The 144,179-nt window shown below is 42.1% G+C and overlaps 1 protein-coding gene and 2 long non-coding RNA genes across 5 annotated transcripts; 1 reads left to right on the forward strand and 2 right to left on the reverse strand.

Annotated features, from left to right (window-relative positions):
- Positions 1 to 31,822: 31,822 nt before the first annotated feature.
- Positions 31,823 to 42,630, reverse strand: LOC134809100 (uncharacterized). Its single transcript, XR_010153807.1, has 3 exons — positions 42,347 to 42,630; positions 33,450 to 33,534; positions 31,823 to 32,047 (listed from the first exon to the last, which is right to left on the reverse strand). It is a non-coding gene; the product is annotated as an uncharacterized LOC134809100 (long non-coding RNA).
- Positions 38,605 to 68,183, forward strand: LOC455907 (zinc finger protein 726). Of its 3 annotated transcripts, none has more exons than XM_016935581.4 (4): positions 38,605 to 38,838; positions 43,773 to 43,899; positions 44,387 to 44,482; positions 56,786 to 60,843. In XM_016935581.4, the coding sequence occupies exons 1-4, from the start codon at positions 38,836 to 38,838 to the stop codon at positions 58,408 to 58,410; spliced, it is 1,851 nt and encodes a 616-aa protein (XP_016791070.2). In that variant the 5' UTR covers positions 38,605 to 38,835; the 3' UTR covers positions 58,411 to 60,843. The 3 variants fall into 3 exon arrangements, with proteins under 3 accessions (XP_016791070.2, XP_024207185.1, XP_024207186.1); XM_024351417.3 differs by lacking the exon at positions 56,786 to 60,843 and adding an exon at positions 66,965 to 68,183 and having other exon boundaries at positions 38,703 to 38,838; XM_024351418.3 differs by lacking the exon at positions 56,786 to 60,843 and adding an exon at positions 47,841 to 49,622 and having other exon boundaries at positions 38,703 to 38,838.
- A 5,980-nt stretch (positions 68,184 to 74,163) lies between these two features.
- Positions 74,164 to 99,703, reverse strand: LOC134809099 (uncharacterized). The gene is made up of 3 exons (XR_010153806.1): positions 98,847 to 99,703; positions 79,902 to 80,008; positions 74,164 to 74,657 (listed from the first exon to the last, which is right to left on the reverse strand). It is a non-coding gene; the product is annotated as an uncharacterized LOC134809099 (long non-coding RNA).
- Positions 99,704 to 144,179: the final 44,476 nt, after the last annotated feature.

Genomic DNA, 144,179 nt, shown 5'->3' on the forward strand with positions numbered 1-144,179 from the left:
GGCAACTTTGCCTTTCCAGAAATCATTTTGTTTCCACCAGACAGAAGCGTCTCACTATTTTCAACATTCTCATCTAACAGGCAAATTTTGTTTTTATTGACTTTGAAAGGGGTAAGCTTAAATCTAAACTCTTAAACAAGAACCAGGGTTCAATTTTCTATTAATGAAATTCCCAGACAGGTTTTTCAACTTACCAAATCATTATAGTTTTTATTCACCCTTCTCTCTCTCTTCACAACCACTAACATCACCACCCACAAAAGAAGAAGACAATCCCTCCAATGTTCCCCAAACGTGTGCTGCTGCTAGCTCAGAAGTTGTGTAGAGTTTTGTAATTGAGTGTGAACTGCTGGCCTGGATCTGGGCTCGTGAATCACATGCTCAATGCGCCCTCTGCCCAGAAAATGCGCTGCTTCCCAGGGAAAGTGTCAGCGATGGGAAGGACCTCCCCTGCTCCTTAGCAAACATTAGGGTCGCAGTTTCCTAAGAGACATGAGTGGGAAATGGGGGAGTGTTGGAGACCAGCCTCAACACCACCTGTAGGGTACCTGAATTCCGGTGGTGACGAAGTAATGAGAAGAGACAAGTTAAGAGTGCAAAAGGATGGGGGCCAGGGGGCCAGTGCAATTCAGAGGCTGCAAAGGCGCTGATCTCAGGCCTCCACACTATTTATTGAGTACAATCACTTAGATCTAAGAAGCAGATGTTCAGGGTAAAATGGTGAAAGGGAGGAGGTGTGTCACACACCTAATCTATAGCAGTGGCGGTTTAGGTAAATTTTCTTTGTGCTGAAGCAGCATAAACTTAACTACTGATTTATTCTTTAACTTATGGGAGAGCAGCTGTGGGGAGTAGGCTTAACTAGGAGCTAGCAAGTATGGCCACATTCCAATGCTTCAAAGGAGTGTCTTTCTCCTTCAGCACAGTGTTTATAGATAAGAGAGCAGGTCATGCTCTTGTCATGGGAACATGATGGCAATAAGGAGGCTTCCCTCCTCAGAGGCCTCCTGTGGCTTTCCACAACTTATTGTCCCATATTTTAATGGCCAGTTTATACAGGCACCCCATAAGCCTTTTTCCCAGCAGGGGAGGGGGCCCAGGCAGAGGCTGGTGCTGGGGTTAGAGAAAGCGACACTAGGTGTCTGGCTGGTGTGGGAGGAGGAAGGGAAGCCCCAGAACAAGCCACAAATTGTTCCAGCAGGAGTAGGCCCCCTGCCTTTTTCCTGGACTCACGATGGCACCTGGCACTGAGCCCCTCACTTCTGCAAGGAAGGTGCTCTCCACACCGACGGTCCTTGTGAAACACGCACCCCACTGATGGAAGGGTGAGGAATGATAGGCGCCCCATGGCCAGGCCGTGGCCCCCTTCTTTCCTGGGCACCTTAGGTGGTAGTCAGCCACAACACAACTGCCAGCCAGGAAAGGGCAAGGGCGCAGGGCTGCCTGCTGCCCCCTCAGTGCCAGTGTCCTCTGCCCAGAAAGGTCAAATCGGCAGAGCAGGGTGCGGAAAGTGCTTCCACCAAACACCCTGGTGAGAACACCCCAGGAGGCCACCTCCTGGCCAGCACCCACGATGCTTTCTGGCTGCAGAGGAAAGCAGGATCACTAGTTTCCAGGCTTCCCTGCCAGAGAGAGACTGGAAAGACCATAGAAGGAAAGTTTCTCCTTTCACAGGGGGAAGGATACAGGGAGACAGCGCAGAAGTTGGAGAGCAGCATCGAGAAGATGTTTCTGGCCTACGGGCTTGCACCATCCGATTCCTGGCAGTGTTATAACAAATAAATTCATCCCAGTATTCTGGGAGGCCAAGGAGGGCAGAACACATGTGCGCAGAAGTCTCAGACCAGCCTGGGCAGCATGGTGAGATCCAATCACTACAAAAATAGTTAATCAGGTGTGGTGGGCCACGCCTGTATTCCCAGCTACTCGGGAGGCTGAGGTGAGAGAATCTCTTGAGGCTACAGTTAGTCATAAGCTTGTGCCACTGCACTCCATGCTGGGTGACAGAGCAAGACCCTTTCTCATATAATAAATAAATAAATAAATAAACATATAAATAAACTCGGCCGCCTGGGTTGGGCCGGATTCTTAGCTTCCAAAAGCTAATATCGACGCACTTCAGGTCTTGCTAGCACAGCACTGCAGAGACTGCCACAACGTGTGCTGGGTGCTGCTTGTTGTTGCCAGTGGCTAGGTAAGAGGCGGAGTAAGAATGTAGGAGTGGAGAAAAAGGAGGAGAAAAAGAGAAGAGTGGAAGAGAAGGATAAGTGGGAAAGGAGGAGAGCTAAAGGGAGGAGGAAGTGAGAGAAGAAGAGAAGAAAAAAATGCGAAGAAGATAGAAGAGAGAAAGTGGTGAAAAAAAACGGAAGGGAACAACGGGACTAGAAGAGAAGAGGAGAAAAAACCTGGAAGAAGGAGTAGAGCAGGAGAAAAAGAGAAGGAGGTGGAGGAGAGGAAAAGGAGAAAGGTGAGGAGAAGAAGGAGGATGAGGAGAAGAGGAGAAGAAAATAGGAGGAGGGCAAGAAAGACCAGGAGAGGAGGAGGAGAGGAGAAGGAGGAGGAAGCAAAGTAAAGTATAAGAGGAGAAAAGGGGAAGGAGAAGAGATGAATGAGGAGAGAAGGAGGAGGAGTAAGGAAAAGTAGAAGAAAAAATGAGAAGAGGAGGAGAGGAAAAGGAGTAAGAGAAGGCAAAGAGAAAAAGAAGGAAGAGAGGAGGAAAAGGAGGAAAAGAAAACGAGGAAGAGTAGAGGCAGAAAAGGAAAGGCAAAAGGAGGAGGAGAGGAGGAGAAGGAGGACAGAAGGAAAAGGAGGAAAAAGGAGAAAAAAGGAGAAGAGACAGAGGACAAGGAGGAGGAGGAAGAGAAGAGAAAAAAGAGGAGAGGAGGAGAAGGAAGAGGACAGGAGGAGAAGGAAGAAGAGAGGAGGAATGGAGAAGAGAGGAGGAGGAGAGAAGAAAAAGGTGAAGGGGATGAGAGAAGAAGAAAAAAGAGGAAGAGGAGGAGAAATGAAGGAGGAGAAGGTAGAGGATGAAAAGGAGGAGTAGGAGTGGAGAAGAAGGAAGACAAAAAAAGGAGGTGGAAAAGAAGGATTAGAAGAGGAGAAGAAGGTGAAGGAAAAAGAGGAAAGGAGGAAGAGGTGGAGAGAAAGAGAAAGCAGGGAGGAGGATGCGGTGGACTAGGACGTGGAGGAGAGGAGAAGGAGGAGAGGAGAAGGAGGAGAGGAGGAGAGATAAAGAAGGAATAGTAGGAGGAGAGAAAAAGGAGGAGAGAAGAAGGAGAGGAGATGGAGGAGGAGGAGAGGAGTAAAAAGAGAAGGAGAGGAAAGGAAGGAGAAGAGAAGAAGGAGAATAGGAGGAGGAGGAGAGGAGGAGGAGGAGAGGAGGTGGAGGAGGACAAAAAAAGCAAAAGGCAAGGAGAAGGAGGGGGAGAGAAAAAGGAGGAGAAGAAGGAGAAAGAGAAGGAGGCCAGGAGAAAAAGGAGAGGGAGGTGGGGAAAAGGAGGAGAAAAGGAGAAGCAGAAGGATAGAAGGAGGAGTAGAAGAAAAGGAAAGGAGAGGGAGGAGAGAAAGGAGAAAAAGAAAAAAGAAAAAATTAGAAGAAGGAGGAGGAAAGAACAAGAAGGAGGAGAGGAAAAGGAAGAGAAAGTGGATAAGAGAAGGGGAGCAGGAAGAAAAAGAGGAGAGGAGATGGGGGAGGAGAAAAAACGAAGAGGAAGAAGAAGGAGGGGAAGGAAAATAGGTGGAGAAGGAGGAGGAAGAGAAGGAGGAGAGCAGGAGGAGAGCAGGAAGAGAAGGAGGAGGAGAGGAGAAGAAGGAGAAGGACTAGAGAAGACGTAGGAGAGAAGGACTTGGAGAAGAGGAGGAAAGGAAAAAGAAGGAGAGGAGGAAGAGAAGAAGGGAAAGAGGAGGAGGGCGAGGAGAAGCAAAGGAGTAGGTAACAAAGAGAAGGAGAGAAGAAGAAAAGTAGGAGAAAAGAAAAAGGAGAAAGGAGAATAAGGAGGACAGGAGGAAAAGAGAAGAAGGAGGAGGGAAAGAAGAAGCAGAGGATAGAAGGAGTACTTAGGAGGAAAAGGTGGAGGAGGATAGAAGAAGGAAGAGAAAAAGGAGAAAGAAAGGAGGAGGGGGGTGGAGAGAAGAAAGAATAGAGGAGAAGGAGGAGGAGAAGAGGAGGCAGAGGAGAGGGGGAAGAAGGAGAAAAGGAGGAGAAGGAGCAGAGGAGAAGGAAAAGAGGAGAAGGAGGAGTAGACGAGCAGGAGAAGAGAAAGAAGAAGAAGCAGAGGAGAGAAGGAGAGGAGGAGGAGAGGTGGAGGAGGAGGAGGAAAAAAGAAGAAGTAGAGGAGGAGGAGGAGAGGAGGAGGAAAGGAGGAGAGAAGGGGGAGAGGAGGAGAAGGAAAAGGGAAGGAGACAAAGAGGAGGAGAAGGACAGGGGGAGAGGAGGAGAAAAAGGAGAGGAGGAGGACAGGAGGAGAAGGAGGACAGTAAAGGAGGAGGAAGAGGAGTGGAGGAGAGGATAAAAAGAAGGTGGAGGAAAAGAGGTGGAGGAAAAGGAGGTGAGGAGAAGGAAAAGGAGAGAAGGAAGAGGAGGAGTAGAGAAGGAGGACAAGGAGGAGCAGAAAAGAGAAAGGAAGAGGAGGAGAGAAGGAAGAGAATTAGAGAAGAAGGAGGAGGACAGGAGAAAGAGGATGAAAGGAGAAGGAAAAGGAGGAAGAGGAGAAAAGGTGAAGGGGGAGAAGAAAATACATACGAGAAGAAAGAGGAAAAGAAGGAGAGGAGAAGTAGGAGGAGAGGAGGAGGATGAGAGGAGGAATGGAGCAGGAGGAGTAGAGGAGGAGGAGAGGAGAAAAAGGAGAAGAGAGAATAAGGAGGAGGAGCAGAAGCAGAGGAGAGAGAAAAGTAAGAGGTGGAGAAGATGAGGAGCAGGAAGAGGAGGTGAAGGAGGAATAAAAGGAGGAGTAGGAGAAAAGGAGAAAGAGTTGGAAAAGGAGAGGAGAAGAAGGAAGAGAAAAAAGGAGGAGAGAAGGAGAGGAGAAGGAGAAGAAGAAAAAGGAGGAAGAGAGGAGGAAAGGAGGAGTAGGAGGAGAGGAGGAGAAAGGGGAGGAGGAGGTGGATGACAGGAGAAAGAAGGAGAGGAGGAGAGGAAAAGTAAAGGAGGAGAAGGAGTAGGAGGAGGATAGAAGGAGGAGAAAAAGAGGAGAGGAGAATGAGGAGAAAGAGGAGGAGATAAGAAGAGAAGGAGTGAGGGAGGAGTAGGAGAAGAGAAGTAAAAGGAGAGAAGAAGGAAGAGAGGAGAAGAAAAAAGAGAAAAGGAGGAGGAGAGAAGGAGGAGTAGGACAGGAAAAAAGAATAGGAGGAGGAAGAAGAGGAGGGGAGGAGAGGGGGGAGGAGGGAAGGGGAAGAGAAGAAGAGAAGAAAAAGGAGATGGAGGAGAGGAGAAAAAAGAAAAGGAGGCAGTGAGAAGAAGGAGAAGAGGAGAAGAAGGGGAGGAGGATGAAGGGAGAAAGAAAGGGAGGAAGAGGAGAGAAGAAAAAGGAGGATGAAGAGAAGGAGGAGGTGAAGAGAAGGAAGAAAAAAGGAAGAGAGAAGAAAAGGGGGAGAGGTGAGGAGGAGGAGAAAAGGAGAAGGAGAGGAGGAGAAAAAGGAAAGGAGGAAGAGAAGAGAAGGTTAGGAGGAGGAGAGAAAGAAAAGGTGAAGGAGAGGAGAAGGAGGAGAAAAAGGGTAAGAGAAGGAGGAAGAGGAGGGGAGGAGAAGGAGGAGGAAGAGAGGGGGAACAGGAGGAGAGAGAAAGAAGGAGGTGGAGGAGAGGAGAAAAAGGGAAAGGAGGTGGAGAGGAGGAGGGGAGGAAGAGAAGGAAGAAAAGGAGAAAAGGAGGAAAAGGAGGAAGAGGAGAGTAGAAGGAGGAAGAGAGGAGGAGGAATGGAGGGGTAGGAGGAGAAGAGGAGGAGGAAGAGAGAAGTAGGAGGAGGAAGAGGAGGAGAGAAGGAGGATAAGAGAAGATGGATGAGAAAAGGAGGAGAGGAAGAGAAAAAGAGGAGGAAGAGGATAGGAGGAGGCAGAGAGGAGAAGGATGAGGAAGAGAGGAAGAGAAGAGAAATAGAAGGAAGAGGACAGGTGGAGTAGGAAAAGGAGGGAAGGAAAAGGAGTAATAGAACAGGAGGAAGAGGAGGAGAAGAGGAGGAGGAGAAGAGAAGGAGGAGGAGCAGAGGAGAATATGGAGGAGGAAAGAAGGAGAAGTAGAAGAGAAGGAGGAAAAGAGGATAAAAAATGAAGGAAAAGGAGGAAGAGGAGAGGAGAAGGAGGAGGAGAGTAGGAGGAGGAGAAGAGGAGGAAGAGGAGGAGAGGAGGAGGAAAAGAGAGGGAGTGCCTGGTCTGTCCCACAGACCCTGGCTGAGCAACGGATGAAAGGAGTACTCAGACACAGGTATGCAGTGTTAGAGCAACTAGGGGTCTGCCTGGCTCTAGTGGCCAAAGTGCAGCCCCAAGAAGCTTGAGCTGCTTGCTTTTGTTCAGTGCAGGCACAATGCCAAAAGCCTTGAGCAAACACAGTCTGTAGATAATTAACAATTATTGTTCCCATTTCAGGGAACGTCACACGCGAGGATGTTCAGAGGTCAGTTCAGGGACAACTTCAGACAAACAAGCCTGATCAAGATAACTTATTCCTCACTCTTTTGAACATACTTCTCACCCTATTCTTCAGGGTTAGAGAACAGCAGTCTTCAGCTATTCTCTCCCAAAACTACTCAGAACCTTTTGATCTTTCAGAAGGTCTGCTCCTTCTTCTACAGTTTCTCCCACCACTCTGACTGACTTCTCACATATCCCCATTTTCTGTTTTTATTTTTTCATCAGGTTTTGTTGATTGAAGAGTACAGATGTGTGCAGCAACAGGTTTGACAGGTGCAGCAGTTACAGCTTGTGTTCTGGCTTTGCATGCTAGAATTAGTAAATAACATAAGATAAACATGAGTATAATCAGTAATATTCTTTCCCAATCAAAGAGTGACCCGCAGGAGTGGGGATCTATCCAGGAGAGATGTTTTTGCACACTGTTATATAGGGCTGTTAATGAGAAACCCCACCATGGTTATGTTAATCTCTCCTAGCCAGGCAGTCACATTGTTAAAAGCTGGGAAAGGGGTGTCTGCCCAGGTAATAGGGTGGAAGAAAGGTGGATCTAGAAGGTGGGCCTAATAGAGTGTAGCAGGTATGGGTTGCAGGCAGAGTGAGAGAATAAGAAAAACTAATACCCTACAAGAGTTGCAATGTACAACAGACAGCATAGCAAGGAAGATTATCTGGAGTGAATGGTGTTTTTGTCTGGAGCAGAATTTGCTCAGTCTCCTGAGTTGTCTTTTTCAGCATAATGTCCAGGGCCTGTATTGTCTGAGGAAGCCACATCATCTGGGGCTGTGGGTCCAGCAGGGTTATTTTATTTTTGGTACCAGGTTTGGTTTCAGCCACATCATAGTATGACTTGATGCATCACACTGGAATCCAAAGAGGACCTGAGGGAAAGTGAACACAAGCATATCATCTTCCCCTGTTAACAAATCATTTGGACCACACCATACATTACTATTTACATCTTTCCATAAAATTGAAGGTTTTATATCTTGAATGATTTTTGCAAAGTGCTTTATGATAGCTGATTGAAATTTATCATCTAAATTTAAGAAATTAAGGGTAAATAAGGCTTGTGCCAATAGTATTGCAGGGTTGTTACTCATATCCCACCTTTTTGGTTTCTGAGCATATTTTTAAGGGTGGAGTGGGCACGTTCTACTATGGCCTCTCCTTGGGAGATATACGAGACACCCATGAATGTTGGATGTTCCGTTTGTGACAAAATTGTTGAAATTGTGAGCTGGTGTAAGCTGGACCATTATCAGTTTTAATTTTTTGGGCCGCCCCATGAATGCAAAAGTTAAAAGAAGAGGTTTAACGACATATCGGGCAGACTCTCCAGGAAGAGCAGGAGTGCTAATTAGATGGGAATTGGTATCAACGGATACATGTACATATGTTAGTTTTTCAAATTCAGGGACGTGCATAACATCAGTTTTCCATATCTGATTAGGTTCTAGTCCTTTAGGGTTAACATCTGTTGAAGGAGGGGATGTGCCTGTGAGAGGGCAATCTGGGCTTTGTAAAATAATTTGTATAGCTAGTTTTTGGGTAAGTTAAAATTGTTTAGTTAAGTTTCTCCAATTTTGCTGAAAAAATTGATGTGATTGGGTGGCTTGGTCAAGCAGTGACGTCATAACCTACAGGTCTGCTTGATCATAGGTGTGAACTAGTGGACTGGACAGTGAGCTGTGGGCCTGAATCTTTGTAATAAAAATAGGATGCATTTGTTGAACCAGCAATTGCTGAAGTTGAAAAAAAAGGACACACAGGGTGAGCTCAACAATGGACTTAATGAAGGCTGTTTCAAGGTTTTGCAATAAATAAACAAAGTAGTTTATCAGTGGGAAAGGCGCATGTTCTCTTTCCTTTTCTTTTTCTTTTTGAGACGGAGTCTTGCTCTGTAGCCCAGGCTGGAGTGCAGTGGCGCATCTTGGCTCACTGCAACCTCCGCCTCCAGGGTTCAACAAATTCTCCTGCCTCAGCTGTCCGAGTAGCTGGGAATATAGGTGTGTGCTACCACACCTGGCTGTTTTTTGTATTTTTAACAGAAATGGGGTTTCACTGTGTTAGCCAGGATAGTCTCGATCTTCTGACCTCATGATCCACCTGCCTCGGACTCCCAAAGTGCTGGGATTACAGGTGTTAGCCACCGCACCCAGCTGAGAAGGACATGTTCTATATGGCCCACATAATCAGAGAGTTCTATCTGAAGGTATAGAGGTAGGGGGATGACTGCTTTGAATTGTTTTTTACTTAAGGGTATTCTTACAAAATCCAGGTCATAACCTTGCAATTGATTGCATTGTTTGTGGCCTGTATAGATGACTTTACTACTAGATAGACACAGGGAGATGGTATTTTAGTCCTGGTATGTGAGCAAATAACCCATTCTAGGAGGTGCAGCCTTGGAGCCATCTGTCTTATTAATCCTGTTGGGGAATATTTAGTAGTAAATACAAATAATTGGACTTAATATCATGGGTCTATGCAATCTAGTAGCCTCTGAGTAATAGCTTGCTCTATTTCCTCAATTTTCCTTTTTGCAGTGGGGGGTCAAATACCTGGTTGAGTCCAAGGCTGCATTGCTCTTTAGGATAGAAAGTAGGTTCTGTAACTTATCAGTAGTTATGCCCGAGGTGGGGCAAAGCCAGTTAATATCACCCAGTAATGTTTGATAATCATTTAAGGTGTGTAAGTTGTTAGTATTCATTTAACCTTTTGAGGTCTTACTGACCGGAAAGTTAATATGTATTCAAGATGTTTCCAAGGGAAGGACATCGGTACCTTCTCAGGTACTATGATTAAACATCTAAACTGTGTATTCCTTTTGACAGAGGCATATAAACTCAAAAGTATTGGCTCCGTTGGGGCTGCCAGTAAGATGTCATCCATGATCTTGCAATTAGGAAATCCTTTTCTACTGGGGAGAAAATCCTGATTTACACGATACTGACACATGGTAGGACTGTTCAGCATTCTTTGAGGAAGTACTTTCCAATGATTCAGCAAGCTGGCCTTTCATTATTGATAACTGGTATTGTAAATACAAATTTTTCTTTGTCTTATTCTGCAAGGGGAATAGTAGAAAAGGAGTCTTTTAAGTCAATAATAACTATAGGCCAATCTCAAGGAACTGCTATGGGGGAAGGGAGCCCCTGTTGAATGGGCCCCATAGGTTGCAAATTAGCATTGATAGCAAGTAAGTCATGAAAAAGTCTCCAATTATTAGACTTCTTGTCAATGATGGAAACAGGTGAATTCCAATAGCTGTTTGATGGTTCTATATGGCCAGCTTTTAAATTGTTCCTCAACTAATTCATGGGCTCATTGTAATTTCTCTCCCTTTAAAGGCCACTGTTCTAGCCACATAGGATTTTGAGAGAACCATGTCAGGGTAGGGGAAAAATCAAAACAGTGGCCATTACCAGAAAGGGGTCTGATATTACCTCAATTAATCCTCTCATAAATGGGCTAGTGGTTCCATTTTCTCTAATACTTTTTCTTATTTCTTCATAAGTGTTGAAAGCAATGGGTTCATGTACCCGATTGCCTTATTGATCTCCCATCACCAAGCAGGCCCAGAGCTCCCCTTCTAATGCTGCTTGCCTAAGGTGTGGCCCCATAACTTTAGTGTTTCCTTTTCATTCTACCCAATTTATTGGAGAAGGGGGCTCAGAGAAAATCTCTGTCTCATCTGTGGCACCTTAACCTGGTAACAGTGGGGCTGAGGGAGCAAGAGGAGATAGTAAGGTAGATGATGGTTCTTCCTCCCTTCCCTTTTTAGGCTCTTCTGTGTAGAGTGGGGCCAGAGCAGCCCTATCTAAGGCCCATAATGTTAAAGATGCTACTGGGACCTGTTGCCCTTGTGCAATTTAAGATTAAATGACAAGAATGTCATTTAAGATTTCTTCTCACTTGTTCCCAGAGCTCTAGGTCTAGTGTGCCATCTTCTGGGAACCATGGGTTATGGAAAACAATAGTTTGCATTAGGTCCCTTAATTGGGGCTCCAAGACCAAGGCTCTGCTAGCTTTAAGAAGCTGTTTCAATATCTTTATATACTGTTGCTGTTGAGTGAATAACTGTTGTTCATTTTTGAGGGTTTTGTCATGATCCATTGCTGTGTTCCTCACACAGGGCACCACCGATAGCCTTTATAGTCTCAGCCATAGTCATCCTAGCCACTGCTAGTGTTGCTGTTGCATCTATTACTGAATCAGTACAAACAGCTACCTTTGTGGATAGCCTGGCCAGATATGTGTCTAATGAATTTCTCTTACAGCAGGGAATAGATCAAAAATTTGTTGCACATTGGCAAGCCCCCAAGGCTGCCTTGGAGTATGTAGGAAAATGACAAGATGTACTGGCATTCCAACAGCAATAATATTGGGAACATAAGCATATTTGTGTCACCTCTCTACCATGGAATCGATCAGTACAAAGTTGGGATGAGGTGAAACAACAACTCTGTGGAACCTTACATGATAATGTAACAGCAGACGTAAAGCAACTTAAAACAACAGTTCTAGAATCCATAAACACCATAAATCTACACACCCAACAAGCAGCCATATGGAAGGATGTGCAAGAACATCTCTCCTAATAGACCCCCTCTCCTGGGGGACCCTCCACTCCTTGATTGGAAAAGAATAATACTGATTACATTCATATTTGTCTTATGTTATTTAGTAATTCTAGGATGCAAAGCCTGAACACGAGCTATAACTGCTGCACCTGTCAAACCTGTGCCTGCACATCTCTGTACTCTTCAATCAGAAAACCTGAGGCAAAAAAGGGGGAAATGTGGGAGATCGATCACAGTGGTGCAAGAAACTATAGGGAAAAGAACAGGCCTTCTGAAAAGTTGGAAGGCTCTGCATAGCTTTGGGCTACAATATCTAAAGGCAGTTGTTCTCTAACCCTGAGGCAGAGGGTGAGGAGTATATGCAAGGGAGTGAAGGGGAAGTTATCTTGATCAGGCTTGTTTGAAGTTGTCCAGGAACTGACCTTTGATCATCCACACTGGTGATGTTCCCTGAAAGGGGAACAATAAACGTTAATTACCTATGGATTGTGTTTGCTCCAGGCTTTTGGCATTGTGCCTGCACTGACTAAAAGCAAGCAGCTTGAGCTTCTCATGACTGAACTCTGGCCACTTAAGCCAGATAGTCCCCTAGCTGCTCTTACAATGCATATCTGTGTCTGAGTACTCATTTTATCCATCAACAAGGGTCTGTGGGACAGACCCGGCACTCGCCCTGTCACCCAGGCTCAAGTGCAATAACATGATCTCGGCACACTGCAACCTCCACCTCCAGGGTTCAAGTGATTCTCCTGCCTTAGCCTCTGGAGTAGCTGGGATTGCAGGCATGCACCACCACACCCAGCTAATTGTTGGTATTTTTAGTAGATACAGGGTTTCACCATGTTGACCAGGCTGGTCTTGAAATCCTGAAATTGTGATTCACCCACCTCGGCCTCCCAAATTCCTGGGATTACAGGCATGAGCCACCATCCTCAGTGGGTAATATTGCCTTTTTTGCTTGGGCTGTGCCCTTAGAAGGCATTGAGACATACGGCTGAGCCCACCACTAACATGATGTGAGTTCTCTGCCTACCCCTGACCACAGGAAGCATTGTGACATATTTCTTGACCCATTACAATCTCTCCTATGAGCAAAGCTCAGGTAAATGCCCTTTTTACCTATGTGATGTGACATTTCTCTTCTGCCTGGGCCATGCCCACAGATTAGAGAGTGACTTACTGCTGAAGCAAGAAAAACAGTGATGTAATCATTCTGCCTGGTCCCTGCACACAGGAGTCACTGTGGTATATGTTTAGGCCTCCCACCTAGATGATGTGACTCTTTTCTTCTGGGGTTTGTCTTCAGTGGGAATTGTGATATGACATGACATAGCTCCTATGGGATGTGACTCTTACTCATTTTTAGCTTCTTCTCACTGGGGTGATAGGAACATAAAGCAAAGCCAAGCACCTAGGCTATGTCTCTCCTCTTATTTAGGAGCCCTACCCACAAGGGACATTGTGACATAGCTCTAGGCTTCTCACCTTGGTAATGTGACTTTGTGCCTAGGCCCTCCCCTCAGGGGTATTGTGAAATACTGCTGGACCAAGAACCTAGGTGATGTGACTCTCTGTTACTGCTTGGAGTGTGCTTAAGAAGAAATTGTGGGCTGGGTGCGGTGGCTCACGCCTGTAACCCCAGCACTTTCGGAGGCCAAGGCAGGCGGATCATGAGGTCAGGAGATTGAGACCATCCTGGCTAACACGGTGAAACCCTGTCTCTACTAAATACACAAAAAATTAGCCAGGTGTGGTGGCGTGCACCTGTAATCCCAGCTACTCAGGAGGCTGAGGCAGGAGAATGGCATGAACTCGGGAGGCAGAGCTTGCAGTGAGCCAAGATTGCACCACTGCACTCCAGGCTGGGCGACAGAGTGAGACTCCATCTCAAAAAAACAAAACAGAACAAACAAAAAAAAAAAGAAGAAGAAATTGTGATGCACTTTTATGTGCATCCAGCACCTGAGTGATGTTACTCTCCTGTCCTTCCTGAGACCTGCATGCATCATGTATTTCAACATATCTGTGGGTCTAACAACATGGTGATGTGACTTTCCTGCATGGGCTCTCACACAGAAATATTCTAACACATGTTTTTATTTATTATCTTGGTGATGTGACTTTTCTTTTCTGCTTGAGCACTGCCAAAAGAAAAGATTGTGACAAATCGCTGGACCCAGCACCTAGGTGATGTGAATCTCTTCACTTGCCTGAGAGGTGCATATTTTGGTTATTGTGACATATCACTGAAACAAACACGTAGGGGTTGGAAGGCTTCTGCCTGAGCCCCTTCCACAGAGGGCCTTGGAATATATTTTTTTTATCCATCAGCGGGAGATGAAACCCTCTACTTCTACCTGCATTCTTCCCATAGAGAAGATTGTGATATATTGCTGGGCCCAGCAACCAGGTATTTTGTCTATCTTTTCTGGGCTTTGCCTACAGTGAGCCTTGTGATATATTTAGCTGAGCCCAGCACCCAGGTGATCATACTCTTCTTCCTGTGCCCTGCTTTCAGGAGAGGATTGTAACATCTCTGGTTGAAGACCCTGTGATGTGACTCTCCTGCCTGGTGCATGCTCTCAGGAAAGATTGTGACATAACCCTGGCCCAGCACACAGTTGGTGTGACCCTCGTGCTTGTTCTCTACTCACAGGTGGAATTGTGACATATAACTTGGTCAAGCACACAGATGTAATGATGACTTTCATACCTCGAAGAGCCAGTAGGAGAGATAATGTTGCTCATAGCTACTTTTAGGAAAACAAAAAATCCTGGGTTTTCCTTCTGTAAAAATGTCATAGAGAATTACCACTCTCTCACATATATAAGGCCCCAGTGTGTTACAGACAATGTCATAACAGAGTTCACCATACAGATGAGATTGTGTTTGTCCTATGCACAGCCCAGCAACCTTTAGAATTGTCACCATCACACATGGACAGAGCCCACTGGTGAGGTCCTGAATCTCACATGAATGCACTCCACAGTGCATTGTCATATGTGAACATCTGGCCACAGTTGAGATGGTGACTCATTTCTTTTTTTTTTTTTTTTAAGTGCCAAGTTATTCTTTTTTTTTTCTTTTTTTTTAAATTTTTTTTATTATACTTTAAGTTTTAGGGTACATGTGCACATTGTGCAGGTTAGTTACATACATATACATGTGCCATGCTGGTGTGCTGCACCCACTAACTCGTCATCTAACATTAGGTATATCTCCCAGTGCTATCCCTCCCCCCTCCCCCCACCCCACAACAGTCCCCAGAGTGTGATGTTCCCCTTCCTGTGTCCATATGATCTCATTGTTCAATTCCCACCTATGAGTGAGAATATGCGGTGTTTGGTTTTTTGTTCTTGCGATAGTTTACAGAGAATGATGATTTCCAATTTCATCCATGTCCCTACAAAGGACATGAACTCATCATTTTTTATGGCTGCATGGTATTCCATGGTGTATATGTGCCACATTTTCTTAATCCAGTCTATCATTGTTGGATATTTGGGTTGGTTCCAAGTCTTGGCTATTGTGAATAATGCCGCAATAAACATACGTGTGCGTGTGTCTTTATAGCAGCATGATTTATAGTCCTTTGGGTATCTACCCAGTAATGGGATGGCTGGGTCAAATGGTATTTCTAGTTCTAGATCCCTGAGGAATCACCACACTGACTTCCACAGTGGTTGAACTAGTTTACAGTCCCACCAACAGTGTAAAAGTGTTCCTATTTCTCCACATCCTCTCCAGCACCTGTTGTTTCCTGACTTTTTAATGATTGCCATTCTAACTGGTGTGAGATGGTATCTCATTGTGGTTTTGATTTGCATTTCTCTGATGGCCAGTGATGGTGAGCATTTTTTCATGTGTTTTTTGGCTGCATAAATGTCTTCTTTTGAGAAGTATCTGTTCATGTCCTTCGCCCACTTTTTTTGATGGGGTTGTTTGTTTTTTTCTTGTAAATTTGTTTGAGTTCATTGTAGATTCTGGATATTAGCCCTTTGTCAGATGAGTAGGTTGAGAAAATTTTCTCCCATTTTGAAGGTTGCCTGTTGACTCAGATGGTAGTTTCTTTTGCTGTGCAGAAGCTCTTTAGTTTAATTAGATCCCATTTGTCAATTTTGTCTTTTGTTGCCATTGCTTTTGGTGTTTTAGACATGAAGTCCTTGCCCAGGCCTATGTCCTGAATGGTAATGCCTAGGTTTTCTTCTAGGGTTTTTATGGTTTTAGGTCTAACGTTTAAGTCTTTAATCCATCTTGAATTGATTTTTGTATAAGGTGTAAGGACGGGATCCAGTTTCAGCTTTCTACATATGGCTAGCCAGTTTTCCCAGCACCATTTATTAAATAGGGAATCCTTTCCCCATTGCTTGTTTTTCTCAGGTTTGTCAAAGATCAGATAGTTGTAGATATGCGGCGTTATTTCTGAGGGCTCTGTTCCGTTCCATTGATCTATATCTCTGTTTTGGTACCAGTACCATGCTGTTTTGGTTACTGTAGCCTTGTAGCATAGTTTGAAGTCAGGTAGTGTGATGCCTCCAGCTTTGTTCTTTTGGCTTAGGATTGACTTGGTGATGTGGGCTCTTTTTTGGTTCCATATGAACTTTAAAGTAGTTTTTTCCAATTCTGTGAAGAAAGTCATTGGTAGCTTGATGGGGATGGCATTGAATCTGTAAATTACCTTGGGCAGTATGGCCATTTTCACGATATTGATTCTTCCTACCCATGAGCATGGAATGTTCTTCCATTTCTTTGTATCCTTTTTTATTTCCTTGAGCAGCAGTTTGTAGTTCTCCTTGAAGAGGTCCTTCACATCCCTTGTAAGTTGGATTCCTAGGTATTTTATTCTCTTTGAAGCAATTGTGAATGGGAGTTCACTCATGATTTGGCTCTCTGTTTGTCTGTTGTTGGTGTATAGGAATGCTTGTGATTTTTGCACATTGATTTTGTATCCTGAGACATTGCTGAAGTTACTTATCAGCTTAAGGAGATTTTGGGCTGAGACAATGGGGTTTTCTAGATATACAATCATGTCATCTGCAAACAGGGACAATTTGACTTCCTCTTTTCTTAATTGAATACCCTTTATTTCCTTCTCCTGCCTAATTGCCCTGGCCAGAACTTCCAACACTATGTTGAATAGGAGTGGTGAGAGAGGGCATCCCTGTCTTGTGCCCGTTTTCAAAGGGAATGCTTCCAGTTTTTGCCCATTCAGTATGATATTGGCTGTGGGTTTGTTCTAGATAGCTCTTATTATTTTGAAATATGTCCCATCAATACCTAATTTATTGAGAGTTTTTAGCATGAAGGTTTGTTGAATTTTGTCAAAGGCCTTTTCTGCATCTATTTAGATAATCATGTGGTTTTTGTCTTTGGCTCTGTTTATATGCTGGATTACATTTATTGATTTGCATATATTGAACCAGCCTTGCATCCCAGGGATGAAGCCCACTTGATCATGGTGGATAAGCTTTTTGATATGCTGCTGGATTCGGTTTGCCAGTATTTTATTGAGGATTTTTGCATCAATGTTCATCAGGATATTGGTCTAAAATTCTCTTTTTTGGTTGTGTCTCTGCCTGGCTTTGGTATCAGAATGATGCTGGCCTCAAAATGAGTTAGGGAGGATTCCCTCTTTTTCTATTGATTGGAATAGTTTCAGAAGGAATGGTACCAGCTCCTCCTTGTACCTCTGGTAGAATTCGGCTGTGAATCCATCTGGTCCTGGACTCTTTTTGGTTGGTAAGCTATTGATTATTGCCACAATTTCAGATCGTGTTATTGGTCTATTCAGAGATTCAACTTCTTCCTGGTTTACTCTTGGGAGAGTGTATGTGTCCAGGAATTTATCGATTTCTTCTACATTTGTTAGTTTATTTGTGTAGAGGTGTTTGTAGTATTCTCTGATGGTAGTTTGTATTTCTGTGGGATCAGTGGTGATATCCCCTTTATCATTTTTTATTGCGTCTATTTGATTCTTCTCTCTTTTTTTCTTTATTAGTCTTGCTAGCGGTCTATCAATTTTGTTGATCCTTTCAAAAAACCAACTCCTGGATTCATTAATTTTTTGAAGGGTTTTTTGTGTCTGTATTTCCTTCAGTTCTGCTCTGATTTTAGTTATTTCTTGCCTTCTGCTAGCTTTTGAATGTGTTTGCTCTTGCTTTTCTAGTTCTTTTAATTGTGATGTTAGGGTGTCAATTTTGGATCTTTCCTGCTTTCTCTTGTGGGCATTTAGTGCTATAAATTTCCCTCTACACACTGCTTTGAATGCATCCCAGAGATTCTGGTATGTTGTATCTTTGTTCTCATTGGTTTCAAAGAACATCTTTATTTCTGCCTTCATTTCGTTATGTACCCAGTAGTCATTCAGGAGCAGGTTGTTCAGTTTCCATGTAGTTGAGCGGTTTTGAGTGAGATTCTTAATCCTGAGTTCTAGTTTGATTGCACTGTGGTCTGATAGATAGTTTGTTATAATTTCTGTTCTTTTACATTTGCTGAGGAGAGCTTTACTTCCAACTATGTGGTCAATTTTGGAATAGGTGTGGTGTGGTGCTGAAAAAAATGTATATTCTGTTGATTTGGGGTGGAGAGTTCTGTAGATGTCTATTAGGTCCGTTTGGTGCAGAGCTGAGTTCAATTCCTGGGTATCCTTGTTGACTTTCTATCTCATTGATCTGTCTAATGTTGACAGTGGGGTGTTAAAGTCTCCCATTATTAATGTGTGGGAGTCTAAGTCTCTTTGTAGGTCACTCAGGACTTGCTTTATGAATGTGGGTGCTCCTGTATTGGGTGCATATATATTTAGGATAGTTAACTCTTCTTGTCGAACTGATCCCTTTACCATTATGTAATTGCCTTCTTTGTCTCTTTTGATCTTTGTTGGTTTAAAGTCTGTTTTATCAGAGACTAGGATTGCAACCCCTGCCTTTTTTTGTTTTCCATTTGCTTGGTAGATCTTCCTCCATCCCTTTATTTTCAGCCTATGTGTGTCTCTGCACGTGAGATTGGTTTCCTGAATACAGCACACTGATGGGTCTTGACTCTTTATCCAATTTGCCAGTCTGTGTCTTTTAATTGGAGCATTTAGTCCATTTACATTTAAAGTTAATATTGTTATGTGTGAATTTGATCCTGTCATTATGATGTTAGCTGGTTATTTTGCTTGTTAGTTGTTGCAGTTTCTTCCTAGTCTTGATGGTCTTTATATTTTGGCATGATTTTGCAGTGGCTGGTACCGGTTGTTCCTTTCCATGTTTAGCGCTTCCTTCAGGAGCTCTTTTAGGGCAGGCCTGGTGGTGACAAAATCTCTCAGCATTTGCTTGTCTGTAAAGTGTTTTATTTCTCCTTCACTTATGAAGCTTAGTTTGGCTGGATATGAAATTCTGGGTTGAAAATTCTTTCCTTTAAGAATGTTGAATATTGGTCCCCACTCTCTTCTGGCTTGTAGGGTTTCTGCCGAGAGATCCACTGTTAGTCTGATGGGCTTCCCTTTGAGGGTAACCCAACCTTTCTCTCTGGCTGCCCTTAACATTTTTTCCTTCATTTCAACTTTGGTGAATCTGACAATTATGTGTCTTGGAGTTGCTCTTCTCGAGGAGTATCTTTGTGGCATTCTCTGTATTTCCTGAATCTGAACATTGGCCTGCCTTGCTAGATTGGGGAAATTCTCCTGGATAATATCCTGCAGAGTGTTTTCCAACTTGGTTCCATTCTCCCCTTCACTTTCAGGTACACTAATCAGATGCAGATTTGGTCTTTTCACATAGTCCCATATTTCTTGGAGGCTTTGCTCGTTTCTTTTTATTCTTTTTTCTCTAAACTTTCCTTCTCACTTCATTTCATTCATTTCATCTTCCATTGCTGATATCCTTTCTTCCAGTTGATCGCATCGGCTCCTGAGGCTTCTGCATTCTTCATGTAGTTTTCGAGCTGTGGTTTTCAGCTCCATCAGCTCCTTTAAGCACTTCTCTGTATTGGTTATTCTAGTTATACATTCTTCTGAATTTTTTTCAAAGTTTTCAACTTCTTTGCCTTTGGTTTGAATATCCTCCCATAGCTCAGAGTAATTTGATCATCTGAAGCCTTCTTCTCTCAGCTTGTCAAAGTCATTCTCCATCCAGCTTTGTTCTGTTGCTCGTGAGGAGCTGCGTTCCTTTGGAGGAGGAGAGGTGCTCTGATTTTTAGAGTTTCCAATTTTTTCTGTTCTGTTTTTTCCCCATCTTTGTGGTTTTATCTACTTTTGGTCTTTGATGATGGTGATGTACAGATGGGTTTTTGGTGTGGATGTCATTTCTGTTTGTTAGTTTTCCTCCTAACAGACAGGACCCTCAGCTGCAGGTCTGTTGGAGTACCCTGCAGTGTGAGGTGTCAGTGTGCCCCTGCTGGAGGGTGCACCCCAGTTAGGCTGCTCAGGGGTCAGGGGTCAGGGACCCACTTGAGGAGGCAGTCTGCCTGTTCTCACATCTCCAGCTGCGTACTGGGAGAACCCCTGCTCTCTTCAAAGCTGTCAGACAGGGACATTTAAGTCTGCAGAGGTTACTGCTGTCTTTTTGTTTGTCTGTGCCCTGCCCCCAGAGGTGGAGCCTACAGAGGCACACAGTCCTCCTTGAGCTGTGGTGGGCTTCACCCAGTTCGAGCTTCCTGGCTGCTTTGTTTACCTAAGCAAGCCTGGGCAATGGTGGGCGCCCCTCCCCCAGCCTCGCTGCTGCCTTGCAGTTTGATCTCAGACTGCTGTGCTAGCAATCAGCGAGACTCCGTGGGGTAGGACCCTCCGAGCCAGGTGCGGGATATAATCTCGTGGTGCGCCGTTTTTTAAGCCTGTCGGAAAAGTGCAGTATTCGGGTGGGAGTGACCCGATTTTCCAGGTGCCATCCATCACCCCTTTGTTTGATTAGGAAAGGGAACTCCCTGACCCCTTGCACTTCCTGAGTGAGGCAATGCCTCGCCCTGCTTCAGCTCGCGCACGGTGTGCGCACCCACTGACCTGCGCCCACTGTCTGTCACTCCCTAGTGAGATGAACCTGGTACCTCAGATGGAAATGCAGAAATCACCCGTCTTCTGCATCGCTCAGGCTGGGAGCTGTAGACTGGAGCTGTTCCTATTCGGCCATCTTGGCTCCTCCAGATGGTGACTCATTTCTAAACCCTCCTCATAGGAAGGTGAGGACTCTCTCATCTAGACTCAGCCAATTAGAGAGATGTTGACTCTGGGCTTAGAACCATAGAAAAGATTCTGGATTCCCTTCTTGTACGAAGGTCACAGAGGATCACCACTCTTGCATATTGTATAAAGCCCTCAGGTGACATGGTGAGTGTCATAGGAGTGCACAGCACACAGGTGAGATAATGTCTCTTGAATGCATGCCCAAGTGACAATAAAGATTGTCATTCTCCCACATAAACATATCCCACTGTTGAGGTTCTAAATCTCAGACATGGAGGCTGTGAAAGTTGGAGAATTGACTCTCCAATATGGCCTGGGCCACAGGTGGGCTGGTGAACTTCAGACCAAGAATTCAGCACACATATGAGGCTGTGACTGCACTAACAGAACACAGTCTGCAGAAGAAATGGTAGCTCTTTTGCAAAAATTCTGTCAGCTATTGAGATTGTTACTCATGAACTTAGACCCATCATACAGGAGGTGTTGACTCTCATATCTAGAACATGGACCTGTATGGAATATCTAATCTCATTCCTGGACTTTCCTGCAGGTGTGATTGTGCCTGCTAAGCATTTTAGTGATTTGACTCTCCTGCCTTGGCTCAGCCCTCAGATGAGACTGTGACATATCTCTGGACTCTGCACCTCAAAGAAGTGACTCTCTTTTCCAGGCTTGGTGTTGCCCACAGGTGTCATGGTGACATATGGCTGGGCCTTCCACCCAGGTAATGTGAGTCTTTTCTTGCTTTGGCACTGCCCACAGGGTGCATTGTGATATATTCCTAAATTCTGCACTTAGGTTACATGACTCCATTTTTTTTTTTTTTTTTTTTGCCTAAGCCCTGAGTATTTTGCATAGTATAACATATTACCAGGCCCAACACCTATAAAATGGGAGGCTTCTGCCTGGGCCTTTCAACAGAGGGCCTTGTGACATATCTCTGCATCAATCACCTAGGAGTTGTGACTCTCTGTTATTGCCTGTACTCTGCTCACAAGAAAAATTACGAATTATCACTAGGCCCAGCTACCAGGTGATGTGTCTCTCTTGCATGGGTCTTGACTATAGAAAGCGTTATTAGCTATTGCTGGGCTCAGCACCCAGGTGATGTGACTCTGCTGCCTGTGTTTTGCTTTCAGGAGAAGGGTGTAACATATTCCTGGCTGAGTATTAAAGTTATGTGACACTCCTGTCTGATCCCTGCCCTCAGTAAAGATTGCGATGTATTCCTGGCCAAAAACCCAGGTGATGTGACTCTCCTTCTCTCTGCCTATTCACAGGTGGGATTGTGAAATATATTTTGGCCTAGCTCACAGGTGCAATGGTGACTTTCATACCTCTACCCATCTAACAGGAGAGATGCTGTCTTTTGTAGCTAGGCCTATGGTAATGATTATAATCCTGGGTCTCCCTTTTGTACAAAGTCATAGGAAATTACCAATTTCTTGCATACTATATAAATCTCTTGTGGTACAGAGAGTGTCTTCCCAGGGTTCAGCACACAGGGAGATTGTAGTTCTTATGTGCAATGTGCACAGCCCACCAGCTGTTGGGATTGTCACCCTCACACTTGGATAGAGCACACTGGTGAGGCCCTGAATTTCACACAGACACAGTCCACAGTAGAAATTGTGAACTCTCATATGTGAACATCCAGTCAGGGTTGAAATGATGACTGATTTATCAACCCAGTACATTGGAAGGTGAGAATTCTATCTGAACCCATGAAAATTCTACCTGGACTTAGGGCTAGAGTGAACACAGTTTACAGGAGGAATGAAGAGTCTCAAGCTCCAATCCAGTTCATTGGTGAGGTTATCACTACCTTACTTAGACCCAACATAGAAAATGTGGTGACTCTCATACCTAGAACTGAGACCTGTGCAGGATTGTTAATTTATTACTGGACCTTCCTGCAAGAGTGATTATTACATATGCCTATGTTCAGCCCTGAGTGATTTGATTTTGCTGCCTGGTCCCAGTCTGAAGGTAAGATTGTGATTCATCACTGGATCCAGCATCTTGGTGATTTGACTCTCTTCTTTTTTTTGGGACCCCACAAATTTTAAGTATTGTCAATTTTGGCTGAATCCTGCACCCATGTTATGTGACTCTCCCAAATGTGCCTTACATGTTGTGCCATATTGGGGCTCAATATATCATATTAGACATTGTTACATATTGCTGGGTTCAACACCCAGGTGATGTAACTTTTTTTTCTGGGACTGCCTGCAGGGGACCTTGTGACATAACTCAATGTCCATCACCATACTGATGTTACTCTCTTCTCCTGCCTGGTCTCTGCTCACAGAGAAATTGTGAGAGATTACTGGCCTAGCATCTAGGTGATGTGACTCTCCTCTTTTTCTCAGGCTCCACACATTTGGGTATTGTGACATATTGCTGAACTCAACTCCTAAGGGATGAGAGTCTCCTACTTGGGACCTTCCTACAGGGGACATTGTGGCATGTCTCTGCATTCCTCACCTAGCAGATGTGACTCTCCTCTTCTGCCTGCACCCTGCCTACATGGAAAGTTGTGGCACATTGCTGTTGTCAGCAACCAGATGATGTAATTCTCCTGCCTGGGTCTTTATTACAGGAAAGATGATTGACATATTACTGAGCCCAGCATCCAGGTGATGTGACTCTCTTCTTCTTCTGGTCCCTGCTTACAGAGAAATTGCAGCATATTGCTACACTCAGCTCCTAGCTTATGTGACTCTTTTATTCATTTAGGTTTTGCCTTCAGGTGACATTGTGTCATATTGCTGGTCCCTGCCCTGACAATTTGTGATTCTTCTGCCTGTGATTTGCCCATTTGGGCCATTGTGACATGTGGCTGGGTTCAACACTCAGGTGATATAACTTTTATGTCTGGGCCTTGCCTACAGGGTCATTTTGAAATGTCTCTGTGGCTGGGCATTGTGGCTCAAACTTGTAATCCCAGCACTTTGGGAGGATGAGGCAGGTGGATCAAAAGGTCAGGATTCAAGACCAGCCTGGTTAATATGGTGAAACACTGTCTTTACTAAAAAAATTAATAATAATTACAAAAAGCAGCTGGGTGTGGTGATGGGCACCTGTAGTCCCAGCTACTCGGGAGGCCGAGGCAGGAGAATCACTTGAATTCAGGAGGCAGAATTTGTAAAGATCACACAACTGCACCCCAGCCTGGGTAACAGAGTGAGGCTCCATCTCAAAAAAAAAAAGAAAAAAAAGAAAAAAGAAAGAACGAAATGTCTTTGCACCAATCCCACAGATGATGTGACTCTCTTGTGTTACCATGTCTTTGCTCATAGGAAGAACTGAGACATTTTACAGCATGTAGCTGATTTTTTTGTTGTTGTTGTTGTTCCTGCAGGAAAGATTGGGCACTGTTACTCAACTAGGCACCAGAAAGATATTACTTTTATTTTTCTTAGTCCTGCCCATGTAAGACATTGTGTCATGTTCCTGGGCCCTACACGAAGAGGATGTGAGTTTTCTGTCCATCAACTATTTTATGTGACTCTCCTCTCTTACCTTCACCTTGTCCATAGGTTAGATTGTAATATATCTTTGGGCCTGGGTCACGCTAAGAGAAGCGAGAGTGACTTATTGCTGGGCCCAGCACACAGGGGATGTGATTCTTCCACTTGGTTCCTGCCCAATTGGTCATTGTGACATATCTCTGAGCCAATCACCTAAATGGTAGGTCTCTTCTTATCTTTCTGGACCTGTCCACAGTAGGAAATGTGACATATCACTGGGCCAAGCACCTATGTGATATGACTCTCCTCTCAAGCCAAGCCCTTGCCTAATGTAATTGTGCCATATAGCTGGGCCCAGCTGCTACATTAGCTGACCTCATTTTTTTCCTGAGCCCTACAAAACAATAGCATTATAAGATATTTCTGGGCCTTTTACCTAGGTGATTTGACTTTTCTGTCTCGTATATCCTCTGAGGGGTTATTGTGACATGTTGCTGGGTCCAGCATTTAGGTGATGTGACTTCCTCTACTGCTTGGTCTGACCAAAAGGGGATTGTGATGTATCACTGGGCCCAGAACTTATGTGATGGGACTCTTTTCTCTTGTCTAGGCCCTACAAACATTTTGCATTGTGACATATAGCTGGGTCTGCCACCCAGGTGATGTGAGACTTCTACATAAGCCCTGACCACAAGAGTATTATGAAACATCTTTTCATTCATCACCTAGGTAGTGATGTGACTCTTCTTCAGCCTCTACACTGCCACAAGGGAATTGTGATGTATCACTGGACCCAGCACCTAGATGATGTAAGACATCTTTTGACTGGACCTTGCATATTTTGCATATTGTTACTTTTACTGGGTCTGACATTATGGGATGAGAGGCTCCTGCCTGGGCCCTGCCAACAGGTGGCCTTGTGACATTTTGGCATCCATCACCTATGAAATAGGGCTCTCCTCACCTACATGCACCATGCACAAAGAAAAGATGGTAACATATCACTGGGATCAGCCACCAGGTGTGTGTATAACCACTCAGGGTGTTTCTCAAAGACAGCATTGTAATGTATCACTGGGCCCAGCACCTAGGTAATGTGACTTGTGGCCTGTGCACATCTTTTCTTTCTCTCTTTCCTTTTTTTTTTTTTTTTTTTTGAGAAAGAGTCTCACTCTTGTCACCCAGGTTGGAGTGCAGTGATGTGATCTTGGCTCACTGCAACCTCTGCCTCCTGGGTTCAAGCCATTCTCCTGCCTTAGCCTCCCATGTAGCTGGGATTACAGGCATGCATTGCCACACTGGGCTAATTTTTGTATTTTTAGTAGAGGTGGGGTGTCACCACGTTGGACAGGCTGGTCTCAAACTCCTGATGTCAGGTGACCCACTTGTCTTGATCTCCCAATGCAAGAGCCTTCCCTCTTGTCTGGGTATAAGCCAATGCACCCAGTCTGCCTGTGGCCATCTTACAGGAATAAATTCTAATGCATCCCTGGCCAAGCACCTAGGTGATGTGATATGACTCTACTCTCTGGTTCTTGCCCTCAGAAAAGATTGTGACATGCCTTTAGACCAGCCCCAGATGATGTGACTCTTCTGCTCACTTCCTACTCAGCAGCATAATTGTGACATATATCTTGCCCCAGCTTGCAATTGCTATGTTGATTCTCACACCTTGAACCAGGCAATAAAAGAGTTGCACTCTCTCCTAGTTAGGCTTAGGAAAACAAACACGATCCTTAGTCTTTTCATTTTGCCAAGGTCATAGAGAATTACCACGCTCTCAAATACTGTATAAAGCCCTTGGGTGGCACAGAGAGTGTCATCAAGGGACAAAAACACAGATGATATTGTGTTTCTTTTCTTTTCTTTTTTTTCTTTGGAGATGGAGTCTCACTCTGTTATTCAGGCTGGAGTGCAGTGGCACGATCTTGGCTCACTGCAACCTCCACCTCCTGAGTTCAAGTGATTCTCCTGCCTATCCTCCTGAGTAGCTGGGACTACAGGTGCATGCCACGAAGCCGAGCTAATTTTTGTAGGGGTTTTACCATGTTGGCCAGGCTGGTCTTGAACTCCTCACCTTAGGTGATCTGCCTGCCTCTGCCTCCCAAAGTGTTGGGATTACAGGTGTGAGACACTGCACTCAGCCAAAGTTTGTGTTTCTTAAAAGAACTTCCTGCCGCCTGTTATAATTGTAACCTCAGCATGGACAGAGCCCACTGGTGAGGTCCTAAATCTCATATGCAGATGCAGTCTGCAGTTGGAATAGTGACTGTGATATGCAAACATCCAGCCAGGAATGGCTCATTTCTAAAGCTACAAATGATGACTCTCTTCTAAATGTAGCTCATAGGCAGGTGAGGACTTTCCTAAATGGATCAGCCAATTGGAAAGATATTGACTCTCATTCCTGGGCTTAGAGTCACATGTGGTATCATGGGTCCATATCATCACAAATGTCTTAGAGTAGATTGTGACTCACATGCGTATTGCATAAAGTATGGGGGAATCAGTCAGAGTGGTGAAAAGGGAACTATAAATGTTAATTACCTACAGGTTGTGTTGGCTCTGGGTATTTGACATTGTGCCTGCACTGAATAAAAGCAAGCAGCTCCAGCTTCTCGGTGCTGAAATCTGGCCACAAGAGCTGGGCAGTTCCCTAGCTGCTTTAAGACTGCATACCTATGTCTGAGTACTTATTTCATCTGTCAGCCAGGATGTGTGGAACAGAACCAGCAGGTGGTGCCCCATGTGGGAAGCACCAAAATGGATCATGACGGAACCCTCAAAAATGAAAGGGAAGCGACTGCACAGTAAGTAATTTGTGTCCACTGGGGATTTCCAAGTTCAAATGAATTTTTTCAAGCCAGGGTTTTATTTATTATTATTATTATTATTATTATTTTGAGATGGAGTTTTGCTTTTGTTTCCCAGGCTGGAGTGCAATGGCTCAATCTTGGCTCATGGCAATCTCCACCTCCCAGGTTTAAGTGATTCTCCTGCCTCAGCCTCCTGAGTAGCTGGGATTGCAGACATGCACCACCATGGCCGGCTAATTTTGTCTTTTTTTGTACAGATGGGGTTTCTCCATGTTGGTCTGGCTGATCTTGAACTCCTGACCTCAGGTGATTCACTCACCTCATTCTCCCAAAGTGCTGGGATCACAGGCATGAGCCATTGTGCCCAGACTCAAGCTAGGGCTTTATCATGCGACAACAATTATCAGCTCAACAGCAACAGTATATAAACAATTGAAACAACTGCTAAAAGCTAGTGGAGCCTCAGTTTCAAAGGCTCAATTAAGGGACCTAATGCAAACTGTTGTTTTCCATAGCTCATTGTTCCCAGAAGAAGGCATACTAGACCTAGAACTCTGGGAACAAGTGAGAAGGAATCTTAAACATTATGCACATGGGCAACGAGTCCCAGTAACATCTTTAATGTTCTTTAATGTTATGGGCCTTAGTTAGGGCTGCTTTGGCCCTGCTCTATACAGAACAGCCTAAAAAGGGAAGGGAGGAAGAATCATCATCTACCTTACTGCCTCCTCATCTTACTCCTCCTCCTCCTCCCTCAGCCCGGTTGTTACCAGGAAAGGTGCCACAGAGGAGGCAGAGATTTTTCCTGAGCCCCCTCTCCCAATAAATTGGGGAAAAGACAAGGGATACCTTACAGTTATGGGACCCTGTCTTAGGTAAGCAGCATTAGAAGGGGAGCTCTTGGCCTGCCCGATGATGGAAGATCCACAAGGCAATCAGGTACATGAACCCATTACTTTCAAGACTTATAAAGAAAAAGCATTAGAGAAAATGGAGCCACTAGCCCATTTAGGAGAGGATTACTTGAGGCCATAGCAGAAAACTACCATATGACCCCATGGGACTGGTCAATAGTAGCTAAAACAACTTTGGAGGCCAGTCAATACCTCCTCTGGAGGGCAGAATATGATGAGTTATGTGAACAACAAGTTAACCAGAATCAGTTGGGCCAGGCAAAACATAACAACTACTATGCTCCAGGGGAGGGGTCCCTATGTTAATGTATAACAACAATTAAATTTTTCCTCCAAGCCTATGCGCATGTGTCTTTGTGCACTCACAGGGCCTGGGAACGAATTCCCAAAGGCAGAGTCCAACAGAGATCTTTTGTAAATGTACGACAAGGGCCCCAGGAGCCATTTGTTGAATTTATCAATTATTTAACCCAGATAACAGTGGAATGTACCCATTCCACCCTTAAGAGTATGCTTAAAAAACCAAAAATGGGAATATGAGTAGGAACCCTACAACACTATTAGCACGAGCCTTATTTACCCGAAATTTCTTAAATTTAGATAATAAATTTCAGTCAGCCATAGAAAAGCACTTTGCAAAAACCTCTCAAAATATAAAACCTCAAGTTTTATGGAAAGATGTAAATAGTTGTTGGGAACAAGCCCCCAAATCTGGCCATAAACTGGCCCCAAAACTGGCCATAAACAAAATCTTTGAAGCACTGTGACATGCTCGTGATGGCCATGATGCCCACGCTGAAAGTTGTGGGTTTACTGGAATGAGGGCAAGGAACACTTGGCCCACCTAGGGTGGGAAAACCACTTAAAGGCATTCCTGAACCACAAACAATAGCATGAGCAATCTGTGCCTTAAGGACTGGTTCCTGCTGCAGATAACTAGCCAGAGCACATCTCTTTATTTCTCACAAGGAATATTTTAGTTAATCCATAATCTATAGAAACAATGCTTATCACTGGCTTGCTGCCAATAAATATGTGGGTAAATCTCTGTTCGGGGCTGTCAGTTCTGAAGGCTGTGAGACCCCTGATTTCCCACTCCACATGCTATATTTCTGTGCGTGTGTCTTTAATTCCTCTAGTGCCATTGGGTTAGGGTCTCCATGACTGAGCTGGTCTCGGCAAATAGTAATGTATAGTGTGGTCCAAATTATTTGTTAATGTTGGGAAGAGGATATGCTTGTGTTCACAGCCCCTCAGGTCCTCTTTGGATTCCAGTGTGACACACCAAACCTTACCACAGCATGGCTAGGACCCAACCCCGTACCAAAAATGAAGGAAATGATCCTGCAGAACCTGCAACCCCAGACAATGCCACTTTCTCAGACATCACAGGCCCCAGACATTACCTGGGGGATGCTGAAGAAGACAACTCTGGAGGCTGAGTGAATTCTGCTGCAGAAAAAGAAACCATTCCCTCAGATAATGTGTTCCTTTCTATGCTTTCTGTCGTACATTGTAACTCTTGCAGGGTATTGATTCTTCTTATTCTCTCACTTTGCCTGCAACCCATACCTGCTATACTCTATTGGGACCATCTTCTAGATCCGCCTTTCTTCTGCACTGTTACTTTGGCAGAGACCCTCTTCCTAGCCTCTAAAAATGTGACTGATTGGCTGGGAGGGATTGACATACCTCCAGTGGGAGTCCCTCAGTAATGGCATACATTGGACTGAGGTGGCAAGTACCATTACATATCACTCCTTGATTGTAAAAGATAATATTGATTATACTCATGTTTGTTTTATATTATTCACTGGTTCTAAGATGCAAAGCTGGAACACAAGCTGTAACCACTATGCCAGTCACTGCTCACATCTGTATGCTTCAATCATCAAAACTTGATGCAAAAAAGGCTTGGGGGGGTGTCGGTCAGAGTGGTGAAAAATCTATAGGGAAAGAATGCAAACCTCCTGAAAATTTGGAAGGTCCTGCAGAGCCCCAGGGGATAATAGCTGAAGGCACCTGTTCTATAACCTTGAGTCAGGGGGTGAGGAGTAAATACAAGGGAGTGTGAGGGAACTTTATCTTAAAGAGGCTTGTTTACTTATGTTGACCAGGAACTGACCTTTGATCATTTGCACATGTGATGTTTCTTGAACGGGGAACAATAAATGTTAATTACCTGCAGGTTGTATTGGCTCCAGGTTTTCGGCATTGTACCTGCACTGAATAAAAGAAAGCAGCCCAGCTTCTCAGGGCTGCACTCTGTCCAATATAGCCAGGCAGTCGCCTAGCTGCTCTTACACTGCATACCTGTGTCTGAGTACTCATTTCATCCATCAGCCAGGGTCTGTGGGACAGACCCAGCAATAAAGCCCTCAGGTAATATATTGAATGCCCTTATATGGTCCAGCACACAGGTGACATTGTGATACTGGTATTCACAACCAGTCAACAGTAAATACGTCATCCTTTTAGATAAACACAATCTACTTCTGAAGTTCTGAATCTCATCCCTGGAGGAAGTGGAAAGCTGCAAAATTGACTCTCACATGTGGATCTGGTCCACAGCTAGGCTGCTGACTCAGATCAAGATTCAGCACATCTGTGAGACTATGGAGTTTACTGAGGAGACACAGTCTGAAGGAGAGAATGAGACTCTTATTCATAAACCTGTCCACATTGAGATTGTGATTTGCGTACTTAGACCCAACCTCCAAATGGTCTTGACTCTCATACCTAGAATGGGAATATGTGAAAAGTTATTCATGCTATCCCTGAGTCTTTCTGCATGTGTGATTGTTACACACATCTCTGTTCATAACCTGAGTGATTTGACACTCCTGCCTGGGCCCAGCACACAGATGGGATTGGGATATATTGTTGGAACCAGTATGTAGGTGATGTGACCCTAAACTCATGCCTTGGTGCTGCCAAAGAGGGCATTGTGACATATCACTGGTCCCTGCACCCAGGTAATGTGCTTGTCCTTTCTGTGCCCTGCCCACATTGGCTACTGTAACATATCGCTGGGTCTAACACCCAGGAGATATGAATCTCTGCCCTAGACCTTGGCTACAGGAGGCATTTTGCCATATTCCTGGACCCATCTATTTGATGGGTTACTTTCCACTCTTACATGGGCTTTTCCCTAGGAGACATATGTAATGTTTCTTTTTTCTCCTATCTGGACCCAGACCACAGAAGCGAGAGTGACTAATCCCTAGTGACATTTCACAGGTGATGTAATTTTTCTGCCTTATACCTGTCCACAGAGGACATAGTGAATGTCCCTGGCCCACTAAACTGGATTATATGACTTTTTATTTTTGTCTCAGACCTGTCAACAGTGGGGATTGTGACAGATCACTCTTCTCAGCACTTACATAATATTTTTCCCATCCTTGGGCACTGCCCACTGGGGTGATTGTGACATATAACTAGGTGAAGGCCCTAGGTTATGACTTTTCTCTTCGGCGTTAGCCTTGCCCACACAGGGTGTTTTGACATATCTCTGAAGCTCTAACTTAGGTAGACTGCTGCATGGGCTCTTCATTTTTCAGGAAGTATTGTCCCGTATTTTTTTCACCTAGTAATAAGGTGATGTTACTCTCTTCTAGTGCTTGGGCTCTGCCCAAAAAGGGCATATTTCAAAAGTTCCATCACCTAGGTGTTGGGTCCAGCCACATTTCAATATACAAATTGTATATTGTGTATGTTAAAAACTGTGTATATTGAAATACGGCTGGGTCCAACACCTATGTGATCTAACTCTCCCACATGAGCCCTTCCAATAGGGGAATTATGACATATTTTGTTTATCACCTAAGTGATGTAACTCTCCTTTTCTACCTGAGCCCTGTATAAAGGGAGGATTGTGACATATCACTGGACCCAGCATCTGGTGATATCACCCTCTTTTTTCTTTTCTTTTGTCTTTTTTTTTTTGAGATGATGTCTCACTTTGTATCCCAAGCTGGAGTGCAGTGGTGTGATCACGGCTCACTGCAACATCCATCTCCCAGGTTCAAGTGATTCTCCTGCCTTAACCTCCTGAGTAGCTGGGATTACAGGTGTGTGCTACCACAGCTGGCTAATTTTTGTATTTTTAGTAGAGATGGGGTTTTGCCATGTTTGCCAGGCTGGTCTCCAACTCCTGACCTCAAGCGATCTGCCAGCCTCAGCCTCCCAAAGTGCTGGGATTATAGGCGTGAGCCACTGCACCAGCCCTTATCACTCTCCTCTTTCAAATTGGCCCCATCTATTTTAGGTATTAAAACATATTGCTGGGTCAAATCAAGTGGGTGAGAGGCTCTAGCCTGGGCCCTGCCCACTAGAGGCCTTGTGACATGTCTCTGCATCCTTGACTTTGAGGTATGACTTTCCTCTTGCATCTGCATCATGCCCACACAGAAGATTGTGATTTACTTCTGGGTTCAGCAACCAGGTGGTGTTTTTCTTGTACCCAGGTCTTACCTGCAGAAAAAATTGTGACATATACCTGGGCCCATTACCCAGGTAATATGTCTTTGCTGTTTGTGCCCTGCTTTCTGGAGAAAATTGTAACATAACCCTGGCCAGGCAACCAGGTGATATTACTCTCTGCCTGGTCTCTGCCCTGGAAAAATTGTGACATATTTCTGACCCAGCACCCAGGTGATGTTAGTCTTTTGTTTTTTTTCTACTCACAGTTTGGGTTGTGACATATACCTTACCCAAGCTCACAGTTGTGATGATGACACTAATACCGTGAATCAGCCAAAAGGAGAGATACTGGCACTTGTAACTAAACTTAGAGAAATGGGAATATTCCTGTGTCTTCTCTATATAATAACATCATAGAGGATTACTATTCTTTCACATTTATATTAAGTCTTTGGATGGTACAGAGAATGTCATCACAGAACCAAGCACACAGGTGAGACTGTGTTTCCCATATGCACAACCTACCAAATGTTAGCAATGTCACCCTGACACATGGACAGTGCCCACTGGGGAGATACTGATTTCACAGGTGAGTGCAGTCCACAGTAAAAATTCTGACTGTCTTATGTGATCATGCCCCCAGAGTTAACACAGTGACTCATTTCTTTCTTTCTTTTTTTTTTTTTTTTTTGAGACAGAGTCTTGCACTGTTGCCGGGCTGGAGTGCAATGGCACAATCTCAGCCCACTGCAACCTACACTTCCTGGTTCAAATGATTATCCAGAGTAGCTGGGATTATAGGTGCATGCCACTAGTCCTGGCTAATTTTTTTTTTTTTTTGTATTTTTAGTAGAGATGGGATTTCACCATGTTGGTCAGACTGGTCTCAAAATGTTGACCTCAGGTGATCCACCCACTTTGGCCTCCCAAAGTGCTGGGACTAGGGGCAATTGTTTAAAGACATTTTGTTTCTGACTAGCAGTCTCACCCATTATTTCTTTATTCTGAAATTTCTAAAACAAAAGAATATATGTAGCCAATCAATAACTTATGCATTTAAGTATGAATTCTTGGTAAATAACTTAGGGACTGGCTTCTCACTTTTTTGAAAAGACTCACTTTCAATGGCTGTTAATTGAAATATATATTCAGGGCAACTTAAATCTGTCCTCCTGATGGCCATCCTCAATATCAGACCTTGAGTAAATATATTTCAGATTACATTTTAACTTTTTGATTATTTTAAGTTGACTCAGGGCTGGCCTGGAACATTCTCCTGGGTGTAAATACTCTGACTATAAGCTACCTGCTCAGTAGAGGAAACTAATCAACAGCATGGCCTAGCATAGTTCAAAGACACATGTGGTGAGAAGCTCACTGGGGCCTGGCTCCTAATTGCAAGGACAGTTGCACAGGTGTGTCTGAATGCTTGGTGAGCCTGGCCTTTCCTCACCCGATGTCTCTCACCAGCCATTTCAACCACATCTTGGCCTTCTGTCATTCTGTTCTCAGGGGTGAAAACTCATCTTCAGGGCTGTCTACAGCAAAAGAGAAACATCAGGTTACCAAAACCTCAGGAATAGGGATTACAGATTGGATTAAGAGCGTGCGCTTTCTTAAGGATGATATGTATGGAAAATCAGCAAATAATTTCAGAATGATACAAGAAAAAATGCCTCTAATGGGTATTCATACTATAGTTCAACTCGATTTGTTCTGTACATGGTAGGGAAAATGGGATAAAATATCGTAAGTTCAAGCATTTTTGCTGCTCAGTCAGAATGAAACCCTGCAGCAGGCATGGGCATGTTTCATGAGAGAAATAGAATAAAAAGAGTTAGACAATATGATCATTTATTGCAAGCCCCCTGCCACTTGATTCAGTGAGCATTTTTGGGTGAAGTGGAACCTCTTTCTGTCAGGTCTGAAGGTTCAGATGTGTCAGTCCTATCTGCCCCAGTTCACCTGAAAGTTCTATTGAGAACCCTTTGTCCCTCCTCCTTACCCTTCTAGTTCCTCTCTACACCCACCACACCCTGAAGAATGGAGCTCAGTGGGTACTACTAGTAGTGGAGCTGCCTATCAACCTCCAAAAGGAAATCTTTGTCCACTTAGAGAGGTTGCAAATAGGGAAGAAGTCATTGTGAGAGGACATGTCCCCTTTTCTATGTCTGGTTTGGCTCTATAATAAGACAAGTTTGGTCATTTCTCTGAAGATCCAGAAAAATTCATAGATGAGTTTGAAAAGTTAACTCTGACCTATACTTTAACTTGGCAGGATCTGTATGTTTTGTTGTCTCTGTGTTGTACAGTGGAAGAGAAACAATGCATTTTGGGGACAGCTAGGACCCATGCAGATGAGGTATTGGCTTGCAGCCTGAACCATAATATATATCAGACAGGAGGTATAGCAGTTCCAGATCAAGATCTACGATGGAATATCAAAGGGGCAGTGAGGACTTGGGAGAAGAGGTCATATGGTTACTTGTTTGTTGGAAGAGATGAAGAAATGTAAGAAAAATCCTGTTAACAATGAAAAGGTTAAGGAAGTTTCTCAGGGCAAAGACGAGAATCCAGCTTTGTTTCAATAGCATTTAGTTGAGGCAATCAGGAAATATACTAACATGGATCTTGCCTCAAGGTAAAGATAAACCCTTCTGGGAGTCCACTTTATAACCCAGTCTGCCTCTGATATCCATAGAAAACTAGTAAAAGCAGCTATGGGTCCCCAAACTTCTATGAACAGCTTTGGATATGGCATTTTTAGTTTTTAATAACAGAGGCAAAGTGGAGGAAGGAGAAAGAGGAAGAAGGACCTCCACAAGGTGCAGCTCTTGGCTGCAACCTTAAGCTAACCTCCCATGTGGGAGGTTGCCTTCCTAGGTCTTGGCTTGAACAAGGGAAGCTGAAAGGTGAAAAGCTCAAAGCTGGGAATCCGAGTCACTGTGCTTTGGGCATAAATCAGTGTGCACACTGTAAGAAAACAGGCCATTAGAAGAGGGATAGTCCAGTGTTCTGAAGAGAGCCGTCAGCACCCAAACTAATGATGGGTGAAACAGCCAGGCAAGTGCCCAAGAGTGACGGGGCCTGAGACCTTCCACCACAGCTTCCATCAGACAACTAGCCATATATCTGGAGAAGCCTCAGTAACCTTTGCCATGGCAGGTAAGAATATTAATTTTTGCCAGGTGTGGTAGCTCACGCCTGCAATCCTAGCACTTTGGGAGGCCAAGATGGGAGGATTACTTGAGGTCAGGAGTTTGAGAGTAGCCTGGCCAACATGGTGAAACCCCATCTCTACTAAAAATACCAAAAAAAAAAAAAATCTGGAAATTGCTTGAATCCGAGAGGTGGAGGTTGTGGTGAGCTGAGATTGTGCCACTGCACTCCAGCCTGGGCAAGAGAGCGAGACTCTATCTCAAAAAAAAAAAAGAAAAGAAAACAAAAAAGAATATTAACTTTCTTCTGGATGGCTTACTCTGTTTTGACCCATATAATGGGCTCTGTTGCCCCAAAACTTCATGGTCACAGGGGTAGACTGAGAAGCCTATAGATGCCATTTTACCTATTCTCCATGCTGTTTTTCAGAGACCTTGGTTTTCTTACACAACTTTCTTATCATGCCTGGATACCTCAGGGCAGTTGCAGCAACTTCTCTTTTGGTAGATGAATCCAATAAACTGGCTTTAGAACAACACCTGGAAGTTAAAACTCACACCAAGTACAAGGAGTCCTAGAAGCTAAAGGACACCAGTGGATGACAGGGGGACGCTTATTGAAATAGCAGGCATTTTGCTAGACACTCCTGATAAACTACTGATATGAGGTGCTAATCAATAAAAAATAGTTAAACATTTGCATGACTCTACCCATTTGGGAAGAGATTCCCTGTTTCAAATAATGTCTTGGCTTTTTATAGAAAAAGGATTACTTAAAACAGTAAACCAGGTTACTTGAGCCTGTGAACAATGTGTCTGGAATAACCCAAATGACCAATGTTTACCTCCTCCTTTAGTAAGGCCTATTCAGCATAGACGAATATACCCTGGTGAAGACTGGCAAATAGACTATACTCAGATGACCCCATGTAAAGGGTTTAAATATTTATTAGTATTCATTGACACCTTTACCGTTTGGATCGAGGCTTTTCCTACCGGATCTGAAAAGGCAATTGAGATTCCCAAACTCCTACTAAAAGAAATAATTACACCCCTGGGCGAGGTGGCTCATGCCTGTAATCCCTGCACTTTGGGAGGCTCAGGCGGGTGGATCACCTGAGGTCAGGAGTTCAAGACCAGCCTGGCTAACATGATGAAACCCCCCTCTCTACTAAAAATACAAAAAATTAGCCAGGTGTGGTGGAGGGCACATCTAATCCCAGCTACTTGGACACTGAAGCAGGAGAATCACTTGAGGCTGAGAGGCAGAGGTTGCAGTGAGCTTAGAGTGTGTCACTGCACTCCAGCCTGGGTGACAAGAGTGAAACTCTTTTGCAAAAAAAAAAAAAAAGAAAAGAAAAGAAATAATTCCTAGATTTGGGCTGCTAAGAAATTACACAGAGATAATGGCCTATTTTTCACAGTGACAAATACACAAAACATATCTTGAGACCTAGAAATTTAGTACTGCCTTCACTCAGCGTGAAGGCCACAGTCTTCAGTGAACGTAAAAAGAGCTAATCAAACTCAAAAGAGGACTCTTGCTATGCTATGCCAAGAAATATCAAAGACCTGGCTGTCTTTACTATCTGTAGCCTTATTACAGATTCCAGTGGCCTCTAAGGGAAATCTGCAGCTCAGCTCTTTTGAAATAATGTATGCAAGGCCTTTTTTAGCTACATGCCTTCTTTACTGTGCCTAATAGACACGGATACTTTCAAGTTACAGAATTATGTGACAAGTGCAAAACACACTCTGAATATGGAAATCAAAGACTCCTTTCCCCAACTAAGGAAGCTAATCTTGTTATAACCCAGCCAGGAAATTTGGTCCTATTAAAAACTTGGAAATAAAGATCCCCAGCAGGTCAACTTTCCCCAAAGTGGAAGGGACCCTATCAAGTTCTCTTTAGTACCCCAACTGCAGTTAAAATTCTGGGAATAAATAGCTGGGTCCACTTATCTCGAATTAAACCTGTCTCTTATGAAGTCCTATAGGCTGGCAGAACACAAGAGACTGATCCTGTTTATTCCCATGAGCCAGTGACCTTTGACTCCTGTTCAGAAGAAATGAAAGGGATGGGTAACATATAGATTGGCATTCTACTTTTGGGAATTAGTTGAAATCATGCAGAGAGTAACTTATTTACTGAGTGGGCACAGACTTCATCCTGTCTACATAATCGAACAAACTGTTGGGTATGTAGACATTTAAACAGAGACTCAAAAGGAAACCTATGCTTTGATCAAAACCAAATGTTTTGTGTGTGCTCCAGACTATTTACATAACATAACCCAGGGCATAAAAATTTTAGGCACTCACATCTCTGCCATTTATGTGCTATCAGTGAACCATATATCAGTTTGGTTCTAACAACTGCCCACCTCTTGAAAGGCTTTCCTGTTTAGTTTACTTGGAATAATTGTACTAATTTTGCTTTGCTGTTGTGGAATATATTGTGGTTGTACTCTTTGTGTAGGAATGCAAGACAAGCTCACTAAATGCTTTCTTAAATTGGACGCTTATTAATCTTCTAGATATCACCTTCTTTTGGAACTAGAAGTTATGAACGACCTTCACCATACCAACACTGTCTGACTGAATTTCTCTCTACCCTGAATGCAAGAGACCAATGGTTAGGCAGGAATATTATCGCCCCTAATCAGCCTGAAAAAGTTACAGAAGACGAATCTTTGTCTCTCTGCAACTCTTAGGATTAAGGGTCCTCTTGTAAAGGAAGGCGAAAAATATGACAGAATCATTTGAACCAGAGCGACTCCGTTTTGAGAGAGAGCTAGGAAAATGACGCTGAGACTCGCTGGGCTGCATTCTCAGTAAGTTAGGCATTCCTAGCCTCTAGATATTTATGGTTAAGGAAATGAATTAATAATGTTTACTAAGCAGAACCAGACGGAGGAGTGTCCAGATATTCCAACATCTGGGGAATAAAGGTATTCCTAATTTTGCTTTAAAGATAATATCGAGTCGGCCAGGCATGGTGGCTCACGACTGTAATCCCAGCATTTTGGGAGGTGGATCTCCTGAGGTCAGAAGTTCGAAACCAGCCTGGCTAACGTGGCGAAACCCCATCTCTACTAAAAAAACCCAAAAAACAAAAATTAGCCCGTTGTGGCTGTGTGCACCTGTAGTCCCAGCTACTATGGAGGCTGAGGCAGGAGAATCGCTTGATCCCGGAAGGCGAAGGTTGCAGTGAGCCGAGATCGCGCCATTGCACTCCAGCCTGGACAACAAGAGCGAAACTTTGGCTAAAAAAAAAATTATTCACATATTTAATACCTTGAAAAAAAGACAGCAAAGAAGACAGAAAATTTTTCCGTGTTCTGGGATGGGCCTCGTTCAGCTCAGGGAGGAAGCCCCGCCTGAAAAGGCTGAGGCTTAGGCTGTCAATCTTTCTTCATTCAGCCCAACGTCTGATGACATCTTCTGTCACTCAGGGCCTTAGAAAGCGGGGTCTTAAACGTTATCCAATCAGAGACGCTGTCCTGGGAACTGTCCAATCAGGCACGCAGCTGGAGCGAACAGGGCGGCTTCCGGGATTTGGCGGGGCCTTTGTCTCTATCTGCGGCCGGAGCTCCAGGTCTCGTCCTCACTACTCTGTGTCTTCTGCTTTTAGGGGCGCAGCCTCTGTGGCCCTATGACCTGCCCCCTGGAAGCCTAGAAATGGTGAGAGTGCCGGGTCCGACATCCCGAGAGAGGGAACGGGGCTGGCTGGAACCGGTGGGAAGCGGCTGTGGTGGGACTCAGGCCTCCTCGCAGTCAGTTTTACAATCTGCGCCCGAGTTGTTGCCCAGCTCGGCCTCAGTCCCTTCAGCCGTAAGATGGCGGCTGCGCGGACAGCCGGGCTCCCGGGCGTTCTGTCTCTTCCCTGCGCAGTGACTGTGCCCTGGCTTGGAGCCCTCTTTGGGCCGCTCTGCACCAGTAGCCCCGCGTCTCTCCCAGATTGTGCAGGGACCATGGGAGGAACGTCAGGGCAGAATCCTGACTCCGGGTGCGGGTTCATGAATGGGAAGAGCTTTGGTCCGTGGGGTTTTCAGGCCATTTTTTCCTGTTAAAAATTTATGGGCCTCACTGCAAAAACATTAAATAATTTAAAGTGTGATTCAAAAATTTTAGAGCACCTTGCTGTGGTTTGTAATTTGTATTCCATGGAAGGAAAAGTTTTTATAAGTTTCATGATAAAACCAAATTCCGTAATTGGCTAGGTACGGTTATGTAGATTTTGTTGTTATTTTGTTGTTGTTTTGTTTTCATTTTCTTTTTTTTTGAGACAGAGTCTCTGTTGCCCAGGCTGAAGTGCAGTATCGTGATCTCGGCTCACTGCAACCTCCACCTCCCGGGTTCAAGCGATTTTTCTGCCTCAGCCTCCCTAGTTAGTTGGGACTACAGGCGCCTGCCACCACATTTGGCAATTTTTTTAATTTTTAGCATAGACGGGGGTTTCACCGTGTTGGTCAGGCAGGTCTCGAACTCCTGACCTCAGGTGATCCACCCACCTCGGCCTTCCAAAGTTCTGGGATTACAGGCGTGAGCCACTGTGCCCGTCCTAGTTCTTAATTTTTACAATCAAGGTGGAAATATCATGGTTATGTAATCAGAGCTTAATTGGCAGTTTATAGTTGGTTAAGCGTTAAGCCTGAATTTTGTTTCTGCCAATGTAGTAATTTACAAAAAAATGCTCTTGAGTTTAGACTTTTTTTTTAGAAGTAGAAATCCAGGGACTAGAGCCACCTCAATCTAATTTCCTGCCACTTAATGGTTTTCACGCTCCACAGGGGACTGATTTTTTTCCTGAATTTTTCACAAGTGTCCCAAGCAGGGCCTCAAGTCTGCCCCTCATCCCCTATTCCTCCAGCCTGACTGGCTTGCAGTAAAATACTAAATTTCCAGTTTTGTCTGACGTTGCCAAATGCCAGTTTCTCCTCCCTAATTGACTTTATCAACTATTTGTCCTTGAGTGTACATATTGATACCTATTTTAATGAATCTTTTTTTTTTTTTTTTTAAAGTATTTGAGACAGAGCCTTGCTCTGTTGCAGTGCAGTGGCTGGAGTGCAGTGGCATGACTTAGGCTCACTGCAGCCTCCGCTTCCTGTGCTCAAACGGTTCTCATTTCTGTCTCCCAACTAGCTGGAATTACAGATGCCTGGCACCACGCCTGGCTAATTTTTGTATTTTTAGTAGAGACGGGGTTTCACTATGTTGGCCAGGCTGGTCTTGAACTTCTGGTTTCAAGTCATCCGCCTGCCTCGGCCTCCCAAAGAGCTCGGATTACACATGTGAGCTACCGTGCCTGGTGAATTAATTATTTTTTGACAAAGCATTTGATGGCACATTTAAAAAGATTTTTTTTCTAAATATTTCCTATGAGAATAAAGCAAAGAATAATCTGACACTATTGTAAAATATCTGTGTTTTTTTCTTTTATTTTACCTAGTCACAGATATCTTAGAATGTTTTTGGGTCAAGATTTTTTTTTTTTTTTGGAAACTATATAGGGTGATGTGTCTTCAGTCACCCTTCAGTTTTAGCTTGGACCTGGGTTTCAGTACTGTATGGGGGATAAACCACGATACCCACTGTGGCTATGTCTGCTAGAGTGTCTAGTGAATATCAGCTGCTGGGTCATTTTCTCCCATAGGACAACCTGAGTTATTGAGTGTAGCTTCTCAAGTGTGCAGGTGGTTGCCCTGAGGCTAAGAGGCATTTCCTGGTGCACTTTTGTTTTTTTAAAAAAACTTAATTCCTTGAGACATTAATATTGTCTTCACCCAACCCAGCTTTCATTTCTTGGAAACACATTGCTGGTCAGCCAATAGCTACAAGCATTGAGGAGAAAAATAATTTCTGCATCCTGGATTCCTTTAGGGGGCAGAAAAATAGTGCAAGAAAAATAGTAAAAAATTTCTATAAAAAAAATTAGTATTCCAAAAGACCAAAAAACCACCAAAAACCAAAAAACTGACTCCACTGTGGTGGTGTAAGAACTTGCAGAGTAAAATGCGCCTGAGGCACTCACTGGGTCATAGTTCAGAGTCTCCTGAGAGGGGTTATTGAGCACTTAAGTGAGCAGGATGGGGTGGGACAATCAACTAATTGAATGGCCTGACTTGACACATGAGTAAAACATATCTGTACCTTGAAAGGATTTGTTCATTTGCTTTGAGCTAAGGTTCTTTTGACCTAATGTATCTTTTTAAGACAGAGTTTCCCTCTGTCAACCAGGCTGGAGTAAAGTGGTGCCATCTCTGCTCACTGCAACCTCCAAATCCCGACTTCAGGTGATTGTCATGCTTCAGTCTCCCAAGTAGGTGGGATTACAGGTGTGCACCACCACACCCACCTAGTTTTTGTATTCTTAGTAGAAATGGAGTTTCACCATGCTAGCCAGGCTGGTGTCAAACTTCTGGCCTCAAGTGACTCACCTTCTTTGGCCTCCCAAAGTGCTGTGATTACAGGCATGAGCCACTGTGCTCAGCTGACCTCAGTTTTTTAACTGTGTATTGCATTTTATTAGTAGAGCTTGAAAGGTAAGGAAATATTTACAAAGGCCATAAAAGGTGAGTTTCAAAAATTAATAATATATTTTACTTGTTGAAAACTTTTACTTTATCTTTCTCAGAGTGAGTTTAGAAATTTTCTCAGGCATGTGCTTTTATGGCTGAGTGATTTCATACAGAAGTCCATCTAGCTTTTAGAATGGTAGCTACCAAAGAAAAAAAGAAAAAAAATTTCTGTTCAATTTCAGCTGTAGACAATGAATACATTTCCCCAAAAAATGTGGTAGATAATTGGTGAGTTACATATATTACTGAAAACTTCAGTTCCTTTTTTTAGCAGGGTAAAATTTTGACAGTGAATATCTTTGTTCTGTATCCTTTTTTGTTTGTTTACTACATGATTTTTAATACAAATAATAAAATAATACATTTACTGTCTGAAAGGAATATGTACTTTTGCTTTTCTTACTGAGGTATAAAATGTAAGCACCTTAAAATGTTCTTTCATTATATGAACACCGAGGAATTTTGCTGATTTTTTCTAACAGTTTTAGTTTCAGAAATGAAATTAATAACTCTAACATGGAAATTAAAGCTTAAGCTGCAGGAGGGTGCCCCTTGTAGGTTGCCATGAGAGTAAGCAGGAACAAAGGAAAGTAGGGGGGTTTTATTACCTCTAAGTAGCTTGTCCTTCTTACTGTGTCCTGTCTCCATTGGCTGGAGTTGGACGGCACAATCCAGTTGGCTAAACCCGGTTGGCTAACTTGAAAAGTGCAGGAATGCGGTTATACCCGTGGCAAGGCAGGAAGATCAGTTTCAGTGGAAGTAGCCCTTGCGACCGACCGGAGGGGTAATTCACAGAGTGGGTAGCAGGTGTGGGATGTGGCTCCATAGATAAGAACTGGCGAGAAAGTTGTTTACCAGGGAAGGGGGAACACAGAGAGTAAGGAAGTCTGGCCTTGAAAGCAAGGGAAAAAAGGGCAAAGAAACTTAAGCAAGCTAAACTTTTGAAGAATAATTTCTTACAGTATTCAACATCTATGCATTACACGATTAAGAAAAGGCTCATTTAAACAGGATGGCATTTATTACCCAGAAAGTTCTGAAAAAACTATCGGGAGATACCTGCTTATTAGGGTGCTAAAAAAAGACTACTTAAAATCACTATTAAAAATTGTAGAACATGGAAGATATCTGTATCTTGGACTTTCCATAAAAATGATGTTTTCTTATGGCTAAATTCAGACTGTAATTTGCTTTAGTGGGGGTAATATCTCAGTAGTGATGCTGTGTCCTGCGTGCATCAGCACACTATAAAGACTTGTCCTAGTGCAGTTGATGTTAATTCCATAAGCTCTCTTACAGAATTTTTCTGTATGGAGTTATTTTTCTCTTCCTCATTAAGTATCTTCATGCAGCTGATGTGCATAAACCATCACACTTAAATGGCAGCTGCCTGTTTTTTTTTAGGTATTCTTTGCATTTATCTTTTGTTGGTAAATGAAAGCTCCATCTTTGTTTACAGGCCAGAAAAACGGAAAAAAAACACAGACTCTTCCACTTACTGGATGTTTGACAAAATAGTCTTTTGGGGCCAAAACATTTGTATTACTAATGAGCTTGATAGAGATTCAGTAACTCAGACTTTATTTCAGATCTTCTGAAAAAATACTCTGCATTAACGAGATGTCCAGTTTATTGTACACATTTAAATTTGAGTGGTACCTTCTAACTCAACATGTTTATTTTGTCTGAAAAATATAAACAGCTGTCTTTTTCATCTGAAAAATATACACAACTCATTCAGTATTATGTAAATACTGCACTCAAAAATGTACATGTTAGTACATTTTTACACTTTATCATTCAGAAAAGTATCATATATACACTGATGTTCTCGATATTATGCCAGTCTCTTTTCTCAGAGTTAGAGAATACATTAGAAAATGTTTGTGTTTTGACAATTATTTTATTGGATAATTTCAGTCCCTCTTATAAGTTAGAATCAATTCTATTCACTTTCTGATTTTACCTTGAGTCAAATGAAAAATTCTGCCCATAGCCACTTTGTAAATATGTGTGTTTGTGTGTATTTTCCAGGGACTGTTGACATTTAGGGATGTGGCCATAGAATTCTCTCTGGAGGAGTGGCAGTGCCTGGACACTGCACAGAAGAATTTATATAGGAATGTGATGTTAGAGAACTACAGAAACCTGGCCTTCCTGGGTGAGGATAACTTTAATACAAAATTTTTAATATAAACTAAAGCTTTTATTTTTCTTTTGTAGTATGTTTTCTGGTAATTTATGCTTTCCTATTTCTGTTTTCAAGAAAATCCTGGGGATTTGTCTGTTTAGAAAAAATTTCTTCAAGATGTTTCATCCTGACCTGAAATTTCCACATTCCTGAGCTGATCTGTGTCTTTCGCTTCAGATTAGTGGTAATTTCAGAACCTTAGTGGCATAAAATATTGTTATTCACACCTTAAAATCCAAGTGCCATTACCAATTTTTGCTTCAGTAGTACCAGGCAGTGAAATTAAGAACCTACAAAATTAAAATATTCTGTAAATATTTAAAAATTTCTGTTATAAATTAGTATATGGGATAAATTTATTAGAATATTCTATTATATCCCTTTTACTTTGCACATTACTAAGTTGGTAATTGGAGAATATGAGCAAGATTCATGTTAATTATTTTTAATAAAACAGGTATTGCTGTCTCTAAGCCAGACCTCATCATCTGTCTGGAGAAAGAAAAAGAGCCCTGGAATGTGAAGCGAGATGAGATGGTGGATGAACCCCCAGGTAGGTGAGAGTGAATACAACAGACGACCTGGATGAGAGGTCCAACGTCAAGAAGAAAGCCAGTCTTTAAAGTGATTTGGAAAGCTGCGTTCCAAAGGAAACTGTTTCTGGAAAGCCTGAAATTTTTAAAAAAATAAACTCTCACATAGGGGCATCTTCTGCTTATGCTTATAAAATATCTAAGAATTCTACTGTCCCTTCAATGATCTTCCTTAACATTTACAGTGACAGCCAAAGTACTGTTCATGGCATATAAAAGAGCGTACAATCTGACTTTTTTTTCTTGTTTTTGTGGACAGATAGATATCTGCATAATTTTGAGACACTCTATGTTAAAATTTTTTTTTTGTTTTAGAAGGAGTGTCGCTTTTGTGGCCCATGCTGGAGTGCAATGGCGCGATCTCGGCTCACTGCAACCTCTGCCTCCCGGGTTGAAGTGATTCTCCTGCCTCAGGCTCCTGAGTAGCTGGGGTTACAGGTGCACACCACCACAACTGGCTAATTTTTTGTATTTCTAGTAGAGACAGAGTTTCATCATGTTGGCCAGGCTGGTCTCCCGACCTCAGGTGATCCACCCACCTCAGCCTCCCAAAGTGCTGGGATTACAGGTGTGAGCCACCATGCCTGGCCTGTCTTTTTGCACGAGAGTAGTGGTTTCTGTTTCATTAGGGGTTTTTGTTTGTTTGTTTGTTTTTCTGCTCATTTCATCCTGTTTTTTTTTCTTGCTTTCTTTTTTTTTGTTGTTGTTTATTTAATATGGCCGTTTTTACTTCCTGCAGAAAGGGTACACTCGCCAGCAGTTTTGCCATGAGAGTACACTGAGCAAAGGAGACAGGGTCATTTATAACCTGATGTGTCCACTCTGCTGCTGTGTCCAGTTTCCATTGGCTGGAACGGGCATCCTGTTTTCATTACTATAGCCTTGAAATATAGTTTGGGCCATGCGTGGTCGCTCACGCCTGTAATCCCAGCATTTTGGGAGGCCAAGGTGGGTGAATCACGAGGTCACGAATTTGAGACCAGCCTGGCCAACATGGTGAAACCCCATCTATACTAAAAATAAAAAAATTAGCTGGGCTCAGTGGTGGGCACCTGTAATCCCAGCTACTCAGGTGGCTGAGGCAGGAGAATTGCTTGAACCCGGGAGCCAGAGGTTGCAATGAGCTGAGATCATGCCACTGTACTTTAGCCTGGGCGGCAGAGCAAGACTCTCTCTCTCTCTCTCTCTATATATAGTTTGAAATTATAAAGTATAATGTCCTTCTGCTTTGTTCTTTTTCCTCAAGATTGCTTTGGCTATTCAAAATTTATTGTGGTTTCGTGTACATTTTAGGATTGTAATTTTCATTACTGTGAAAAACTGGAATTTTGACAGGGAGTTTATTGAGTCTAGAGATCACCTTAGATAATATGGCAGTTTCACAATACTTATTCTTTCAATAGAAATAAAATATTTTTAAATTTATTTGTGTCCTCTCTAATTTTTTTATTGCTATATCTTTCACTTAAAAGATTTATGAGCTGCTTGGTTAAATTTGTTCTAAAATTGATTATTTTATTGCTATTGTAAATAAGAATGTTTTTTCCTCTATTTTATCAGAGAGATGGTTTTAAGTGTATGGAATGATAACTTATAATTGTATGTTAATTTCATATTTTGCTAATCAACTGAGTGTATTCATTAGTTTAAAGAGGTTTTAATGTACTTTTTTATATATAAGATGACATAATCTACAAACAGTGACGTTTTACTTATTGGTCTTCAATTTCAGTGACTTTAAATTTTTGTTTTGACTACTTCTTCTTTCACATACTTTCAGTGCTATGTTAAAATAGAAGCATTGACAATAAGAGACAATAGTATTGCGTTGGTGTCTGTAAATTTGAAGGAGCAAACACCTCTTCAGGATTTTATAAACTGGTTTCAGAAACTAAAAATCTATTGTCCTTGTACCCCCAGGGTGATAGAATATCCTCTGGGTTTGTAGTGAAGAGGGGTTGTAGCTTGGTCTTAAGTCTGCTGGGTTTGCACAAGGGTCCACTTTTAGTTGTCTTGTTAAACAGGGCTTGGATATTTGTAATTCTCATTTAAATTTTAGACAGAGTGAATATCCTTCAGGACTTTGCTCTGAAGGGCAGACCCAAGGGCAGGTTTCTGCAGTCAGGTCTGTATATGGTGTTCTTTATATCAGGATGTGGATGAGCATGGCTTTCACCCAGTACAAGAGAGGATTTTCCCAGGTCACTTTGGATTTCTACATAGGCAGAACTGGCCATGAACTGTGGCTCAGGGAGCTGGAACTGAGTCATGGAACTGCTTCAGGGACCACAGGAAAGGCCAAGGTCTGAGGCCTGCCATCATGGCTATAAATGGAGGTCTTCCTCCAGGCCTCTGGAAGGGCAGGACCCCCGCTGCCCGCTGGCTCCCAAGACTGTGGCTGTGAAGAGTTTGGGATGGTTACAGAGTAAGTTTAAAATTCTCAGTGGAACCAAGTTAGGTGGAGCACTTTCTTGTCTGTAACCAAAAACAGTGGTCATGTAGTTTGCAACCTGAACGGAGGCCTGCCTTCTGAACAGAATTACCTTGAATCTTGGGCTTTAGCAGAATTTCACAACTCCTTTCCTGGATCTCAGAGCTCTCTTAAAGGCATTTATTTTTGAGATGAGGTCTTGCTACATAATCTAGGCAAGTCTTAATATTTTGACCTCAAGCAATTCTTCAACTGTAATGTACCATGTAGTTTTCATTACAGGTGCGAACCATGATGCCTGGTTCTCTCATAAAAGCATTTTTGTCAGGAATGGATGACAAATTTTCTTGCTGTCAGGGGATAAGCAAATAGGTCACCTTTTTTTTTTTTTTTATCTTATTAATGCCACTCTCCATATAAATTTTTACTTTCTATTTTCTACTTCAAATTTGTCTGTAATTTTAGATTCAGACATTTAGGACAATATACTAGAATTTACATGTTGTTCCTGAATTAAATTAGATAATACGCAGGCAGGCAAGAAGGATTTACAGAATTTTCAACCACTTTTGTCAGCCTATAACTAAATAACATAATTTATTCCCCAAATATTTGTTTCATATATGAGGCTCAAACCATATTCTGCTAAATATATATATAATTTAGCAATGTAAGGCTATTTGCTTCTAAACTTGGATTACAGTAGTTTTATTTTGTGTAAAAATAGCATATATTTAAAACATAAAAATTGGCATGAATTTCTTTTAAATGCTTATCTATTAAAAGTTTCTCATTAGCATCTCCTATTTATGATTGTACTGCATTTTCTCTGAAATTTTATTGCCATACAATAGATGCCAGTAATTTTTTTTTTTTTTTTTTTTGAGATGGAGTCTCGCTCTGTCACCCAGGCTGGAGTGCAGTGGCGTGATCTTGGCTCACTGCAACCTCCGCCTCCCAGGTTCACGCCATTTTCCTGCTTCAGCCTCCTGAGTAGCTGGGTCTATAGGTGCCGACACCGTGCTTGGCTAATTTTTTGTATTTTTAGTAGAAACAGGGTTTCACCGTGCTCTCGATCTCCTGATCTCGTGATCTGCCCGCCTCGGCCTCCCAAAGTGCTGGGATTACAGATGCCAGTAATTTAAAATGCCTGCCTTCCATGAATGCACAGTTACAGTCAAACATTACAGTTATCTAGACAAATTATTTGTTAATGTACATAAATGTTGCCAACTAGTTGTAATGAGTAAACATTTCTGTTATTGTGTTGCAGTTTTATATTAGTGTTTTTTTGTAGTGTAAGTTTCCTAACATCAGTTTATTGTGCCTATTGGTTTTTTATATTATGTTTTGTATACTTTAAGTTAATGTGGAGTTTAATTAAAAGATAAATGAGCCATGTCTATCACAATCAAATTATATATGTGTGTGTGTGTGTTTATATCTACAAATATGACCCCAATTGTGGTTATACCTTGTATATATTCTTTCTTAGCTCTTTTTTTTTTTCTTTGAGAGGAAGTTTTACTCTTGTTGCCGAGACTGAAGTGTAATGCACGATCTTGACTCACTGCAACCCCTGTCTCCCGGGTTCAAGTAATTCTCCTGCCTCAGCCTCCTGAGTAGCTGGGATTACAGGCACGTGCCACCACACCTGGCTAATTTTGTATTTTTTTTTTTTTTTTTTTAGTAGAAATGGTATTTCTCCATGTTGGTCAGGCTGGTCTCAAACTCCTGACCTTAGTTGAAATGCCCACCTTGGCCTCTGAAAGTGCTGGGATTATAGGCGTGAGCTGCCTTGCCTGGCCTCTTAGCTCATTTTCAATGTTGGTTTTATCTTGTCTAAGTTAGTAGCCTTGGAAATAGTCTTATTTTCACCATGTATTTAATGATGAATATATATTTTCTTTCTGTGAGATAATTCTTTTGTGATTTGAAGGTAATTTTTAAAAAAGATTCATAATCCTGTATTGTCTCCAGTTTTTTAAAAAAAATTGTTTTAAAAAAACATATAATTTACCTTCTTAAATCCATTTAAATATACATGTCAGGGCGAGGCAATGTGGTGGATCCCTTCTGTAAAACCAGGATTTTGAGAGGCCAGGACAGGAGGATTGCTTGAGCCCAAAAGATTGAGACCAACCTGGGTAAAATATGGAGACACCCTCTCTACAAATATTTTTTTTTCTAAGAAATAGCAAGGCATGGTGGTGTGCACCTGTGGTCCCGGCTACTTGAGAGTTTGAGGGTCAGGATTACTTGACACTGGGAGTGTGAGGCTGCAGTGAGCCATAATTGTCCCATTGTACTCAAACTTGGGTGACAGATTGAGACCTTGTCTTAAAAAAAAAAAAAGGTGTATATTTCAGGCATATCATGTATATTCACATTGTTATGCAAAAGACTTCTTGAAATTTTACATCTTGTAAAACTAAAACTCAATATCCATTAAATAACATTTACCCATTTTATGCTCTCTTTAGCCCTTGAGAAGCACTTTTCCACTTTCTGTTTTTACAAGTGTAATTGTCTTATATATCTCATATAAGTGAAATCGTAACATCGATCATTTCTTTACTGGTTTATTTCAGTTGGCATAATATTCTCAAAGTGTATCTTCAAATGTGACGATTTTTTTTCAAGGCTGAATAATATTCCATTGTATCAAATATGTCTTCAAGTTCCTATGTTATATATTTTAGATATAGATTCATAAATGGAATCACTTTAACAATTTATATTATTTGAAGTACATTTATAACATTATAAAATAATTGGTACATCTTTATTTTCCACCGACAATCAACCCAACTAACTTTTGTATTTTTAGTAGAGACGGGATTTCACCATGTTGGTCAGGCTGGTCTCAAACTCCTGACGTTGGGATTCGCCCACCTCTGCCTCCCAAAGTGCTGGGATTACAGGCTTGAGCCACCACGCCCGGCCAAGGGTTTTATTTTTATTGCGTCATCAACAGATTTGGTGTTTTCAAAAAATTTATAGTGGCCATTTAAATGAGTGTGAGGGGATTTTGTTTTTTATTATGACTTTTAGGCATTTCTCTACAAATTAGTTTTGAGTGTCCTTTCAAATTTTTGATGAAAATTTATTTCAATTTGTCTATTTCTAAATAAAGTTATTCAATTTTATTGTTCAGTTTTTCTTTTCTTTTTTTTTTTTTTTTGGGAGATGAAGTCTTGCTCTGTCGCCCAGGCTGAAGTGCAATGGTGAGATCTTGGCTCCCTGCAACCTCCGCCTCCTGGGTTCAAGCGATTCTCCCGCCTCAGCCTTGTGAGTAGCTGAAATAACAGGCGTGTGCCACCATGCCTGGCTCATTTTTGTATTTTTAGTAGAGACAGAGTTTCACCATGTTGGTCAGGATGGTCTGGAACACCTGTCCTCGTGATCCACCTGCCTCTGCCTTTCAGTGTGCTGCAATTACAGGTGTGAGCCACCACACCCGGCTATTGTTTGGTTTAAAAAGTTTATAGTTTTTGAATATTGACTCCTATCACATGTAATTTGTAAATATTTTCACCCATTTTCTAGAATGCATTATCCATCTTTTAAATATTTATATGTGCAGAAATGTTGAAGTGTAGTGTAGTTAAATTTTTTGTTTTTTTCTTTGGTGCTCATGCATTTAATTTTATATCTAAGAAAATGGCCCCAAGACTGATGTGTTTTCCCTATATATTTTAAAGAGATTAAGAAGTTATCCGGTCGGGTGCGGTGGCTCATGCCTGTAATCCCAGCGCTTTGAGAGGCTGAGGTGGGCGGATCATAAGGACAGGAGTTCAAGACAATCCTGGCCAACATGGTGAAACCCCGTCTCTACTAAAAATACAAAAAAATTAGCTGAGCGTGATGGCGTGCATGTTAATCCCAGCAACTCAGGAGGTTGAGGTGGGAGAATCACTTGAACCCAGGAGGCGGAGGTTGTAGTGAGCCGACACCATGCCACTGCACTCCACCTGGGCTGCACTTCAGCCTGGGCAACAGAGCAAGACTCTGTCTCCAAAAAAAAAAAAAAAAAAAAAAAAAGTTATCTTCCTATGTCTAATGAAAAGATTTTTCACATATGGTACAGAGAAATAATCGAACTTCATTTTATCGTTATGGATGTTCAGCTTTCAACATAATTTTTTGAAAAGATTATCTTTTTTCTACTGTGTGCTCATGTTAATTTTGTGGGAGATTATTTGGCCTTACACAGAAGGGTTCATTTCTGGGCTCTCTATTCTGTTCTTTCATCTCTTTATCTGTCTTTGTGTCAGTACCAAATTGTTTTCGTTATTGTTGCTTTTAATGTGTTTCAAAATCAGAAAATATAATGTCTCTGTTGTTTTTCATGGGTGTTTGTCTATAGTTCATAGTAAAATTTTAACATTTTAAACAATGTTTCCTTAAAAAACCCCTATTTGGATTTATATAAAAATTATTATTTTTTGAGATGGAGTCTTGCTCTGTCGCCCAGGCTGGAGTGCAGTGGCACTATCTCAGCTCACTGCAACCTCCGCCTCCCAGGTTCAAGCAATTCTCCTGTCTCAACTTCCAGAGTAGCTGGGATTACACGCCCAGCTAAATTTTTTTGTATTTTTAGTAGAGACGGGGTTTCACTGTGTTGCCCAGGCTGGTTTAGAATTCCTGAGTTCAGGGAATCCACCCGCCTCAGCCTCCCAAAGTGCTAGGATTACAGGTGTGAGCCACCTCACCCGGCCATAAAAATTATATTAAATATGTCTACCACTGTAGGTTGTATTGACATTTTGAAAAATTAATGTTTTTTTATTCCTGAGCAAAAATATGTTGAAAAGTATGTTTTATTTTTATATATTTTTATATTGTTCAGTTTTACTTTTAATTTCTAGTTTAATTCAGTTTTGGTCAGACAACACAAAGTGTGTAATTTTGGTCTTCTTAAATTTATTTGTTATTGTTGTGTTTGTTGTGGTTTTTGTTTGGATACAGGATCTTAACTCTGTCACGCAGGCTGGAGTGTACTGGCATGATTTTGGCTCACTGCAGCCTCAACCTACTGGGCTCAAGTGATCTTTCCACCTCAGTGTCTCCAGTAGTTGGGACTACAAACATAAAGTACCATGTCTGAATAATTCTTTGATTATTTGTAGGGATAGAGTTGCCCAGGCCGGCCTCAAACTTTTAACTCCAAGTGATCCTCCCACCTTGGTCTCTCTAAGTGTTGGGATTATAGGCATGAGCTACACCACCCAGCTGGCATTCTTAAATTTGATAAAACTTAGTATGTGTCCTAACAGAATACACCAGCTGCAAATAAGAATATTGTGTATTTTCTTGCTTTCGACTGGAAAGTTCTGTACTCATCTGTTAAACCTAGTTGGTCTATAATATGGTTTTGATGTTCATGTCCTCCAAACCTTATGATTAAATGCAATTTTTAATGTTGGATGTGAGACCTGGTGGGAGGTGTTTGGGTCATGGGGGCAAAGTCCTCATAGATAGCTTGGCACCATCCTCTCAGTAATAAAAATGTTTACATTCCATTAATTCAAATGAAAGCAGGTTTATTAGAAGAACCTGGCTCCTTCGCCTCATACTTGCTCTGTCTCTCATCATGTAATATGTGCAGTTACTCTTCGCCTCATACTTGCTCTGTCTCTCATCATGTAATATGTGCATTTACTCTTCGCCTTCAACCATGACTGTAAGCTTGGTGACACTCTCACCAGAAGCAGATGCTGGCACACTTTCTACAGTCTGCTAAATTGTGAGCCAAATAAATATTATTTCTTTATAAGTTATCCACTCTCCAGTATTCACCTATATGCAAAATAATTGATACAGTCTATAATGTTGTCTAGGTTTTCTGTTTTCTTATTTTTTGTTTAATGTGAATTTTCTATTACGGAAAATGGGGTCTTGATGTCTACAATTATTATGTTGCTATGTATTTCTTGCTTTACTTTTGTCAATATTTGCTTTATATATTTTGGAGCCCCGATGTTGTACATACACATACAGATAGATAGATAGATAGATAGATATAGTAGTTATAAATTTGTGGTAATGTCAACCCATTTTACCAATATATACTACCAATGTTTGTCTCACGTTAGCACTTGACTTAAAATATATTATGTCTAAAACCCAAGTGTAGTTACTATTTTCATAAAATACAGGTTTTTGCACTATGTAATTTTCAGCCTATTTGACTCAATGCTAAAATGAGTCCCTTGTAGGTAGCATATGGTTTGCTTTTTCTTAAGCCACTAAAGCATTTTATTTTTTCTTTTTATAATTTCATTTATTTACTTGTTTATTCATTTATTTTTGAGATAGGTCTCACTCTGTCAACCAGGCTGGTTTGCAGTGTTGTGATCATGGCTCACAGCAGCCTCAGTTTCTCAAACTCAGAAGATTCTGTCATTTCAGCCTCTCAGGTAGCTGGGTTACAAGTGTGTAGCATCACACCTAGCTAGTTTTTTTTTGTATTTATGGTTGAGACAGAGTTTTGCCGCATTGCCAAGGCTGGTCTCAAACTTCTGAGATCCAGTGATCAGCCCATCTTAACCTCTCAAAGTCCTGAGATTATATTTTTTTCTATTAAGTAGTTTAATTTATATTTAAAATTATTTATTAAAAATGAAGTTACTACTTTTATTGTGATTGTTTTATGTGTTCCTCAGTGGTATTTTTTATATGTTAGTTTATTGCCTTAAATTTCATTTTAATTGTGTAGTGATGTGCTTCAATTATTTTTTATATCTTGTTTTGCATAGTTTCTATAAATATTATCTTCATAATCATCTTGTGTATCAGTCTGTTTTTATGCTGCTAATGAAGACATACCTGAGACTGGGCAATTTAGAAAAGAAAGAGGTTTATTGGACTTACAGTTGTGTGTGACTGGAGAGACCTCACAATCATGGTGGAAGGTGAAAGGCATGTCTCACATGGTGGCAGACAAGAGGGGGAACTTGTGCAGGAAAACTCTGCCTTATAAAGCCTTCAGATTTCATGAGACTTATTCACTATCATGAGACCAGCACAGAAAAGACCTGCCCCCATGATTCAATTACCTTCCACCACGTCCCTCCCACAACATGTGGGAATTAAAGATGAGTCTTGGGTTGGGACATGGCCGAACCATATCATCTTAAAAAATGGAGTTTACATGAGACATCTTAAAATTAAAACAATATATTTATATCTCATGACAACTTCAGTTGAATATAAAGATTATACCTCTATATTTTTCAGTTTATTAATGTTAAAATTATTTTATATTGTGTATTAACATATTTATGCAGGTTTTTATTGTTTTAAATATTCTACAGAATAGCTTTAAGAGTTATATGCATCATCATTATAATAGTAAAAATTTCTATATTTGTATATTTACATTTAATAGAGAGCTTTATTTTATATATGGTTTTATGATGCTGTCCAGTAGTATTTTTAAACAAAATGGACTCATTATAGCAGTTCTTATAATATGTAGAGTCTCACTGTATTACTCAGGCTGACCTGAAACTCCTGGCCTCTAGTGTTCTGATAGCCTTGGCTTCCTAAAACTGTAAAATTAGAGGCATGAGCCACGGTGCCTGGCCACCATGTACCATTTTTTTTGGTAGAACTGTGCTACTGGTGATGAACACCCTTACCTTTTATTTTGGATTTTTAAATTTTCATCTTTTTAAAGAGAAATACATTTAAATCAAATATTATTGGTTAGAAATATTTTTTCCTTTTATTACATCAAAATTTGGGAATTTTTATCTTCAAGTAATCTCTATGTTATTTTTTTCCCATATTCTTCTTCTGAGATTTTCTTAATGAATATATTGATCTAGTTGATGGTATCCGATCACTTTTACATTCCATGTTTTAATTTTGTTTTGGAAGTTTATATTTTTATGTTATATATTTTAGGGTATGCTACCACACATCCATTAATTGTGTTTTGATTTTTTAGTATATATTATAATTGTGCATGCCAGTATTTTAACTTTATATAATTTAAGACATTGTGGAGCAAAATCATATATGAATTATCCATATGTCTTTTTCTGATAGAATTATCTGTATGTTTGTTTGCCTGTATAAATGTTATCCTTGTATTTTTTTAATAACGTGTATATTTGTTGTGTAAGTTTGTTGTGAATGGTTTTCTAATCCTGTGTAGATGGGAAGTCATAAAATTCTTGTAATTTCAACATCCTATTTATTTGTGAGTCTATGTAATTTTTATGTGGTAGAAACATTTTTGGATTTGAATATAATTTAAAACAATCATAATTATTTATCTCTTTTAGGTATTATTGTTTATTTTTGCTTGTCCAAAAAACACGACAAAATTTACCACAAAATATTTTTAAATATTCAGTTTAGTCATATTAATTATCTTGACATTGTAATGCAACATATTGCTAAAATGTTTCTATCTTGCAAAGCTAAATCTTAACACATATTAAACAGCTACCAATTTTTCCTTCTTTTTTTCTTTATTGAGATGGAGTCTTATTCTGTCACCCTCACTGGAGTGCAGTGGCGTGATCTCAGCTCACTGCAACCTCCACCTTCCAGGTTCAAGCAATTTTAGTGCTTCAGCCTTCTGAGTAGCTGGGGCTGCAGGCACCTGCCACCATGCCCAGCTAATTTTTTGTATTGTTTTAGTAGAGATGGGGTTTCACCCTGTTAGCCAGGATGGTCTTGATCTCCTGACCTCATGATCCACCTGCCTCAGCCTCCCAAAGTGCCGGGATTACAGGCATGAGCCACCGCCCCCCAGCCAAAACTGAGCTTCTTTATTTTTACATCATTTTTTCTAACTTTTAGGATCTGTTAGTTTCCTTTTGTATTTTTTACCTCCACAGTTTCTGTTTTTATGAAATGTTAAATATTTTTGTTCTCGTCCTCATTTTTGTGATTTTCCATACTTGTCTCTGTTCCTGTTTTAATCAGTATTATTCAATTTATTACCAATTCTTAAAATTAATGTATAAATCTTATTTTTTATGTTTTCTTTCATAAAATTTTATGATATTTTTGGTGGGATGATACTGCCATATTTTGTATATATTATAAGCTTTCAGTTTTTTACATTAAAAAAATCTACCTGTCAAAATTTTTATAATGTGGCTTTGTCCTGGCATAGTCTGAAAACAATTGTCTTGGCTCATCATTATGGCAGTTTTTCAAACATATTCTTAGGACCTGTATTGTCTGAAATTTTGTGTTCAGTTTTTAGTTAAGAGAGTTTATTCATATTACTTTGTAGGAGTCAGTAATCACTTGCTACACCTGTTCCTTTTCTGTGGTACTGCAGTCTGGTGGCTGCTGGAACATTTCTCTTTGGTCTCAGCAGACTCAAACTCTCATTCCAAAGTATACCACCATTTCTGTCAGCACTTTATGTCATGAGAGACAGAAAACAGTGTCAGAAAAAAGCCCCTAAAAGCCAGAAATGATAATGAATGTGCCAGTATTTTACCTTTCTTTTAAAACAGAAATCAAGAGTTTGCAATTTACTTCTAAAGGCACTATGTTATAGTGGGAAGCAGGAAAATCTGTGTTGGGTAAATTTAGACTTTTCTTTTTCTTCTATGTGGTTTTTTGCATTGTGCTCTTCTGGAACACTGCACACAGTTAACTGATTTATAAATTTCCCACAGATGTATTTTGGTTTGTAAGTTTTTGTTACATTTAAATGTCTATGAAAGAATTAGGGTCTGTGGTATTTTGCAAAACCATCTTGTTTATGTGGGTTGTATAATTTTATAGGTAAGATTTTTAAACTATATTTATGTCAGTATAGTAAGTGGAGTAAATTATTTTAATTTTTTTTTAGGTATATGTCCTCATTTTTCTCAAGACATTTGGCCAGAGCAGGGCTTGGAAGAATCTTTTCAAAAAGTAATACTAAGAAGATTTGAAAAATGTGGATATGAGAATTTACAGTTAAGAAAAGGTTGTAAAAGTGTGGATGAGTGTAAGGTACACAAAGAAGGTTATAATGGACTTAACCAGTATTTCACAACTACCCAGGGCAAAGCATCTCAATGTGGTAAATATTTGAAAGTCTTTTATAAATTTATAAATTTAAACAGATATAAGATAAGACATAATAGAAAGAAACCTTTCAAATGTAAAAATTGTGTCAAATCATTTTGCATGTTTTCACACAAAACCCAGCATAAAAGCATATATACTACAGAGAAGTCCTACAAATGTAAAGAATGTGGAAAAACCTTTAATTGGTCCTCAACCCTTACTAATCATAAGAAAACTCATACTGAAGAAAAGCCCTACAAATGTGAAGAATATGGCAAAGCTTTTAATCAATCCTCAAATTATACTACACATAAAGTAACTCATACTGGAGAGAAGCCTTACAAGTGTGAAGAATGTGGCAAAGCATTTAGCCAATCCTCAACGCTAACCATACATAAGAGGATACACACTGGAGAGAAACCCTGCAAATGTGAAGAATGTGGCAAAGCATTTAGCCAACCCTCAGCACTAACCATACATAAAAGGATGCACATTGGAGAGAAACCCTACAAATGTGAAGAATGTGGCAAAGCATTTGTATGGTCCTCAACCCTAACTAGACATAAGAGGCTGCACACTGGAGAGAAACCCTACAAATGTGAAGAATGTGCCAAAGCTTTTAGCCAATTCGGACACCTTACTACACATAGGATAATTCATACTGGAGAGAAACCCTACAAATGTGAAGAATGTGGCAAAGCATTTATATGGCCCTCAACCCTAACTAAACATAAGAGGATTCACACTGGAGAGAAACCCTACAAATGTGAAGAATGTGGCAAAGCTTTTCTTCGATCCTCAAATCTTACTAAACATAAGATAATTCATACTGGAGAGAAACCTTACAAGTGTGAAGAATGCGGCAAAGCATTTATATGGTCCTCAAACCTTACTGAACATAAGAAAATTCATACTAGAGAGAAACCCTACAAATGTGAAGAATGTGGTAAAGCATTTAGCCGATCCTCAGCCCTAACTATACATAAGAGGATGCACACTGGAGAGAAACCCTACAAATGTGAAGAATGTGGCAAAGCTTTTAGCCAGTCCTCAACCCTTACTGCACATAAGATAATTCATACTGGAGAGAAACCCTACAAATGTGAAGAATGTGGCAAAGCATTTATATTGTCCTCGACCCTATCTAAACATAAGAGGATTCACACTGGAGAGAAACCCTACAAATGTGAAGAATGTGGCAAAGCTTTTAATCAATCCTCAAATCTTAGTACACATAAGATAATTCATACTGGAGAGAAACCTTACAAGTGTGAAGAATGTGGAAAAGCATTTAATCGATCCTCAAATCTTAGTACGCATAAGATAATTCATACTGGAGAGAAACCTTACAAGTGTGACGAGTGTGGCAAATCATTTATCTGGTCCTCAACCCTTTTTAAGCATAAGAGGATTCATACTTGAGAGAAACCTTAAAAAGGGTAAAGAACGTGGCAAAGCATTTATATAGTCCTCAACGCTAAACATAAGAGGATGCAAACTGGAGAGAAACCCTATAAATGTGAAGAATGTGAAAAAGCTTTTAATCCTCAAATCTTACTAAACATTAGATAATTCACACTGGAGAGAAACCTTACAAGTGTGAAGAATGTGGGAAAGCTTTTAATCATTCTCAAATCTTACTACACATAAGATAATTCATACTGGAAATAAACCCTACAAATGTGAAAAATGTGGCAAAGCATATGGTCCACACCCCTAAGTAGACATAAGAGGATGCACACTGGAGAGAAACCTTACAAATGTGAGGAATGTGGCAAAGCCTTTAAATGTTCCTCAACTGTTACTAAACATAAAATAATTCGTACTGAAGAGAAACCCTACAAATGTGAAAAATGTGGCAAAGCCTTTAAGCAGTCTTCAATCCTGAGTAACCATAAGAGAATTCAAACTGGAAAGAAACCCTGCAAGTCTGAAGAATGTGGGAAATCTTTTTTTTTTTCCATTGCACCTTTATTGTTTATTCTGTTCACTGTTCAGAATTTTCATACAGTCTTTCTAGAATCAAGAAGGGTGTACAGTGGTATTCCTGCGGCTTTCTCTCCTCCACCTCCTTTCTTGTTCAGCAGCCTCCGGACCCCCAAAGGCTAAGGAATCAGACACACCGGATTTGGATAGGAGCCATGTGATCTCAGGGATATTTCTTGATCTCTCTGAGCCCTTTTTCCTTCTTCTGCAATGTGGGGAAAAGACTCCCTCTCTCACAGAGTTACTACCAGAATTCAATGACTCCAAGTATCCAAAGCATCTGGCACAGTGCCTGGGCACACAGTACGCCCAGATGCACCTTAGCTTCCTTCCTTCTGGCAGGGAAGAGAAGACACCTGATAAATCAAAGCCAGAGCCAGCTGCTTAGGGGCATTTGCTTTAAAAAGAGCCTGGTCCCTTTAACAGAGCCCAAGAAATGACTCTCTAATGGTGGAATTTCAGACACCATAGCATGGGTGAGGGAGAGATCTGGAGGCATAGACTATAGAAGTCTTAGAATCATTTGAATCCAGCCAGGCAGACTGCACTGCTTCTGCCCAGGGGCAAGGCTGGTGATACAGTTTGGCTGTAACCCCACCCAAATCTCATCTTGAATCCCCACATGTTGTGGGGAGAGACCCAGTGGGAGGTAACTGAATCACAGGGGCAGGTTTCCCATGGAATGTGGGAAATCTTTTAACCTGTCTTCAACTTCTATGAAACATAAGGTAATTCATACTGGAGTAAAACTCTACAAATGTGAAGAATGTGGCAAAGTGTTTTTCTGGTCCTCAGCCCTAACTAGACATAAGAAAATTCATGCTGGACAGCAACCCTACAAACGGGAAAAAATTGGCAAAGCCTTTAACCAGTCCTCACATCTTACTACAGATAAGATAACTAATATTGGAGAGAAATCTTACAAGTGTGAATAATATGGAAAGCCTAAAAAAGTCCTCAATTCTTAACAGATACAAGATTATTCATACTGAAGAGAAACTCTACAAATCTGAAAGATGTGCCCAGTGCCTTTGACAGCATCTCAAACTTTTCTAAACAAAATCATGCTGCTGACAAATCCTAGAAATGTGAAGAATGTGACAAAGCCTTTAAATGATTGTTACACTTCATTGTATGTAAGATCATTTATACTGGAAAAAACTACCAATGTGGACAATATGGCCAAGCTTCTAACCAATGCTCACAGCTTATTGCACCGGTAAGCATTTATATTTGAGAACAAATGTATAAATATAGACAAAGTAAAAAAGCCATTAATACCTGCTCACATCTTACTCAATATCAGAGTTCATACTGAATAAAAGCATTAAAAATCTAATTACCATCAAAAGATCAGAAAATATGCCTTTAAAGTGCAGAAGCGTATTTATTTTGAAAAAGCATTACAAATATGAAGAGAGTTGTAATACATTTACTTGTCTCACAGATCTTATTGTACACATTTTGTCCTAGAGGAAAACCCTGAGGCAGTTATTAAAATTTTGTTCAACATCAGGGAGTTTATATTGAAGAAAACCCTGCAAATGTAATGAATTTGGAAAAACATTTTTTCAAAAACTACAAATTATGAAACACCAAAGGGTTCATACTAAAATATATTTTTTCAGATGCATTAAATATGAAAGATGTTCAATCCAAAATTAAGTCTATGTAAATATCAGGGAATAGTTCACAGTAGAAATATCTAGGGCACTCAAACTTTAGACATTACACTAAATCAGTGCTGAGTATAGGAATTAATACAAACTAAAGTTTGTGTAAACATTATTTGTATATAACTTTAAAAGAAGAATATTTTTTGGAGAGTTATAATTACAATCAAAGTATAACTTTTTTTTGAAAATACAGAATTTTAAAAAAGCGAATAATGGAGTTAAACTCTTAAATTACTTCATGCTGTTTCATCATTCCTGGTGTATTCACATGTGAAAACATGTGACTAATTGTAGCTGCATTAAAGATATGAGAGATTATTTTTTATTAGGTAGGCCTTTATGACTTTTTCTATGGAAAGGTAAGGACATTAAAATGTAAGATACATGATGAAAATTTAAGTAGAGAGGCTCTTTGGGTTAACTTATAATGTTGAGTGATGCATGAGGTAGGTGTTCAGAGTAATATTTTTATGCATTATCATGAAAGAAAAACATTCTTTAGTTAACATTAAGTTAGTATTATGTTACTGTACTTTTATGGAATAATTTTTAAATTATTTTTATTTAATTAATAAAATTAATAAAATTCACAGTATATTTTTAAATTCTGTGTGAACTTAACTTTTCAATTCAGCATTTTTAACATGTTAAGTACTATCATGAATTCATTGAAGCGTTATGCCACTAACTTTAACCTATTCCACCTTACTCAATGGTGTAGGTAAAAGATGGTAACAATACACTATTTGGTAAGATAATGGACTGACATCTCTAGTAATCTTTTTGCCAGTGGCTTTAAATTGCCAATAAGTTAAAGAATGTTGTTCCTATAGGTTAAATTTTATTCTTATTTTTACATTTAAATTTATTTTTCTTAATTTTTGTGGATATGTAATATGTGTATATGCTTATGCCATATATGGCATATTTTGATACAGGCATGTGATATATAATAATCACATTAGAGGAAATGAGATATCCATTACCTCTAGCATTTATTCTTTATATTACAAGCAATTCAGTTCTTCAGTTTTAGTTATTTTTAAATGTACAATTAAATTGTTATTGACTACAGGGTCATTTTTATGGTCATAATGAAAATTATATACAAACATAAGTAAAATCCATACATTTCTGAATCCTGAATAAATATTTTTTAAAATTTTAATATATTTTTCTTTGAACATGTGGCCTCTGGCTGCAAGCACATATGGACTCTTAGTATTGATTTACATGGAATTAAATATACAGATCTATTAGTCTAAAGATAAATCTTAGATGTAAATAAATTATGGAGTGTGTTTGTGTTAGTGTAAGTTTGAAACTATTTTTAGCCAAAAAAAAGTAATATTGGAACAAAATAAATCATTTTAAGAAGGTGTCTAATTTACTAGAAAAAAACAAAAATTCTCAAAAATACTGAAAGTAAATCTATCCTCTCTACTTTGTATTAAATTTATTACTGTATAACCTTTTGGCTTATGCTTCAGAATCTCCCCATGCAAATTCTCTGTTTTAACTTGACTGTTACTCATGTTAGAACCATAATTTTTTTGTTCGTTTGTTTAATAGTTTTTTTTTTCTTTTTTTTTCCTTTTTTTTTTTTTGAGCTGGAGTCTTGCTCTGTTGCCCAGACTGGAGTGCAATGGTGTGATGTTGGCTCATTGCAATCTCTGCCTTTCAGGTTCAAGCAGTTCCCCTGCCTCAGCCTCCCAAGTAGCTGGGATTACAGATGCCCGCCACTAGCCCAGCTAATTTTTGTATTTTTAGTAGAGACAGGGTTTCGCTATGTTGGTCAGGCTGGTCTCAAACTTCTGACCTAAGGTGATCCACCCACATCAGCCTCCCAAAATGCTGGGATTACAGGTGTGAGCCACCGTGCCTGGCCTGTGTGTAATAGTTTATGAAATATTCATTATGTGAGCTGGTCTGTAAGTATAAGAATGATTTTTTTTTTAAATTTCATTGTTCCATTTATTGGGGTACAGGTGGTGTTTGGTTAGATAAGTAAGTTCTTTAGTGGTGATTTGTGAGACCCTGATGGGCCCATCACCTGAGCAGTATATACTGCACCATATATGTTGTCTTTTATCCCTTCCCCTTCCCACTCTTCCCCCCCAAGTCTCCAAAGTCTATTTTATCATTCTTATGCCTTTGCATCCTCATGTCTTACCTCCCACATATCAGCAAGAACATACGATGTTTGGTTTTCCATTCCTCAGTTACTTCACTTAGAATAATAATCTCCAGTATCATCCAGGTCATTGCAAATGCTGTTAATTTCTTTTTGTGGCTGAGTAGTATTCCAACATATATGTATATGTCATAGTTTCTTTATCTGTTTGTTGATTGATGGGCATTTTGGTTGGTTCCACAAGTTCGAAATTGTGAATTATGCTGCTAGAAATATGGATGTTCAAGTTTCTTTTTCAAATAATCAGTATTTGGGTTTATTTCTGGGTTCTCTGTTCCATTGGTCTATATTTCAAATAATGACTTCTTTTCCTGTGGGTAGATACCCAGTGGTGAGATTGCTGGATCAAATGGTAGTTCTACTTTTAGTTCATTAATGAATCTCCCCACTTTTTTCCATAGCGGCTGTACTAGTTTAGATTTCCACTAGAAGTGTAGAAGTGTTGCCTGATCACTGCATCCACGCCAACATCTACAGTTTTTCGATATTTTGATTATGGCCATTCTTGCAGGAATAAGGTAGTATGGCATTGTGGTTTTGATTTGCATTTCCCTTATCATTAGTGATGTTGAACTTTTTAAATGTTTGTTAGCCATTTTTATATCTTTTGAGAATTGTCTATTCATGTCTTTGGCCCACTTTTTGATGGGATTTTTTTTTTTTCTGACTGATTCGTTTGAGTTCACTGTAGATTCTGGATATTAGTCCTTTGGCAGATGTATAGATTGTGAAGATTTTCTCCCACTCTGTGAGTTCTCTGTTTACTCTGCCGACTGTTTCATTTGCCATGCAAAACCTCTTTAGTTTAATTAGGTCCCAGCTATTTATCTTTGTTTTTACTGCATTTGCTTTTGGTCATGAAATTTTTGCCTAGCCAATGCCTAGAAGGGTTTTTCCAAGGTTATCTTGCAAAATTTTTATAGTTTCAGGTCTTAGGTTTAAGTCCTTAGTTCATCTTGAGTTGATTTTCATATAAGGTGAGAAATGAGGATCCAGTTTCATTCTCCTACATGTGGCTAGCCAATTATCCCAGCACCATTTGTTGAAAAGGGTGTCCTTTCCCCACATTATGTTTTTGTTTGCTTTGTTGAAGATCAGTTGGCTGTAATATATGAATTTTAGAATCGTTTTTTCTAACTCTGTGAAGAATGATGGTGGTATTCTGAAGGGGATTCTGTTGAATTTGTAGATTGCTTTAGGCAGTATGGTCATTTCCACAAATTTGATTCTACCCATCCATGAGCATGGGATGTGTTTCTATTTGTTTGTGTCATCTATGATATCTTTCAGCAGTGTTTTGTAGTTTTCCTTGTAGAGTTCTTTTGACTCCTTCATTAGATATGTTCCTAAGTCTTTTATTTTTATTCAGCTATTGTAAAAGGGGTTGAGTTCCTGATTATTTCTCCATTTGGTTGCTGTTGGTAAATAAAAGAACTACTGATCTGTGTACGTTAATCTTGTATCCAGAAACTGCTGAATTCTTTTATCAGTTCTAGGAGCTTTCTGGAGGAGTCCTCAGGGTTTTCAAGGTAAATTATCATATCATCAGCAAACAGGTACAGTTTGACTTCCTGTTTACTGATTTGGATGCCCTTTATTTCTTGTCTTATTGCTCTAGGTAGGACTCCAGAACTATGTTGAGGTGGAGTGTTGAGAATGGGCATCCTTTCTTTTTTCTGTTCTCAGAGGGAATGCTTTCAACTTTTCCCCATTCTCTATTATGTTGGCTGTGGGTTTGTCATAGATAGCTTTTATTGCATGAAGTTGTGACCGCTGTATGCCAACTTTGCTGAGAGTTTTAATCATAAAGTGATGCTGGATTTTGTCAAATGGTTTTTCTGCATCTATTGAAATAATCATGTGATTTTTGTTTTGAATTCTATTTATGTGGTATATCACATTTGTTGACGTGTGTGTGTTAAACCATCCCTGCATCCCTGGTATGCAACCCACTTGATTATGGTGGATTATCTTTTTGACATGTTGTTGGATTTGGTTAGCTAGTATTTTGTTAAGAATTTTAGCATCGATGTTTATCAAGGATATTAATCTGTAGTTTTCTTTTCTGGTTTTGTCTTTTCCTGGTTTTGGTAGTAGGGTGATGCTGGCTTCACAGAATGAATTAGGGAGGGTTCCTTCTTTCCCTATCTTGTGGAACAATGTCAAAAGGATTGGTACCAATTCTTTGAATATCTGGTAGAATTCTGTGAATCTGTCTGGTCCTGGACTTTTTTTCTTGGTGATTTTTAAATTACCATTTTAATTTCACTCTTTTTTATTGGTCTGTTCAGGGTATCTAATTCTTCCTGATTTAAGCTAGGAGGGTTGTATTTTTCCAGGAATTTATCCATCTCTTCTAGGTTTTCTGGTTTATGTGTGTAAAGGTGTTCATAGTAGCCTTGAATAATTTTTTGCGTTTCAGTGGTGTCAGTTATAATATCTCCTGTTTCATTTCTCAGTGAGGTTATTTGGATTTTCTCTCTTCTTTTCTTGGTTAATCTTGCTAATGGCCTATCAATTTTATTTATCTTTTCTAGGGAGTAGCTCTTTGTTTCATTTACCTTTTTTATTTTTTTCTTTTAATTTCAATTAGTTATGTTCTGATCATGGTTATTTCCTTTTTTCTGCTGGGTTTGGGTTTGGTTTGTTCTTGTTTCTCTGGTTCCTTGAGGTGGACCTTAGATTGTCTGTTTGTGCTCTTTCAGACTTTTTGATGTAGGCATTTAGGGATATGAACTTTCCTCTTACCATCTTCCCTGTATCTGAGAGGTTTTGATTGGTTGTGTCATTATTGTCATTCAGTTTGAAGAATTTTTATTGTTCCATATTGGTTTTGTTTTTGACCCAGTGCTCATTCAGGAGCACGTTATTTAATTTCCATGTATTTGCATGGTTTTGAAAGTTCCTTTGAGAGTTGATTTCCAGTTTTATTCCACTGTGCTCTGAGAGAGTGCTTGATGTAATTTCAATTTTCTTAAATTTATTGAGGCTCGTTTTATGGCCTATCATATGATCTATCTTGGAAAAAGTTCCATTCGCTGTTGAATAGAATTTGTGTTCTGCGGTTGTAGGATTAAATGTTTTGTATATACCTGTTAAGTTCATGTGTTCCAGGGTATAGTTAAATCCATTGTTTCTTTGTTTACTTTCTGTCTTAATGATCTGTCTAGTGCTGTCAGTGGAGTATTGAAGTCCCTTCCTCTTATGGTATTGATGTCTATCTCATTTCTTAGGTCTATTAATAATTGTTTTATAAATTTTGGATCTCCAGTGTTAGGTGCATATATGTTTAGGATTGTGATGTTTCCCTGTTGGATCAGGCCACTTACGATTATATAGTGTCCATCTTTGTCTCTTTTAACCACTGTTTCTTTAAAATTTGTTTTGTCTGATATAAGAATAGCTACCCCTGTTTTCTTTTGGTGTCCATTTGCATGAAATGCCTTTTTCCATCTCTACACTTTTGAGTCCTTATGTTAAGTGAGTCTCCTGAAGACAGCAGATAGTTGGTGAGTTCTTATCCATTCTGCAGTTCTGTGTCTTTTAAGTGGAGCATTTAGGCCATTTCCATTCAGTGTTAGTATTGAAATGTGATGTACAATTACATTCATCATGCTCTTTGTTGTCTGCATACTTTGGTGTTTTTTTTGAGGGGGAAAGTGAGGGGAATGGAGTCATGCTCTGTCTCCCAAGGTGGAGTGCAGTGGCTCGATCTTGGCTCACTGCAACCTCCACCTCCCAGGTTCAAGCGATTCTCCTGCCGCAGCCTTCTGAGTAGCTAGGACTACAAATGTGCACCACCACGCCCAGCTAATTTTTGTATATTTAGTAGAGATGGGGTTTCACCCCCATGTCTAGAAATTCAATGGCAATAAATATTGTTGCCCACATATTAAAATCCAATATCCAGGACCAATTTTAAATTCAGTGGTATTGGATAGCAGAGCTACGGACCCAGAAATGTAAAATATGTTCTAAATATTCTAAAGGTTCTATCAGAAAACAGTATTTTGAAATTAAATATGTAGAAGCTTTCATAATATTTTCTCTACTGAACATGGTACTAGGTTGCTAACTGGAGAATCCCAGCAAGTCATATTACTTTTTTCTAACAAAACAGGCCTTGCTGTCTCTAACCCTGATCTGATCTCCTGCCTTGAGCAAATAAAAGAGCCCTGGAATGTGAAGAGACATGAGACAGTAGTCAAATACTCAGGTAGGTAAGCATGAATGAAGCCGATAACACAGATGACAGGGTCAAAGGTCAAAAAGAATGCCAGACCTTAAAATGTGATATGGGATGCTCTGCTTCAGTGGAAAGATTTCCTAAAAAGCCTTTTTTTTTTTCTCTAGCTCCCAAGTAGGAGCATTTTTGTCCCATACCCTTAAATTATTTCTAAGGACTCTACTTCCTGTTTAGTTATTTTCCTTTGAGGGTACCATGAGAACTAAACTCCTCTTTGTGGCATATAAGGTACTGCATGATATACCTGCTCTTCCATTGCTTCGGGGGAATATAAAAATATCTCCGAGTATTTTTGAGGAACTGCATGTTAGATTATTTCTTAAGTTTTCCCATCATGTCTGAAATGTATGAGAGCAGTGGTGATATTAAGATTTGTTTCAGAAATCTCAGGAACATCAATGACAGAGGTTATTTCTCTATTTTCTGTTTTTAATATTAGCAATCCTAACTCAAGTGATAGCTCATTATTGTTTTCATTTGCGGTTGCCTGTTGGTAGGTGATATTGACCACTTTTTGTATATACCTATTGGTCATGTGTATATATTTGCTGGCAAAATATTTTTTGAATCTTTTGACCATTTTTCTGTTGGGTTTTTATTGTTATACTTGCCTTTGCTTTGAATTTCCTGTATATTTTGAATATTAAGCTTTTCTTGTATATATGGTTTGCTATTGTGAGCATGCAATAAACATTCAAGTATAGGTATCATTTTCTTATAATAAACTATTTTTCTTTGAGTAGATACCCAATGATGAGACTTTTAAATCAAATGGTAGTTCTATTTATAGTTGAGACTGAGCATTTTTGTCATATGTGTGTTGGCTATTTGCATGTCTTTATTGAAAAATGTTTACTAATGTTATTTGCCCATTTTTCAATGGTATTCTTTATTATTATGATATTTTTGAGTTGTTTGAGTTACTTGTAAATTCTGAATGTTAGTTTCATTTTGGCACATAGTTTGCAAATATGTTCATTTATTCTGTAGGTTGCCTATTTACCCTGTTGATTATTTTTTTTGCTGTGCCAAAGCTTTTTAGTCCCGTTTGTCTATTTTTAATAATAATATAATAAATAATAATACAATAATAGTTTTCTTTATTGTGTCCTTGCCTAATGTTGGTATCAGGGTGAAACTGACCTCAGAGTGACTTAGGAAGAATTTCATTTTTGGGAAGAGTTTCAAGAGGATTGTTATTCAAATACATTTGGTAGAATTTGGCTGTGCATTTTTCTAGTCCTAAGCTTTTCTTTGTCAAGACATTTTTAACTACTGATTCAATCATGCTACTCATTATTGGTTTTTTCATGTACTCTATTTCTTTCTGGCTCTATCTTGGGAGGTTGTATGTTTCCATAAATTTATTTACTCTAAGTTTTCAGGTTTGTGAGTGTCTAGTTGTTTATAATCATTTCTAGTGATCTTTTGTATTACTGTTGTATCCATTGTAATGTCTATTCTTTCATTTCTGATTTTGTTTATTTAGATCTCTCTTCTGTTTGTGATGAATCTAGCTAGCAATTTATCAATTTTGTCTTTTTGAAAAACCAACTCTTTATTTTGTGGATAATTTTTATTGTTTTGTTCTTTATTTCATTTGGTTCTGTTCTGATTTTTGTTATGTTTTTCTTCTAACTTGGAATTTGTTTTTCTATTAATATTCTAGTTCCTCAAAGTGCGATGCCAGGTCCTTAATATGTAAGCTTTCTACTTTTTTGATGCAGGCATTTAGGCTATAAACTGCCCTCTTAGTACTATATTTACTGTATCTCACAGATTTTATTATACTGTGTTTCTATTTCCATCTTTTTTCCCACAAAGTTTTAAGTTTTATCTTAATTTTCTTTTTGAGATGGGTTTTACTCTGTCACCCAAGCTGGAATGTAGTGGCACAGTCTTGGCTCACTGCAACCTCCACCTTCCAGGCTCAAGCGATCTTTTTATCTCAGCCTCCTGAGTAGCTAGGAACATAGGTGCGCACCACCACATCTAGCTATTTTTTTGTATTTTTGGTAGAGATAGTGTTTTGCCATCTTGCCCAGGCTAGTCTCAAACTCCTGACCTCAGGTGATCCACCTGCCTCAGCCTCCCAAAGTGTTGGGATTACAAGTGTGAGTTACCACCCCTGGCCATCCATGTTAATTATTTCATTTACACAGTGACTGTTCATGAGTATGTTGTTTAAATTCTTTGTAAATTTGTAGTTTCTGAAATTTTTATTGCTATTGATTTGTAGTTTTATTCTATGGTCAAGGTAGTTAATATAATTTTGTTTTGGGGGTACTTTTTTGATTTGCCAACTCTTCTATCTCAATGGTCTCTCTAATGCTGTGAGTAGAATGTTACATTTTTCCACTATTATTGTATTACTATCTGTCTCTTTCTATAGGTTTAATAATATTTCTTTTTAAAATCTGGGTGCTTTGATGTTGGGTGCATAGATATTTAGAATTGTTATATCCTTTCGCTGAAATGATTTCTTTATTATTGGGTGATGACCTTTATCCTTTTTGTTACTGCTTTTTATTTGAAGTCTGTTTTATTTGATGTAAGTATAGATACTCCAGTTTGCTTTTGGTTTCTGTTTGTGTTACTGTCTTCCACCTTTTACTTTTAATCTACATGTGTCTTACAAGTAAGGTGAGATTCTTGTAGGCAACATACAGTTGGATCATTTTTTCTTATTCATTTCATAAATCTATACATTTCAATGAAGGATTTCATTGATTTATATTCAAGGTTAATATTAATATGTAAGATTTTGTTACTGTCATAATGTTAATTTTTTTCTTTTTATCTATCTTTGTGGTTTAATAAAGTTCTGTCATGTTGTAATTTGGTTTATTTCTTTTTCTCTTTTGTTTTATAAGACCTGTTTTATACTTTTATATGTTTTAATGATGGTGAATATCAAACTTTTTTTTTAATATTAGAAATCCCTTGAACATCTTTTGTAGGCCCAGTCTAGTGGTAATTAGTCAGGGTAAGATTTTATATCTTTTTCATCTGTGAAGGTTAATCTAGCTTGATGTAAAATATTTGGCTGGCACTTTTCTTTCAACACTCTAAATGTGCCATCTCATTCTCTTCTAACCAGTAAAGTTTCTGCTGAGAAGTGTGCTTTTAGTCTGATGGGGTTTTCTTTATTTTATAATTACTTCTTTCACTTTCACTTTAGATATTCATCATGTGCCATGATGAAGTCTGTTTTGCGGTGTATTTTGCTGGTGATTGCTGAGCTTCCTGTATATGTATGTCTAATTCTATTGGTAAAGTTTGGAAGTTTTCATTAATTATTTTCTTACATAGTTGTTCTAAACTTTTTGATGTGTTTTATTTCTCAGAAACACTGATAATTTTTAAGTTTATTCACTTTATATAGTCGCAAACATCTCACAGTCTTTGTTTATTCTTTTCTCCTTATTTTTGTCTGAGTAGATTTTTTATAAAAACCTCTTTGATGGCAGTCTTACACTGCCAGGGTCATCAGAAAGGAAAGGAAAGGGAAATAGAAGGGAACCGCCAAGTGGATATTGAAGCAAAAAGAGCTACAAGGCAGGACCCTCCATTAGAAATGCTTATAGAAGGACCCCCTAGTATGGGCTAATCCTCTCTGGGAAACCAAGCCCCAGTACTCAGCAGAAGAAATAGAATGAGGAACCTCATGAGGACATAGCTTCCTCCCCTCAAGATGGCTAGCCACCGAAGAAGGAAAAATACTTTCGCCTGCAGCTAACCAATGGAAATTACTTAAAACCCTTCACCAAACCTTTCACTTAGGCATTGATAGCACCCATCAGATGGCCAAATTATTATTTACTGGACCAGGCCTTTCCAAAACTACCAAGCAGATAGTCAGGGCCTGTGAAGTGTGCCGAAGAAATAATCCCCTGCACTGCAGGCCATACATTTCAATCCCTGTATCTTTAACCTCCTTGTTAAGTTTGTCTCTTCCAGAATCAAAGCTGTAAAGCTACATTCTTCAAATGGAGCCCCAGGTGCAGTCCATGACTAAGATCTACCACGGACCCCTGGACTGGCCTGCTAGCCCATGCTCTGATGTTAATGACATCGAAGGCACCCCTCCCAAGGAAATCTCAACTGCACAACCCCTACTATGCCCCAATTCAGCAGGAAGCAGTTAGAACGGTCATTGGCCCACCTCCCCAACAGCACTTGGGTTTTTCTGTTGAGAAGGGGGACTGAAAGACAGGACTAGCTGGATTTCCCAGGCCAAGTAATAATCCCTAAGCCTAGCTGGGAAGGTGACCGCATCCACCTTTAAACACAGGGCTTGCAACTTAGCTCACACCCGACCAATCAGGTAGTAAAGAGAGCTCACTAAAATGCTAATTAGGCAAAAACTGGAGGTAAAGAAATAGCCAATCATCTATTGCCTGAGAGCACAGCGGGAGGGACAGTGATCGGGATATAAACCCAGGCATTCGAGCTGGCAATGGCAACCCCCTTTGGGTCCCCTCCCATTTTATGGGAGCTCTGCTTTCACTTTATTAAATCTTGCAACTGCCAAAAAAAAAAAAAATCCTCTTTAAAGGTCTGAAAATTCGGGCCATGCACGGTGGCTCACACCTGTAATCCCAGCACTTTGGGAGGCCAAGGTGGGTGGATCAGCTGAGGTCAGGAGTTCAAGACCACTCTGGCCAGCATGTTGAAACCCCGTCGCTATTAAAAATACAAAAATTAGCTGGGCATGGTGGCAGGTGCCTGTAATCCTGGCTACTCAGGAGGCTGAGGCAGGAGGATTGCTTGAACCCAGGAGGCAGAGGTAGCAGTGAGCAGAGATTACACCGTTACACTCCAGCCTGAGCAACAGAGTGAAACTCCGTCTCAAAAAAAAAAAAAAAAAAAAAGGCTGAAATTCCTTTTATGCCTGTTTCAGTCTATTGTATTGTTGAATCTTTGAATGTATTTTCTTTTTCCTTCAATCTTTCAGTTTCACAATTTTTGTTTTGGTTTCTTTTAAAAGATATCCATCTCCTTGGCACATTTCCCACTTATACTCTAAATTTATTTATTTATTTTTGATTTGGTTTTTGGGTTTCTCTCACATCTCTTTGAGCTTCTTTTAAATATATATTTTGAAGCCTTTTTAAGGTCTTTTAAAGTAATTTCAATGAATTTTTTTTCTTAGAATACTGGAGGATTATTGTGTTCCTTTGAAAGTGTCATAAACCTTGCTTTTCTGTGTTTCCTGTGTCTTTGTGTGTCTTTATGTTGATTTCTGTACATCTAAAGAAACAGTTCCTTCATTTTATTTTTGAATTTACATTCATTTGAGAAAGCTTTTTTTTTTACGTTATTACCATGATGTTTATTGCATAGAGCCATTTGGCTTTACTTTTGGGTTTGTGCATAGGAAAGACTCTGTGTAAGTTTCTTCAGTATAAATATATATATAAAACCAATGTTTTACTGGCTTAGGAGTCATCTTTTCTCTTAGGTTGATTTTTAATTCTAAGTCTCAGAAAATAATTTATGTTGTGTTGGTCATTGAGGGCTAGCACTCCTGACGTAAAAGGGTGAGAAGGTAGTATGGGGGTGTATGATGACAAATTACTTAATAGTTATAATGTACATTGAGTGATGGATACCCTAAAAGCCCTGACTTTACCACTATGCAATCTATGCATGGAACTAAATTACACTTGTACCCAACACATTTGTATAAATAAATTAAAAACATCCACTGTTTAGAGTTTGTTATCTTGCTTATAGGTGAGATAAAATATTTTTATCAGTATTTACTTGTTCTTGAAATTCATGGGTTACACTGTGTACCATGTGGTTCACCACTGAGGCTGTATGAATAGATGCCGTCAAAGAGACAGCTGCAGTAGTAGCAGTTGTTAGTATAATAATAGCTGAAACTAAAAAGGCAATTAGAGTGGCCAGAAATTTTTTTTTTTTCAAGTATGAGACAATGCTTTTCTAAATAACTGCAAGATAGAATCCTCTTTCCAGTTCCGGGTTGGATATACAGGGAGCCACAATCCTGACTGCCATTTTAAAATAATGACATAGGGCCGGGTGTGGTGGCTCACACCTGTAATCCCAGCACTTTGGGAGGCTGAGGCGGGCAGATCACAAGGTAAGGAGTTTGAGACCAGAATGACCAACATGGTGAAACCCTGTCTCTACTAGAAATACAAAAACTAGTTGGGCGTGGTGGCACATGCCTGTAATCCCAGCTACTTGGGAAGCTGAGGCAGGAGAATCGCTTGAACCTGGGAGGCAGAGGTTGCAATAAGCTGAGATCGCACCACTGCACTCCAGCCCATGTGGCAGAGTGAGACTCTGTCTCAAAAAAAAAAAAAAAAAATCATGACATAGTTTATAATTGTGTAATGTTTTGATGAGACAAGCATGTAGCATATCAACTACTGGAAGAGACAGTAATACTATAAAAGGATTGATTCTGTTCTATGTTAGGAATATCCTGCCCAAACAAAAGTATATAAGGGTGTGTAGCACAAACCAGGACTGTATCAGTAACATTATTGTGCAAGGAGAGGGTGTAGTTGTGACTGCTATAAATGTAATCACTTTTATTAGGAAAGAACCCATTCAAAAAAGGGAAGACCTAGTTTCCAAATTTGGGTATGAGCAGGGCTTAAAACTTGTTCCCCTTTTGATTGTAATATTCATCCTGAAATCCCATACTCTGACCAGGTGATGGAACTATTGGATGGACTCCCAAATCCAATAGTCTGATTTGCAGACATGAGATATCCATGGGGTCCCCAATCAAGTAAGGTGCCATTATCAAACAGAGGTCCTTGATGTGGCACAGGTTGTCTGCATGGGGACCACTGGACAGCCTCAAACTTATGTTGCCAGTCTTTTCTCAGATGGCATATAGGAAGATCAGGCATTTGTATAATTTCATTAGAAACCTCAGTAAGATTACTGGTAACAGCAGAAATAAAAGTCAAGTTTGCAGGCTTAGCATCCCTTTTGGGCTGATAGTAAAGATACTCCTGAGGAATGAGAGTAATACACTTATGTGCCAATGTAGAGAAACAGAGAGGAGGATTGCTAGACAATAAAGTCAAGGAGTCATTAAGTTTAATCCATCCCAAATTTTCAGTTAGGGAGTAAGACAGGGGCATCCATCGACCTCCCATCCAAGAAGTATTATTAGATGACAAAGGCGGGTCAGCATCACACCACATAATAACATTGAAAATTGAGGGATTCAGAACATGACTCCAATAAACATGTTATTGAGCTAAGCCCAGTTGGCAAAGAACAAGAATTACCAGCCACCCCAACATCCATGTCTGTCTTACCTTCTCAGAAGCTCCCCCAATTACCATCAGATACATAAGAAACTGGTTCTCTGCAGTTGCAGGGGCTCCCAGATAGTTCCCTGTTGGTCCAGTTTCTTTAGCTGTCCCCAGGTAATGTCAGGTGCCTTCCAAGTTATCACTGTCAGTTTTGGTCGATTCTCCAATGACAGGTCCTTCATCATCAGGAGAGGCTTTTTCAGTAGTCTCTAACTCATAATATGGCTTCACTCATTTTATGGGGATCCACTCTAGTCCTGTAGTTCATGAAATACAAACCGCACCTTGACCCCATTGCAGTGCCTCATAAAGTCCCTCCCAATTCCCTGTACAAATGTCTCGAATTAACACCTTTCATTTTGTGACCTCAAACAGCTTCATCCTATGACCAATAGCCATCTGGCCATCTTGTCCAATATTCAAAAAATTAACAGTAAATAAGATTTTTGCTCATTCTCGAGGAGAGAGCTCCCATATTCCCCCCTTTTCATTTATTAAGATACACTTTAAGGGTTTGATGAGCTTGTTCAACAATGGCCTGACAGGTTGAGTTATAAGAACTATCAGTATCAGTTTTGTGTTGTATGTGCCAAAGTTGCAATGCATATAAAAAGCTAGTGCTAAGATAGCAAGGACCATTATCAGTTTTAATAGTCTGTGGAGGGCCTAAGGTCATAATAGATTCAAAAAGATAAGCAATTGCATCTTTAGTTTCTTCTCCAGTCCATGGAGTCACATATATGAGGCCCATATAAGTGTCCACAGTAACATGGAGAAATTTAAAGCATCCAAAAGGTGGATGCTGAGTAATACCAGTTTGCCAGGTAGCATTAGGTGCCAGACCTTATGGGTTGGCACCAAGTCCCAATGAAAAAAGGGAGAGAGAATGCTGTTGGCAGTCAGGACAAGTTTTAATAATCATGCAAGCTTGATCAAGCGTTAAATGAAACTTGTTTAAGACTGTAGGCAGGCTGGGCACAGTGGCTCACACCTATAATCCCAACACTTTGGGAAGCTGAAGTGGGTGGATCACCTGAGGTCAGGAGTTCGAGACCAGCCTGACCAATATAATGAAACCCTGTCTCTATTAAAAATACAAAAATTAGCTGGGCATGATGGCATGAGCCTGTAATCGCAGCTACTCAGGAGGCTGAGACGGGAATCGCTTGAACCTGGGAGGTGGAGGTTGCAGTGAGCCGAGATCGCATCATTGCACTCCAGCCTGGGCAACAAGACTCCAACATCTCAAAACATCTCAAACATCTCAAACATCTCAAAACAAAAACAAAAACAAAAGACTGCGAGCATTCTGATGAAAAAAGGAATGATCAGCTTGAGCTCACAAAAATGCAGGAAAGTCTGCAAACCTCATCTGTGTTTGTACCAGAGCATCAGCTCGAGTGTTCCCTGCTGACAAGGGACCAGGTAGCCCAGAATGAGAGCGAATATGTGTGATATAAAAAGGGTGATGATGGGGACAAAGGAGCTCCTGTGTTGTGAGAAACAGCGTTAGTAGCGGTTCATTAGTAATGCCTTTTAGATGTGTGAGATCTAAATGAGTAATACTATACACCGCATAAGTGGAATCACTAATTATATTCATGTCTTGGTGAGGAAAAGTTTGTAACACCAATATTAGGGCACCTAACTCAGCCTATTGAGTAGTTTTGAAATGTTCCTGGATTTTGTGCTGCCAATTTTGCATGGCATCTTGCCACACTAGCTGACTTTCCCATTTTCCTTGAACCATCTGTAAGACAGTAGTGGCGTGAAGCAAGGGCTCAGAGACAACAATACATGCAAATTTAACAGGCACAGTTTGTAAAAAGTTCAGGAGCTTAGAGGCTGGTAAATGGAAACTAATATTACCAATAAAGTTGATCATTGCAACTTGCCAATCAAGATCACAGGCTAAGAGAGTATGAACTTGTTCCTTGCTTAAAGGTAAGAAAAGAGTAGCAGGGTCATATCATGACAATTAGATGCAATGTCGGCATCCCTTTGTGAGAAGCTATTAAATCTGTGGTCTTTTGTATGTGTTTAGGGAGGGGGTTACAAGACAGGTAAAGCCGCCCCAAAGGAGAAACATTTGTTCCAACTTGCCCAAGCATTCCTGTAGGACTTTGAGGGGTATTAAAGATCAAAAGATCTATAGGTCTGTCAGGATCTAAACCCAATATACACCTTTGGGTCAAGGCTTGCTCCACAGCATTAAGCTTAGCCTGTGCTAGCCAAGAGAGGTCTTGCAGTGAATTTAAAGCAGAGTCACCTTTCAGGGTGTCAAAAAGATTAATTTGTAGGAATGCCTAAATAGGATCATATCCAACTAATCTTTCCTAGGACTCAATATCATGTATTAAGGGTTAAGTGCTGTGGAAGAATTAATTCTGTAAGTTGTGGCCTGAGGGTAGTAGATAAGAGCCACAGAGTATATAGAGCCACAGAGCCATCAGCTGGACTTTTTCTTGTGCAATAATGAGACCATATTGTGACATATGCTGTACTACCATTGCATGAAGTTGATGCAGTAATGACTGATGCTGAGCAGCTACCAAAATATCATCCATATAGTGGAAAATTTTTGCCTAGGGGAAGGATTGATGTGTCCATTGGTAACATTAAACTGGTTGCAGAGTATTGTAAGTGGAAACAATAAAAGCAAAATTTTCTCTATCTTCGGGATGCAAGGGTATGGTTAAAAAAAAAAAATCCTTTAGGTCAATTAAAATAAGAGGCCAGTCTTTGGGGATCATAACCGGAGAAGGTAATCCTGGTTGCAAAGGCCCCATAGGAAACATTACAGCATTAATAGTACAGAGGTGATGCAATAACCTCCACTTTCCTGACCTTTTTAGAATGGTAAAATAGGAGTGTTCCAGGGACTAGTAGTAGGCTCAATGTGGCCAGTGTCTAGTTGTTCTTGTACGAGACATTGGATGTGTTGCAATTTTTCCTTCTTAATGGGCCACTTCTCCACCCATAGCAGGCTAGTAGTTTTCCACTTGGTTTTGATAATTTTCAAAGGAGCAGTGGCCCCTACCAAAAAGGGGGCAGGACAGAGAGGTTTAAGCCCCACTGTTCTAGGCCATCTCATTCCCACAGAGAAAATAGAATCTCTTAAGATAAAGGGCTGAACATGGGTGACCTTGCCTTCCGGGCCCAAAAGTGGAAGAATATGCCTACTTTTTAATGGCTGTTGATACCCTCCAACACCCATGACAGAACATCAGGCAGGAGAGGCCCAATCTGAAGGCCACTGTCTTTTAGCTATTATAGTTTGATCAGCCCCCATGTCAATAATTCTCATAAACATAACTCCATTAATTGTTACTTCTAAGTATGGTCTATGACACGACACTGGACTACTCCAAAAAACCTTCATGCCTGAGTGGCCGAATCCTGAGGCCCCACAGGTCTGTTGAACATTACCTTGAAGGTAAGGAGTAAGAATAATCTGAGCAAGGCAAGTCCCTTTAGAGATGGTGTGGACCCCTGACACCTGTGCCATAACTTTAATTTCTGCTAAATAGTCTGAATCTATGACTCCAGGGAAAATTTGAATTCCTTGAAGTGTACTTCTGATAGTCAATCCAAATGTTCCTCTTGGTAATGGGCCATAGATTCCAGTAGAAATCAGCTGGACCCCATCTTGCTCTTTAAGCACCATATCTGATATGACTGTGAGGTCCAGCCCTGCGCTGCCAGAGGTGGCTGAAGAGAGGTTATGGATGCTATTTCTGGTCCTGACTCAGAGGGGAAAGTCATTCCCCAAGTCTGGGAATTGGTGTTCCTCCATGGATTTTTCTGGGCACTGGAGGTCTTGCCCCTCTTCCCGTTTCCCGATAATGGGTTTCATCCTTATCAAATTTTGATTTTCACTGATTAGCTCAGTGCTTACCTTTGCTGAATCACAGGCATTCTTGGGAGGGTATTTTAGGGGCCTTTGATTTCTTTGGGACTCCCTTCTGTTGGCATTCTTTGGCCATATGCCCAGTTTGGCCACAATTATAATATGTGGCCCCAGTCATCATTGCAGCAAAAGTCTGAGCCAGGTAAGTTGTAGTGCCTACATTCTGGCACGTTTTAATAAACACACCGATTTCAGTGGCAGTGGCTCAGACTGGGGTTATTGCTGCCTGACAGTCCTTATTGCATTTTCAAAAGCCAATTGCAACATAAGAAGTTTGGCGACTTCAGGATGAGGTACCTGTCTTTCAATTGCAGCCTGCAATCGGTTGATAAATTCAACATATGTTTCTGTGGCACCCTGTTTAACCATCACAAAGGAACCCTGGAATTGTCCCATGAGTATCCTCTTCCATGCCTGTATCGCTAGCTGTGAGCATTGAGGAAATAGATGGCTGTCCACCTGAGCCTAAGCCTGAGCTGAAGCAAAAGGCCCTGTCTCCAATAGCATACATATCAAGCTGTATCAGGATATTATCCAAATTTTGCAAGGATTGCTGCATGGCTAGATCACTGTACTCTCTCCACCACACAGTATATTCAGCAGCTGAAGCCAAAACTTTTCCCAGAGTTTTCCAGTCATGCACAGCCATCTCATAACCATTTCCCAGAGCCTCAACCATCCCCTGCGTAAAGGGTGAATGTACACCATTTTTGCAGATACTTCTTTTTAACTCCTTAAAGACAATAAAAGGCAAGCGCTCATGCCGTCTCCTATTATTTTGAACAATGACAGGGAATGCACTAAAAAGCGCCTCAGGATCTTCCTTTCTCAGTCCCTCCTGGAGGCATCCTTCTAGTAGGGAAGTTTTTTGAGGGGACACGGCCATCCAGTCATATAAATGTTCACTGCCTGGAGGTCTTATCCAAGAATAGTCCCTTGGACGGCCTCCAATCTACTCAAAGGGGATGGGAGGTGCTATTGCCTGAATGGGGCCAACAGATGCAGGTCGTGTGAAGGGTGGAGGAGAAGAGGGCAATGGCTTTTCTATTGGGAGAGGAAAAGGCTCCAGTCCATCCTCATCATCACTAGAAAAGTGTCTTCTTTATGCCCTACTGAAGGGAGTGAAGTTGGGGGAGGAACTCCTCCCTGTTGTTCTGCTTTCTGTGTTCCCTTTTCCTTTAAATTTTCCGAATTCCCTTCAGGTGAAGAAAATGGGCAATCTGACTCACCACGATCTGGCATATAAAGAGGGTACAACACAGAACATGCCAGACTCCAGGTGATCAAAACGGTAACATTAGTAAAATGGTCCTGCTCAAATCCTCTTTTCAGGCAGCAATCTGCCTGCTCCCATAACTCTAAGTCTAATGTTCCTTGATCAGGGAACCAAGGGCATTCCTGCCGAATTAAAAACATAAGCTTATGCAAAGCTTCAGACTCTATGGTGCACTGAATAACCTTAAGTAAATGTTGCACCGTTTTAAAAAATACTTTCTGCTCTTTGGACAACTCCTGATCCGTGGTAACCCGACCCCTGGTATTATAGACGTCGGTCCTGTCCTCCTGAAAATGGGTCGGGACTGTCCCTTACCGGTATTCCCCGAAGATTGGTGAGTCATCCTACTTCATGCATAACTTCAAGGCAATCACGTCGGAGTCACCTCTTGATCACGTCCGAGTCACCACTTGCAGCTTGTTCTGCAGTGAATGCCGAGAAATAAATATTCAGACAATTACAGCTGAACGGGGAAGGGAGCAGCTCCTCCAATGGAGTGTTGCCTTAAGATTCATCCGCCAAGTATTTATTGAGAAGGCTTGTTGAACTACAATTTAGACAAACAAGAAACATCCACCAGGTGGCTATTTGGATTCGGGTCATGAGGCACATATGGCCTTGTTTATAACATCTAAAAGCACTCAAACCACTTTCTTAGGAGGCTGTGTTCAGCACTCTTTATCACACATTCTGTTCCTTGTCCTGTTTTCAGGGTTAAGGAATTACAGTCTTATGCACAAACAACATACACACAGTGCCTCAGTATTTTTCCATGCCTCAACCTCAAATGCCTTGTACATAAGCTTGAATGTATTGTCTTACAACCCCCACGCTATGCCAGTAGGAAAAGGGGCTGCCTGGGGACTATGCCTGTTCAAAATGGTGGCTCCATCTTCCCTTTTCTTTGTAAAGCACATGTACAGTAACAACCAAGAAAGGGTGAAAGTGAAGTAAAACTTTTGATTGTTGACTTGTCAAACTGGATTTGTATGGATTAATAGGTCTAGCACAGGTAGAAGAGAGAAAGAAATACTTCTGGTTTATCTGATTTAATGCAAATACAGGCAAACCTGGCTAAGAAATGCTTTTCACCAAAGTTTGTCTGCAACTTGAATGCTGTAGGTTAAACTTATTTAAAAGTACTCTGGACAGATTCACTTGTAATATAAGCATGTTGTAGTTTCTGGTGTTTAGGATTGATTTCTGTTTATTTAGTTTTCTGAAGAGACACAAGAGACAGCCCTAGCTACTATCAGACTTCCTAGAGACAAATTGGGCAAATGAGCCCTACAAAATTCCATTTACTTTAAATATAATAAATAATAATCTCTAAACATAAGAATTTGACCAGCGTTAACCACTTTACTTCCCCAATACACTGATACTTCTCCTTTTTTCTTAGCATAACACAAAACAAACACATGACCACACACTATCCACCCTCCAGTGCAGATCAGAGTAACAAAGGCACAAAGCAAGCTTCAGAACACACAGACCACCATGTTCACCACATCTACATTTAGAGCTGATTAAGAAGAGAAGCAAAATCAATGAGAAGCTGACATTAGTGACTACCCTGTTTTCAGCACCTATTGTCACAAGAAGACCAAACATGCACACACACTCTCATTTTAAGGCAGAGCATTCACTTTTTTGGAAAAAAAAAAAAAAAAAGTAACTTTACGGCATATATCCTGATCTCTCTCTCTTTACATGATGACACTGGCTTTGGGCATATTACAGACACCCTTAAGACACATCGCCTGGCCTGGCTTACCTGATACAATTTTTAATTTCTCTGAAGTAAACTCAAATTTCAAACATGTATTTCTTTATTAACGTATTTCATTAATTTCCTCAGGGACTTAACAGAAAATACATTCAATTTTCATTCACTTAATCTTACCACAATAGATGGTGTAACATATCCAGAAGACAGCCATCTGTAAGACATGCCCATACTCCGAAGCATAGAAAGCTTAACACACCAGGGACTTGAGGGAGCAACACTATAACAGTGCAAATACACAAATATTTAAGGAAAAATACGTCACCCAACAGACAGCATCTGTGGTCACCACTATCCAGCATTCTCCAAAATACGTAGCTGTTAATGGCTTAGCTAAAAGTTGGCTTGTATATAATTGTCACCACAAATTGGTTCTGAACATAATTTAGATTCCAATTTTTGATATTAACAACACAGTAATTATCTGGTAAGATATATTTATAGCTAACTTGTAATTAGACTTCTGAATGCACGCATATGCCTTGGGTCACAGTGAGACAAAAACTCTTGAGTTATTTGTAGAGTACCTTAAGATTTACACTTTCAAAACACATCCTTAAGCTTAGTTTTAGAAGTATTCTTCCTAGCATCTCTTCACCAAACTGTATCAATCTTATTTATTTATTTGTTTATTTATTTATTTATTTATTTTTGAGACGGAGTTTCGCTCTTATAGACCAGGCTGAAGTACAATGGCACAATCTCAAATCACTACAACCTCCGCCTCCTGGGTTCAAGCGATTCTCCTGCCTCAACCTCCCGAGTAGCTGGGATTACCGGCATGCACCACCATGCCCAGCTAATTTTTTTGTATTTTTAGTAGAGATGGAGTTTCACCAAGTTGGCCAGGCTGGTCAGGAACTCCTGACTTCAGGTGACCCACCTGCTTCTGCCTCCCAAAGTGCTGGGATTACAGGCGTGAGCCACCGCACCCAGCAACAATTTTAATTTTAATAACTGAGGAGTGGGGAGGGCTTTTTAAAGTTTTATTCCTTTCTATTCAGTTTATCTTATCCTATACGGAAATGGAATAAAGTGTGGTGTCTGTCCTAATGATATTTATTTGTGGTGATGCAAAAATATCTATGCTCCCAAGCAAGAGATGAAAAATCATGTTCTCCCCAAAATGGGGAAACCAGTGTTACCTGGGGCCCAAAGAGATGTTCAGGTTACATCTGTCAGGACTGATACCATAAGAGAGGATCATCTCTCGAGCACAGTGGGGCTCACCTGAGATTTTGATGAGTCATGTGGATGACATCAGAGACAAGCATTACCCAAAATTAGAGTCCCTATAAGACTTTCACATAAGATTGTCTTAGAATATGGTGGCCCAACTCACACAGAAGAGGATGGCTGTGCATCCAAGTGAGACTGATATTTTTTTCTCAGGAGCAGAAATCTTAATGTAGGAGATGGCCACTCACTAAGTAGTCGAAGCATGCCCTGATGGAACTCTCTGGGGGTCAGATTGCACACTGTCTCCCTGAGTTGCATAAAGCACAGAACAACTTGCCTGCACTCCAGCTTCTAGCATGTACCAACTCAGCAGAAAACACATCCCTGTCTATTTTGTTTCAAAAATACTTTGTTTGCCATAAAAAAGTGAATTAATATAGTAAAAGCCCAAGGACTGCCTAGGGGTAGGTAGCAGGTCTGTCATCACCAGAAGTATTTAAATGCTGGCCAGACAAATACTCTGTGGAAATAAGTTTCACTCTTTGTGAAAGGGGTAAAATAAATCTTTGTCTTGGGCACTCTCAGATCTAGTGAAGATCTTAGCATACAATAGATAAACAACAACTTCTGTTTACTAAATAAACTTTATTTTCACAGATTACAGGTGAAGCAAAATATTGATATATCTCTAAGACATTAAGGTATCACAAGACCACTTATGTTCTTTATGGGGTTTCAATTAAGAAATTACATGAAAAATAAGTCCATGAAAGGAGTTCTGATGCTCCTAATTAGCATCAGGACTGCTCTGATGGGCTTAAACCATTGTGAAAGTCCTAGCTTGCTTCCTACTCAAAGTCTCTTCTCATGAATCCTATGCTTCCAAGTCAAACAGATAAGGCATCACTACATCAAACACAAACTTCAACACTCTTAACATTTAGGTGTACATCTCATCTGAAAATCATTCAAAAGGTCAGGTCATCTACAAGAAATCTGTTCTTTGCAGTTTAGTATCAGTAAATTAAAAGGAAAGCAGGAAAATAATAAGATAAAGCCATTTAATTATTTTTGTAGGTAAGAACATAACATTGGTTTATCAGTTACATAGTATTTTCATGCTTCATCCATGCCAGGTACTTAATTTTTAACCAACTATAACACATTACAGTGGAGAAATAGCTAAAAACATAGAAAACATATTAACTCTTTAAAGGGTAGAGAACATGCCCAGTTCATATACATTGCCTAATCTAGCATTCCAATCTTAGTAAGACACCACTATCCACCCAGCTATAAAATCCAAGATCAGGAAGTTATCTATCCCTTCCCCACACCATCCCATCATCAAGCCTCTCCTACCTCTTAAACCTCTATCAAATCCATCTGAGCTCCCATCTCTACTGTCACTATGCTTCAGGCCACCAATGCTTTTCAAATTTTTCATAAACTAGCCTTCTAACTGATCTTATTCCAAACAGAAGGCCAATAATTATTTCCTTCTACCAGGTCTATTTACTACTATGGGTAAAAATAGTCCGTAACATTCAAATCTCACCACACTACTTTTGGGGCCAACACTTTTTACAGCTTTCCAGAGCTCCTACAAGCCTACTCTAACCCCTGCCTACTTCATCATTCCTGTCATTCCCCTCATTCAGTGTCTTTTCTTCTTCCAAACACACTGTACTTCTCCCACTTCCCTGGACACATCCACCTTTTCAACCTCAGCTTCTGTACCTGCTGTTCTCTGAAGCATTCTTTTTCTTCCTGTCACCCATTCTTCAGATATTAGCTCAAATGTCACTTCCACAGGATGCCTTCCTTGACCTGCATCCCGACATCCTCCATTCCTCTTCCATACACAAAGGCCAAATTTTACTTCATAAGTTCTTGTCATACTTTGAGCAGTTAACACTGATATAAGTGAGCTTTTCCTGGCTGGATGAGTCTCTTTCACTGTGATATGTCCTCTATGATATTAGCAACTGTCTATCTTTGCAATGCAAGTAAGTTTGGTGGTAAAGACAGAACCTTCACAAGCAGATAATCAGATATTTATGGAATAAATAAAATCTGTAAATGTAAAAAAAAAATCATGGGAATGGTAAATTTGATAGTGAAAAACTGTCTCTTAAAAAGAGGCTAGGCCAGGCGTGGTGGCTCACGCCTGTAATCCCAGCACTTTGGGAGGCCGAGGCGGGTGGGATCACAAGGTCAGGAGATTGAGACCATCCTGGCTAACATGGTGAAACTCCGTCTCTACTGAAAATACAAAAAATTAGCTGGGCATGGTGACGGGCACCTGTAGTCCCAGATACTCGGGAGGCTGAGGTAGGAGAATGGTGTGAACCCGGGAGGCGGAGCCTGCCGTGAGCCGAGATTGTGCCACTGCACTCCACCCTGGGTGACAGAGGGAGACTCTGTCTCAAAAAAAAAAAAAAAAAAAAAAAAGAGGCTAAATCTAATACAGAACTGTACTTAGAAAAATTAAATTGTAAAACTTTAATAAGCTTTTAACACAAAATGGCTCTTATAAAACTTATTTTTATAATTTAAATACAAATCAAATTCAGAGAAACACAAGTTAAGCCTCCTTGAAGTTACTTTTGGTTTAAAACTTTTGAGTGTTTTAACCAAATACATACAGATTTAACTGACCAAATCACAGAAAACCTGTTTGAGATGTTAAACCATTGTAAAACAATCCGCTGAACCAACAATTAAAGGCTCTAAAGTAAAAGATAAAATGGCCTAAAAAATCTATTTTCTGTATCATAAAGGAAAATATAGAAGCCTCCTCAGAAATAAAACTAAGTTAGAATATTATGTCTAAATGTATCTGTCAGGTATGAATCTAAATTCTAGTTAGCATGCAGCACTTATTAATTGACATTTACAGTTAGTAATGTATCCTTAATCAATTAGGATTTCATGTTGTATAAAAGACACTAAGTCACCCACAATGCTTTTTCTTTGTTAAAAATTTACTCTTTGAGCCCTCTCCCTCTCCCTCTCCCTCTCCCTCTCGGTCTCCCTCTCCCTCTCCCTCTCTTTCCACGGTCTCCCTCTGATGCCGAGCCGAAGCTGGACTGTACTGCTGCCATCTCGGCTCACTGCAACCTCCCTGCCTCGTTCTCCTGCCTCAGACTGCCGAGTGCCTGCGATTGCAGGCGCGCACCGCCACGCCTGACTGGTGTTCATATTTTTTTGGTGGAGACGGGGTTTCGCTGTGTTGGCCGGGCTGGCCTCCAGCTCCTAACCGCGAGTGATCTGCCAGCCTCGGCCTCCCGAGGTGTTGGGATTGCAGACGGAGTCTCATTCACTCAGTGCTCAATGTTGCCCAGGCTGGAGTGCAGTGACGTGATCTCAGCTAGCTACAACCTCCACCTCCCAGCTGCCTGCCTTGGCCTCCCAAAGTGCCGAGATTGCAGCCTCTGCCCGGCCACCACCCCATCTGGGAAGTGAGGAGCGTCTCTGCTTGGCCGCCCATCGTCTGGGATGTGAGGAGCCCATCTGCCTGGCTGCCCAGTCTGGGAAGTGAGGAGCGCCTCTTCCCAGCCGCCATCCCATCTAGGAAGTGAGGAGTGTCTCTTCCCAGCCGCCCATCGTCTGAGATGTGGGGAGCGCCTCTGCCCCGCCGCCCTGTCTGGGATGTGAGGAGCGCCTCTGCCCAGCCGCGACCCCTTCTGGGAGGTGAGGAGCTTCTCTGCCCGGCCGCCCCGTCTGAGAAGTGAGGAGACCCTCCGCCCGGCAGCCACCCCGTCTGAGAAGTGAAGAGCCCCTCCGCCCGGCAGCCGCCCCGTCTGAGAAGTGAGGAGCCCCTCCGCCCGGCAGCCGCCCCGTCTGAGAAGTGAGGAGCCCCTCCGCCCAGCAGCCACCCCGTCTGGGAAGTGAGGAGCGTCTCCGCCCGGCAGCCGCCCCGTCCGGGAGGGAGGTGGGGGCAGCCCCTGCCTGGCCAGCCGCCCCGTCCTGGAGGGAGGTGGGGCCAGCCCCCACCTGGCCAGCCACCCCGTCCGTGAGGGAGGTGGGGGGCTCCTCCGCCCGGCGGCCACCCCATCTGGGAGGTGGGGGGCGCCTCTGCCTGGCCACCCCTTCTGGGAAATGAGGAGCCCCTTTGCCCGGCCGCCACCCCATCTGGGAGGTGTACCCAACAGCTCATTGAGAAGGGGCCATGATGACGATGGCGGTTTTGTGGAATAGAAAAGGGGGAAATGTGGGGAAAAGATAGAGAAATCAGATTGTTGCTGTGTCTGTGTAGAAAGAAGTAGACATAGGAGACTCCATTTTGTTCTGCACTAAGAAAGATTCTTCTGCCTTGGGATGCTGTTGATCTATGACCTTGCCCCCAACCCGGTGCTCTCTGAAACATGTGCTGTGTCCACTCAGGGTTAAATGGATTAAGGGCGGTGCAAGATGTGCTTTGTTAAACAGATGCTTGAAGGCAGCATGCTCGTTAAGAGTCATCACCACTCCCTAATCTCAAGTACCCAGGGACACAAACAATGTGGAAGGCCGCAGGGTCCTCTGCCTAGGAAAACCAGAGACCTTTGTTCACTTGTTTATCTGCTGACCTTCCCTCCACTATTGTCCTATGACCCTGCCAAATCCCCCTCTGCAAGAAACAGCCAAGAATGAGCAATTAAAAAAAAAAAAATTACTCTTTGAAAAGAAAACCCATTCAAAGGGTTCACCTTGTGTTTCAGGACACCCACCTTATCTTCTGGGTATCTCTTTTATTTCTAAAAATGTATGTACCTCTATTAAAGGAAAGTTAAAATTTTGATTGTGTGTATTTATAGAAGTGCTTTGTTGTTGTTTTTAACAATAAAGTACCAGGGTAAAATAACTTCCCGTAAAACAGTAAAAATGGTTCTTTTTATGAGTATGATACATAATCAATTATTATCAAGTAGGTACATTGCACATACACATATCAAGCAAGATTTATACCCTGCAGGTTTCTGGTTTTACATTCAATTTTAAAACCAAGAAATAATGGAATAAAGGAAAGTTAAATTATATATAAACCAACACTTCTATTAACTCATACCACTAGTGAAACAAAACTCTAAATAAGTAGAGAAAATGAATTCACACATTGGAGCTCTGAAATGTTCTGGGTCTTTTATCTGTGCATTTATTTTTCCCATTGAATTTAAAGTTCAAACCAAAATCCATTAATAATGTTTAGAATTATTAAAGGCCACAGTGTGACAGCTTTTAGTGCAAGCAGGCATTAAGAAGCATGCTTTTCTCTTTAAGCTGAGCCAACTTTTATTTTAGAATAAAATAAAATATAATTCAACATTCTTTCCCACCAAAGCACCTAAATCTTTTTCATGTAGCTGCAAACGACTGCATGACAGATGTGACAAAGTTGTTAGTTTATGTCCACTTCCTTTACTGAATGTGGAGTGAAAGTCCTTAGTTTTCAATTTACATGTGGCTCGTCTCCAAAATCTTAAAAAATCTCATGTTTATATTAGAAATCAACAGGCAAGTTCAGGCATGGTGGCTTACACCTGTAATCCCAGGACTTTGGGAGGCCAAGGCAGGCCAATCACCTGAGGTCAGAAGTTCGAGACCAGCCTGACCAACATAGTGAAACCCTGTCTTTACTAAAAATACAAAAAGTAGCCAGATGTGGTGGTGGGTGTCTGTAATCCCAGCTACTCGGGAGGCTGAGGTAGGAGAATTGCCTGAATCCGGGAAGCGGAGGTTGCAGTGTGCCGAGATTGCACCACTGCACTCCAGCCTGGGTGACAGAGCAAAACTCCATCTTAAAAGAAAGAAAGAAAGAAAGAAAGAAAAGAAAGAAAGAAAGAAAGAAAGAAAGAAAGAAAGAAAGAAAGAAAAGAAAGAAAGAAAGAAAGAAAGAAAGAAAGAAAGAAAGAAAGAAATCAACATGCAGTAGTCAGTGAGCACCAACTATGCAATTGTGCTAGGTACAAGAGATGGAAAAAATATTCCTGAGGTGGGAGAAACATGTTAACAGATAAATTACAGAAGACAGACTTGACACATGGGAGTAAAAGTCATTAGAAACAGAAGGCCTAATTATTTCTAGAAAAGGTAGTATTTGAGATGGGTCTCAGCAGAAAAGTAAATGTTCTTTGCTGGGGGAAGAAGATGGAGACACAACGAAAAGAACCCATGCAACAGCAGAGGCAGTAAATAATTATTCAGTGTGGCAGTGATGTGGAAGATAGAGACAAGAGCCAAGACTAGCAGTTTGGTTTGGAAGCAGATGAGAGTCTTTGTAAAACAAGTTAAGGGGTTTGGATTTTCCTTTTTGTAGACAACATGGTGCCAAGAGATGTCATTAGGCAGGCAAGCAATGAGAGCAGCTTTAGGTTTTGAGGATAATGCCTCTGGCAGCAAGGTGGAAGGTTAACAGCAGTAGGGAGAAACCGGTGGCAGAAAATTAAGAGGTGTTTATGACTCAATGAAGTACTCAGGTCAGGAGTGATTAAACAGCCCATGTCAGTGATTGAAGCATGGTTTTGAGGAGAGCCTGGTGACTGATGGACATGAGGGTGAGAGAGACATGCATCAGGACAGCCAGCAGTAATGTTCCTGGCCTAGTAGGTTGTGTGCATGGTAATCACCTTCCAGAAAGGATGGAGATTACTTTCATTTTTACAAGTACTTGCAGGATGAGGGAATTGTACTGTGATCAGGATGACAAAAGATTACAGCTTCAGATAAGTCGTAGGTGAAAATATAGAGCTGGAGTTGCCAGTTTATAGGTTAGAGGGGAGGTCAGAAAAGCACCAGAATGCACAGGGCATTCAGCAGGAACAGAACTCACTCCCATGTATGGGACTGCAAAGGTTGCTGCAGAGAACAGGCATTGGGTACCTGGCCACTGATACCAATGGGATGCTTACAGTCTGTCCACTGATTTAACAATTTTAGGCTGGGCACGATGGCTTATGCCTGTAATCCCAGCACTTTGGGAGGCTGAGGCGGGAGGATCACAAGGTCTGGAGATTGAGACCATCCTGGCTAACATGGTGAAACCCCGTCTCTACTAAAAATACAAAAAATTAGCCGGGCATGTGGCAGGTGCCAGTAGTCCCAGCTCCTTGGTAGGCTGAGGCAGGAGAATGGCGTGAACCCAGGAGGCGGAGTTTGCAGTGAGCCGAGATCACACCACTGCACTCCAGCCTGGGCGACAGAGTGGGACTCTGTCTCAAAAAAAAAAAAAAAAAAAAAATTTAAAACAACTATTCTCAAGTGTTGCCCATGTCTCTGAGGTAAGTGGGGGCCCACACCACTTTGGGGGCAACTGTCTCCTTTCTGCAGGCAGCCCTTTCTTAACTGGAATTCAGTCTCCTCATCTTCCTGCCTTCTCCCTTGCATATCTCCTGCTTGTGTAATAGGGTGGAAAGTGGAGGGCAGGACAAAGTTCAGACCACTGGCACTGGTTAGCTAAAAGATCACTCCTTTCATTCTACTAGACAGTTCTGGTCTGAGGCCTGGGTTCTCAGAACATAAAAATTATCACTGTCTCCTTTATTGCATCCCTGTATTATCCCTATCCCTCTTAGCCAGGGCAGCTGGCTGACATCCACCCTCTCAAGAGGACATGTATGGACAGAAGACCTGGCTCAGCAACACTGCTCTATGAAAAGGGCAGATAGTTATGTAAGAATTTTGCAAAAACTTGAGAAGTTAAAATAAGGGAGACTATGAATGCAAAAACATTAACTGTCAAGCAAGTAAGAGATAATTCAAAGAATTTTTTAAAAAGATGTAGTCCACATAACTTAAATCATGAGGAAGACTGGCAGATGACAGCATCAGAGTAGATTTCCTAAATAACTGAGGAGGTGACTGGGAAAACTGAGCCACCTACCAAAACAGCTTTACAGAGCCAATGCATCTCATTTGTTGTAGAAGAAGATGAGTTCTAGAACTCTTATTTACTCTAAAGTTTTCAAATACACTGAACACCACTTAATGTTTTCCTCAATCCCAAGCTTCTTGTAAAACTTTGACCCTGCCAACCATGGCATCTTAGAGGCAGATAAAAGCTTACCTACTTTCTGGAACTTCAGATTTCTAAATATAGCACATGCAATACAGGGAATGCACTCAGTATGCTTGTGGATACAATAAAGGCCACTACTATACCTCTCAAGCAGGCTTTGTTGACTTCAGCTCTCCTGACATTTGGGGCTGTCCTATGCATTGTAATATGTGGAGCAGCATTTCTAGTGTCTGTACACTAAATGCCAGTAGCACCCTTTCCCAAAGCAAGACACTAAAAATTTTATCATTCTGTAAAGGAAATCCACAGTGGACACCCACAAAGCTTCCTGATCTCAAAATATGCCACTTTATTCCATATGTAGATTTTGAGTTTCTGAAACAGTTATTTTATCCTTTTGACAATCCCATGAGGTAGAAAAGCTACTGACAAGATGCCTGTCATATTCATCAATGGCAGTGCCACCAAAGGCTAAAGTTTCATTTTAAATTCCCTTATACTTTCAAAATCAACCGAATTTATTTTGAAAAAAATATGGCCTTCTTTATTAAAAATAACAACACACATACACGGAGGTAAATAAGCAGTATACATTTAAAGCTACATTGTTTTGAGATCAAGCTGACTCTATAAAGCAGCTGTCCCATGGAGCTAAGCGGTAGTTAGGAATTGTGGATTCTGAGCTTAATTTATTGTCAGCCCTTGGGTAGATCATAAAGCAGCTATAACAGGAGTCAATATACCCACCCAACCCTAATAGTTTTGCTCTGAGTGGAAATGTGAAATCTTTGCTGAATGCTTTTGAAAAAGCAGAGTGAAAATAACTTGGTCCAGGAAGGTACACCAAAATAAATAAGGAATATTTTAAAGTTATTAAACCACCAGAAATATCTGATATATAATCCTACCCCATTGTCTCTGAGAAAAGGGAAAAAGAGAAAAACACAAAGCAAGCTATCAAAAGACAAATACAGCTTTTAAAAGTTCTATCTAATTAACCCTACTAAGAAATTTTTTGGCTACCTGGTGTATGCCAGGCACTGTATAATGTAGGACAGTGGTTTCCAATCTTTTTGGCACCAGGGTCTGGTTTTGCAGAAGACAACTTTTCCACACATGTGGCGGGATGGTTTCCTTTTGGGATGATTCAAGCACATTACACTTACTGTGCACGTTGCTATTATGATTGCATTGTAATATATAATGAAATAATTAAACAACTCACCATAATGTAGAATCAGTGAGAGCCCTGGGATTATTTTGCTGCAACTAAATGTTCCCATTTGGAAGTGATGAGGGGCAGTGACAGACCCTAAGGCATCAGAGTCTCATAAATAGTTTGCAACCTGCATCTCTCACATGCTCAGTTCACAATAGTGTTTGCACTCCTATGATAATCTAATGCTGCTGCTGATCTGTAATGCAAGTGATGGGGAGTGGCTGTGAATACTGATGAAGCATCACTCACCCACCATTCACCTCCTGCTGTGCAGCCTGGTTTGTAATAGGCCACAGACTGGTATCAGTCTGTGCCCTGGTGTTGAGGACCCCTGATGTGGGGCAACTACATTGATTGATTGAGTGAGTGAGTGGGTGAGTGCAATGGCGCAATCTCAGCTCACTGCAACCTCCACCTCCTGGGGTCAAGTAATTCTTCTGCCTCAGTCTCCCAAAATAGGTGCTATTACAGGCATGTGACACTACGTTTGGTTAATTTTGTATTTTTAGTAGAGATGGGGTTTCACCATGTTGGTCAGGCTGGTCTCAAACTCATGATCTCAGTTTATTCTCCCGCCTCAGCCTCCCAAAGTGCCAGGATTACAGACCTGAGCCACTGTGTTCTTCTGACAACCACATTTATTACCAGCCATTTATTACCAGGACACCTATGTTGTGCAGTGCCTGGCATACACCAGGTACTTAATAAACAGCTATTGATCTAATGCAGGACTAATAAGGTAAGGTGTATTTTTTTTCCTTCAACATGCTGTGCCTGTTTCAGATGCAAATAAGACCTCAGGAGTCGGCCTGAAGAGACTTAAAATAAAAAATGTTCCCCCAGATGGGAACATTTAGTTGTAGGAAAATCAAGCAGTCACTTGGATGTTGTAACAAGTTAGGTATGAATGAATTACCTGTGCCAGCTTAGTGAGATGCATGTTTACATCACATAACAAACACGTGTCTGCCATGCTCAGGGCTTAGAGTCTAAATTTCTGATGAGAAATAAAGTGGTATCTAGACAACCCCAGAGAGTGATATTCCATATATCCATAAGCATTAGTAGCATTTCTAAAAATTATCAAACATCCAACAAGTCCTTTAAAAACAAGATATGCTAACATGCAAGCAGTTTAGCAGTATTTCTAAAAATGATAAACAGTGCAACTTCATTCACCTGAAATGGAGCACAAGACCCTTCTGAAGGAATTCATATCCATTTCTGCAAAAGTTCTGTGGACTCTTGAAGGTAGCACAGAACTGTTTTTTGTGTGTGTTTCCAAAGAGGTTTTAGCCGAGCCTTTGGCCTCTAACAGACTCTCTGATTAAAATATGGCTTAGAAACTCTACCTGCCTACTTGAAAAAGCATCAAAACTAGAGAATGCTTTTCACGGGTGTGAAAAAATGAAAACAAAATCACATTCTTCTCTTTGCAATTCCCTTTCCCCCACCTTCCACTTCTATTAAATATACTTCAGCATCATTGTGCACAGGTACAGAGACCACTACATATCTAAAAAAGGAAAAAACCCTCAAATATATAGGGATGCACTGGCAATCTTGCCTTTGCGGAAATCATTTTGTTTCCTCCAGACAGAAGTGTCTCACTATTTTCAGCATTCTCATCTAACAGGCAGTTTCCACTGACTTTGAAAGGGGTAAGCGTGAATCTAAACTCTTAAACAAGAACGAGGGTTCAATTTTCTAGTAATGAAAATCCCAGACATGTTTTTCAACCTACCAAATCGTTATATTTTTAATTCACCCTTCTTTCTCTCTCCACAAACACTAACATCACCACCCACAAAAGAAAGAGGCAATCCCTCCAATGTTCCCCAAATGTGCGCTGCGCTAGCTGGGAAGCTGTGTAGAGTTTTGTAATGGAGTGTGAACTGCTGCCCGGGATCTGGGCTCATGTTCTATCTCCTAACCAGTAAGAAGAGAAGGAGGACAAATCCACTGAGCAGGAAAAAAAAAAAAAAAAAAAAAAAAAAGAAAAAAAAGAAAAAAAAAGAAAAAAAAAAGAAAGAAAATCTTTCCTCCTCATTTATAACCTCTCATGGATGCAGCGCTGACGAGGGTCGCCAGGTGCCCAGGGCACCTGCCAAGCGGCCCACTGGCCAGCGCGTTTCTGCGCCGGGCCGGGTCCCCGAGCTCTGCAGGTCTCCGCCCTGCCTGGAAAGGAAGCGGCCCCGCCAGGTAGTGGGATCGGCCGCCGCGTCCCGTCCTCACCCTTGGCCCGGAGGGGGTGACATCCTCGATGTGCCCTCGGCCCAGAAAACGCGCCGCTTCCCATGGAGGGCGTCGGCGACAGGAAGGACCTCCCCTGCTCCTTAGCAAACATTAGGGTCGCAGTTTCCTAAGAGAGGCGACTGGGATTGGGGGAGGGGGTCCAGGCAGAGACTAGTGCTGGGGGCAGAGGAAGCGACACTAGGCTGCAGGCTGGTGTGGAAGGAAAAAAGGAAGCCCCGGAAATAGCCATAGATTTTTCCAGCGGGAGTAGGCTCCCCCGCCCTTTTCCTGGACTCAACGATGGCACCCGGCACCGAGCCCCCCACTCGCGCGAGGAAGGTGCACTCCACACTGACGGATCCCTGTAAAACACACGCCCCGCCATCGGAAGGACCAGGAAAGATAGGCGCCCCCATGGCAAGGCCCCGGCCCCCTTCTTTCCTGGGCGCCTTAGGTGGTAGTCGGCCACACCAAAACCGCCAGCTAGGAAAGGGCCAGGGCTCAGGGCTTCCTGCTGCCCCCTTGACTCCAGTGTCCTCTGCCCAGGAATTTCAAATCCGCAGAGCAGGGCGCGGCAGGCGCTTCCACCAAACACCCCGGCTAGAGCACCCCAGGAGGCCGCCTCCTGGCCAGCATCCCTGATGCTTTGCGGCTGCTGAGGAAAGCAGGAACCCTAGTTTCCAGGCTTCCCCGCCAGAGAGGGACTGGAAAGGCCATAGAAGGAAAGTTCCTCATTCCATAGGGGAAGGATGCCAGAAAAGAGAGGGCAGAAGGTGGGGAGCAGCGTCGGGAAGATGTTTCTGGCTTACGAGGCTTATACCATCCAACTCCCGGCGGTGCTATAATAAATAAATTCACCCCAGTATTCCGGGAGGCCAAGGCAGGAGAAGCACTCGTGTCCAGAAGTTTCAGACCAGTCTGGGCAACGTGGTGAGACCTCCGCCACTAAAAAAGACATTTAGTCAGGTGTGGGCCACGGCTGCAATTCCAGCTACTCAGGAGGCTGAGGTGAGAGGATCTCTTGACACTATAGTGAATCATAAGCTTGTGCCACTGCACTCCAGCCTGGGTGATGGAGCAAGACCCTTTCTCATAGAATAAATAAATATATAAATAAACTCAGACGCCTGGGTTGGGACGTATTCCTACCCTCCAAAACCTAATATAGATGCATATCAGGTTTTTCTAGCACAGCGCTGCAGAGACAGCCACTACACGTGCTGGGTGCTGCTTGACATGGCCAGTGGCTCAGTAAGAGGAGAAGTAGGAGTGAAGGAGTGGAGAAAGAGGAGGAGGAAAAGAGAAGGAAGAGAGGAAAAAGTAGACAGAAAAAGGGAGGAGGAAACAAGAAGAAGAGGAGAGGAGGAGAAAATGAGAAGATAGTAAGAATAGAGGAAGAGGAGAAAATAAGCAGGAGAGGAGGACAACGGGACTAGTAGCAATGAGGATAAAATGAAAGTTGGGAGGAGGAGAGGAGGAGGAGGAGAAGAGGAGGAGGAAAAGAAAAGGATGAGGAGAGGAGGAGGAAAAAAGGGGAGAGGAGGAGAAAAAGGGAGGAGGGAGAGAGAAGGAGAAGCAGGAGAGACAAAGGAGGACAGGAGGAGGAGAGGAGGATGAGGAGAAGGAGGATCAGAGGGAAATGAGAAGGAAGAGAGGAGACAGAGGAGAAGGAGCAGGAGAAAAAGAGGAGGAGGGGGAAAAAGGAGGAGGAGACAGGAGGAGAGGAGAAGGAGGAGGAGAGAAGGAAGATGAAGGGAAGAAAAGGAGAGGAGGAAGAAAGAGGAGAAAAGGAGGAGGAAGAAGAGAGAGGAGAAAAGGAGGAGGAAGAGAGGAGGAAGTGGAGGGGAGAAAGAGGAGACAATGATGAGGAGGAGGAGAGGAGGGGGAGGAGGAAGAGGAAAGGAGGAGATGGAAAAGAAAGAGAAAAGGAAGGAGAGGAGAAAAAAATGATCACTTTGTGGCATTCAGTAATTATGACTATTGTAATGGCTTTTGGAATAAAGTTTAAACTTAATAGGAGAGATGGGAACAAAGATCAAAGATCCAGATTATTTCAGAGCTCAATTTCAGAGCTAAAAAAAAAAAAAAAAAGATATGTGGTAATACACCTGTGGACGTTGCCAATGCAAAACAGTTGCATTATTTTGGTTTTGGATCCAGCCATGTGTCACCATACACAATGTATGCAGTGCCTAGGAGAGAGCAGAGAGCCACAACACTTAGGTGCTGGGCCCAGTGAAACATCACAATCTCTTTTTGGTCAGAGCCCAAACAGTAGAGGAGAGCCACATCACCTAGGTTCTAGGTCCAGCAATACATCACAATACCTTCTGAGAGGAAGACCAAAGCAGGAGCGCCACATCACCTAGGTGAGAGCCCCAGAGATACAGCACAATGCCTTCTGTGGGTAGGGCTCAGGAAGAAGAGGAAAGTTACGTAACCTAGGGGCTACAGCCAGCTATATGTCACAATCACCCCCAAGGGGCAGGGACGATGCATGAGAGGAGAGTCACATCAAGTAGGTGGTGAGCAAAGCAATATGTAACAATCAGAAGAGAGTGTCATCTCCTACATGCTGGGCCATGAGATATGTTACAACATCCCCTATGGGCAAAGCCCAGGTAAGAGAAGAGATAAACATCAAATAGTTGATGGGCTAAGAGATACTTCACAATGCCCCCTGTAGAAAGAGATGAGGAGAAATAAATCAGATTGCCTGTGTTCTGGGCCCAGGGATAAGTCACTATTTCATCTGCGGACATGGCCCAGGCAGGCGAGGAGAGTTACATCACTTAGATGCTGGGAACAGAGATATGCAACAATCTCTTCTATAAGCAAGACCCTGGTAAGAAAATAAAGATACATCAAATATTTATGGACACACAGATGCCCCCTTTTTGACAGAGTCAAGGCAAGAAAGTCACATCAACTTTGTCCGGGGCCCAGCAATAGGTCAAAATACCTTCTGAAGACAGGGCCAAGGCAAATGAGTAACACCTTGGAGCTGGGCCCAGGATATATGTAACAATCTCCCCTGTGGGCAGAACCTAGGAAGAAGAGAAGTGTCACATTAGCTAGGTGCTGAGCCCAGGGATATGTCACCATCCCTCCAGGCAAGAGATGAGAGTACATTACCTGGGTGAGGAGTGCAGGGAGATATCACAACCCCCTTTTTAGGCTGGGCCCAGGCCGAAGAGTCACATCGCCTAAGTGTTAGAATGAGCGATGTGTCACAATGTCCCTTCTGTGCAGCACCAAGGTAGGAGTGAAAACTTACATCACCTGAGTGCAAGTCCCAGCGTTATGTCACAATGCCTCCTGTAAGAGGTACCAAGGCTTGAGAATAGACTCATCTCACCTAGGTGCTGGGTCCAGCAATATATCACCATTCTATTTGTGAACCAAGCCAAGGCAGGAGAGTCAAATCAGGTGTTTGGCAGAGGCGTATGTCACAATCACACCTTCAAAAAATCCACGGATGAGATTATCAATCCCTCACATGTTCTGGTTCTAGGTATGAGAGTCAACATGTCTTGTATGTTGTGTGAAGTACATGAGTCAGAATCTCAACTGTGAACTGGATCTGTGCAGCAGCTTCTCAAAGTTTTCTGGGCATTGTGTCCCCTTAGATAAGTCACAGCCTGACACGTGTGCTAAATTATGGTTTGAGGGTCAACAAATCCATGCATAACAAAAATCCATGTATGAGAGTCAACATTGCGACTTTTGACTGCCTCTAGATATAAGATTCAAATCCTCAACAGTGGGCCATGCTCATGTGAGAGAACAACAATCTTTACCCTTGACTGTGTCTGCTTACTAGTGTTACAATCTCACCTTTGAGCTGGGCTCTGTTAGTACACTCTCTGTACCGCCCAAAGAATTTATGAGATACATGGTTTGGCTCTATGTCCTCACCCAAATCTCATCTACAATTGTAATCTCCATGTGTCAAGGCAGGAAGGTCATTGGATCATGGGACAGTTTCCCCCATACTGTTTTTGTGATAGTGAGTGAGTTCTCAGAGATCTGATGGTTTTATAAGTGTTGGAAGTTCCTTCTTTATTCACTTTCTCCCTCCTGCCACCTTGTGAAGAAGGTTCCTGATTCTCCTTCTGCCATGATTATAAATTTCCTGAGGTCTCCCCAGCTATGTGGAACTGTGAGTCAATTAAATCCCTTTTCTACCTAAATTACCTGGTCTTGGGCAGTTCTTTATAGCAGTGTGAAAATGAACTAATACAATATGATATGCATGAGAATTGCAATCTGCATTAAGACCTTCATGCTGATATGAGCCCATGATTGTACGTGTCACTCTAAGCTCAGATATGAGAGTCAACACCTCCCCAGTTGGCGGTGTGTAAATAGAAGAGTACTCATTTGCCTATGAGCTGGGTTTAGAAATGGGTCACTATCACATATGTGTCCAGATGTTCACATATGACTGACACAATTCCATCTGTAGACTGTGTCTATGTGTGAGATTCAGGATCTCACCAGTGGGTTGTGTCTGTGTGTGAGGATGACTATTTTAAGGATTGGCAGGGTGTGCATACCAGAAACATAGTATCTCTTGTGTCCGTGGACCTGTGATGACACTCTCTGTACCACTTGAGGGCTTTATACAACATGCAAGAGAGTGGTGAACCTCTGTGACCTTTGTACAAAGAGGACACCCAGGATCTTACCTTTTTCCCTGAGCCTTGCTATAAGAGACAGTATCTCTCTCATTGGCTAGTTCAAGGTATGAGAGGCATCATCACATCTGTGAGCTGGGCCAAGATATATGTCACAATCACTCTTCTGGATTGGGAGTAAGCAGGAGAGTAACATTACCTGGGTTTGGGGCCAGATGTATGTCACAATCTTCTGTGAGGGCGCAGCAATATGTCACAATGATCTACATATTCAAGACTCAGTCAAAAGAGCCTCACCACCTTGTCGCAGGGTCCAGTGATGTGTCATAATCTTTTCTGTTAGGAGGGTGCAGGCAGAAAAGAAGAGTCACGTTTCCTAGGTAGTGTATGCAGATATATGTTACAAGGCCCCCTGAGGGCAGGGCCCAGGCAGGAGCCTCTTATTTTCTAGGTGTTGGACCCAGTGTTATTTCACAATACACCAAATATTTGGGGCCTGGGAGAAAGGAGAGTCACATCACATAGGTGCTGGGCCAAATGATATGTTATAATAACCCTCTTTAGCAGAGCCCAGGCAGAAAAATAAATGTGTCACATCACCCAGGTGATAAACAAAAAGGTATGGCATAATACCCCTATGGGCAGGGCTCATGCAGAAGAGTTGCATCACATGGTTGTTAAGATAGGCCATATGTCGCAATACACAATTTATGCTGAGCTCAGGCAGGAGAAAAGAGTAACATTACCTATGTGCTGGGCTCGGCGATACATCACAATACCTCCTTGGTCAGAGCCCAAGAAGTAGAAGAGAGTTACCTCACCTAGGTGCTGAGTCCATCAATATGTCACAGTACTCACTGAGTGAAGGGCCCAAGAATGAGGATTGCATCATTTCGGTGAGGGGCCCAGAGCTATGTACCCATGCTCCCTGTAGGTAGGGCTTAGGAAGAAAGAAGAGAGTCACATAACCTGTCACATAACCTAGACAGATGAGCCCAGCCCTATGTCAAAATTACAACAGTGGTCAGAGTCCAGACATGAGAGGAGAATCACAACACTTAAATGTTGGGTGAAGGAATATGTCACAATCCCAACTGGGGACAGAAGCAGAGAAATAAGGAGAATTACACCATCTAGGTAATGGGCCCAGAGATACATTGCAGTGACCCCTGTGGGCAATGACCAGGCAGTAGAATCACATCACCTGTGTGATGGGCCTAGGGATAATTCACTCTACCTTCTGTGGGCATAGCACTGGCAAACGAGGAGAGTCACAACACCTAGGTGCTAGAATCAGAGACACGTCACAATCTCTTCTAATGGCAAAGTCCAAGTAAGCGAGAAGAATCACATCAAATAGTTCATGAACTTAGAGATATGTCACAATGCCCCCTGTGGGCAGGGTCCAGGCAAGAGACTCACATCATCTAGGTGCTGAGCCCAGCAATATGTCACAAAGCTTTCTGAGGTCAGGAGCAAGGCAAAAATGTAACATCACCTTACTATTGGGTCCAGAGACACATCACAACCTTTCCTGCAGGCAGAACCTAAAAAGAATAGAAAAGTCACAACAACTCAATGCTGGGCCCAGTGATAGGTCACAATATTACCTGTGGGCAGAGATCAGGCAGAAGTGAGTCACATCACCTGGCTAATTGGTGCAGAGATGTCACAATGCCTCCTGTAGGCAGGGCCAAGTCAAGAGAGTTACATCACCTGGGTTCTGGACCCAGCAATATATGACAATGGGCCTTGTGGGAAGAGTATAGGCAGGAGAATCACATAACTTGGGTGTGGAGCCCAATGTCACAATGCCTTCTGTGCACAGTGACAAAACAGAAGAGTAGACTCACATTAACTGAATATAAGGCCTAGTGACAGTGATATGTCACAATGCTGTCTGTAGGAAGTGCCAAGGCAGTGGACTAGAGTCCCATCGTGAAGGTGCTGGGTTTAGCAATATGTCAAAATTCCATCTGTGGGTTGGGCCAAGGCAGAAGTGTCAAATCACTTAGTTGCTGGACAGAGGCATATGTCACACAATCTCACATGCAGAAAGATACAGGTACAAAGTTAAAATTCTTGCATATGACCTAATTCTAAGTATGGGAATCAATATCTCCTTTATGTTGGGCCTAAGTCATGAGTCTTAATGGTGGACTAGGTCTGTGGGTGGGAACCTCACTTTCTTCTGTGCACTATGCCTCCTTAGTAGAGTCACAGCCTCACAGGTGTGCTGGAGAGTCTGAGAGTCACCAGCCCACCTGTGGACTGGATCCACATATAAGAGTCACTTTTTCAAGTTTCAACTGCATCTAAATGTGACATTCAGAATCTCAAAAGTTGGCCATGTTCATGTGGCAGTATGACAATCTTTATTGTCAACTGGATGTGCATACAAGTGTCAAAATATCACCTGTGCTGTGCCTTGTCAGGAAACACTTTGTAGTCCCTGAGGGCTTTATGCATGAGAGTCTCAATATGCTCTGAGACCTCCCTGCTGGTCTCAAATTCTGGTATGGACCCATGGTTATAATTTTTACCCTAATCTCTTGTCTCAGATTCACCTTCTCTTCAGTTGGCTCAGTCCAAATAGAAGTGTCCTCACCTACCTATGAACTAGGTTTAGAAATGAGTCACCATCCCAACTGTAGCATATGAGAGAAACAATTCCAGCTGTGGACTGTATCAACCTGTGTGATTCAGGACCTCACCTGTGGGCTCTGTCGACGTGTAAGAGTGAAAATCCTAATGGATGTTAGGGTGAGAATATGAGAAACACAATCTCATTTGAATGCTGGGTTCCGTGGTGACATTTTGTTCCACACTAGGGCTTTATACAATGTGTAAGAAAGTAGTGATTTTCTATAACCTTCATACAAAGAGGAGACATGGGATCTTACCCGTTTCTCTAACCCCAGCTAAAACAGATAGTATCTTTTCTGTTGGCTGGTGTGTGGTAATAGAGTCATCATTGCAACTGTTAGCTCGACCAAGATATATGTCCCTACCTGTGGGTAGGGAGCAAACAGGAGAGTCACATCACCTATGTTTTGGGCCAGGAATATGTCACAATCTTCCCTGACAGAAGGGACCAGGCAGAAGAATAATATCACCTGGGTACTTAGCCAGGAATATGTTACAATCACAATCCCCTCCTGAAAGCTGGATGCAGGATGCAGGCTGCAGAACCACATCACCTTGGTAATGGGCTCAGCGATGTGTCAAAATGCTTTCTGTGGGCAAGGCCCAATTAGGAGAGACTCATCATCTGTTTGCTGAGGCCAGCAATATGTCACAATTTTCCCTGTAGGCAGGGTGCAGGCAGAAGAAGAGAGCCACATCGCTTAGGTGATGAATGCAGAAATATGTCACCAGGTCTTCTGTGGACAGGCCCCAGCCAGGAGCCTTCCATTTTCTAGGTATTGGGCCCAGCAATATGTCACAATACCCAAAACATGTGGGGACCAGATGAAAAAAAAAAAAAAAGAGACTCACATCACCTAGATCATGGGTCAAGTGATATGTCACAATCTTCTTATTTGGCAGGTCTCAGGCAATAAAAATGTGTGTCATATCTCCTAGGTGATGAACAAACAGTATCTTATAATACCCCTGTCTTCACGGCTCATGGGGAAGAGTCGCATCACCTACTTGTTGGGTGCAGCCATATATTACAATATGCAATGTAGGCCGGGCCCAGGCAGGAGAGGAAAGTAACATCCCCTAGGTCCTGTGCCCAGGGATACATCACAATGCCTCCTTGAGCAGAGCCCAAGAAGTAGACAAGAGTCACATTACTTAGGTGCCAGGTACAACAATTTGCCACAATACTTCCTGAGAGAAAGGCCTAGGCAGAGGTGTCACAACACTTTGGTGAGGGAACAAGAAATATGTAACAATGTCCCTGGTAAGTAGAGCTAGAAAAAAAGATAAGCATCACATAACATAGGGCCAGTGCCCACTTATCTGTCACAATCACACCAGTGGGCAGGGCTCAGGCAAGAGTAGAGAGTAATATAATGTAGGTGCTACAGCAAGCAATATTTCACAATTTTCACTGTGGGCAGGTCCCAGAAAGAAAATGAGTATCACATCACCTAGGTCATGGGCCCAGAGATATGTCGCAGTGGCCTTTGTGGGCAATAATCAGCCAGAAGAATGACATTGCATGTATGCTGGGCCTAGTGATAATTCATTATTCCTTCTGGGGGCCTGGCACAGGCAAAAGCAGAGAGTCACAACACCTAGCTATTTGGCCCAGAGATATGTCACTATCTCTTCTATGGGCAAAGTCCAGGTAAAATAACAGTCACATCAAATAATTGATGCAAACAGAGATTTGTTATAATGCCTTCTGTTGGCAGGGCCCATGCAAGAGAGTCACATCACCTAGGTGTTGGACCCAGCCATATGTCACAATACACGATGTATTCAGGGCTCAGGCAAGAGATGATAGTCACACCATTTAGATCTTGAATCCATTGAAACATTACAATTTTTTATTAAGCAAAAGCTAAGCAGTCTAGAAGAGTCACATAGCCTAGGCTTTAAGTCCAGCAATACCTTGCAATAACCCCTGAGAGGAGGGCCCAGGTAAAAGGGTAACTTTATTTAGGTGAGAGGCCTAGAAATACATCACAATTCTCTGTGTGGGTAAAGATCAGAACGAAGAGGGAAGTTACATAAAGTAATAGATGTGCTGATATATATGTCACAATCACTCTAGTGGGAAGAGCTCAAACATGAGAGGAGAGTCACACCACAAAGGTGCTGCATATTTTGCAATACAGAATGTATGCAGAGCCCAGAAAGGAGAGGACAGTCACATCACCTAGGTGCTGTGCCCAGCAATACATTACAATCTCTTCTTGGACACAGCCCAAGCAGTAGAGGTAATCCTTGCTGCTGGACCCAAAAATATGGCACAATACACCCTGAAAAAAGGGCCCAGGCAGCAGTGTCACATCACCTGGGGAGGGTTTCAGAAATATGTCAAAATGCCTCCTGTGGGTAAGGCTCAGGAAGAAAAGAAGAGAAAAATAACCTAGGGGCTGGGGCCAGCCATATGTTACAACAACCTCAGTGAGCAGGGCCCAGGCATGAAAGGAGGGTCACATAACGTAGATGATGTGCCAAGTGATATGCCACAACTCATACTGTGGACAGGTCTCTGCAATAAAGGAGAGTCACATAATCTGGCTGATGGTCACAGAGATACATCACAATGTATTTATCTCTTGTCCTTATGGACAGGAATCAGGCAGAAGAATCACATCTCCTCTGGGCTGTGTCCTGGGATAATTTACTCTCCCTTCTGTGATCTGAGCCCAGGGAGAAAAGGAGACTCACATTACCTAGGTGTTGGGGCCAGAGGTATGTCACAATGTCACCTGTTGGCAAATATGAAGTAAGAGAGGGGAGTAACATCAAATAGATGATGGGTCCAGAAATATGTCACAATTCCGCTTGTTAGAATCTGGGCAGGAGATACACATCACCTGGGTTTTAGTCCTAGAAATATGTAACTAGATGCAATGTGGGCAATGCCAAGGCAGAAGAATAAAAAACACATACCCTAGGTGTTAGGTGCAGAAATATGTCACAATTTCATGTGACATTCCTGGACCTAACACCTAGGGTATATGTCTTTATTGTGACATCCTCACTCAGGTGCTTGGAAGAAGTGTATGTCACAATCAGAGCTGCAGGTAAGTTCAAGGATAAGATTAAAACTCCCACACATATCCTTCTTCTGGGTATGAGAGCAAACACCTGCTGTATGTTGGGTCTGAGTACAAAATTCACAGTATCAACAATGGACTAAATCTGTGCATGAGAACTTCCGTCCCTTCTGTGCACTGTGTCTTATTTGTGGAATAATAGCTTCACAGGTGAGTTGAATCTTAGTCTGATATTCACCAACCCACCTGTGAATTACTTCGAAGTAATTATCCGACTTTTAACTTCCTCCTAATGTGACATTCAGAATCTAAGCAGTAAGCTGAATTCATGTGCGATAATGAAAATCTTTACTATGAGCTTTGTGTGCATAGGAGTGTCACAATCTCACCTGGGCCAGAGATACATTACAATCTCCTCCTGAAAGCAGGAAATGGGCAGCAAAGTCGCCTCACCTGGATGCTGAGCCCAGCAGTAAATCACAGCATTCTCTGGACTCAGCTTTTGGTTCAGGAACATGAAAGAGAGACACATCACCTGGTTTCTGGGTGCAGTGATGTGTCACAATCTGTTGCCCTCAGAGAAGAAGATGAACAGAAAAGGAGTCACATCAGCTAGATGCTGGGTTAGTCACAGGCCACAATCACCCCTGTAAGCAGGAACCAGGCCAAAGTGAGTCCCAAAAATGTCCCCTGTGGGCAGCGCCAAGGCAGGATAATAAAGCCACATCACCTAGGTGCTGGGTCCAGGGATAACTCACAATCCTGTGTTTGGGCTGGGCCCCGGCTATCAAGTCAAATCACTCAGTTGCTGGCCAGAGGGATATATCACATTTACACCTGTTGGAAGGTCAGAGAATGATATCTACAATCCGGCACATATCCTGTTTCTGAGTACGTGAGTTAACACCTCATGTATGTTGGGTCTTAGTACATGAGTTCATCTCAACAATAAACTGGATCAGTGCATAAGAGGCACAATCCTTCCAGTGCACTGTTTTATCTGAGTGAGTTACAGCCTCACAGGTGCGCCAAATATTGGTCTTAGAGTCATCAACCTACCTGTGGACCAGATTCACCTATGAGAATCAATTTTCCAACGTTTGACTGCTTTTGGTGGTGAAATCCAGAGCCTTAAAAATGGGCTGTGTTCATGTGGGAAGATGACAATCTTTTTCTGTCGACTTGGTGAGTGTCACAATCTTGCCTGTGTATTGCCCTAGGGCTTTATACTTGATGCATGAGATTCTCAATCTGCTCTGAGACATTTGTGCTGGTATGAATCATGATCATTCCTGTGGCCTTAAGCCCAAGTATGAGAATCAACATCTCTCCAATTAGCTGAGTCCAGAATGAAGAATCTTCACCTTCCTATGAGCTGAGCTTAAAATGAGACACCATCCCAACTGTGCTTACATGTTTACATATGATAGCCGCAATCTCAAATGTAGACTGTGTCCACCTGTAAGATTCAGGATCTCAATAATGAGCTTTGTTCAATTGAGAAAATAATGAGAAATACAACCTCACCTTTGTCTTGGGCTCTGTGTTGACACTCTCTGTACCACCCAGGGGCTTTCTATTAAATGTGAGACAGTGGTAATTCTCTATGACCTTCATACAAAAATGAGACCTAGGGTTTGACCAATTTTCCTAAGCCTAGCTAAGAGAGACAGTATCTTTCATATTGGCTGGCTCAAGTTATGAGAGTCATTATGACACCTGTAAACTGAATGAAGACATATGTGACAATCCCACAATTGGGTAAGGAGGGAATGAACAGGAGAATCACATCACCTGGGTGCTGTGCCAGAGATATTTACAACCTTCTCTGAGGGCAGTGGCCAGGCAAGACAGTCACATCATGTTGTTGCTGGGCTGGAATTATGTCATAATTTGTTCTGAGAGTAAGGACTAGGCAAGAGAGGCACAGTACCTGTGTTTTTAGCCAGCAATATGTTATCATCCCCTCCTGAAAGCAGGACTAAGGCAGCAGAGTCCCTTCACCTGGTTGCTGGGCCTAACGATATGTCACAATGTCTTCTGTGTCTAGGTCCAATCAGCAAATGCACATTACTTACTGCTGGCTCCAGTGATGTGTCACAATTCTTTTTATTGGGATGACCCAAGCAGAAGAGGAAATCTGAAACACCTAGGGGATGAACAAAAAGTCACATCCCAATAACTCTGTGGGCAGGACCCATGCAGGAGAGTCACATCACCTTGCTTCTGGGTTCAGTGATATGTCACAATCCCTTCTGTGGGCTGGGCCCAAACAAAGAGAGTCAAATCACTTGAGTGCCGGGAAGAGGCACATTTCACACCTGCAAGAAGGTCCAAGAATGAGATTAAAAATTCCACACATGTCCAAATTCTAGGTATGAGAGTCAATGCCTCCTGTATGTTGCTTCTATATACATGAGCCACAATCTCTACAATGGACTGAATCCACTTATGAGAGCCTCAATTTTTTCTGTATACTGTGTTCCCTTATTAGAATCACAGTCTCAGAGGTATGCTAGATTTTTGTCTGAGAGAAACCAATCAATCTGTGGACAAGATCCACTTATGAGAGTCAATTTTCCAACTTTTGACTGTCTCCAGGTATGAGATTCAGAACTTCAACAGTGGGCTGTGAAAGGATGATCATCTTTACTGTTTGCTGTGTGTGTGTAAGAGTGTCACAATCTTACATTTGTTTAGGGCCATGTTAAGACATGTTCTGTATCACCCGAGGGCTTTATATGGTATGCATGGGAGTCACAATTTCCTCTAAATCCTTTGTGCTGGTATGGACCCATGACAGTGTCTGTAGCTTTAAGTCCAGGTGTGACAGTCAACATCTTTCTAATTGGTTGTGTCCAGATAGGAGAGTTTTCACCTGCCAGAGCTGGGTTTAGAAATGAGTCACCATCACAACTCCGAACAGAAATTCACAAATAAATGTCACAATTTTAACTGCAGGCTGCATCCATGTGTGAGATTAAGTGCCTCACCAGTGGGCTTTGTCCATGTGTGAGGGTGACAATCATAATGGTTGTCAGGGTGAGCACACAAGAAACACAATCTCATCTGCATGCTGGACCTTGTGATGACACTCTCTCTACCACCCAAGGACTTTATACAATATGTGAGAGAGTGGTAACCTTTTATAACCTTTGTACAGAAAGGAAACCCAGGATCTTACCCATTTTTCTACACCTAGCTATGACAGACAGTATTTGTCCCCTTGACTGGTTCAAAATATTAGAGTCATTATCACACCTGTGCACTGGCCAATATATATGTCAAAATACTACCTGTGTGTAGGGAGCAAACAGAAGAGTCACATCACCTACGTGCTGAGCCAGGGATATGTGCCAATCTTTTCTGAAAGAAGGGGCCAGGCAAAAGAGATGTATCACCTGCGTTCTCAGCCAGGAATATGTTACAATTCCCCACTGAAAGCAGGGCACAGACAACAGCAACACATCACTTGGATTCAGGGCTCAGTGTTATGTCACACTGTGACCTTTGGGTAATACCCAGGTGTGAAAGACACAACACCTGGTTTCTGGGTTCCACAATATGTAGCAATCTTTCCTACAAACAACATGAAAGCAGAGGAGGAGAGTCAAATCTCTTAGGTGGTGAGTGCAATATGTCACAAAGCCTCTGGTGGGCATAGCTCAGGCAGGAGTCTCTCATCCAGTATAAGTTGGGATCAGTATTAAGTCACAATATTCAACATATGTAGGGCCCAGGCAAAACAGAAGAGTTACATTACCTAGGTGCTCAATCCAGTGATATGTTACAATAACCTTATTTTTTTCTTTTCTTTCTTCTTCTTCTTCTTCTTTTTTTTTTTTTTGGCAGGGCCCAGGCAGAAGAGAAGAGTCATATCATCTAGGTGATGAATAAAAAGGTATGTCATTATTCCTCTGTGGGCAGTGCTTGTGCAGAAAATTTCACCTTGTAGGTATAGGACTCAGCAATATATCACAATGTCTGCAGAGCTTTGGAAGGAGAGGAGAGTCACATCACTTAGGTGCTAGGCCCAGCAATACATCTCAATCACTTCTTTGGCAAAGCTCAAGCAGTAAAAAAGAGTCACATCACATAAGTTCTGGGTATAACAATATGTCAAAATACCCCCGAGAAGAGGGCCCAGGAAAGAGAGTCACTTTGGTGAGAATATCAGAGATATGGGACAATTCCGTTTTTGGGTATTCACAAAAAAAGAACGTCCCATAACCTAGAAGCTGGGCTCAGCTCTATGACACAATCACCCTAGTAGGCAGGTCCATTAAAGAGAAGACTGTCACATCACATAAGTACTGGGCAGTGATATGTCATAATCCCCATGCTGATAGACCCAGAGACATCTCACAATAACCTCTTTAGGCAGAGATCAGGCAGAAGAATTACATCATTTGTGTGTTGCACCTAGTGATAAGCCATTACTCTCATTTCTGTGGACATGGCCCAGGCAGAAGCGCAGAGTCACATTACCTAGGTTCTGGGCCAAGAGATATGTCACAATCTTTCACATAAGCAAAACCAAGGTAAAAGGGAAGAGTAACATCAGATAGTAGGTGTTACCAGAGACATGTCACAATGCCCCCTGTATGAGAGAATCAAGCAGTAAAAACACATCACTACATTGCTTAATCTAGTGATATGTTAAAATCTTTCCTGGGGGCATGATGCAGGCAGAAGAGGAGAGTCATATCTCCTATGTGATGGATGCAGAGATATGTCACAAGGTCTCCTGTGGACAGGGTCGAGACTGAAGCCTTCCATCCACTAGGGTTTGGGTCCAGTGATATGTTACAATACCCAAATTATGCAGGGCCCAGGCAAAAAAAGAAAGTCACATCACCTAGGTACTGGATCCAATGATATATCACAATTTTCTATTTTGGCAGGGCCCAGGCAGAAAGAAAATTTACATCACCAAGGTAATGAATAAAAATACATGTCATAATAGTTTTGTGGACATGATCCATGCAGGAGAGTCACATCACCTAGGTGTTGGACCCAGAAATATGTCACAATATACAATGTATACTGTAAGCCTCTCAGGGCTGAGGCAAGAGATGATAGTAACTTCACTTATTTGTGAAGCTATACAATCATTTTTTGGGCAAAGCCCAAGTAGTAGAGGAGAGTCACATCACTTCGGTGCTGGGTCCAGCAAGGTGTCACAATACCTGCTGAGGGGAGGGTACAGGCAAGAGAGCCATGTCACTTAGGTGAGGGGCCCAGAGATATCTCACAATACCCCTGTGGGTAGAACTCAGGAAAAAGAAGAGAGTCACATAATCTAGAAGCTGGGTCTCGCTGTATGTTGCAATCACCCAGTGGACAGGTCCCAAGCATGAGAGTAGAGTCACATCACATAGGTGCTGGGCCAAGCAATTTGCCACAATCTTCACTGTGGACAGGTCCCAGGAAAAAGAAGAGTCACATCGTTTAGGTAACAAAACCTGAGTTATGTCACAGTTACTTGTTTGGGCAGAGGTCAGAAAGAAGTATCACACAACCTGTGTGCTGGACTAAGCAACACATCACTCTCTCTTTTTTAGGCATGGCCCAGGGAGGAGAGAAGATTCATATCACCTAAGATCTGGATTCATGGATATGTCCCAATTTCTTTTTTGGGCAATGATCAGGTAAGAGAGCAGAGTCACATCAAGTCGTTGATGGGCCTGGAGATATATGACATTGCCCCCTATGGACAGGGACCAGGCAGGAGACTCACATCACCTTGGTGGTAGGACGAGCAATATATCACAACACGTTTTGAGAGCAGAGCCAAAAGAGGAACACCATCTTGGTGTTGACTGCAGCAATATCTTACACTTTTTTTTTGTGGGCAGAACCTATAAAGAAGGGAAATGTTGGCCAGGCACCGTGGCGCATGCCTATAATTCTAACACTTAGGGAGGCCAAGGTGGACAGATCACCTGAGGTCAAGAGTTTAAGACCAGCCTGGCCAACATGGGGAAAACCTGTCTCTACTAAAAATACAAAAATTAGCTGGGTGTCTTGGTGGGTGCATGTAATCCCAGCTACTCGGGAGGCTGAGGAAGGAGAATCACCTGAACCTGTGAGGCAGAGGCTGCAGTGAGCTGAGATTGCACCACTGCACTCCAGCCTGGGTTACAGAGTGAGACTCCATCTCAAAAGGAAAAAAGAAAAAGAAAAATCACATAAGCTAGGCGCTGGGCCCAGTTCTATGTTATAGTCACCCCTTTGAGAAGGGAACACTCAAGAGAAGAGACTCACATCACCTCTGTGGTGGACACAGAGATACTTCACAATGCTCTCTGTAGGCAGGGCCAGAACACAAGTGTTACATAACTGGGGTGTTAGACCAAGCAACATGTCACAATGGCTGATATGGGCCAGACACAGTCAGGAGAGTCACATAACCTGGGTGTGGGACTCAGTTATATGTCAAAATGCCCACTGGGCAGCGACAAAGCAGGAGAGGAGATTCACATCACCTGGATGTAAGGCCCAGTGATGTTACAATTCCCCTGTTAGCAGTGATAAAGCATCACCTAGGGGCTGAGTCCAGTGATGTGTCACAATTCTATCTGGGCTGGGTCAGGCAGATGTGTCAAAAAGGTTATGTGAAGGTGCATATGTCACAATCACACCTTCAGGAAGGTCCAGTAATGAAATTAACAATCTCACACATGTCCCGGTTCTAGGTATGAGAGTCAACACCTGTGTGTTGGATCCAAATAGATGAGTCACAGTCTCAACAATTGACTTGAACCATGTGTGAGATCCTAGTTTCTAGTTGCATTACTATCAGTACCAGTACCTATTAATTCTTCCACATTCTACATCTTTGTTCTATATGAATGTGCATACAAATATTGATACATATACAAGGTTATATGAGTATTTCTATGTAAATACGTACACAAAAATTGTACCTCAGAAAACATTTTTCAATCTTTTAGCATATTCTAAGGGTGTAGATATAGAATTATTTCCCTTCTGTAGCTCAGTAGCATGTCAGAATGGAACATAGCTATACAATGTTATTTGTATAGACAAACAAAACTTCACTTTCAGGCAAGTTCTGAAAAATAAGCTGATAGTAAAACTATGTAACACTTTCTGTCCAGGTTAGCATTTCTGGACCTTGTTTTTCTTCTCAGAGTATGCATGAGCTATTCTCATCCACTACTGGTGGCCCGTCTTGATTAAATCTACAGTTGCTATTTAGAGAACTGGCTGACTGAATCCACCTGGGCTCATCTGAGTGACTGACTGAAATCACCTGGCCTGAAATTATTGGCCAATTAAAATCATCTGGGCTCAAATAGTTGCTGACTGGAGCTAAATTGAAATCAGCTGGACTTAACTAATTGCCTGATTTTAATCTCCTGGGATCAGCTAATTGACTGTAATTACCTGGTTTGAGTTAATTGGCTGATTGAAATCAAAAGTGCTGACCTAATTGGCTGATTAAAATCACCTGGAAAGAGGTAATTGACTGACTGAATTTACCTGATCTGAGCAAATTGGCTGATTAGAATGACCTAGACCAAGCTAATTGGCTAATTGGGATAAACTGGGCTAAGCTGATTGGCTGATAGAAATCATCAGGGCTGAGTAAATGAGCTGATTGTATTCACCTGCCCTGAGAATAAGTAGGGAAATGACCTCTGACTTTGAAGTTTTTTTTACAAGACGTACTCATAAATGGACATTACATAGACATATTTATATATCTGTATGTGTTTGCATATGCTTATCTATCTACATATACCTGTTAATAAATATTCAAGTTAAAGTGTGCAAAGAAATCTGAAATTTGCTTTCAATATTGCAGTCTATCTTGAATTTACAGACCTTGGCTTTTCTACCCATATTCAAGAAGTCACTCCTTCAGCCAACCAAACCAATTACAAAATTGTGTTCCAATGTCACAAGTTCAAAAACAAAGAGCTCCTGAAAAGATGTAAGCTTTAAATGGAATTAGCATTTTCAATTTTTGTTTGGGCCTTTAATTTAAAGCTAGTTTATCCCTGTTCCTGTGTTAATCAGAATGAAAAGAAATATTTTTGACTTGGCATTGAATAACACGTGGTTTTATTAAATTTCTTGCTCACAGATTGGAGCAACAAAAAAATTCTTTTTTTTTTTTTTTTACAGAGTTTCACTCTGTTGCCCAGGCAGGAGTGCAGTGGCAGGATCTCGGCTCACTGCAACCTCCGACATCTGGGTTCAAGTGATTCTTTTGCCTCAGTCTACTGAGTAGCTGGGATTACAGGTGCCCACCACCATGCCCAGCTAATTTTTGTATTTTTAGTAGAGATGGGGTTTTACCATGTTGACCAGGCTGGTCTCAAACTCCTGACCTCAAATGATTCACTTGTCTTGGCCTCCCAAAGTGTGTTGTGAGCCACCATACCCAGCCAAAAAATACTTTCTTTAAACATGTTAAATGCAGCTAAGTTCATGTCAGAGTATTCTTCCATTTGTGTACTCTTGTGGATATACTTTAGAGAACAAATAAGATTTTACATGTATGGAAATTTATTTTTATATTACTATCAGTAAAAATACCTATCAACACTTTGAAATTCTATATCTTTATTCTGTATAAATATTGAAATAATGATAGATGGACCTGGATAGAAATACACTGTCATGCTCAGGGTCAGTTTACATCCCCAGCTGAGAGCCAAGGGGAGTGGGTGGATGTGGGGCAGGGAGCTGGAGGAACACTTGAGAGACAGCAGGTAAATGAGACATGGCTTTATTCAGCAGCCCCTTCACAGGGTCAGTGTTACATTTATACACTACACAAACAATAGTGGCTGAGTGCCAGGTGGTGAGCTTCTCTATGTTATGTCTACATGGCTGTGGTTATACAAAGCTGTGCACCTATGCCACAAACCTGCTGAGTCATCCAGACTGTTTACCTCAGCCTATGTCTGCTGCCCTATGCCTGCTTGGTTGCAGCAAAGCCATTTTCTTTACATATACATGAGTAGATAAATAAACATATACGTACAAGATTATATAAGTTTATCTATGTAAATAATTGTATATGCAAAAAATGTTCATCAGGAGACATTGTCAATTCCCCAGCCTATCTTAAAAACACAGATGAAGACTTTACTTCTCACCTACATAGCTCCATACCATCTCAGACTGAAGGACAGCCATATATATATACATCAACAAAGCTTCACACTTCAGGGCATGGCCTGGATATAAGCTTCCAGTACTGCCACATGAAGCTTTATGTACATCTTAACATTTCAGGGCCCTACTTTCTTTCTGTTTGTATTTCTGTGTTATTCACATATGCCATCTTTGTTCTCCCTTGATGCCTCTGCTTCCTAATTTAACTAGTTGTCTGATTATATCCACCTGAGCTGTGCTAAGGGAACTAGTGAGTGAAGATATGCTAGTGAATGAAGATGACTTCTGATCTAGATTTTTTCTGAAGTGTTTTACTAGACATATGCACAAATGGACATTACATAGCCATACCCATGGGGTCCACACTGTGTTTATATATATACTTCCCCACCTACTTGATATGAAGGTATATGTGTGCAGAAAAATAACACAAAGTAAGCATGGTCAGAGGTTATATTAACTTTTTTCAGGCCATTTGAATGCAATCAGCCAATTAGTTCAGTGATGATTTATTCAATTCAAGCTACACACCAGCTGATATTTTAAAAATAAATGTGAAAATGTTTTTTGTTATCTGGAACACGGAGGTTTTTCATTCTGGGTCTCGTTAAGTTAGCCCAAAGTGGCTCTGTACATTCAGGTAGAAACATCTAGAAATGCTCAACACCAGTCACCTAGCTTTCCTCACAAAGAAGCTTTTGCAGAGCCAGTAAGAATTACCTTTGTGATTTCAGTGAATGTTCACTCTATCCTGGTTAAAATGTGGCCAGGTACTATGTACCATTATATTTGCTTTCAGTTTCACAATCTATCTTCTAAAAAGTGACCTAAACTTTCTCTCTCTTACCACAAAAACCCTATTTCAGCCTCAGAGATGATAAGATAAGAGTGTACTTTTACATCGTGCACGCATTGGGAAAATAATAAACAGCCCCTGTCTTGACTGAGGCCATAATGAGAAATAATAAGTATACTCAAATTGAGGTGAGGACCTTTGGACTGGGGCTGGTTCATCTCTGTCCCTATGTACAAGATAAAGGAAAAGGTCAAACTGAAAATGGGAATGAATGACATTTTCATCTCTCAGAAGTGAGCAACAAAGACCAATGTTTTCTTTGTAAATGATAAATATAGCAGAATGTTTGCAAGGCTGTATCTTTATTTGTGTACTCTTGTAGATACACTTTATAGGGCAAAGAGCTTATACTTGTACGTAAGTTTCTTCTTCTGCTACTGTTAGTATCAATACCTATCAATACTTTCACTTTCTATAAATTTATTCTATATCAATATAGATACAAAGATTAATATATCTGTATACAGATATACATAGGCAGATATAAAAACACTCACAGAATTATATAAGTATGTCTATGTAATTATTTATGTTTACAAAAAATTGCTGGGCACGGTGGCCAACGCTTGTAATCCCAGCACTTTGGGAGGCAAATGCGGGCAGATCACGAGGTCAGGAATTCAAGACCAGCCTGGCCAACATAGTGAAACACCGTCTCCTCTAAAAATACAAAAAAATTAGCTGGGCACAGTGATGAGCACTTGTAATCCCAGCTACTTGAGAGGCTGAGGCAGAAGAGTTGCTTGAACCTGGGATTCAGAGGTTGCAGTGAGCCGAGATCACACCACTGCACTCCAGCCTGGTTGACAGAGTAAGACTTTGTCTCAGAAAGAAAAAAAAATGTACTCCAAAAGACATTTTCAATCTCATAGCATATTATAAGAATGCATATGTAGAATTACTTCTCTTCTCTTTGGCTCAGTAGCATGCCAGAATGGAACATAGCTATACAATGTTTTTGTATAAACATAAGCAATGCTTCACCTTTAGGGAAAAGAACTGGGAAGTAAGCTGACAGGAAACCCATGTAATACTTTCTGTCCACATTAGCATTTAAGAACACTTATTTTCTTCTTGTTTTATGCATGCACCATTCACATCTACCTTCCTGGGCTTGCCTGGATGAATACTTAGTCATCACTTACATAATTGGCTGATTGAATCCACATGAACTAAACAAATAGGCTAATTGAAATCATGTGAGCTGAGCTAATTGGCTGGCTGGAATCATCTTGGCTGAGCTAGTTTACTGGTTGGAAATACATGGGCTGAGCCAATTTGCTGATTGCATTCACCTATCCTGAGGGGGCTGTGTAGGACCGATTTACTTATATTTTGGGACTGGTTTACTTATATGTGATTCAGCTTTATTATATTTTGGGACCTTTTTTTATAAGATGAACTCATAGATAGATATCGCATAGACATATTTATATGACCCAGTGTGTTTGAATATATTTATCTACATATCTTATATCTGTATATAAATCTACAGAAAAAAGCATTAAAAGAAAGTTGTAATATGATTCCAGTATCACAGTCTATCTTTGGCTTTTCAACTCCTACCTAAAAGTCATGTCTCTAGCCAACAAAACCAAAAGACAAGATGGTATTCCCTTTTCGCTTAAAACAACAACAACAACAACAAAAACAAATAGTGCCCCTGAAATACTGGAAGCTTTAAAAAGAATTATTCAGCATTTTCAAATTGAGTGAGGATCTTTAAGCTGAGGCTAGATAATCTCTGGCTTTGTGCTCACCAGAATTAAAAGGGTCATCTTTGACTTGGCAATAAATGACTCCCATATCATATAAAGCCCCTGAGTGTTACAGATAGTGTTATCACAGGGAACAATATGCAGGTGAGATTGTGTTTCTCATATGCACACCCCACCAAACATTAGAATTGTCACCCTCACTCATGGAAAGACCTCACTCTTGAGGTCCAGAATTTCACATGCAAATATAGTCCACAGTTGGAATTTTGATTGTAATATGTAAAGACCTAGCCACAGTTGGATTAGTGACATATTTCTAAGCCCAGATAAGAGGCAGGTGAGGACTCCAGTATCTGGACCCAGCCAATTTAAGAGATGTTGACTCTCATACCTGGGCTTGGGGCAGCAGGTATGGTCATGGGTCCATACAAGCATGAAGGACTCAGAGTTAATTGTGATTGCCATTCACATTGTATAAAGTCCTTTGGTATTATAGACAGTGTAGAAATAGAAAAGAACAACAACAGATAAAACAATAGCAAGTCACTCCAAGTATTGTGGGAACAAACTGAAATTCAGGTTAGAAAAAAAAACAGGAAGAAAGTCTGAGTAGTGCAAGGTACTCAGGAGGCCGAGATGGGAAGGGCACCTGGGAGAGACCGGGGAGGTCAAGGCCACAGTGAATCATGATTGCATCCTTCTCCTGGACCTGAACGGTACTGCTGCCAGTGAGATTTATCTGGTTGACCTTAGACATGGCAAGGCGAGACCCATCTGGTTGACCTTAGACATGGCAAGCTGGCAGCTAAGTCCAATGCTTTCAGCCAACATCTGTCTCAAATTAAAAAGCCAACAGTAAATATATAACAATAACAAAGATATAATAATTAAAAACCAATACATAAATAAGTGGGAGTGAACAATAGTAAAAGGTAATATCACAATTAAGGTCTCTCTCTCTTTCTCTGTTTGTCACACCCAGGCTTGAGTGTGAAAAAATATAAACCAAAATGTCAACTTCAGCATGCAGGAAGGAGCATAGGAGAATAGAGAGAAAAAAGAACAAAGAAGAAAAATAACAGCAAGTCATCCTAAGTATTGTAGAAACAAACTGAAATTGTGGTTAGAGAAAAAAAAAGAAAGAAAGAAAAATAAGGTTCTATTTGTCACACGGACTCGAGAGGCTGAGATGGGAAGACCACCAGGCAAGACAGGGGAGATTGATGCCACAATGAATCACGATCGCATTTCACTTCTGAGCCTGAACTGTACTGCTGCTGGTGAGAGCCATCTGGCCGACCTTAGACATGGAAAGGCGAGAGCCATCTGGTTGAACGTAGACATGACAAGCTGGCGGCTAAGTCCAACACTTGTAGCCGACATCTGTCCCAAAATAAATAAATTTTTAAAATAAGTAAATATATAACAGTAACAAATAAATAATAACAAATAATATTAAAGACCAGTACATAAATAAGTGGGAGTGAACAATGGTAAAAGGTAATTAATATCACAATTAAGATCTCCTTCCTCTCTCCATTTGTCACACCCAGGCTGGAGAGTGACAAAAAATAAACCAAAAAGTCAACTTCAGTGTGCAGGAAGGAGCATAGGAGAATAGAGAAAGAAAAGAACAAAGAAGAAAATCAATGGCAAGTAATTCTAAGTTTTGAGAAAACAACCTAAAATTAGGGTTAGGAAAAAAAAAAAGCAGAGGAAGAAGGACCCTGTCATCCCAGATATGCGGGAGGCTGAGATGGGAAGACAACCTGTGCGAGACCGAGGAGATAGAGGCCGAAGTGAATGATGATCGCATCCTTCTGCTGGATCTGAATGGTACTGCCGCCAGTGATAGCCATCTGGTAGACCTAAGATATGGGCAGACGAGAGCCATCTGGACGACTTTAGACATGGCAAGGCGAGAGCGATCTGGTCGATCTTCGACATAGGAAGGTGAGAGCTATTTTGTTGATTTTAGACATGAGAAGGTAAGAGCCATCTGGTAGAACTTAGACATGGCAAACTAGCAGATAAGCCCAACGCTTGTGGCCGATATCTATCATAAAATAAATTTAAAAACCAACAGTAAATATATAACAAAAACAAAGAATAAAAACAATATTAAAGACCAATACATAAAAAAGTGAAAGTGAACAATGTCAAATGTCAATGTCAAAATTAAGATCTCCTCACTCTGTCTCTCTTTCTCTCTCTCTCCCTCCTTGTTTCTCTCTCTCTCGGTTTGTCACACCAAGGCTGGATTGTGACAAAAATAAATCAAAAGGTCACTGTGCAGGAAGGAACATAAAGAAACAGAGAAAGAAAAGAACAAAGAAGAAAAACAACAGCAAGTCACTCTAAATATTGTGGAAACAAACTGAAATTGAGGTTAGAAAAACAACACAGGAAGGTCCAAGTAGTCCCAGGTACTTGGGAAGCCGGAGATGGGAAGACCACCTGAGGGAGACTGGGGAGATTGAGGCTCCAGTGAATCACGATTGCATCCCTCTCCTGGACATAAATGGTACTGCCACTAGTGAGATCCGTCTGGTCAACCTTAGGCATGGGAAGGCGAGAGCCATCTGATCGACCTTAGACCTGGCAAGCTGGCGGCTAATTCCAATGCTTGCAGCCAACATGTGTCTCAAAATAAAATTTTAAAACCACCAGTAAATATAGAACAATAACAAATAATAACAATATTAAAGACCAATACATAAATAAGCGGGCGTGAACAATAATGAAAGATAATATCACAATTAGGATCTCTCTCTCTCCTCCGTTTGTCACACTCAGGCTGGAGTGTGACCAAAAATAAATGAAAACGTCAACTTCAGCATGCAAGAAGGAGCATAGGAGAAGAGAGAGAGAAAAGAACAACGAAGAAAAACAAAAGCAAATCACACTAAGTATTGTGGAAACAAACTGAAATTGGGGTTAGAAAAACAACACAGAAAGAAAGTTCATGTATTCTCAGGTACTTGGGTGGCCCAATTGGAAAGATCACCCAGGTGAGACCAGGGAGATTGAGGCCGCAGCGAATCACAATCACATCTTTCTGCTGGATCTGAATGATACTGCCGCCAGCCAGAGCCATCTGGACAGCCTTAGACGTGGGAAGGCGAGAGCCATCCGTTCGACTTCAGACATAGCAAGGCGATAGCCATCTGGTCGACCTTAGACGTGGGAAGGTGAGAGCCATCTGGTCGACCTTAGATATTGGAAGGTGAGAGCCATCTAGTTGACCTTAGGCATGGAAAACTGTGGACGCATTCCAATGCTTCTGGCTGAGATGGGAAGATCACCTGGATGAGACTGGGAAGATCAAGGCTGCAGTGAATCACAATCCCATCTCTCTGTTGTACTTGAACAGCACTGCCACCGGTGCGAGCCATCTGGTCGGCCTTAGACATGAAAAAGCAAGAGCCATTTGTCATGTCTCCACCTCAGACAGTACAAGGTGAGAGCCATCTTGTCAACCTTAGACATGGCAAGGCGAAAGCCCTCTGGTCGACCTCAGACATGGCAAGAGGAGAGCCATCTAGTCAACTTCAGACATGGCAAGGTGAGAGCCATCTTGTCAACCTTAGACATGGCAAGGCGAAAGCCCTCTGGTCGACCTCAGACATGGCAAGAGGAGAGCCATCTAGTCAACTTCAGACATGGCAAGGCAAGAGCCATCTGGTCAACCTCAGACATGAAAAGGCAAGAGCCATCTGGTCGACCTGAGACATGGCAAGGTGAAAGCCATCTGGTCGATCTCAGATATGGAAAAGTGAGAGCCATCTGGTCGACCTTAGACATACCGAAGCAAATGCCCTGTGGTAGACTGTAGACATGGCAAAGCGAGAACTGTCTGGCCAATTTCAGACATGGCCAGGCTAGAGCCTTCTTGTGGACCACAGACATGGCAAGAGGAGAACTGTCTGGTCGACCTGAGACATGAAAAGGTGAAAGCCATCTGGTCGAACTCAGACATGTCAGAGTGGCATCTGGTTGACCTCAGACACAGCAAAGCAAGAGTGATCTTGTCGACCTCAAACATGGCATGGTGAGAGCCATCTTGGCCACCTTAGACACGGCAAGGTGAGAGCCATCATGTCAACCTCAAACATGGGAACACAAAAACCATTTGGCTGACCTTAGACATGGCAAGGCAAGAGCCATCTGGTCGACCTAAGACAGGGCAGGGCGAGGGCCATCTGTCCCACCTCAGAAATGGCAAGGTGAGAGCCATCTGGACAACATGCGACATGGCAAGGCAAGAACCATCTCGTTGACCTCAGACATGGCAAGGCAAGAGCCATCAGGAAGACCTCAAACATGGCAAGGTGAGAGCCATCTCATCATCCTTAGGGATGGCATGGTGAGAGCTATCTTGTCCACTTACACATGGCAAGGTGAGAGCCATCTTCTTGACCTCACACGTGGCAAGGTGAGAGCCATCTGGTTGACCTTAGACATGGCAAGGCGAAAGTCATCTGGTCGACCTTAGACAGGGAAGGGTGAGAACCATCTTGTCCACCTAGACATGGCAAGGCAAGAGCCATCTGGTCAACTTCAATCATGGCAGCTGAGGGCCATTTGGTCAACCCCAAAAATAGGAAGGCAAGTCCAGCTAGTCAATCTTAGACATTGCAACGTGAGAGTTATCTGGTGGAACTTAGACATGGCAAGCTGGTGGCTATTTCAGTGCTTGAGGCTGACATCTGTATCAAAATAAATTTAAAAATCAACTATATATATCAAACAATATTAAAATCCAAATAAAGTGGGAGTGAGCAATAATAAAAGGTAATTAATATCACAATTAAGAACTCCTCTCTCTGTGTGTGTCTTTCTCTCTCTCTCTTTTTGTTTGTCACACCAAACGGAAGGGTGAAGTGTGACAAAAAATAAATCAAATCATGACATGGGAAGGTGAGCACCATCTGATCTACCTTACATATGGCAAGGCAAGAGCCATGTGGTGGACCTCAGATATGGCAAGGTGAGAGCCATCTGGCCGAACTTAGTCATGGCAAGCTGGTGGCTAAGTCCAAGGCTTGTGGCTGACAACTGTATCAAAAAAAAATAAACCAAAAGTAAGTATATCACAATATCAAACAAATAACAACAATCTTAAAGATGAAATAATTAAGCCGAAGTTAACAATAATAAAAGGTATTTAATATCACAATTGAGAACTCCTATCTCTCTCTCTCTCTCACTGTGTGTGTGTGTGTGTGTCTGTTTGTCACAACCAGTGTGAACTGTGACAAAAAATAAACCAAAGGTCAACTTCAGTGTGTAGGAAGGCGCATACAAGAATAGAGAGAGAAAAGAACAATGAAAAATTACAGCAAGTTATTCTAAGTATTGTGGAAACAAACTGAAATTGTGGTTAGAAAAAATACAGAGGAATAAGTTCCCAGTAGTCCCAGGTACTCGTGAGGCTGAGATGGGAAGACCCTTGTTTAAAAGACTGTTGTATAAAACTAACCTGTCTCATGCCGTTCTAAACCAAGCTCAGGTTCCCTGTTATTGGGTGAACCATCCAACGCTTGGTGAATTCTGTTTCACAATAGGAAGATCCAACACAAAGGATCAAAAAGCGATGTCGCTATGAACTCTTGGCCACTACAAGGCAGTTATCCCTTGTCCACCTCAGACATGGCAAAGCAAGAGCCATCTGGTCGACTTCAATCATAGCAGCTGAGGGCCATCTGGTCAACCATCTGGTATCTTCTCTGACACGTCCTGCTTAAAACCCAACCAAAACATCAAAAGGATCATGAGGCCCTGCTTTCCCGGTCTGTATTCATACTGAAAATCAAGATCAAGCAACTTCTGCCCTTCTGCTCCACAGGAGGTTTTGGTACTCCCTGCACTCACCTTCAGACACCTGCATTACCGTTCGACAGGTGTACCGTACCAGTCCGACTCTGCACTTGGCACTATTCCAGGAGCAGTTAACAGCCAGCCAGCATGTGGCTAGGTGCTTGGCGCCAAAAGTGAGCCCCTTTTGGCTTTCCTCCCCAGCACCAACTTCACCAGGTCAGTGAAAAAATGATCAGGGCAGTGGAATTTCACCAGCAGCCCACAAGGCCAGTGGACCTCACCCCATCTCCTCAGAGAAACAGAGGGTTGCTGGGGCCTTTCACTTATTCTACACCTCTCATATCTCTTCACCATGCCAGACTAGAGTCAGTCTCAACAGAGTCTTTGTTCCCTGCTGATTCTGTCAAGCCCATTCCTTTGGCTGTGGTTTCACTGGATAGCAGGTAGGAACAGTGGGAATCTTGTCCATCCATTCATATGAGTCACTAATTAGATGATGAGGCATTTGGCTACACTGAAGAGAGACATATTTACTCCTGCCATTTACTCGTGCGTCATTGAATTTCTTCATTTTGACATTCAGAGCACTGGGTAGAATTCACGTTGTGTTAACACCCACCATAGGCCTTCACCATGCTTTGTTTTAAAAAGTCAGATTCCCCTGGTCTGCATCAGTTCTAAGAAGGCTGCTAGGAAGTGGCAATAGCAAGGTGGGCAGGGATAGGGAAGAGGAAGGTATGGCAAGGTGGGGTGGGGGATGTCTGCAGAGGGGTGCCGCTAGCGTTGGGGAGTGGAGTACAGCACCTCATCCAGCCACTGCCTGCACCCAGCCCCACTTCAAGCCCCAGCCAGACTGGCAAAGCCCTTAGAGCAAATTCTTACCCTGAACTTACTGATCCAGCTTGCTGATTTCCCTTACCTGCATTGTTCTAACATGCCAGAGGCTGTTTACCTTGGAGACCTGCTGTGGATATGGTTACAGCCTGGTGTGAGATTTACACCCTCTCCCCCAGATTTTCAAGGGCCTGTGAGAGCTCACCAGGTGACGCCTGATCTATGATCCTTTCCAAGGCACAGACCTCTCTCTAAGGGTGAATCCACTACAGGTTGCCCTGCTCTTCACAAAAAGAACTCTCCCCTGGGCTCCCACCAGCTTCTCCAGGATCACTTCCATTACCTCCCTGAATGCCTCATGGTGCCCATCTCTGCCACTCCGGATTCAGAAATCTGAACTTGACTCCCTTTCCATTGGCTGAGGGCAATGGAAGTCATCATCCATCCCTTCGGAATGGCACTCTCCTATCTCTGGGGACCAAGTGACCCATCTTCAACGGAACCCTTCTCCACTTCGGTCTTCAAAGTTCTCATTTGAATATTTGCTACTACCACCAAGATCTGCACCTGGGGCAGCTCCACCCAGGCTCATGCCCAAGGCTTCAAGGCTCATCGCAGCGGTTCTCCCACTCATAGCAGCATAGCATCCTCGGGGCTCCAGCAGGAGCGACCACCCTCACCACTCCCATCCACTCTCAACTGCTGGCAATGGCCGGGTATGGGCCCAATGTTTCAGTACCATCCATTTTTCAGGGCAAGTTGATTCTTTGTTGTTAAACACTCCTTAGTGGATTCCGACTTCCATGGCCACCGTCCTGCTGTCTATATCAACCAACACATTTTCTGGGGTCTAATGGGCATCAGCATCAGGCACCCTAACATGGCATTTGGTTCATCCCACAGCAGCAGTTCTGCTTACCAAAAGTTGCTCGCTAGGCACTCGCATTCCATACCTGGCCCCACGCCATCGAGCTGGGCTTCTAACCCATTTAAAGTTTGAGAATTGGTTGAGATCATTTTGACTCCAAGACCCCTAATCATTCGCTTTACCAAATAACTGTGTGACATGGGGTTTTTGCGAGAGCGCCAGTTATCCTTAGGAAAACTTCAGAGGGAACCAGCTACTAGATGGTTGGATTAGTCTTTTGCCCCTATACCCAGATCAGATGACCGATTTGCACGTCAGGACCACTACAGACCCCCACCAGAGTTTCCTCTCGCTTCGCCCTGCCCAGGCATAGTTTATCATCTTTTGGTGCCTAACACAAGCGCTCATTCTCCACCTGCCCAGCACAGTGGGCGAGAGTGGACGGTAGTGCTCCCTTGGCAAACTGGAGAGGCCTCAGGACCCCGCCTCAGCCAGCCAGCGCATCAGCCTTCACCTTCATTGCGCCACAATGGCTTTCGTGCGAGCCCCTGACTCGCACACGTGTTAGACCCTTTGGACCATGTTTGAAGATGGGTCATGTGGGTAGCCAACAGCGCCACCGGCCTCGTGCACTTCTTCCACTGTTCTTTTGAAATGAGTGCATGGCCGAAGAGTCCCCCCAGACCCGACAGCACAACCAGCCTGGGGCACACCACAGTCAGCCCCAGCCCCTCACATGCGGCCTACTCGCTGGGGGCAGGGAAGGGGTGGTAGAGTAGTTACACCATGGGAGGGGTGGCCCAGCCCCCTAGAGGGACGCTGTCATGCCCCCACGGGGGATCCCCTCATGGGGGGCTCCCACTGGGGTGGGCGCAGGGAAGGGGAGAGCAGGGCAACAGGTCTCACTACCTCAGTCCCAGGATTCAGCGAGTGCTACTGCTGAGGGACTGTAACACTCGGGGGGTGGCCCAGCCCACCCCCCTCCCGAGGGACGAGGAGGACATGACCCCCCGAGCCACCTTCCCTGCCGGGCCTTCCCAGCCGTCCCAGAGCCAGTCACGGCGCAGCACCACAGTGGAAATGCATCTGGTGGTGGCCAGTCGCCGTCTGGAGGACAGTCCCCAAGGACTCCCCCGCCTGCCCAACCCACCCACCTCCGCACCTGCTGGGGCCCGCCACCTCCAAGGAGGAGGAGGGGTGGCCAGGGAGGGAGGGCGGTTGGAGGGGTCGGGAGGAACGGGAGGCAGGAAAGATCCGCCAGACCACTGGCACAGCCCGACCCACCGCCTGTTTGAATCTTCCATCAGACTGCATGGATCCCACACATTTAAGTCTTAACGGTTTCACGCCCTCTTGAACTGTGTCTTCAAAGTTCTTTTCAACTTTTCCTTACAGTACTTGTTGACTATTGTCTCTTGAGCCAGTATTTAACCTTAGATAGAGTTTGCCACCAGCTTGAGGTTGCATTCCCAAGCAACCCGACTCTGGAAAGACCCAGGCGTGGCAGCCAGGGGCTGCTGATGGCCTCACACCGTCCACAGGCTGGCTGGGCCTCAATCAGAAGGACTTGGGCCCCGACAAGTGGCGTTGGGGAGTGAGTCTTCCATACGCCACATTTCCCGCACCCCACCAAGGGGCAGGGATTTGGCACTGGGATCACTGTTCACTTACCTTTACTAAGGGCATCCTGGTTAGTTCCATTTTCTCCACTGACTAATATGCTTAAATTCAGCAGGTTGCCACCTCTAGCCTGAGGTCGCGTCTTGGAATAAAGGAAGAGACGGGCGGGCATGGAGGATGCGGCCTGGACACTCGGTTGGGAGACAGGCCCAGTGAGGGAGGGGGGCGGGGGTGACCGAGAAGAGCTGCGGCTGATGGCGTCCCTGCCGCACCAGAGCCGGATGACGGGAGGCAGAAGCAAGAACTAGGGGCAGGGAATACACAGTACCCTCACCGTCCAGAGGACCGCGACTGAGGATGTGGTTCCACCCCGCCCCAATGCGGAAGCTCAAGGGCGGCACAGCCATGAACCAGAGGCAAGCACACAATGGCGGATGCCGCCATGGTGTCCCATGGGTCACCGTCAGGGCACCGCCAAGCATGCAGCTTGGCCTTGACCCCGACGGGGGGGGTCACGCAGGGCAGATTTCTGGCCCCAGAAGTGCACAGCAGGCTGGGCGGGAGAGGAGGAGGGTGCAGGGAGGAGCAGCAGTTGGCCGGACACCAGGCTGCCACCGGGGCGGGCGGTAAACTGTGGCGGGCGGTGAACTGTGGCGACCGGGATGAAATCTTGCTTTCCACCCCCTCAACCTTCCCCACCCCCCACCCGCCAATGTAGGACAGCACAGGACATTTTACCCAGGCCCAGGCGAACCCTGGACCGCTTGCAGCATGAGGGAGCTCTCTAGGGGAACCCGGACGGTGGCAGCCACAGGAACTCGGCCCCAGCCGGCTCTTTTCCTTCCTCTCACAGGCAGTGGGATCCCTCCTAGCCAAGGCTCCTTCCCCCACCACGTGGTCCCTCACAGGGCTTGCATGGATGGATGGGAGGTGGGAGGAAGGTGCTAATGGAAAAGGAGGGGGGCACCACAAGGCCTGTACTTGGGAGGACAGAGGGGCCAACGAGCCCTGCAAGGGAACTGCCAGCCAAGCACCCCTGGGAGGCCAGAAGCACCCCTTGGGATGATGGCTCAGCAAGTGATGACTCAGACAGGTGTAGCCCTGGGAGGAACACGGAGTCACAAGTGCATTTGAAATGATGATCAGTGTGTCCTGCAACTCACATTAATTCTCACAGCTGGCTGCATTCTTCATCAATGCAGGAGTGGAGTGATCCACCGCTAAGAGTTTCACAAAATTCTTTGGTGAGAGACACCCAACACGGGGAGGCCCTCCTGGCACAGCACATCCCCGAAGGGACTGCCTCAGGTCAGCCAATGAGACAGCAATGAGACAGAACTCTCAGAGGGGTTGGAAGGTTTCACCACAGGGGCATGCACACCGCCCCCACAGGGGTGAGCACAGACACCCCACAGTTGCCAGGGGGTTCCCACCCCTGACAACGCAGAGCCCAACATGGGCAGCACACACAATGGCACGACGGCCACCAGGTAAGCCCCCACTCAGCAGCTGCAACCACGGCAATGACAGGAGAAAAACAAACAACTCCATTAAAAATTGAGCAAAAAACATAGACACTTCTTAAAAGAAGGCATGCATGTGCTCAACAAGCATACGAACAAAAGCTCTACATCACTGATCATTAGAGAAATGAAAAAACCACAATGAGATACCATCTCATACCTGTCAGAATGGATATAATTAAAGGGTGAAAAAATAAATTCTGGTGAGGTTGTGGAGAAAAGGGAAGACTTATACCCTGTTGGTGGGAGTGTAAATTAGTTCAGCCATTGTGAAAAGCAGTTAGGTGATTTTTCAAGGAGCTAAAAGCAGAACTACCACTTGATAGCTCTGCTAGCAATCCCATTACTGCATATATATCCAGAGAAATGTAAATTATTTTACCATAGAGACCCATGCATTCAAATGTTCATTCCAGCACTATTTACAATAGCAAGATATGGTCAACCTAAATGCCATCAATGACAGATTGGATAAAGAAAATGTTGTATATATACACCATTTCCTCTCATAATAGTGATTTGATCCAAATAAGGAGTCAAAGTCCATGAATGAGTATGTGGAATGAAAAGCCACTCTACAAGATCTTGCTCTTGAACAATAACACCAGTAGGTGAATGCTGAGTTGGAAAAATTAGCAAATCTAGAGTCTTCTCTGGATCTATTCTATTTATTTGAGCCTTATGGACTTGCTTTTTGATTAGCTGTAACTCGACCTCAGCCTCCTTTGTTAATTGCTGAGGGCAAGTGAGACTAGGACCTCCTCTAAGGATGGAAAATAGATTACTCATGGCATAGGTAGGAATGCCTAGAGCAAGTCATATCCAATTAATGTCCCTAGTAATTTCTGAAAGTCATTAAATGTTTTCAATTGATCCCTATGTATGGTTACTTTCTGTGGCACAATGGTAGTGTCATTTACTAAGGTCCCCAAGTAAGAGTAAGGATTAGTAGTCTGAATTTTGTCAGGAGCTATAATTAAACCAGCATGAGAAATTGAATTTTGCAAGTGATCATAACATTGGAACAATATTTCTTGAGTGGGGGCACCACAAAGTATATCATCCATCTGATAAATAATGTAACACTGAAAGTTTTTTACCAGTAGGTTCTATTGCTTGCCCTACATAAGTCTGGCAAATTGTTGAACTGTTTAACTTGCCTTGTGGCAACACTTTCCAGTGAAAATGCTTAGCGGGCTGCAGGTTGTTTACAACAGGAATCATGAATGCAAACCATTCACAGTCTTGCTCAGCTAAGGGGATAGAAAAGAAAGTCTTTTAAATCTATGATTATTAAAGGCCAATTTTTCCAAATCATAGCAGGAGAAGGCAATCCTGGCTGCAATTCCCCCATAGGTTGTATAACTGAATTAATGGCTCTTAAGTCAGTTAACATTCTCCATTTACCTGATTTTTTCTTAATTATGAAAACTGGAGAATTCCAACGGGAAAATGTTGGAGCTGTGTGTCCTTTTTCTAATTGTTCAGTAATTAAGTCTTCTAAAATCTCCAGTTTCTCTTTACTCAGCGGCCATTGTTCTATCCAAATTGGCTTATCTGTTAACCATTTTAAAGGCATAGGTTTTGGAGGCTTAACAATGGCCACCATCAAAAATGATATCTTAAACCTTGGAGGGAACTTTTCTTCCTGCTTGAAGCCGTTCCTTCAAACCTTGCAAAATTTTTCTAGTCCCATACCAGGGACATACCCCATTTCATGCATCATATGCTGACTTTGAGGGCTATATAATTGTTCTGGAATTAGAACTTGTGCTCCCCATTGTTGTAATAAATCTCTCCCCCATGAATTTATAGGTACAGAAGTTATAATTGGTTGAATAGTCCCAGGTTGTCCATCGGGCCCTTCACTATGTAAAATATAGCTACTTTGATATACCTCAAGGGCTTTACCAAGTCCAACTATGTTAAATTGAGTGGGTTGAATTGGCCATGTGGACGGCCAGTGCTTTAGAGAAATGATTGAAATGTCTTCTCCTGTATCTGCCAAACCTTTACATTTCTTTCCCTGAATAGTTATTTCATAGGTAGGATGTTTATCAGTAATTTGATTCACCCAATAAGCTGCTTTGCCTTGTTTATTTGTGCTTCCAAATCCTCCTGTTCCTTTAATTTCACTTTTCCCCTTTTCCACATATGGCACAATCAGGAGCTGTGCTATGTGCTTTCCTGGCTCTGCTTTCCAGGGAACAGAAGTAGATATAACAATTTGAATTTCCCCATTGTAATCTGAATCAATGACTCCTGTATGTATTTGCACTCCTTTTAAATTGAAACTAGACCTACCTAGAAGCAATCCTATCCTCCCCACTGTCAAGGGTCCACAGACTCCTGTTGGGAACTTTTGCAGGGGTTCCCCAGGCAGAAGGCTCACAGCTTTTGTGCAGCATAAATCTACTGCAGCACTATTGGCTGTGGCAGGGGACAGACAAAAATTAGTTGGGCACACACGTATAGTCCCAGCTACTCGGGAGGCTGAGGCAGGAGAATGGCATGAACTCAGGAGGCGGAGCTTGCAGTGAGCGGAGATTGTGCCACTGCACTCCAGCCTGGGTGACAGAGCGAGACTCTGTCTCAAAAAATAAAAAAAAATAAATAAAAACACCTAGGAACAAGTATAAGTAAAAATTCTTTCTGATGTGATCTTTATATGATAAACCTACACATGTACCCTTGAACCAAAGATAAGAGTTAATATGAAATAACTCCGTGGCTGGAGGAGAATGAAATGTAGGTGGAAAGACCAGTTTGTGCTACAGATAGTGACCCAAATGGGACTGTACTCTGATTTACTTCTGTGTCCATGTAGGCAGATGAGATTATGAACAAGTTACCTAGAAACCTAATCTGGTGGAGAAGATGGGTTGCTGCTGCAGATCCAGGGCTTGGAGGTGGGGATATGCCGGGACAATTGTAGACACTTTTGTGTAGTGTATAGTGTTTTCTGTTAAGAAACGCTAGAATTAAAAACACTGTGGTGAAGTTTCTGAGGGTGGTGCCTAGTCCTGAGAGAGGTGTGGGCACATCAATGTGTAGTGGGTATGTTTGTGAGTGGGTGAGAATCCTGTGGTGGCAGCTGTGGGAAAAGGGGGTCTGTCATCAGAGCACATTTAAGTTTTTAGTCCTCTCTTACTCTGGGAGAAGACTTGAAATCACAGGACAATGGGCAGTGTGACAGCCTGTGTACTAGAGAGTGGAGACTTTCATTCCCAGACACCCAGTTTTATTCCAGGCCAGGCCTCCATGGTATCTTTTTTTCTGGCATCAAATTTGTAATTTGCTGAATGCCAAGCACTTCTACACCAACTCATTGTCTAACATTTGAATTCTGACACCACCCAGAGTCAGCACACACCCTGATTCAGGGCTCAGTCCCACAACATTGTCCTTAGTGCAGTTGCCAGTCACAAACTCCATGGGCCCAGCTATGCCTCTGAGCTACTGTTTAAAAATTCAGGACTTCCTAGCCAGGCTTGGTGGTGTGCACCTGTAATCCCAGCTATTAGGGAGGCTGAGGCAGGAGAATCGTGTGAACTCGGGAGGTAGAGGTTTCAGTGAGCCAAGATTGTGCCACTGCATTGCAGCCTGGGTGACAGAGCAAGACTGTCTCAAAAAACAAACAAACAAACAAAAACTAAAAAAAATCAGGACTCCTATAAACGATCTAAAGTTCAATAATTTGATAGAGCTACCCACAGAACTCAGCAAAACACTGTAGTTATGTTGACCAGTTTATTATAAAAGATACAATCCAGGAAAAGTCAAATGAAAAATATGTGCAGGGCAAAGAAAAGAGGTGGCAAAAGATGAAGCACATAGAAAATCCTGGTAAATAGCTGTGATTAATAAAATAAAATTCTCCATCTATTATGTGCTCCAGGAACCATTTATGAAAAGAAACATCCTTCACATTATGACTTAGATGCTCTTTTTTTCACCTATCACATAGTCAGACATAGACTCTGCACATTTCCTTCTTGTTCTCATTTAAAAATCAGCTGAATTTTTCTTCAGTGGTAAAAATAAAATACTTCTAAATAAAATTTCACTTAAGTCAGGCTGGGTGCAGTGGCTAACGCCTCTAATCCAGGCACTCTGGGAGGCTGAGGCAGGTGGATCACCTGAGGTCAGGAGTTCAAGAGCAGCCTGGCCAACATGGCGAACCCCATCTCTACTAAAAATACAAAAATTAGCTGGGTGTGGTGGCACATGCCTGTAATCCCAGCTACCTGAGAGGCTGAGGCAGGAGAATTGCTTGAGCCTGAGAGATGGAGGTTGCAGTGAGCCAAGATCGCATGACCGCACTCCTGCCTGGGTCACAGAGTGAGACTCCCTCCCCACAAAACAAACAAACAAACAAAAAAACTTCACTTAAATCTATCACCTTCCTACAGGCTCCTGAACTTTGAGCTATCCTCTGCCTAAGCCAACATACAACTCCATTGTAGGTGTCTCCTAAGAACGTACGACTTGAGGGTAAAACATTCTCTGATCCAGAATCTGACTTTTTCACTCTCCATTTGCCATTCCCCTCCCACCTTCTTTCTAATCTTGTTTGCTTCTCCCTATAAAAGAAAGCACTTTTCTGCCTAAACTTTGCAATCTTTAAAGCTTTAAGGATTATAGTTGGTACTTCCTCCTGTTGCAATACTCTTTTGGAACTTAATTTTTTTTACATAAATCTAACTTTGTTTTATTTTACAAAGTCTGGCAACTGTCTCAAAACAAGAACAAACTTATCTTCAGTAAGACCCTCCCAGTCCCCTTCTATCGTAACCTTAACAGCATCTGCCTATGGCTCCCCAGCTTTCCAGGGCTCTGTAGCTTCTCTCACTATAAAGTTTTCTTCTATGGCTGGGGTGAGCAGGCTGGGACACCTGCAGGGGAGGCTCCCCAGAAAAAACTAACTGGGCCTATAATAAACTCATTTTGCAGGCTCAGTATTAGCCTTAACTTGGAGTCACTGTGATCAAGCTTAATTTCCACATCAGAGTTACTTTTCTTTTTCTGTTTTTTTTTTTTTGTTGTTGTTTGTTTGTTTGTTTTTTAAGAAAGAGTTTGGCTCTTGTTGCCCAGGCTGGAGTGCAATGACACAGTCTCAGCTCACTGCAACCTCTGCCTCCTGGGTTCAAGCGATTCTCCTCCTGCAGCACCTCCCAATTAGCTGGAATTTCAGCTGCCTGCCACCACACCCGGCTAATTTTTGTATTTTTAGTAGAGACAGGATTTCACCATGTTGGTCAGGCTGGTCTCGAACTCCTGACCTCAGGTAATCCGCCTGCCTCGGCCTTTCAAAGTGTTGGGATTATTGGCATGAGCCACTGCACCCAGCACTTGGATTTTGAAAGTAAGTGTTTCAAAAATCCAGCAAAATTACTCAAACACAATGTTCACGTAAAAAAAAGGAAATTTTAAGGTGCTTGTATTTCATACCTCAACAAGGAAAGCAAAATTATCCATTCCCTTCAGACAATAAATGTATTATTGTACTATTTTCATGAAAAATCATGTAGCAAACAATTAGTAATATAAAAACACTTCTAGGAGTTACCAAGTATTTGTTTGTTTGTTTTTGGAGATGGAGTCTTGCTCTGTCACCCAGGCTGGAGTGCAGTGGCACAAACCCAGCTCACTACAACTTCCACCTCCTCAGTTTAAGCAATTCTCCTGCGTCAGCCTCCCAAGTAGCTGGCACTACAGACACATGCTGCCATGCCCGGCTAATTTTTTTGTATTTTAGTAGAGATGGGGTTTCACCATGTTGCCCAGGCTGGTCTTGAACTCCTGAGCTCGGGCAATCTGCCCGTGTCAGCCTCTGCAAGTGCTAGGATCACAGTTGTGAGCCACCGCGCCTGGCTTGAAGTTTTATCTCACAAAATTTAGCATAAAACTCAGAAATAAAAATCACAGGATACAGAACAAAAATATTCACATCATGAATTTACCCTGTAAAAAGAGAAACTGATGTTTTAATGAACCGATGTGACTCACTAGTTATCTACCACATTTTCTTGTGGAAACCTATTTATTTCCTGCAGCCAAAATAGAAGGAAGATTTCCCTTATTTTTACCCTTGGTAGCTAGTATTCTAATAGCTATTCCTTGGAATTCTTTTGGAAATCACTTAGCCATAAAAAATACACCTGACAAAATTTCTAAACTCACCCTGGGAAAGAAAAAGGTAAATGAGAATTTTTAGGCCGGGCACCATGGCTCATACCTGCAATCCCAGCAATCTGGCAAGTTGAGGCAAATGGATCACCTGAGGTCAGGAGTTTGGGACCAGCCTGGCCCACATGGCAAAACCCCATCTCTACCAAAAATAAAAAAATTAGCCGGGTGAGGCCAGGTGCCGTGGCTCACACCTGTAATCCCAGCACTTTAGGAGGTGGGGGTGGGCAGATCACCTGAGATCAGGAGTTCAAGACCAGCCTGGCCAACATGGTGAAACCCCATCTCTACTAAAAATATGAAAATTAGCTGGGCATGGTGATGGGTACCTGTAATCCCAGCTACTCAGGGGGCTGAAACAGGAGAATCGCTTGATCCTGGGAGGTAGAGATTACAGCGAGCCGAGATCACCCCACTACACTCCAGCTTGGGTGACACAGCGAGACTTCATCTCAAAAAAAAAAAAAAAAAATTAGGCCGGGCGCGGTGGCTCACGCCTGTAATTCCAGCACTTTGGGAAGTTGACGGATGGATCACCTGAGGTCAGGAGACCAGCCTGGCCCACATGTCTAAACCCTGTCTCCACTAAAAAAATACACAAATTAGCCGGCGTGGTGGCAGGTGCCTGTAATCCCAGCTACTCCAGAGGCCGAGGCAGGAGAATTGCTTGAACTCGGGAGGCGGAGTTTCCTGTGAGCCAGATCATGCCCCGGCACTCCAGCCTGGGAAACAGAGTAAGACTCCATCTCTAAAAAAGAAAAAAAAAAGGGAGAAAGAGAAAAAGAAATAGGTAAATGAGAATTTTTAACCAAAGAAATATACTATTAGATTCTTTTGAAACTCACCTGCTTTAGGCCCTTGTAAATACTTTACGTTTCAAGCTCTACTAATGCAATTTATAGTTAAAAAACTGATGTTAATATAAGTGAACAAATCTTTTCAAGGTGACAAACCCAGGGAGTGGCAGTACTTGTTAGAAAACAGATGTGTCTCACTCATGAGTCAAGTCAGGCCATCCAATCACTTGAGAGATTCTCCCACCCCAACTTGCTCACTTAAGTGCTCAATGACCACCCTCTCAGGAGACACTGCACTATGCCCCAGTGAGTTCCCGAAGTACGTTTTACTTCACAAGTTCTTGCACAATCTCACTGGGGTCATGTTTTTATTTTTTGTTTTTAGGGATACTATTTTTTTCACAAAACTTAAAGAATCCAGGGTGCAGAAATTACATCTGTTTTCCCCTCAATACCAGCATCAGATTGGCTGACCAGCAATGAATCTTCAAGAAATGCAAGCTGAGTTGAGTGAAGACAATCTTTTTTTTTTTTTTTTTTTTTTTTGAGATGGAGTTTTCGCTCTTGTCACCCAGGCTGGAGTGCAGTAGCACAATCTCAGCTCGCTGCAACCTCAGCCTCCCAGGTTCAAGGAATTCTCTGGCATCAGCCTCCCAAGTAGCTGGGATTACAAGTGTGCACCACCACACCCAGCTAATTTTTGTATTTTTAGTAGAGACGGGGTTTCACCACATTGACCAGGCTGGTCTCAAACTCCTGACCTCAGGTGATCCGCCCACTTCAGCCTCCCAAAGTGCTGGGATTACAGGCGTGAGCAACTGCACCCGGCCCGAGTGAAGACAATCTTAAGTGTCTCAGGGGGTTAGCTTTTCAAAGGAAGAGTACACCAGGAGATTCCTTTCAGCTCCAAGCATTCCGCTGACTGCTCCCTTGAGAGGCTACACCCTGTATCTCAGGTTGTCGTATGGGAGAAAATGACTCAGGAGCTGGTATTCACTAGACACTCTAGCAGACATAGTCATGGCAGGTATATTGGTTTATTCACAGACAGTAGTGAAACCTGGGGTGCCTGAGAACACATCACCCAATAAAGCTCCCCCCCAAAAAACTTTGACCTCAAAACATTCTTATAAGATCCCTAAAACATTCTTATAAGGTCCCTGTGCCTAGGGAAGATGAAAGAAAAAGAGGCACAGAGATTTTTCTTTTCTTTTTTATTTTATTTTATTTTTAATTTTATTATTATTATACTTTAAGTTTTAGGGTACATGTACACAACGTGCAGATTTGTTACATATGTATACCTTTGCCATGTTGGTGTGCTGCACCCATTAACTCATCATTTAGCATTAGGTATATCTCCTAATGCTATCCCTTCCCCCTCCTGCCACCCCACAACAGTCCCTGGTGTGTGATGTTCCCCTTCCTGTGTCCATGTGTTCTCATTGTTCAATTCCCACCTATGAGTGAGAACATGTGGTGTTTGGTTTTTTGTCCTTGTGATAGTTTGCTGAGAATGATGGTTTTCAGCTTCATCCATGTCCCTACAAAGGACATGAACTCATCATTTTTTATGGCTGCATAGTATTCCATGGTGTATATGTGCCACATTTTCTTAATCCAGTCTATCATTGCTGGACATTTGGGTTGGTTCCAAGTCTTTGCTATTGTGAATAATGCCACAATAAACATACATGTGCATGTGTCTTTATAGTAGCATGATTTATAATCCTTTGGGTATATACCCAGTAATGGGATGGCTGGGTCAAATGGTATTTCTAGTTCTAGATCCCTGAGGAATCGCCACACTGACTTCCACAATGGTTGAACTAGTTTACAGTCCCACCAACAGTGTAAAAGTGTTCCTATTTCTCCACATCCTCTCCAGCACCTGTTGTTTCCTGACTTTTTAATGATTGCCATTCTAACTGGTGTGAGATGGTATCTCATCGTGGTTTTGATTTGCATTTCTCTGATGGCCAGTGATGATGAGCATTTTTTCATGTGTGTTTTGGCTGGATAAATGTCTTCTTTTGAGAAGTGTCTGTTCATATGCTTTGCCCACTTTGTGATGGTGTTGTTTGTTTCTTTCCTGTAAATTTGTTTGCGTTCATTGTAGATTCTGGATATTAGCCCTTTGTCAGATGAGTAGATTGCAAAAATTTTCTCCCATTCTGTAGGTTGCCTGTTCACTCTGATGGTAGTTTCTTTTGCTGTGCAGAAGCTCTTTAGTTTAATTAGATCCCATTTGTCAATTTTGGCTTTTGTTGCCATTGCTTTTGGTATTTTAGACATGAAGTCCTTGCCCATGCCTGTCCTGAATGGTATTGCCTAGGTTTTCTTCTGGGGTTTTTATGGTTTTAGGTCTAACAAGTAAGTCTTTAATCCATCTTGAATTAATTTTTGTATAAGGTGTAAGGAAGGGATCCAGTTTCAGCTTTCTACATATGGCTAGCCAGTTTTCCCAGCACCATTTATTAAATAGGGAATCCTTTCCCCATTGCTTGTTTTTGACAGGTTTGTCAAAGATCAGATAGTTATGGATATGTGGCATTATTTCTGAGGGCTCTGTTCTGTTCAATCGGTCTATATCCTGTTTTGGTACTAGTACCATGCTGTTTTGGTTACTGTAGCCTTGTAGTATAGTTTGAAGTCAGGTAACGTGATTCCTCCAGCTTTGTTCTTTTGGCTTAGGATTGACTTGGCAATGAGGGCTCTTTTTTGGTTCCATATGAACTTAAAAGTAGTTTTTTCCAATTCTGTGAAGAAAGTTATTGGTAGCTTGATGAGGATGGCATTGAGTCTATAAATTACCTTTGACAGTATGGCCATTTTCACAATATTGATTCTTCCTATCCATGAGCATGGAATGTTCTTCCATTTCTTTGTATCCTCTTTTATTTCATTGAGCAGTGGTTTGTAGTTCTCCTTGAAGAGGTCCTTCACATCCCTTGTAAGTTGGATTCCTAGGTATTTTATTCTCTTTGAAGCAATTATGAATGGGAGTTCACTCATGATTTGGCTCTCTGTCTGTTATTGGTGTATAAGAATGCTTGTGATTTTTGCATATTGATTTTGTATCCTGAGACTTTGCTGAAGTTGCTTATCAGCTTAAGGAGACTTTGGGCTGAGACAATGGGGTTTTCTAGATATACAATCATGTTATCTGCAAACAGGGACAATTTGACTTCCTCTTTTCCTAATTGAATACTCTTTATTTCCTTCTCCTGCCTGATTGCCCTGGCCAGAACTTCCAACACTATGTTGAATAGGAGTGGTGAGAGAGGACATCCCTGTCTTGTGCCAGTTTTCAAAGGGAATGCTTCCAGTTTTTGTCCATTCAGTATGATATTGGCTTTGGGTTTGTCATAGATAGCTCTTATTGTTTTGAGATATGTCCCATCAATACCTAATTTATTGAGAGTTTTTAGCATGAAGTGTTGTTGAATTTTGTCAAAGGCCTTTTCTGCATCTATTGAGATAATCATGTGGTTTTTGTCTTTGGTTCTGTTTATGTGCTGGATTACATTTATTGATTTTCATATGTTGAACCAGCCTTGCATCCCAGGGATGAAGCCCACTTGATCATGGTGGATAAGCTTTTTGATGTGCTGCTGAATTTGGTTTGCCAGTATTTTATTGAGGATTTTTGCATCAATGTTCATGAAGGATATGGGTCTAAAATTCTCTTTTTTTGTTGTGTCTCTGCCAGGCTTTGGTATCAGGATGGTGCTGGCCTCATAAAATGAGTTAGGGAGGATTCCCTCTTTTTCTATTGATTGGAATAGTTTCAGAAGGAATGGTACCAGCTCCTCCTCGAAACTCTGGTAGAATTCGGCTGTGAATCCATCTGGTCCTGGACTTTTTTTGGCTGGTAAGCTATTGATTATTGCCTCAATTTCAGATCCTGTTATTGGTCTATTCAGAGATTCAACTTCTTCCTGGTTTAGTCTTGGGAGGATGTATGTGTCGAGGAATTTATCCATTTCTTCTAGATTTTCTAGTTTATTTGTGTAGAGCTGTTTGTAGTATTCTCTGATGGTAGTTTGTATTTCTATGGGATCAGTGGATATCCCCTTTACCACTTTTTATTGCGTCTATTTGATTCTTCTCTCTTTTCTTCTTTATTAGTCTTGCTAGTGGTCTATCAATTTTGTTGATCTTTTCAAAAAACCAGCTCCTGGATTCACTGATTTTTTGAAGGGTTTTTTGTGTCTCTATTTCCTTCAGTTCTGCTCTGATCTTAGTTATTTCTTGCTTTCTGCTAGCTTTTGAATGTGTTTGCTCTTGCTTCTCTAGTTCTTTTAATTATGATGTGAGGGTGTCAATTTTAGATCTTTCCTGCTTTCTCTTGTGGGCATTTAGTGCTATAAATTTCCCTCTACACACTGCTTTGAAGGTGTCCCAGAGATTCTGGTATGTTGTGTCTTTGTTCTCATTGGTTTCAAAGAACATCTTTATTTCTGCCTTCATTTCATTATTTACTGAGTAGTAATTCAGGAGCAGTTTGTTCAGTTTCCATGTAGGTGAGTGGTTTTGAGTAAGTTTCTTACTCCTGAGTTCTAGTTTGATTGCACTGTGGTCTGGGAGACAGTTTGTTATAATTTCTGTTCTTTTACATTTGCTGAAGTGTGCTTTACTTCCAACTATGTGGTCAATTTTTGAATAGGTGTGGTGTGGTGCTGAAAAGAATGTATATTCTGTTGATTTGTGGTGGAGAGTTCTGTAGATGTCTATTAGGTCCGCTTGGTGCAGAGCTGAGTTCAATTCCTGGATATCCTTGTTAACTTTCTGTCTCATTGATCTGTCTAATGTTGACAGTGGGGTGTTAAAATCTCCCATTATTATTGTGTGGGAGTCTAAGTCTCTTTGTAGATCACTCAGGACTTGCTTTATGAATCTGGGTGCTCCTGTATTGGGTGCATAGATATTTAGGACAGTTAGCTCTTCTTGTTGAATTGATCCCTTTACCATTATGTAATGGCCTTCTTTGTCTCTTTTGATCTTTGTTGGTTTAAAGTCTGTTTTATCAGAGACTAGGGTTGCAACCCCTGCCTTTTTTTGTTTTCTATTTGCTTGGTAGATCTTCCTCCATCCCTTTATTTTGAGCCTATGTGTGTCTCTGCACGTGAGATAGTTTTTCTGAATACAGCACACTGATGGGTCTTGACTCTTTATCCAACTTGCCAGTCTGTGTCTTTTAATTGGAGCATTTAGTCCATTTACATTTAGGGTTAATATTGTTGTGTGTGAATTTGATCCTGTCATTATGATGTTAGCTGGTTATTTTGCTCATTAGTTGATGTAGTTTCTTCCTAGCCTTGATGGTCTTTACAATTTGGCATGTTTTTGCAGTGGCTGGTACCAGTTTTTCCTTTCCATGTTTAGTGCTTCCTTCAGGAGCCCTTTTAGAGCAGGCCTGGTGGTGACAAAATCTCTCAGCATTTGCTTGTCTGTAAAGTGTTTTATTTCTCCTTCACTTATGAAGCTTAGTTTGGCTGGATATGAAATTCTGGGTTGAAAATTCTTTTCTTTAAGAATGTTGAATATTGGCCACCACTCTCTTCTGGCTTGTAGAGTTTCTGCTGAAAGATCAGCTGTTAGTCTGATGGGCTTCCCTTTGTGGGTAACCTGAGCTTTCTCTCTGGCTGCCCTTAACATTTTTTCCTTCATTTCAACTTTCTGGAGGAATATCTTTGTGGCGTTCTCTGTATTTCCTGAATTTGAATGTTGGCCTGCCTTGCTAGATTGGGGAAGTTCTCCTGGATAATATCCTGCAGAGTGTTTTCCAAGTTGGTTCCATTCTCCCCGTCACTTTCAGGTACACCAATCAGATGTAGATTTGGTCTTTTCACATAGTCCCATATTTCTTGGAGGCTTTGTTTTTTTCTTTTTATTCTTTTGTCTCTAAACTTCTCTTCTCGCTTCATTTCATTCATTTCATCTTGCATCACTGATATCCTTTCTTCCAGTTGATCGCATTGGCTACTGAGGTTTCTGCATTCATCATGTAGTTCTCATGCCTTGGTTTTCAGCTCCATCACATCCTTTAAGGACTTCTCTGCATTGGTCATTCTAGTTAGCCATTTGCCTAATTTTTTTTTCAAGGTTTTTAACTTCTTTGCCATTCGTTCGGACTTCCACCTTTAGCTCAGAGTAGTTTGATCGTCTGAAGCCTTCTTCTCTCAACTCATCAAAGTCATTCTCTGTCCAGCTTCATTCCATTGCTGGTGAGGAGTTGTGTTCCTTTTGAGGAGGAGAGGTGCTCTGATTTTTAGAGTTTCCAGTTTTTCTGCTCTGTTTTTTCCCCATCTTTGTGGTTTTGTCTACCTTTGGTCTTTGATGATGGTGAGATACAGATGGGTTTTTGGTGTGGATGTCCTTTCTGTTAGTTTTCCTTCTAACAGTCAGGACCCTCAGCTGCAGGTCCATTGGAGTTTGCTGGAGGTCCACTCCAGACCCTGTTTGCCTGGGTATCAGCAGCAGTGGCTGCAGAACAGCGGATATTGGTGAACTGCAAATGCTGCTGCCTGATCAATCCTCTGGAAGTTTTGTCTCAGAGGAGTATCGGCTGTGTGACGTGTCAATCCGCCCCTACTGGGGGGTGCCTCCCAGTAGGCTACTCGGGGGTCAGGGACCCACTTAAGGAGGCAGTCTGCCTGTTCTCAGATCTCAAGCTGCCTGCTGGGAGAACCACTACTGTCTTCAAAGCTGTCAGACAGGGACATTTAAGTCTGCAGAGGTTACTGCTGTCTTTTGTTTGTCTGTGCCCTGCCCCTAGAGGTGGAGCCTACAGAGGCAGGCAGGCCTCCTTGAGCTGTGGTGGGCTCCACCCAATTTGAGCTTCCTGGCTGCTTTGTTTACCTACTCAAGCCTCGGCAATGGCAGGCTCCTCTCCCCCAGCCTCGCAGCTACCTTGCAGTTTGATCTCAGACTGCTGTGCTAGCAATGAATGAGATTCCGTGGGCGTAGAACCCTCTGAGCCATGTGTGGGATATAATCTCCTGGTGTGCCGTTTGTTAAGCCCATTGGAAAAGCACAATATTAGGGTGGGAGTGACCCGATTTTCCAGGTGCCATCTGTCATCCCTTTCTTTGACTAGGAAAGGGAATTCCCTGACCCCTTGCACTTCCTGGGTGAGGCGATGACTTGCCCTGCTTCAGCTCATGCACGGTGCACCGCACCCACTGTCCTGCACCTACTGTCCGGCATTCCCCAGTGAGATGAACCCGGTACCTCAGTTGGAAATGCAGAAATCACCCGTCTTCTGTGTCACTCACACTGGGAGCTGTAGACTGGAGCTGTTCCTATTTGACCATCTTGGCTCCGGGACCTTTTTTTTTTTACAATACAGTATCAGGGTATTATGCTTTGGTTTATTCTCATAGGAGATATTTACAAACAGAAACAAATCTCTTTAAATGTGCTATACAATGCTTTGTCAAAAAAGGATTAATTAAAATATGGTATCAAAAATGTACACTAAAGGACAAATAGTTAATAATGTGAATTAGGGAGAGGAAGTTGACATTTGGAATTTTCAGAAGAAGCTGTTAATTGAGTATATTATTGCAAGCCAGAGTTAGGCTGGAGGAATGGGGAGAAAGGGGTAGACTTGAGAAGCTGCTTGGGACACCTGTGAAAAATGCAGGAAAATATCAGTCCCCTGTGGAGTCTGAAGATATTTAAGTGGCAGGCAATTCCACTGAGGTAGCTCTAATCCTTGAATTCCTACTTTTAAAAAGTCTAACTGAAATCCTTTTTTTGGTAAATTGCTACCTCAAGGGAAAAAAAATTTAGGCTTAACCAACTGCAAACTGTCAATTAAGCTCTGACTACATAACCAGGAAATTTTTACACTCAAGGTAAAAAGTAAGAAACTATGTAACTGTAACTAACAGATTATTGAGTTTAAGTTTTTGCATCATGCACCTTAAAAAAAGTCTTTCTGGCTGGGTGTGGTGGCTCACTCCTGTAATCCCAGCACCTTGGGAGGCCAAGGCGGGTGGATCTCTTGAGGTCAGTAAAAAAAAATCTTTCCTTCACGCTCCTCCCATTGACCACAAACTAAAATATTTGAACAACACTTTCATTTAATTATTTAATATTTTTGCAGTGACTCCCATAAAATTTTCTTTTTACTCTTTGAGACGGAGTCTTGCTCTGTCACTCAGGCTGGAGTGCAGTGGCGCGATCTCGGCTCACTGAAAACTTTGCCTCCCAGGTTCAAGCCATTCTCCTGCCTCAGCCTCCAGAGTAGCTGGGATTACAGGTGCCCACAACCACATCTGGCTAGTTTTTTTATTTTTGGTAGAGACGGGCTTTTACCATGTTGGCCAGGGTGGTCTCAAACTCCTGGTCTCAAATGATCTGCCTGCTTTGGCCTCCCAAAGTGCTGGGATTACAGGCATAAGCTACTGCGCCTGGCCGATGCCAGTAATTTTTATTTTATTTTTTTCTGAGTCGGAGCCTTGTTCTGTCACCTAGGCTGGAGCGCAGTGGCAGGATCTTGGTTTGCTGCAACCTTCACCTTCTGGGTTAAAGTGATTCTCCTGCCTCAGTCTCCTGAGTAGCTGGGATTACAGGTGCCTGCCTCCACAGTCTGCTAATTTTTTTGTATTTTTACTAGAGATGGTGTTTCACCATGTTAGCCAGGCTGGTCTGGAACCCCTGACCTCAAGTGATCCACCCTGATCACCTTGGCCTCCTGAAGTGCTAGGATTACAGGTGTGAGCCACCATGCCTGGCTCCCAAAATATTATTATTTTAATATGTGAGCAATATTTATTAATAAAGTATATATACTTGGAACTAAATTTTTGAAACCAACTCTGTATTTTACCTTTTTAGCACATTGCAGTTCAAAGCAGGAACATTTCAGGCACCTAGTAGCCACACATGGCCAATAGCTGCCACACTGAAGTACAGCTTCAATGTCAGTGGAGGTGAAGGGCTTGAACATCCCTTTCCTGCCACAGGGGAGGTCTCTACCTACCAACAACTTCTTCAGTTAAAAAGGTGAAACAAAAATGGCCATAGAAAGGGCAGAAGGTAGGAAGAGTAAAATAACCACAGGCGGACCACTGCTGGCCACCTGTTGTCCACCTTTCTTCCAGTGAACAAAAAATTCTCAGCCAAAGGAGAAGAAAACTCTGTGTTTTCAGATCTGTCCATAGTCTTGATTTCCAATGTTTAGATATGTAGAAAATAGGTTAAGGCAAACTTATTTTGCTATTTGGCCTTGGCCCTAATTGTCAGGCTGCGGTTATCTGTTTTCTCCTATGGTGTGGGTGACTATGTGAGTATAAGGACCAATTACAGGCATACATGTCTTCATGTATTTTTTAATTACTCAACGTCATTTTGCAAGACATTCAACTTTAAATTAGGGGAAAAAATCGATACTTTTAGGGTGCCCACTGTTAGAAGGTAACTAATAACCAATCTGTCATTGAATCCTGGCATCCTATCTGCACTGAGTGCGTGTATTAGTTAGCTACCGCAGCAAAACAAACCATCCAAAACTTTTTAGCTCATAATTGAGACGGTCAGCCATTTAGGCTGGGCTCAGTGGGACCATTCTTTTGGTCTCAGCTGAGCTCCTTCAGACATATTTCATCAGCTGCTTATTGACTAGGCAGCTGTGCTTCTGAAGGTGAGCATCTGCTTCTGGGGCTATCAACAGGGGCACCTTGCTTCTCTTCCTCATGTTATCTTATCCTCCATCTGGCTAACATGGGCTTTACTCATGGAGATGGCACATTCTGAAAGAAAAACAGGAGCATTTGAAACCTTTGAGCCTAAGCCCCAAACTAGGCCACTGTCATAGTCACAGATTTCCATTGCCCTGAGCAAATAAGGCCAGCTAGATAAATGGTTTGGAAACCAGATTCTGTACTTCAATGGGAAGAGCTGTAAAAGTATTGGCAAATGAATATAAAAGAGATAAAAAGCACCAAGTGCGGTGGCCAGGCCTATAATCCCAGTATTTTGGGAGACTGGGGCAGGGGGACAGATTACCTGAGGTCAGGAGTTCGAGAGCAGCCTAACCAACATAGAGAAATCCCGTCTCTACTAAAAATACAAATTAGCTGGGCATGGTGGTGCATGCCTGTAATCCCAGCTACTCAGGAAGCTCAGGCAGGAGAATCACTTGAACCTTGGAGGCAGAGGTTGCAGTGAGCCAAGATTGCACCATTGTACTCCAGCCTGGGCAAAAAGAGCAAGACTCCATCTCAAAAAAAAAAATAAAATAAAATAAAAAATTGCAGCCAGGCACGGTGGCTCACACCTGCAATCCCAGCACTTTGGGAGACCGAGATGGGTGGATTACTAGAGGTTAGGAGTTTAAGATCAGCCTGACCAACATGGTAAAACCCCGTCTCTGCTAAAAATGCAAAAATTGGCTGGGTGTGGTGGTGGCTGCCTGTAATCCCAGCTACTCAGGAGGCTGAGGCAGGAGAATCA

This window comes from Pan troglodytes, chromosome 20 (genome assembly GCF_028858775.2).
Source record: "Pan troglodytes isolate AG18354 chromosome 20, NHGRI_mPanTro3-v2.0_pri, whole genome shotgun sequence".
In the NCBI taxonomy this organism is placed as follows: domain Eukaryota; kingdom Metazoa; phylum Chordata; class Mammalia; order Primates; family Hominidae; genus Pan; species Pan troglodytes.

Excerpts from the sequence above, each read along its gene's own strand:
- LOC455907 (XM_016935581.4), top strand. Across the intron at positions 43,900-44,386 it reads CAGAAACCTGGCCTTCCTGG|GTATTGCTGTCTCTAAGCCA; the intron begins GTGAGGATAACT and ends TTAATAAAACAG. Across the intron at positions 44,483-56,785 it reads GATGGTGGATGAACCCCCAG|GTATATGTCCTCATTTTTCT; the intron begins GTAGGTGAGAGT and ends ATTTTTTTTTAG.